Source organism: Kogia breviceps, chromosome 9, assembly GCF_026419965.1.
Source record: "Kogia breviceps isolate mKogBre1 chromosome 9, mKogBre1 haplotype 1, whole genome shotgun sequence".
Classification (NCBI taxonomy): Eukaryota; Metazoa; Chordata; class Mammalia; order Artiodactyla; family Physeteridae; genus Kogia; species Kogia breviceps.
The window spans coordinates 36,611,037-36,735,903 of record NC_081318.1 but is presented as its reverse complement, the minus strand read 5'-3'; the positions used below and the strand labels follow the sequence as shown (position 1 = coordinate 36,735,903).

The 124,867-nt window shown below is 36.6% G+C and overlaps 1 protein-coding gene and 1 pseudogene across 1 annotated transcript; one reads left to right on the top strand and one right to left on the bottom strand.

The window, feature by feature from the left end:
* Window positions 1-13,911: 13,911 nt before the first annotated feature.
* On the bottom strand, window positions 13,912-116,505 carry BMT2 (base methyltransferase of 25S rRNA 2 homolog). The gene is made up of 5 exons (XM_059074596.2): window positions 116,246-116,505; window positions 100,952-101,093; window positions 84,201-84,371; window positions 39,289-39,403; window positions 13,912-17,131 (listed from the first exon to the last, which is right to left on the bottom strand). Exons 1-5 carry the CDS (start codon window positions 116,403-116,405, stop codon window positions 16,502-16,504), a joined length of 1,218 nt encoding a protein of 405 aa, XP_058930579.1. The 5' UTR covers window positions 116,406-116,505; the 3' UTR covers window positions 13,912-16,501.
* Window positions 18,011-18,961, top strand: LOC131762808 (protein-L-histidine N-pros-methyltransferase pseudogene; annotated as a pseudogene).
* Window positions 116,506-124,867: the final 8,362 nt, after the last annotated feature.

The window sequence follows — 124,867 nt, the reverse complement described above, 5'->3', positions numbered from 1 at the left end:
ACATAGCCATAAGACATGACAAAAACTGGTTAGAACCAACTAGGTCCAAGATGGCAGAAGATTTGACTTCCAGTGGACCTTGAGCTTCATTATATGCTCATTGTAAAACATTAGCGGGCTAAATGACACACCCACAGGTGCCATGACAGTTCTGAGGTCAACCATAAAAGGTCAAAAAGTGGGCTGTGGCCCAATTCCCGGAAATCTCCACCCCTTCCCCAAAATAACTGGAATAATTCTCCCACTAATTAGTCTTTGAAATTACCCAGCCCATAAAAACTAACTACCCCATATTTCGGGGCCTCTCGCCTTCTGAGATGGCCCACACTCTTTCTGTGAAGTGTGTTTCTCTCCAAATAGATTCACTTCTTACCTATCACTTTGTCTCTCACTGAATTCTTTCTGCAAGGAGACATCAAGAACCTGAGCTTCGGGGCTTCCCTGGTGGCGCAGTGGTTGAGAATCCGCCTGCCGATGCAGGGGACACGGGTTCGTGCCCTGGTTCGGGAAGATTCCACATGCCGCGGAGCGGCTGGGCCCGTGGGCCACGGCAGCTGAGCCTGCGCGTCTGGAGCCTGTGCTCCGCAATGGGAGAGGCCACAGCAGTGAGAGGCCCGCGTACCACCAAAAAAAAAAAAAAAGAACCTGAGCTTCTTTAAGTCCTGAGACCAGGTGTGTGAGGTGTGTGATCTCAACTAAAAGACCATGGGTTCAAGTCCCAATCTGGGTTCTGGCTGGGTTCAAGTCCCAATGTGAGTTGCATGATTTCATCACCACACTCCCCCAACTCTGCACCCTAGCCTGCTTCCATTTCCTCAAATGCAGGGACATGTCCAGTTTTGCTCACCATTAAATAGGCCTACATAGTGCCTGATATATAGCTGGTACTTAAATATTTGTTAAATGAAATAATAGAACAGAGCAGGTCCTCTCCTCCCACTTATTTTCTATTAGTGTCTTCTATATTCTTGTCCTATTTTCCCTAACAGAGTATGAATTTCTTCATTTTCATTTCATAGATGTTGAGGGGTTGGAGTGGACAGCACGTTTATAAGTGATGAAGTGCCCTCAGTCTCAGATTCCTCATTTGTAAATGAAAATTTTGTGTTTGATTCTTTCCAGACTCCTGTCTAACTCTAAATTCAATCAGTATCCAGCTCCCAAATCTGTAACTCTGTCTCTAGGGAATACAGTGTCACATTTCCAACTACCTGCTAGACGTTTCTACTTGAATATATTGTCCTCACTTCTAATTCAACTTGCCTTTAATGGAGTCCCACCATCTGAACCCTGTTTCTGTGTGTGGTGAATTCTCCCCTGTTGACTGAAAAAAAATGCATAACCTAAAAGTTGAGAATTATGTTTTCTTTGGCAGAGAAAACAGAGGACTTAAGCCCAGGACACAGTCTCAGATTGCTCTGAGAGACTGCTCCAAAGAGGTAAGGGAGAAGCCTCGATATATAGGAGTTTTCACAACAAAGACCAAGTAATCGGAATTTCAAAAGATTAGTGTTAATTAAAGAAAACCAGACATCTCAAGTTAATGAATTTAACACTTGTCTATGTATGGGAAGATGCAATAGTCTGGGCTTACTGAAATCATTTCTTTGATATGTACATCAGCTACCTTGGGCCAGTATCCTGTGTTTTCCCATCCTGAGTCTCCTCAGGGCTCACCTTCAGGGGGTGGGGAGGGACCTGTAATTTGATGGCTACAACATTCTTTGTTTACTGACATGGCAGCCAACATTTTTCACTCACTCACACCCCCCAACCTTAGAGTCTAGTAGCTGAAACTGAAATGCCAAGTACTTACTCAACCAATCATGAGCACCAGCTGGAAGCTATTGACTCAAAAGAGCAGGCATAGAAAGTTATGCTCCCTGGGTAACTGCAGGAATGCAGCAAGGTAAGCTCCTGCGTCAGTAGTGAGAGTGGTTCTAGTCGTGACATCCAGTATTAGCAGTGTCATTGATTCAAGGTGCCTGTGCATGGTGACGGCAACTCCAGAGCTTTCTCTCATCACTTCTGTGGTCTTTTATTATTGATTGTAGTCTCTGGCCGTTTAAGTTCAGGCCTCACGCTCCAGCAATTCTCTGAGCTACCCAATATCCTCTAATAAATTTCTTTCCTGTATAAATCAGCCACAGCTATTTTCTGTTCCTTAGGACTAAGTCCCCTTATTAAAACAGAGCTTTTCATCTTCTTCAAACATGATCCTTTGGCTTGTGGCCTTGCAACCATTTTTGATGCTTGTTATCTTTGTCAATATACTTTAGAACACTTCAGTGAGACGTGTATGTGTTGTTGTTGTTTTTAACATCTTTATTGGAGTATAATTGCTTTACAATGGTGTGTTACTTTCTGCTTTATAACAAAGTGAATCAGTTATACATGTACACATGTTCCCATATCTCTTCCCTCTTGCGTCTCCCTCCCTCCCACCCTCGCTATCCCACCCCTCTAGGTGGTCACAAACCACCGAGCTGATCTCCCTGTGCTATGCGGCTGCTTCCCACTAGCTATCTCTTCTACGTTTGGTAGTGTATATATGTCCATGCCACTCTCTCATTTTGTCACAGCCTACCCTTCCCTCTCCTCACATCCTCAAGTCCATGCTCTAGTAGGTCTGCCTCTCCATTCCTGTCTTACCCCTAGGATGTGTTTGAGAGTTAACTTTAATCTGCATGCTCCAGGGTAGGTAATTAGTATTTGAAAGCCTAGTCAGGAACCTTCACTACAAAGTTGGATGCACAAGTGCTTCCAATATCACTATGTAAGTCTGCACTAGAGGTATATTAATTAGCATAAAAGATTAGAATTTTTCATTGTGGAAATAACTGGTGGTCAAGATATGTGGCTGGTTAGAATATTGTACAGGCACTTCTGTCCTTGCATAAATGTGGTGTGTCTGCTGAGTCTAGCAGACTGACACTCATCAGAGTGGCTCCCTAGAGTCTAGCCCTCTGTTTCATACTTTGTCACAAAACATTTTTTGTGTACTGTTTTTTTGTGTGTGCCTGCTGTTGATGAATGTTCGTGTAGTACTATTATGTCCGAGACTTGCTTTCACTGTAGGACACTACCTAGTACCAAAGGAGGAGATGGGTAGCTCTTATCAGTCTTTAGTTGTTGCAGGCTGTGAGCATTTACTAAAAGGACCTGACAGTTGTGAAGGTCAAGTGTTGCTTATTTTCATCCACCATATATTTTGCATTTATCATTTCCTATCAACTTCCATTGCCACTACCCTAGTTGAGGTCCTGACCCTGAATTACTTCAGTAACTTCTATTCTGGTCATCTTGATGTCAGCCTCACCCCAGCCTAACCTACTGTACAGTCCCCCTGACTTATATACCCAGGGTGCCACTCTGTGTTCGTCTTGGATTAAAACCAATGATTTATACGAATTGGAGAATAAAGTCCAAATTCCTTAGTCGGGCACCTGAGGCCTCCGGTGTATGATCTACCCATATACCCCCTTGCCTGGTGGCGTTTATCTTGAAATTAGAAGTAGCAAGGTCAGTTCTTGGAGATCTGGCACATCAATAGCCAAACACCTGGATATAAAACAGCCACCTGGGAACCATTTTAGTGACAGATTTCAAGCTGCAGTTATTGATGGCAGTGTAATTATCCTAAAAGCTGGACCATCCATTCTTCAACACTTGCTTCTCTGCAGGCAAGGTCTATGTGCTCCAGGCCAGGAATTTCACCAGAGGAGTAACTACTTCAGACTAAGAACACCTGTTGAAAATAGAATCACGACTTAAAAAAAAAAAAAATCAAGGAAAGGAGGAGGGGACAGCACCCATGGCAGGAGAAATGGATGATCCTATCATCCATTTCAATCCTCTGTGGCAGGGGTTCACAGATGACTCCTACATTATTTCTAAGTTCTCTCTTATTTTCCTCCTACTTCTTTCAATCCTTCAATCCTGTTCTAGAGCTAAACCAACTCAGGTTGTCCATAAACGATTTTCTTGGCCTGATTCCTTGTTATTTTTATGTAATACTTTGAGATTACATACTTATTTCACCTCTATCATGTAATCTAATCTTTACAAAAACATGGTGATATAAATATTTTCATCACCATTTTTTAGATAAAGTAACCAGGGTCCAGAGAAACTACACTGTCCCAGAGCAGGGACTTAAACCTCCGTCTTTGGACTTCAAGTCCTAGGCCACAAGTGCAACTTTCTATCATTTCCCTCTTCATGAAACAAAGGTATTTCAGTCTCATTTCTGCTGTTCACAGTAAGTAGGGAAAAGATTAGTGTTAAGTCTTGGTACACTTCTTGTTAATCATCTGGAAGATCTTTAACCTACACACCCATACACAGGCCCAGCCTAGATTAGTTACATTAGTTTCCTCTAGAGTGAGTCCCAGGTAGATTGTGTGCTTTTTAAAATGCCCTCCCTTCCTGCTCCCTAGTGATTTTAATGTGAAGCAAGGGTTGAGAACCACTGAGTTATTACTTCCATTAGTGTAGTGATTCTGCAAGTGTTAGAAATGCAGATCATCAGGCCCTACCCCCAGATCTACTGAATCAGAAACTCAAAGCATAAAGTCCAGATGTTCAGATGCATGTGTCAGAAAGCTCAGTAACTGTGGCTGAATAGCAGTTTATTTCTAGGAGGAGGTATTCCAGAACAGATGTGGTGCTCGATCCTCATTCCTTCTGCTTTTTGGTCCTTCCATTCAGGGCATGGCTTCCTCCTCCTAGTCCAAGATGGCTGCTTAATTTCCCGCTGTCACTTCTGAATTCTAGTCAACAAAAAGGAGGAAGTACAAGAGGCAAAGGTATTCCCCTCACCCCTACTTTAATAACACTTCTTGGAAGTTGTATAAGATACTTCAGCTTATGTCACATTGACCAGTATTTAGCATTTATAGAGTCTGGGAAATGTGCCATGTTTTTGAGTGGCCAAATGCATTACTGTCTTCTTGAAATCTAAAGATGCCAAAGAAAAGTTGGATAACAATTTGATTCCCATTCCCTTGAAGGTAATCTGTCTTCTCTCTTTCCTTTTAGAAAATTGTCTTTATCCTAAATCTTCTGAAATTTCATTATGTTTAAATTCAGGAAAATGCTATATTTTTATTTAGCAATCTTTTTTTTAATTGAAGGATTCTGATCATTCTTAAATTCTGGAAAGATATTGGCCATTATTTTTTCCAGTATTTCCTTTCTTCCATTTTCTCTATTCTCTTATCTGGAATTCCTGTTTCTAATATATGTTAGAACTGTATCTGGACTTCATGTTTCCTTCATATTTTTTATATTTTTTTTCTTTGTGCTGTTGTATGGAAGAATTCCTCAGTTTGATCTTAGAGGTAGTAATATACTACTCAAGCTATTAAATTTTTTTCTAGGCCTCTTTTCTTTTTTTCTGTGAAATATCTATTATCCTTTTATAATCTATTTCTCATTTTATGGCATTTCTCTCCTTGGAGGATATCGAACATACATGTTTTAAGTCCTGTGCTGAATGCTCATTTTACTGTATTTTATCATCTCTTCTTCCATTTGTTGGATTTGTCATCTATCTTTCATGACTTTGACTTTCTACAAGTGTTAGGAATTTTTGCTTTTCCACAGTAGCTTTCCTGCTGGGATCCCTGAGCCTTCCTGTTTTAGTCTCTTTCAGTCTGATAGGGTTTTTCTTGCTTTCCTTACTTTGAGTGCTCACAGTTCCCTGTTGAGAGTTACCTTCCAGTTTTCAATGTAGCTATATTTATACTATATTATTTTAAACATATTATTATTTTTCTGGACTTGGTTTTTGCCTTTGCTGATTTTGCCTTCTTGAATTTTGTTTTATACCTTCTAACTGAGTATTACTTTATTGAAAATATATTACATTTTAAAAATGTGGCCATCTCACTTAATTTTTTAATATTATATATAGCATTATTTTCTAAAAATAATGAACATTTATTTTCTCTCTACTTGTTATACATCTTATTCTTCAATCAAAATTTAAAGCATTGTTTAATAATTTTGGTTTAACTTTAAATACATAGTAAAATTAGGCCTTGTCATGTTCTTGACATTATTGGAAAAGCTTTTAGTATTTTCACCATTGAGCACATTCTTGATGGATAATTTAAGTAGAATGTTTAAAGAATATGTTCTTTCATTCTCAGTTAACTCCAAGAAATTTTTCATTGTATGTTTTATCTTAGAAATTGGTTTTGAAGTCAATCAAGTTCTTTTTAAGGATCTTTTGAGGTGTTGATATGATTTTCCCTCATTGACAAACTGATATATCGGTCTACCATATTAAGTACAAATATTAATCTATCCTTGCAATTCTGGAATAAATCCTCATTGGTCTTTTAACTAACTGTTGAATTCAATACCCAATATTTTATTTTTGATATAATTTTAAGTTACATTTGTACATGATTTTATTTTCTTAGTATTATGTTTTTAGGTTTTGGTATAGTGGTATATTTGTTCTATTTAAAAAATTAGATAGGCTTCCTTATTTTTTTCTATTTGTGCATCAGATTATTTGATATGGAAATCATCTTTTAAGTTTGAAGGAACTCAATCCTCAAGCATTCAACTAGAGGTGTTTTTTTTGGAGTTTTGTGAGGTTTTTGTGTTTTTTTCTTTTTGAGAGGTAATTCCTTAATAAAACATATTCTATGCTCATTGGTCTTTCAAGTTTTTACTCCTCTTTGAATTTATTTTAGTAACTAATACACTTTCATACTACTGACCACTTAATCAAGATTTTCTAATTTTTGAGATAGTTTAAAAAGTGTGTCCTATCACTTTATATTTTAAAATTTAACTTCTGAGAACTTACTTGATATCTTCTATTTACTTGTTCCCCATACATTCTCCAAAATATCTGTGTTCCACTAGTTTATTTTCCTCTCTACCTCATTCCTTGACTCGGCTGCTTGCTATTTATTTTGAGGAGCAGTATAGGGTAGTGGTTAAGATGCAGAGATCTGGAGCGAGACTGACTTTGAATTCTATCTGGAATATTTATTAGCTCTGAGTTTCCCCATGTGTAAAATGGAAATAGTATTTATTCATATGGTTGTTAGAATTAAATGAATTAACATAGGTAAAGTATTTAAACTAGTACCCGACACTTAGTAAGTTCTCAATTGTTAGCCATTTTCATTTTTATATAGATCAGTATAGCGTCTCAAGGCTTCTTTCCATTTTTTCCTTCCCTCATTTTTCAGATCAGCTCCTTAATACCCAGAGCTCAGCAAGAAGGCCAGAAACCTTTTTAGGAAGCAGGGGGAGGGGTGAAGGCTACAAATACTCTCAATATCCTTTTATCTTTGTCACATCTAATTATAAAATAGACAAAACAATAACCTTTGACTTTCACATGTAGAGGGATTCAACCCAACTTTGCTTCATCTTTATCCTCTCACATATCCATTTATTACTTTTCCATATATCCTAAGAAATTAATAGCTTTCTTTCAACTTTGCAACAATTTTTATGAAAGTTATTTATGTTTTATTTATATGTGTTTATTTGATTTCAGTGTTCACTACCTTTCCTTTCATACTATGCCCCCAATTATATCTGGCTTAGTAGCCCCCAAACTGTAAGGAAACTATTGGAATACACAGATTTTGAAGCTCCACATAAAACCTACTTAATTATAAGTTCTAGGGTTGCTGCCTCCATACCTATATTCTTTAAAATCCTCATTCCCAGGTGATTCCAATTAAATGCCATGTTTGGGAACCACTGTTGTAGCCAATAGAGAAATGAAATTAAAAACTCAAGACGGGTGAGAGTAGCAGGGGAGAGGTGGTGGTTTGGTTGACCAAGATCCCTTCTCCATTAGCTTGGAAGACCAATATTCTCCTTGTTCTCATCCTACATCTCTGACTACTTTTTCTTTGCTTTATTTGTTTGAATTGCTTCAAAAACTGGTCCCACTTCCTCCTGAATAGATTTTTCCTAAAGTCCAATTTGGTTCTCTTTTCCTTTTTTGCTCCCTTAGCTAGATATTGATGTTAATTTCACTTCTGTACAGCTGATTCCCAAGCCCATATACCTCAAGCTCTCCACGCCATGTTGTAAATTTGCCCAAATGGTATTTCTCCCAAACTGAGCTCTTCCCCTCCTCTCTCTTTCTTTATATGTTTTCTACTCATAGCCCTGGCTCTACGTTCCTCTGTATCTATTGTCTCTACCATAATTCATGCTCATTTTTTTGGAAAGGACTGTGGCCTCCCACTTCTAGCTTCTGCTCCTTCAATGCATCCTGGTATCCAATTAACCTTCTTAAAATATCATTCTACTCTTACAAGATTTTTTTTTAAGTCATTTGTTACAATATTGCTTCTGTTTTATGTTTTGGTTGTTTGGCTGTGATTCATGTGGAACCCTAGTTCCCCAACCAGGGATCAAACCCACACCCTCTGCATTGAAAGGCAAAGTCTCAACCACTGGACCACCAGCGAAGTCCCTACTCTTACAAGATTCTTAAGTTTGATATCTTTCAATTGTTTTACATTTTCACTGTTTATAGTGTTCAAATACTTTAGCCCCATAACCAAGACCCTCCAAAAATATTGCCTTAACTATTATTACCCTTAATTCCAAATAATTTCTCTTCAGTGTCATTAACTCTATCAAATGACAATATTCCCTAATTGAGAGCCCTCATTTCCCCCCTCTGTGCTCTCATCTCATTCTTCTACCTAAGATACTTTTTTTCTCAGTTTTACTTGTCCTAACCTTAGCTTTTCCTTCAAAGCTCATTTCAAATGTGACTTCCTCTAGGAAGTTTTCCCTGATTGCCTCAGATGAAAATATTTTCTTCCTTTGATTTATCATAGATTTTTCTGTTAGGTGACTGAAGACACTTCATCTTTTTTGTATTTTCCTTCTCTGTTGTTGCTTAATTGCTTTTAAAATGTACAAACTACACTAATTCACACAATTCAAACAAGTTAAACTACACAGAGTGAAAAGTGGAAGTTCCTCTTCAGCACTTTGCCAAAGCCACTCCCATATGTAAAGGAAAACAGTATTACTCTCAGCATGTTGGCCATAGACTCTACTTCAAATCATGGCAGGTAGGGGGGTGGGGGGAGGGTTGTTAAAGATGGAGGCACCTGTGCATCAACCCCAACCTCCTGAATCAGAGTGGCATGGAAGTGGGACCTAGGAAGCTGCACTTTGATCATTCTTAATCATACTAAAATTTTGTGAGTCATTGATCTTATCCTCTTTCCATATGTTAATAAGAATTCTTATACAAACATATAATTCTGTTCTTTGGTTGTTATATTCCTACTACTGTTGTTTGACTTGCTTTTTAAAAAAATTTATGTATTTTTAATTTATTTTTGGCTGCATTGGGTCTTCGTTGCGGTGTGTGGGCTTCTCTTGTTGCAGAGCACGGCTCTAGGCGTGCAGGCTTCAGTAGTTGTGGTGCACGGGCTCAGTTGCTCTGTGGCATGTGGGATCTTCCCGGACCAGGGATTGAACCCGTGTCCCTGCTATTGGTAGGTGGATTCTGACCCACTGTGCCACTAGGGAAGTCATTGACTTGCTTTTTTATTTTTAGCAATTTATCTTGAAGATGTTCTCAAGGTAGCACACAGAGATCCCTTAGGGGTTTTGGTTTTTTTAAAAATTTTTAGACAACTGTATAAGATGATTGTACTATGATTCAGATTAACTATTTTTCTGTTGATGGACATTTAGACTTTCCTTTCTGTTGTTGTTGTTGTTAAGAACTGTGCTTCAGTGAATATGTAAAATTTGCAGACACAGTGACATGTTTATGAATTAGAAATTGCTGGATTAAGCGCATATTCAATTATTCACCAAAAATCCTTTTTGAATTTATACTAAATTTCTACCAATAGGGAAAGGTAATATTCTTATTCCCCCCACACCCATATCAGCAGTGCAAATTCTCATTTTTCATTTCTGTCTGGCTGATGGGTGAAATACAGTATCTCTTTGTTGTTTTAATTTGCTCTTTTTCTCTTTACTAGTGAGTTGAGCCCTTTGTCACTTTTTTTTTCTATTTGTATTTTTCTTGTGTGAACTGTCAGTTCCTAGTTTTTGTTCATATTTATTACCATTTATTCAGTTGTCTACCACCAACACTATTGTCTATATTTTTTCTACTGATTTAAGATGTCATGTTTGTCTTATACTAAATTCCCATATGTACATTGTACACTTTCTGGACTTTTTATTCTGTTCTATTAATCCTTTTGCACCTATACCTTACAATTTATATTATTAAAGCTTATATGTTTTATACCAGCATCTTCTTTATTCTTTTAAAAAATTTTCCTTGGGCTTCCCTGGTGGCGCAGTGGTTGAGAATCCGCCTGCCGATGCAGGAGACACGGGTTCGTGCCCTGGTCCGGGAAGATCCCACATGCCGCGGAGCAACTAAGCCCGTGAGCCATGGCCGCTAGGCCTGCGTGTCCAGAGCCTGTGCTCCGCAACGGGAGAGGCCACAACAGTGAGAGGCCCGCATACCGCAAAAAAAAAAAAAAAAAAAAATTTTCCTTGCCCATTTTCTTTTTCATATGAAATTTTAATCAGGTAATAAAATTGATACAAAAATATTATTTGGATTTTGATTGAGATGGGAAGTTCTGACATTTTCCAAATCTTGATATCTCCCCAAATCACAGACTTATCTCTAATATTTAGTCTTCCCATGAGGAACTTGACAGTGTCTGCAGCTATTCACACTTATGTTCTTTGGTAAAGTGGTAGTATTATCTTTACATAAGTCTCAATACATTTTATTTTATTCTATTCTATTTATTTATTTATTTATTTATGGCTGTGTTAGGTCTTCATTGCCCCACCCCCAGGGGGTTAACATTGAAGGTGAAGGAGAGAGTGTAGGAGGTTGAATTGGGAGAGGCAGGGAGGGGCATCATTTATATTTGGTACTTCCATGATGAGAGACACTCATTTAATTGCATCTAGATTGGTTATGAACAGTGTGCCATAATCACATGAACAGATTTCATTGATATGTATCACCAAATGCAGCAGTGCCAGAATATACTATTCTTCAATTTTAAAGTTTTTCTTGCTTCATATTAATGCAATGTATTTCTTTTTTTTTCTTATGTTACAGTTAGCTCTGAAGAGCACAACAGACACCTATTCTTTACAGTACCTAGTCTAGTGCAATAGTGTAGTAATGAAGCCTCAAATGATGAATCAAGCAGGACTAAGGAGATGGTTTATGACATTCTAACTCCCATTCTATAGCTCATTCCAATTGGCATCATTCTCCAGGCCACCAGGGTCCCTCCTACCTTGATAATACTTCTGGTCACACAAGATCCAGAACTTTTCCTATCAAAATGTTATCTTAACTTTTAAATTCCCAGGTCTCTATTTTTCCCCAGTAACCTGTACTCTGGTACTTTAATCTGTGCTAATATTTCAATGGGGTTGAAAAACATAAAAGCTTCTTTTTACAGTCAAGCCATTAGACCCTCTTTCTGTCTCAGGTCTGTTTCCTAAGCATCTTTCTACTTGCAGGCAGGCTCCAGGGATTTAGCCTGCTTACCTCTCTTCTTTCCAGCAATCATGCATCTACTTTACTTCTAGGCCTGGCTTTGGGAATGTTATCTCTTAGACTCCTAGTGAAAAGGCCTGTGGCGATTTAAAAACTATAATTGTTTCTGGATGACTTTATCTTTCCTACATATTTTAGTCTGTCTCAGCAAACTCTCTCCAAACAGGGGATATGTTACAGGACAAGAGTTTGAGGGAGAACTAAATTAACACTGGCCATGGCCATGTTTGTATTCTTTTTTCTTGGCAGAAGGCAATGGGAATAGCTAGAGTGGCATTAGTTAACTCTAGGAAAGATTTGTAGGTCTAGGGAATAAATGTAAATGACTTACATGTGGATTCCATAATAGCCTCATGTAGACTATCTGTGACAACAAGTCATATTCTTCTAGATATCTGATCCCCCCCCACACCAGCTCAAAGGTATATGGAAAGAATGTTGTCATTAGGAGATTACTGATTTACTTGGCTGTGTCTGCCTTCAATAGATAAGACATACAAGCAGTAAAAATGCATGTACATTCTCCTGCTATTCTCTGTAAAGAGGTGCAAATAGGCCCAGTGCCAGGAAATGCTACCAGGCATTATTTTAGTCTTTTGAGTAATGCTTCCTACTACTTTTATCGTTTACATGGGTATTCCAATCCAACAATATTAACAAATTTATGTTTTACAGTCTTATTGACAAATTCAATAAACAATCCTGCAGTCAATGCCTATGACCTAATTTTTTGTATCTTCCTGTAAGTTAAAAAACATAGGTACCATCTTTGGTACTACTGATGGGCCCAATCTTAGAAATTGTTAAAATCTATAGTGCAAAACGGTTATCAATATATTCAATTACTAAAGACAAGCAGTGACATGAATAACAAGTGCTTTATATTATTGCAAAAAGTGGAATAGCTTTCTATTAATTGAGCAAAGGTGTTCTGTTTAAAAATAAAATTCACAGTTGAACACTACTTATGTAGACTCAAAGCTACCACTCAGTAGTGCCATCTGTAACAAATTCTTATCTGAAAAATACATACTAAACTACCGAGCTCATTCTGAAACAAATTTGGGATAAAACATACATTCAAACTTGAGTTTAAAATAAATTAAGAGATTCCAATTGTTAAGGTTTGAATATCTCTATTCAAAAATAGGGTTTAGAAAACCTAATACTTCTCTCCTTTTATAACACTTAGAGGTCTTAATTTGTTAGCTATTGTAGCATGCTTGTTTATTGGGTATTATGTAATATAGGCCACCACTAATAATTTGGGGGAGTTTTGTGTTCAATTGATCACGAACATGAATTTTTTATTGTGAACTATCATGCACGTTACTGCAAATCAAGTTTTTGGAACGAATAAAATAATTATAATACAAACATTCTTTGTAATAAATGTTTGTATTATGTTTTTTTGGACTAGTAATTTAGAGGTATGTTTTTCACCTTTCTTGTCTAACAATTTCCAATACCAAGGAGCCAGATCTTGTCTACATTCTACTTACCTAGTATGTGGACTCTTGAAGAGGAATACCATTGCAGTACTGTGCTCAGAAAGTGTGGGAAAATGGAGCAAAAGCTCAATTCCATTTTTTTCCCTGCCTTTAACAATCAGAATTTATTTTCAGTTTGCACTTTTCTGGAGGGATGAACAATACATCCCTCTTATCTACAATGTGTTTGTGATTTGCTAAACAGTTTTTGTTGTGTTTAAAATATTTTTTGCCTCCTGTTCTATTTAGGAAACAAGGAAGTTAAGCAGGAGCAAAGGTATAGGATCAGTAGGCAATCATTCCTACTTATACAGATGTTATACAGATACTTACACAGATACAGATGTTAACTCCGTGTAGAATGCTTGTCGTCTTCATTAGATTGTAAGTTCCAATGAAAGCAGGGGACTGTGAACACACCAAGCCCTGCTGTTTCCCCAGCATATTGCACTTGGTAGAATTCAAATACCTGTTTAATGAATAAAGAACTCTTTCACATCATGAGAAAGCCATCTGCTGCCCTAAGATAACTGATATACTTAGGTAAATTATCTTGGATGTAATTAACTTTCAAGGAAAGCAAGGTATGATATAGTTGACATATAATGAACTAGAATTTGTTGTTTGTTGTCCTTGTTCATCGGTAAATAGCATGATAATGGGGAAGTCACTTGAGCTCTCTGGATCTCAATGAATGAATTTATGAAATTAAGGGACTGGACTAGATGAAACCAGATAGAAAATTCTAAGTCATTTAAGTTTTAAATGGCTTCCCAATTCTGAAATCACTTAGTGAGAATAGGTCAAGACCACAAAACTTTCAGTTCGTAAATAATAGACAAGGAATATTAGAAAATTTAAAATTTTTAATAAATGTGCTTTGTTCACAAAATGTGAAAAAATACAACAAACACAAACATACATCTTCAGGTAAGCCACCTCCCACCACTTGGCAACTACCATATAAACCACTTGTTCTAGTCATAATCCTGAAGAAACCAAGCAAATGATCATTTGTTTTTGAAACATCAAATTATTTTGGAGAATACTGTTGTGAATGTGACAGGAGGCCCCTTAACTTCTTCATATCCAAACAAAATCATTCTCAAGAGTACCCATACAGCATTAAAGGCTCTAATAACTTCTTGTGTCATTACATATATAATCTGGCACCAACCCACATGACTGCTTATATTTTAACATTTATATGTTGAATTGGCTTTGGTGGAATACATATTAGTTTAAATCTTGCGCCAACCTAATTTTGAAGATGAATTTACAGTAGTAACAAATGAGATTTATAAATCCAAACAAATTTATACTAAGTGAGAGTATAGGTTTTTATAAAGAGATTTTTCTTTAAAGTACTACTTAAAATACATCATGCACTTTGGAGCATAAGCAGAATCAACATCTGTAAACAATCAGAAGAATTTATAGCACCAACATTTTAGCTGTAACACATGGGCTAACTCCAAGGTCATATATCAATACTTACACCAGCCTCTCAAAAGCACTGTTTTCATTTACTTTCAAAGCACTTTTGTTTGGTATGTTGCTTTTCTTTGCCTTTAAGATAGCATTTAGTCAAATCACAGAAAACGGACCGTATGGTAAAGGAGGTACTAACAACACACATTTCTATGTTACCCTGAACACAGTGTTTTTTTTCTTCTTTTGGGTGAGTTACAAGACTTGACCTGTAGTTCTTAATTGGAAAGAAAGTCCTAATTATTCCTTATTATTAAGTAATCTTATGCTATTGAAAGTAAATGAAAAACTTCAAGTTACTTCTGGCATATTTGAGCAACCAATATTTATTGCATTTACTCAACTGACTTTTAGGTTAATTACAATCTTGTTACTTTCATTAATTTAAAATGTGAAATTTAATTTGAAATATTGGGTATACACACTCAACCATTTATATCTTAAAGGGTAAAATTTTTATTTCTAAATAGTTTGACATTCAGAGTTAACTACAGCAATTCACAATAAGCACAAAAACACCTTTATCAGAGTAAAGAAGTTCAGTTTATGAATTTAGGATCAACTATTGAAAATGCAAATTTCCTTTAAAAACGCACACACACAACATTAACCATGAAATCTGAAACTGTGATATTTCAGTGCAAAAACCTCAGTATGAGGTAATTTTAATGTAATAACCACTTGAAAAAAAATCCACACAGTGGCACTCTTAAAAATGATAGTTTACATGACAATTGCTGGCTGACAAGACAATGTGGACTAAATGTTCTTAGCCATTTAAACTAATCTTGTCTTGTTGGACATATATTTCTCCTTAATCATTTGCTTCTGATTCAGAAACACAGAAAGGCATTTATCAATGTGGAAAGGGAAAATTCCCACAGCCAACTAATGGTTTATATATTCAAAGAAAAATTTCTGCTAGGATTTAGATAGAAATTAGAATACCAAAACGTCAAAACCATTTTATGAGATTACCAGCAGAGGGTTAATTTAAAATTTTTCTATATAATTCCAGACTTGTAGTGCAGCACCTCCTTAATGGAAAGGTGAGGACCCTATTAAGGTTGGTCTAGGTAGAACATAAGCTCTCTTACAAGTGCAAACCCTTTCACAAATGTGTTTCGGGTCAGTATTGAGTATTATATTGTTCCTTGCTTAAATAGAAAATTCTGTAAATGAAACCTAAATGTAAAAAAGTAAAAGTGAATTCTCACCGTTAAATATACTTAACACCAAGGCCCAAATCAACAAGAAAGATATGAAAACTCTATTTTGGCAATGGTGTTTACTGTACTATGCTAATCAAATTAGAATACATACTTTGGGGGAAATATCTCCCCAATGTCTGATGCTGCCAAATGAGCAAGCAAGAAAGAATAAGAATTATCAATTCCAAAAAGTTTGGGGAATGTTCAATCATCAGACAAAACTGAGCCAAAATGGCTTTCTATAACAGGTAACAATTTAGTTAGAAAAAAGAATAAGTGCATCACAAAACTACTAAACCAATCTATCTCTGTCACATTTAACTTGTGAGTCATCAAAGTGCAATCTACAGCTTTCTACATATCTTAGTTTCTCATTGCAATGGTTTAAAGTCAACACTGAAAAGATGAAAATAAGAAAAACACATAGCAAACTATGCTTCATTTTTCACAATAGCACTAAAGAGAAAAAGGTACCTTTCTATAATATCTTAGTGCTAAATGCTAAAATAACAGTGGTTTCTGCTATGACAGGAGTCACTCTGCGTGAAACTTTAAGCTTTCTATATAAGAATAAATTTTAAAATCCAGAAGTAGAAAAAAATAGCAAACTCTGTAAACCTTTGCATTTCTTCTATGCAAAGCAGGTTTTAAGTACTGAGTTCATGTTAGTATTTCTGATTAGTGTAAGCAATTAAGTTTAGGAGTCTGAACTGAAAGGGCCTTTTGCTTTTATATTAACTTAAAAGTAATATGGGATCTTCTAGCTCATAGAAAGGAATAGAGCTGGATTGACTTTCTCCAGAATCTGAGTCGTATGGAGCATCAGGGAGCTCTGTGAAACCATATGCTAGCTGTTCATCTTCTATATCTGATCGAACGTAGCAGGAAGGGTTAGAATATTCCTCATCTTCTATACTGTTGAAATCTTGAGGAATATATAACATCCCTGGATAGTTCCTACTAACCAAGTCACTTGTGGTTTTTAGGGAGGTTTTTCTAAATGCCATCAGATGCATATGTGAAAATTTTGAATACTTGAAACGTTTAAAGCCCAGGGACTCTATAGCAATCTTCCAGCTTTTCATCATCATAGCGTGACGGTTCTGATGGGAGGAATCAGGTGTGATGATAAGCAATAAACCATTTAACACTAACAGTTCATGGGCTTTCTTGCAGCAAATCCATCGCTGGTAAGGTGATGGAAAATAGGAAAGAAGGAGAGAGAAAACAACCACATGGAAAAGTTCTCCAGGAAGAGAATCAATAGGGTTTTTTAGCTGCTTCAAAAAGGCATCTATAGCATCCTGTGCAAGCTGGAGTGGTTGCTGAAGCTGCAAATTCAGGAAGTCACATTTATACACACTCTGCAGAAAGGGAAAAACAAGGCATGTTAAGAATTTTAAGATTACCTCCACCTAATTACATAAATTTTAAACCAAGCTATTTCATAGCATTTCTATATAATTCAAGCTTTAATTATGTACCTTTCCCTTATAAATATTCCACTTGCACAGACTTATTCAACCAAAACTTTTACTCAGAAAAATCTCAGAGTAATTAAGCCCAAAGAATTTCTAGTCATCATTAAAAAAACACTATTTCTAAGTAACAGTTAATTAAAAATTAGAAATAATGTTTAAGTATATATATTTTAAAAATAATAAGGGTTTATTTGAAATTTTATTTGGGTAAGAGCTTACAGGGATGATTTATTTCTAAACTTAGTCATATTTATATTCACTTATTCACTTAAACGTTTATAGTTACCAAAAAACAGTTAATATAAAAATAACTTTAAACAAGAGATACCATGAAATAAAGACGAATCAAAGAAGTCAAAGAGGATAATGAAAGCAGTTATAAATGTGTAAAAGCGAAATACCAGAACTTTTTAAGGTCATGAAAAACATCTTTTCAACCATTAACTTTAACCATCTCAAAAGTAATTTTAATAATATGTTGATTCTATTAAAAAGCTAATCTCCGGCTTGAAACAAACTATGTATTAAATTTAACTGAGTCAAATGACCATGAAATACACTACAAGTAAAGAAATAAACAGCACTGTATCATTTGCTGAATATTAAAACTCTAAGGAGACCCTCCGCCTCGGCCTTGAAAGGGCTGGATGGGCGAGTTTGGCGCGATGGCTCGATCCTGGGCGGCAGCGGCTGGAGGCGGCAGCGCGTCCTCCTCTTTGCCCCGGCACCGGCGGTGATTGGAGCAAGTGGCCGTGGCCCCCGATGAGACTGCTCGCAGGCTGGCTGTGTCTGGGCCCGGCGTCCGTGTGGCTGGCGCGAAGGATGTGGACCCTGCGGAGCCCGCTCACCCGCTCCCTGTACGTGAACATGACGAGCGGACTGGGGTGGGTTGGCGGCGGCCGCAGGCGGCAGGAAGAACCACCAGTGGTTTGTGTGCAACGGAGAGAAACTATGCGCATCACTCCAGGCTGTCTTGGTTCAGAGTTACCTTGATCAAGGAACACAGACCTAAACAACAGCACTGAGAAACCGGGCTGGCTATTTATCCAATTATATCACTCTTTTGTGTCATCTGTTTTTAGTCAGTTTATGTCTAGAACATCTATCAATGGGTTGCTAGGAAGAGGCTCAATGCTTGTGTTTTCACCAGACCAGTTTCAGAGACTGCTTAAAATTAATCCAGACTGGAAAACCCACAGACTTCTTGATTTAGGTGCTGGAGATGGAGAAGTCACAAAAATCATGAGCCCTCATTTTGAAGAAATTTATGCCACTGAGCTGTCTGAAACTATGATATGGCAGCTTCAGAATAAGAAATACAGAGTGCTTGGTAAAAATGAATGGCAGAATACAGGGTTCCAGTATGATATCATCAGCTGCTTGAATTTGCTGGACCGCTGTGATCAGCCCCTGACTTTGTTAAAAGACATCAGAAGTGTCCTGGAGCCAACTAGAGGCAGGGTCATCCTTGCTCTGGTCTTACCTTTTCATCCCTATGTCGAAAACATAGGTGGCAAGTGGGATAAACAATCAGAAATTTTGGAAATCAAGGGGTAGAACTGGGAAGAACAAGTGAATAGTCTGCCTGAAGTTTTCAGAAAAGCTGGTTTTGTTATCGAAGTTTTCACCAGACTGCCATACCTGTGTGAAGGTGACAAGTATAAAGACTACTACGTTCTGGATGACGCTGTTTTTGTTCTCAAACCAGTATAAACATGTGGAGGTTGAAGTCTTCAGAGTCCACCCCAAGAATGTATGCTCCAGAAGAGAGTCTGTGTTCTCAATTTTGTGAAGGGAGGACATTTGGGGACTGCCATTCTAAATATCATGCAGGAATTTTAAAAGCCCAAATACTAATTATTTCTTTGTGGTGTGTAAAAAATGTTTTTGAAAAGCAAAAACCCAACTCTTTGAGGATTTTTATTAACTCTTTACTCAGTAATGCAGGTCACACTCTGATTATGGGAGATATATGTATTTTTTTGAATTTTTGAATTTTAGTTTATTTTTTTATATAACAGGTTCTTATTAGTTATCCATTTCATACATATTAGTTAGTGTATATATGTCAATCCCAATCTCCCAATTCATCACAGCATGTCCCCGGCCACTTTCCCCCCTTGGTGTCCATATGTTTGTTCTCTACATCTGTGTCTCTATTTCTGCCCTGCAAACCAGTTCACCTGGAAGATTTTTTTTAATACTTAATTGCAGTAGGGACTCATTCTCAGGCAAAGCAACAGTCATGACTTCACGTGGAACCAATAAATATGGATTGTCTTTAATAAAATGAAGACTAGCAGGGGCTTCCCTGGTGGCGCAGTGGTTGAGAGTCCGCCTGCCAACGCGGGGGACACGGGTTCGTGCCCCCGTCCAGGAAGATCCCACATGCCGCGGAGCGGCTAGGCATGTGAGCCATGGCCGCTGAGCCTGCGCGTCCGGAGCCTGTGCTCCGCAACGGGAGAGGCCACAACAGTGAGAGGACCGCGTACCGCCAAAAAAAAAAAAAAAAATGAAGACTGGCAATAAAGCTGTCCATCCAGTTGTAAATACTGGTTATAGGATATAGCCACTGATACTCTTTGATGTTTAGAAATTCTATCATTATTCAAAAAATGTTTTTAATCATGCTAATAAACTTTTTTGGAGATGGAAAAAAACCCCACAAAACTCTGTGGAAATAATCCAGAATAAGAAAGCAGTTTTAAAATTAGATAAAAATTAGTTACTTTTATATATAACAATAGTTAATTAATTATCAAAGATATGAGCTAATACCTTAGTCCCTCAATTCTGTTAGTGTGTAGACAAGCTGGTCACACAAGCATCTGGACTATGTATTAGGAAATGTGACACAAAGTTCTACTATGTGGAACTACATGGAAAAAGATTGTTTTTCTTCTTCCTTTTGCTCCTTTTGGGGCAGGGGGATAGCTTTATTGAAGTATAACTGATGTACAACCTGAAGTATAACTGACACACAAACATTTAAAGTGTACACTTTGGTAAGTTTTAACATTTATACACTCATAAAACCACTACTACAATCAAATTAATGAATAGATCCAACACCTGCCAAAGTTTTCCTGTGCCCCTTATATAATCCCTTCCTTGTACCCTCCCTGTTCTTCCCCTGCCACTAGGGAATCATTGATGTGATTTCTATCTCTATAGATCAGTGGGTATTTTCTAGAATTTTATATAAGTGGAATAATACAGAATAATGTACTCTTATTTTCATACAGCACAATTATTTTCAGATTAATCCATTTTTTGCTTGTATTGATAGTTTATTCCTTTTTAATTGCTGAGGTAGGCTACTATATTAAGATATACCATACTTTGTTTATCCATATACCTTTCATAGATAACTTGGTTGTTTCTAGTTTTTGGCTATTACAACTAGAGCTGCTATGAGCATTCCTGTTTGTCTTTGAATGGACATGTTTCATTTGTCTTGGGCAAATACCGAGGAAAGGGGTGGCTGGATCATATAGTACATGCAATTTTAACTTTTAAAGAAACTTCAAAACTATTTTCAAAAACACTTATACTGAGTTTTACATTTCTACCAGTTTATTGTTGTTCCAGTTCCTCCAAATCCTCATCAACACTTGGAATGGCCAGGCTTTTAAATTTTAATCATAGTCACAGATGTGTAGCAGTATATTGAAGTTTTAATTTGGATTTTCCTAATGAATAGTGATGTTTACCTGGGTATCTTCTTTGGTGAAGTGTTTTTTCAGTTTTTTTGCATAGTGAAAAATGATTGGGTTGTTTTAAATTAAAAGCCGATTTTCTTATTGAATTTTGAGAGTTCTTTATTCTTCATCCAAGTCCTTAATCTGATATATAACTTGAAAACATTTCCCTCAGATTATGGCTTGTCTTTTCATTCTTTTAACCATGTCTTCTTTTTTTATTGAAATATGGTTAATTTATAATATTAGTTTCAGGTGTATAGCCCAGTGATTCAGTATTTTTAGAGATTATACTCCATTAAAAGTTGTTATGAAATGGCTATATTCCAGAGTGCTGTATAACATATCCTTGTTGCTTATCAATTTTATACACAGTAGTTTGTATCTATTAATCACATACTCCTATCTTGCCTTTCTTCCCTTCCCTCTTCCCCACTGGTAACACTAGTTTGTTTTCTATATCTGTGAGTCTGTTTCTGTTTCTGTTTTACTATACATTCATTTGTTTTATCTTTTAGATTCCACATATAAGTGATATCATATAGTATTTGTCTTTGTCTGACTTATTTTACTAAGCATAATATTCTCTAGTTCCAACCATGTTTTTGCAAATGGCAGAAATTTCATTCCTTTTAATGGCAGAGTAAGGTTCCATTGCGCGTGTATGTATGTGTATATACCTGTGTGTATGTGTATATATGTGTATGTATTTTCTTTATCCATCCGTTGATGACACTTAGGTTGCTTTCTTATCTCGGCTATTGTAAATAATGCTGCTATGAAAACAAGGGTGCATTTATCTTTTTGAATTACTACTTTCATTTTCTTCTAATATATACCCAGGAGTAAAATTGCTGGATCATATGGTTGTCTATTTTTAGTTTATTGAAGAACCTCTATATTATTTTCCTTAGTAGCTGCACCAATTTACATTCCCACCAACAGTGTACAAGGGTTCCCTTTTCTCCACATCCTCTCCAACATTTGTTATTTGCAAACTTTGAGGACAGCCATTCTGAGGTATAAGGTGATATCTCATTGTTGTTTTGATTTGCATTTCTCTAAATTAGCAGTGTTGAGCATCTTCCTTCCTATTAGCCATCTGTATGTCTTCTTTGGAAAAATGTCTATTCATGTGTTCAGCCCATTTTTCGACTGGGTTGTTTGTTCTGTTGATATAGAACTGTATGAGTGTTTACATATTTTGATATTAACCCCTTGTCAGTCATATCATTTGCAAATATTTCCTCCCATTCTGTGGGTTGTCTTTTTGTATTGTCGATGGCTTCCTTAGCTGTGCAAAAGATTTTAAGTTTAATTAGGTCCCATTTGTTTATTATTGCTTTTATTTCTTTTGCCCTAGGAGACAGATTTGAAAAAATATTGTTACAACTTATGTCAAAGAGTGTTCTGCCTATGTTCTCTTCCAGGAGTTTTATGGTATCATGTCTTATGTTTAAGTCTTTAAGCCATTTTGAGTTTACTTTTGTGCATGGTGTGAGGGTGTGTTCTAACTTCATTGGCTTACATTCAGCTGTCCAACCTTCCCAGCATCACTTGCTGAAGAGACTGTCTTTTGTCCATTTTATATTCTTGCCTCTTTTGTCATCGATTAATTGACCATAGGTGTGTGGGTTTATTTCTGGGCTGTCTATTTTGTTCCATTGATCTATGTGTCTGTTTTTGTGCCAGTACCATGCTATTTTGAATACTGTAGCTTTGTAGTATAATCTAAAGCCAGGGAGCGTGATATCGCCAGTTTTGTTTTTGTTTTCAAGACTGCTTTGGCAACTTGGGGTCTTTTGTGATTCTATATGAATTTTAGGATTAATTGCTTTAGTTCTGTGAAAAATGTCATGGGTATTCTGATATGGATTGCATTAAATCTGCAGTTTGCTTTGGGTAGTATGGCCCTTTTAACAACCTTATTCTTCCAATACAAGAGCACAGGATACACTTCCATATTTATGTATCATCTTCAATTTCCTTCATCAGTTGTTTTATAGTTTTCAAAGTATAGGTCTTTCACCTCCTTGGTTGAGTATATTCCTAGGTATTTTATTCCTTTTGATTTTAATGGGACTTTTTCTTTTTTACTTTCACTTTCCAATAGTTCATTACTAGTGTATGGAAAAGCATAAGATTTCTGTATATTAACCTTATATCCTGCAACTTTACTAAATTCATTTATTAGTTCTAATAGTTTTTTGGTGGAGACTTCAGAGTTTTCTATATAAACTATCATGTCATCTGCAAATAATGACAGTTTTACTTCTTCCCTTTCAACTTGGATGCATTTTATTTCCTTTTCTTGCCTGATTGCTGTGGCTAGGACTTCCACTACTATGATAAATAGAAGTGTGAGAGTGGGCGTCCTTGTCTAGTTACTGAATTTAGAGGAAAGGCTTTTAGCTATTCACAGTTGAGTATGAAGTTAGCTGTGGGTTTGTCATAAATGGTCTTTATTATGTTGAGAAATGTTCCCTCTATACCAATTACGATGACAGTTTTTATCACGAATGGATGTTAAATTTTGTTAGATGCTTTTTGTGTCTACTGAGATGATCATGTGACTTTTATTCTTTTGTTAATGTGGTGTGTCACATTAATTTGCAAATACTGAAACATCTTTGCATCCCTGGACTATATCAAATTTGATGATAGTGTATGATCTTTTTAATGTATTGTTGGATTTGGTTAGTTAATATTTTGTTGAGGATTTTTGCATCTATTTTTATCAAAGATATTGGCCTGCAATTTTCTTTTTTGTAGTGTCTTGGCTGTTTTTGGTATCAAGGTAATGGTGGCCTTGTAGAATGAATTTCAGAGTGTTCTGTCCTTTTCAATATTATGGACTAGCTTGAAGAGGAAAGGTATTAGCTCTTCTTTGTATGTTTGGCAGAATTCCTCTGTGAAGCTATCCAGTCCTGAACTTTTGTTTGCTGGGCGTTCTATTAAATTACAAATTCAGTTAAACTACCAGGGATCAGCCTGTTCAAATTGTGTTTATTCTTGTTTTTTTTTTTTTTTTAACGTCTTTATTTGAGTATAACTGTTTTACAATAGTGTGTTAGTTTCTCCTTTACAACAAAGTGAATCAGTTATACATATACATATGTTCCCATAACTCTTCCCTCTTGTGTCCCCCTCCCTCCCACCCTCCCTATCCCACCCCTCTAGGTGGTCACAAAGCACAGAGGTGAACTCCCTGTGCTATGCTGCAGCTTCCCACTAGCTATCTAATTTACATTTGGTAGTGTGTATAGGTCCCTGCCACTCTCTCACATCGTCACAGCTTACCCTTCCCCCTCCGCATATCCTCAAGTCCATGCTCTAGTAGGTCTGTGTTTTATTCCCATCCTACCACTAATCTCTTCATGACATTTTTTTTTTTTTTTTAGATTCCATATATATGTGTTAGCATACGGTATTTGTTTTTATCCTTCTGACTTCACTCTGTATGACAGACTCCAGGTCTATCCACCTCATTACAAATAACTCAGTTTCATTTCTTTTTATGGCTGAGTAATATTCCATTGTATATATGTGCCACATCTTCCTTATCCATTCATCTGTTGATGGACACTTAGGTTGCTTCCATGTCCTGGTTATTGTAAATAGAGCTGCAATAAACATTTTGGTACATGACTCTTTGAATTATGGTTTTCTCAGGGTATATGCCCAGTAGTGGGATTGCTGGGTCATATGGTAGTTCTATTTGTAGTTTTTTAAGGAACCTCCATACTGTTCTCCATAGTGGCTGTATCAATTTACATTCCCACCAACAGTGCAAGAGTGTTCCCTTTTCTCCACACCCTCTCCAGCATTTATTGTTTCTAGAGTTTTTGATGATGGCCAATCTGACCGGTGTGAGATGATATCTCATTGTAGTTTTGATTTGCATTTCTCTAATGATTAATGATGTTGAGCATTCTTTCATGTGTTTGTTGGCTATCTGTATATCTTCTTTGGAGAAATGTCTATTTAGTTCTTCTGCCCATTTTTGGATTGGGTTGTTTGTTTTTTTGTTATTGAGCTGCATGAGTTGCTTATAAATTTTGGAAATTAATCCTTTGTCAGTTGCTTCATTTGCAAATATTTTCTCCCATTCTGAGGGTTGTCTTTTGGTCTTGTTTATGGTATCCTTTGCTGTGCAAAAGCTTTTAAGTTTCATTAGATCCCATTTGTTTATTTTTGTTTTTATTTCCATTTCTCTAGGAGATGGGTCAAAAAGGATCTTGCTATGATTGATGTCATAGAGTGTTCTGCCTATGTTTTCCTCTAAGAGTTGATAGTGTCTGGCCTTACATTTAGGTCTTTAACCCATTTTGAGTTTATTTTTGTGTCTGGTGTTAGGGAGTGTTCTAATTTCATACTTCTACAGGTAGCTGTCCAGTTTTCCCAGCACCACTTATTGAAGAGGCTGTCTTTTCTCCAATGTATATTCTTGCCTCCTTTATCAAAGATAAGGCGACCATATGTGTGTGGGTTTATCTCTGGGCTTTCTATCCTGTTCCATTGATCTATATTTCTGTTTTTATGCCAGTACCATACTGTCTTGATTACTGTGGCCTTGTAGTATAGTCTGAAGTCAGGGAGCCTGATTCCTCCAGTTCCATTTTTCGTTCTCAAGATTGCCTTGGCTATTTGGGGTCTTTTGTGTTTCCACACAAATTGTGAAATTCTTTGTTCTAGTTCTGTAAAAAATGCCAGTGGTAATTTGATAGGGATAGCATTCAATCTGTAGACTGCTTTGGGTAGTAGAGTCATTTTCACAATGTTGATTCTTCCAATCCAAGAACATGGTATATTTCTCCACCTATTTGTATCATCTTCAATTTCTTTCATCAGTGTCTTATAGTTTTCTGCATACAAGTCTTTTGTCTCCTTAGGTAGGTTTATTCCTAGATATTTTATTCTTTTTGTTGCAATGGTAAATGGGAGTGTTTTCTTAATTTCACTCTCAGATTTTTCATCATTAGTGTATAAGAATGCCAGAGCTTTCTGTGCATTAATTTCGTATCCTGCTACTTTACCAAATTCATTGATTAGCTCTAGTAGTTTTCTGGTAGCATTCTTAGGATTCTCTATGTATAGTATCGTCATCTGCAAACAGTGACAGCTTTACTTCTTCTTTTCCGATTTGGATTCCTTTTATTTCTTTTTCTTCTCTGATTGCTGTGGCTAGAACTTCCAAAACTAGGTTGAATAAGAGTGGTGAGAGTGGGCAACCTTGTCTTGTTCCTGATCTTAGTGGAAATGGTTTCAGTTTTTCACCATTGAGAACAATGCTGGCTGTGGGTTTGTCATATATTGCCTTTATTATATTGAGGAAAGTTCCCTCTATGCCTACTTTCTGCAGGGTTTTTATCATAAATGGGTGTTGAATTTTGTCAAAAGCTTTCTCTGCATCTATTGAGATGATCATATGGTTTTTCTCCTTCAGTTTGTTGATATGGTGTATCACGTTGATTGATTTGCGTATATTGAAGAATCCTTGCATTCCTGGAATAAACCCCATTTGATCATAGTGTATGATCCTTTTAATGTGCTGTTGGATTCTGTTTGCTAGTATTTTGTTGAGGATTTTTGCATCTATGTTCATCAGTGATATTGGCCTATAGTTTTCTTTCTTTGTGACGTATTTGTCTGGTTTTGGTATCAGGGTGATGGTGGCCTCATAGAATGAGTTTGGGAGTGTTCCTCCCTCTGCTATCTTTTGGAAGAGTTTGAGAAGGATAGGTGTTAGCTCTTCTCTAAATGTTTGATAGAATTCGCCTGTGAAGCCATCTGGTCCTGGGCTTTTGTTTGTTGTAAGATTTTTTATCACAGTTTCAATTTCAGTGCTTGTGACTGGTCTGTTCATATTTTCTATTTCTTCCTGGTTCAGTCTTGGCAGGTTGTGCATTTCTAAGAATTTTTCCATTTCTTCCAGGTTGTCCAGTTTACTGGCATAGAGTTGCTTGTAGTAATCTCTAATAATCTTTTGTATTTCTGCAGAGTCAGTTGTTACATCTCCTTTTTCGTTTCTAATTCTATTGATTTGAGTCTTCTCCCTTTTTTTCGTGATGAGTCTGGCTAATGGTTTATCAATTTTATTTATCTTCTCAAAGAACCAGCTTTTACTTTTATTGATCTTTGCTATTGTTTCCTTCATTTCTTTTTCATTTATTTCTGATCTGATCTTTATGATTTCTTTCCTTCTGCTAAATTTGGGGTTTTTTTGTTCTTCCTTCTCTAACTGCTTTAGGTGCAAAGTTAAGTTGTTTATTCGAGATGCTTCCTGTTTCTTAAGGTATGATCGTATTGCTATAAACTTCCCTCTTAGAACTGCTTTTGTTGTATCCCATAGGTTTTGGGTCGTCGTGTCTCCATTGTCATTTGTTTCTAAGTACTTTTTGATTTCCTCTTTGATTTCTTCAGTGATCACTTCATTATTAAGTAGTGTATTGTTTTTTGTTTTGTTTTTTTTTTTTTTTTTGCGGTATGCGGGCCTCTCACTGTTGTGGCCTCTCCCATTGCGGAGCACAGGCTGCGGACGCGCAGGCTCAGCGGCCATGGCTCACGGGTCCAGCCGCTCCGCGGCATGTGGGATCTTCCCGGACCAGGGCACGAACCCGTGTCTCCTGCATCGGCAGGCGGATTCTCAACCACTGCGCCACCAGGGAAGCCCAAGTAGTGTATTGTTTAGCCTCCATGTGTTTGTATTTTTTACAGATCTTTTCCTGTAATTGATATCTAGTCTCATAGCGTTGTGGTCAGAAAAGATACTTGATACGATTTCAATTTTCTTAAATTTGACAAGGCTAGATTTGTGACCCAAGATATGATCTATCCTGGAGAATGTTCCATGGGCACTTGAGAAAAATGTGTATTCTGTTGTTTTTGGATGGAATGTCCTATAAATATCAAGTAAATCCATCTTGTATAATGTATCATTTAAAGCTTGTGTTTCCTTACTTATTTTCATTTTGGATGATCTGTCCATTGGTGACAGTGGGGTGTTAAAGTCCCCCACTATTATTGTGTTACTGTCAATTTCCACGTTTATAGCTGTTAGCTGTTGCCTTATGTATTGAGGTGCGCCTATGTTGGGTGCATAAATATTTACAATTGTTATATCTTCTTCATGGATCGATCCCTTGATCATTATGTAGTGTCCTTCTTTGTCTCTTGTAATAGTTTTTATTTTAAAGTCTATTTTATCTGATATGAGAATTGCTACTCCAGCTTTCTTCTGATTTCCATTTGCATGGAATATCTTTTTCCATCCCCTCACTTTCAGCCTGTAAGTGTCCCTAGGTCTGAAGTGGGTCTCTTGTAGACAGCATATATATGGGTCCTGTTTTTGTATCCATTCAGCCAGTCTGTGTCTTTTGGTGGGAGCATTTAATCCATTTACGTTTAAGGTAATTATTGATATGTGCGTTCCTGTTACCATTTACTTAATTGTTTTGGGTTGTTCTTGTAGGTCTTTTCCTTCTCTTATGTTTCTTGCTTTGAGAAGTTCCTTTAGCATTTGTTGTAAAGCTGGTTTGGTGGTGCTGAACTCTCTCAGCTTTTGCTTGTCTGTAAAGGTTTTAATTTCTCCATCAAATCTGAATGAGATCCTTGCTGGGTAGAGTAATCTTGGTTGTAGGGTTTTTTCCTTCATCACTTTAAATATGTCCTGCCACTCCCTTCTGGCTTGTAGAGTTTCTGCTGAAAGATCAGATGTTAGCCTTATGGGGATTCCCTTGTGTGTTATTTGTTGTTTTTCCCTTGCTGCTTTTAATATGTTTTCTTTGTATTTAATTTTTGACAGTTTGATTATTATGTGTCTCGGCGTGTTTATCCTTGGGTTTATCCTGTATGGGACTCTCTGTGCTTCCTGGACTTGGTTGACTATTTCCTTTCCTATGTTAGGGAAGTTTTCAACTATAATCTCTTCAAATATTTTCTCAGTCCCTTTCTTTTTCTCTTCTTCTTCTGGGACCCCTATGATTCGAATGTTGGTGCGTTTAATGTTGTCCCAGAGATCTCTGAGACTGTCCTCAGTTCTTTTCATTCTTTTTTCTTTCTTCTGCTCTGCGGTAGTTATTTCCACTATTTTATCTTCCAGGTCACTTATCCGTCCTTCTGCCTCAGTTATTCTGCTACTGATCCCGTCTAGAGTATTTTTCATTTCATTTATTGTGTTGCTCATCGTTACTTGCTTCCTCTTTATTTCTTCTAGGTCCTTGTTAACTGATTCTTGCAATTTGTCTATTCTATTTCCAAGATTTTGCATCATCTTCACCATCATTATTCTAAATTCTCTTTCAGGTAGATTGGCTATTACCTCTTCATTTGTTAGGTCTGGTGTGTTTTTATCTTGTTCCTTCATCTGCTGTGTGTTTTTCTGTCTTCTCATTTTGCTTATCTTACTGTGTTTGGGGTCTCCCTTTTGCAGGCTGCAGGTTCGTAGTTCTATCTATTTTTGGTGGCTGTCCCCAGTGGCTGAGGTTGGTTCAGTGGGTTGAGCAGGTTCCCTGGTTGGGGGGACCAGTGCCCCTGTTCTGGTGGATGAGGCTGGATCCCGTCTCCCTGGTGGGCAGGTCCACGTCTGGGGGCGTGTATGGGGATGTCGGTAGCCTTACTGTGATTCTAGGCAGCCTCTCTGCTAATGGATGGGGCTGTAGACCTGTCTCACTCTTTGTTGGGTATAGGGTGTCCAGCACTGTTCGTTGCTGGTCCTTGAGTGAATCTGGGTCTTGGTGTTGAGATGGAGATCTCTGGGAGATATTCGCCGTTTGATATTACGTGGAGCTGAGAGGTCTCTTGTGGACAGTGTCCTGAGGTTAGTTCTCCCACCTCAGAGACACAGCCTTGACACCTGGCTGGAGTGCTAAGAGCCTTTTGGGAGGTCTGAGGTCTTCTGCCAGCGTTCGGTGGGTGTTCTATAGGAGCAGTTCCACGTGTAGATGTATTTCTGATGTCTCTGTGAGGAGGAAGGTGATCCCCCCGTCTTACTCTTCCGCCATCTTCTCAACGTTTGAATGCATGCAGTCTTCAACCCAGTGACAGAAATTTTTTTTCCATGTTCCGTGAGAGAGCGGAGGCTGGTCTTTCCACCGTTCACACAGAAAGGGCTCAACTGGCTCTTTCTAGCATTGTTTTCCAAGTCAATAAAGCACCAGGTGAGATGAGGAGAACGGAGAATGGATGAAGGATGAGGGGCATCACAAGCAAATCTTTTTCTGTTGTTGAAATAACTTTCTAGGCCCAAGATGGAGCGGCTTCTGCCTGGGGTGCCGCGTCAGCAAATACTCTGTGTTTATTCTTGATTCAGTCTTGGCAAGTTGTATGTTTCTAGAAATTTATCCATTTCTTCTAGATTGTCCAATTTGTTGGCATATAACTGTTCATAGTATTCTTTTAATTTTTTTTTTTTTTTTTTGGTATCTCTGTGGTATCAGTTGCTATTTCTCCTCTTTCATTTCTTATTTTGTTAATTTGGATTCTCTTTTTTTATTGGGTGACCCTGGCTAAAAGTTTATCAATTTTGTTTGTCTTCTCAAAAACCAGCTCTTTGTTTCATTGATCTTTTCCATTATTTTGGGGGTCTCTATTTCATTTATTTCCTCTGTGATCTTTATTATTTCCTTCCTCCTGCTGACTTTGGGCTTTGTTCTTCCTCTTCTAATTCCTTTAGGTGGTCCACGATTAGGTTGTTTGAGATTTTTCTTCTTGAGGAAGGCCTGTATTGTGATAAACTTCCCTCTTAGAATTGCTTTTGCATCCAATAGATTTTGGAAAGTTTTGTTTCCATTTCCATTTGTCTTGAGGTATTTTCTGATTTCCTCTTAGATTTCTTAATTGAACCATTGTATTTTATTTAGTAGCATGTTGTTTTAGCCTCCGTATTTGTTCTTTTCCCATTTTTCTTCCTGTAACTGATTTCTAGTGTCATACCGTTGTGGCTGGAAAAAATGCTTGATATAATTTCTTTCTTTATTTTTTTTTCTGTATGTGGGTCTCTCACTGTTGTGGCCTCTCCTGTGGCAGAGCACAGGCTCCGGACGCGCAGGCTCAACGGCCATGGCTCATGGGCCCAGCCGCTCCACGGCATGTGGGATCTTCCCGGACTGGGGCACGAACCTGTGTCCCCTGCATCAGCAGGCGGACTCTCAACCACTGCGCCACCAGGGAAGCCTGATATAATTTTTCTCTTAAATTTGTTGAGACTTGTGTTGTGGCCTAGGATGTGATTGATCCTAGAGAACATTGCACATGCACTTGAAAAGAATGTGTATTTTGCTGTTTCGTGATGGAATGTCCTGTAGATATCTATTAAGTCCAACTGGTCCTTTCTGTCATTTAAGACTACTGTTGCCTTATTGATTTCCTATCTGGGTGATCTGTCCATTGATGTCAGTAAGTAAGGTGTTAAAGTCCCCTACTATTATTGTATTCTTGTCAATTTCTCCCTTTATGTCTGTTAGTTATTTGCTTTATATATTTAAGTGCTCTTGTGTTGGATGTATATATGTTAATGAGTGTAAAACTTATTGTAGTGATCCCTTTATCATTATATAATGCCTTTGTCTTTTGTTATACACTCTGTTAAATTTTATTTTGTCTGATATGAGTATTGCTACCCCCACTTTCTTGTTATTGTATGAAATATCTTTTCCATCCCCTCACTTCCATTCTGTGTGTATCTTTAGCTCTGAAGTGAGTCTCTTATAGGTAGCACATAGATGGGTCTTGTTTTTTAGGACAATCAACCACTCTATGTCTTTTGATAGGAACATTTAGTCTATTGGCATTAAACCGATTATTGATAGGTATGTACTTACTGCCATTTTATTACTTGTTTTCTGGCTGTTTTTGTAGTTCTTTGTTCTTTTCTTCTTTTGTTTTTTCCCTTGTGGTTTGATGAACTTTGTTTAGTAGTACGGTTGTGTTCCTTTCTTTTTAATTTTTGTCTATCTATTTTAAGTTTTTTTATTTGTGGTTACCACAGCGTTCATATGTATTGACCTATAATATATCTACTTATTTTAAACTTAGTCATTTAAGTTCAAACACATTCTAAAAGATCTACATTTTAAATTCCCCTCCCATTTGTGTTTTGACGTCATATTTTACATCTGCATGATTCTCCCTTAACTGTTTATTGCAGTTACAGTTGCTTTCACAATTGATTCTCTGTCTTTACTATATATTTGCCTTTCCTAGTGAGATTTTCCCTTTCCTGTAGATCCTTACTTCTTTCCACTTAGAGAAGACCCTTTAACATTTCTTTTAGGGTAGGCTTAGTACTGATAAAACTACTTTTTGCTTGTCTGGGAAGTTCTTTATCTCGCTTTCTATTCTTTTTCTTTTCTTTCCTTTAAAAAAATTTTTTATACAGCAAGTTCTTATTGCTTTCTATTCTAAATAATTGTTTTGCCGGGTATCCTAGTTTGCAGGTTACCCCTTTCAGCATTTTGAATATATCATGCCACTCCCTTCTGGCCTGCAAAATTTCTGCAGAGAAATCAGCTGACAGCCTTACAGGAATTCCCTTGTATATGACTCTTTGTTTTTCTCTTGCTGTCTTTAAATTCTCTCTTTAAATTTGCCATTTCTATTATGATATGTCTGGATATGGGTCTGTTTGGGTTCATCTTTTTGGGACCCTCTGTGCTTCCTGTACCTGGATATGAGTTTTTTTTCTCTTTCAGGTTTGGGAAGTTTCCAGCCATAATTTTCTCAAATCCATTTTTGATCCTCTTCTCTCTTCTCCCTTTGGGACCCCTATAAGGGGTTTAGCCCTATTTGTGGACTCTCTGTTATATTTCATTGATAATCTTGACAGTAATACCACACTGTTTTCATTACTATAACTTTAAAATAAATTTTGAAACTGTCCAGGCACTATCCTTTTAAAAAGTTGTTATTCTAGTACCTTTGGATTTCCACACAAATTTTAGAATACATTTTTCAATTTCTACAAAAAGACCTGCTAGAATTTTGATCAGGGTTGCACTGAATCTACAGATCAATTTTGGGAAAATGGATGTGTTAAAGATATTGAGTTTTTCCACCAATAAACACAGTATATATCTCTACTCACTTAGGTCTTCTTTACTTTCTCTTGATAATTTATAGTTTTCAATATACAGGTTTGCCACATATTTGTCAGCTTTATATTTCATATAAATATATGTTCATATATTAAATACTTCATATTTCTGATGCTATTATAAGTGGTACTATTTTAAATTTCTAGTTGATTGTGGCCAGTATATATGAATTGATTTTTATATGTTAATCTTATATCTTGCAACCTTGTTAAACTCACTTACTGGTTCTAGTAGCTTCTCTGTAGATTCCACAGAATAATATAATAGATAATCAATGTCATCTGTGAACAAAGACAGTTTTACGTCTTATTTTCCAATTTGGATGCCTATCGTTGCTTTTTCTTGCTTTCCTGCACTGGTTAAAACTTATAGAGAATGCTGAATAGAGATGGTGAGAGTAACCTTATCTTGTTCTTTTTTCAGTTTTTATTGGAAAAACATTTTTCTTTCACTAGTAAGTATGATGTTAGCTATAGGTTTCTTTTTTAGTATATTACTGTGATGAAAGGAATAAGTGGGTTTTTTTTATGGTATATGTAATTTTATTTTTAACCATTTTTAAACTGAAGTATAGTTAATTTACAATGTTGTGTTAGTTTCAGGTGTACAGCAAAGTGATTCATTTATATATATATTCTTCAGATTCTTTTCCATTACAGATTATTGCAAGACACTGAGTAGAGTTCCCTGTGCTATACAGTACGTCTTCGTTGTTTATCTATTTTTTATATAGTAATGTGTATATGTTAATCCCAAACTCCTAACTTATCTCCCTACCAAACCTGTCCCCCACTATCCCCTTTGGTAACCATACATTTGTATTCTGTCTGTGAGTCTGTTTCTGTTGTGTAAATAAGTTCACTTGCATCATTATTTTTTAAGTTCCTACATGTAAGTGATATCATATACTATTTAACTTTCTCTGTCTGACTTCATGTAATATGATAATCTCTAGGTCTATCCATTTTGCCACAAATGGCATTATTTCATTCTTTGTTATGGCTGAGTAATATTCCACTGTGTATATATATACTACATCTTCTTTATCCATTCATCTGTTGATGGACAGTTAGGTTGCTTCCATGTCTTGGCTATTGTAAATAGTGCTGCTATGAACACTGGAGTGCATGTATCTTTTCAAATTGGAGTTTTCTCCAGATATATGCCCAGGAGTGGGATTGCAGAATCTTATGGTAACTCTATTTTTAGTTTTTTAAGGAACCTCTATACTGTTCTCCATAGTGGCTGTACCAAATTACATTCCCACCAACAGTGTAGGTGGGTTCCTTTTTCTCCACATCCTCTCCAATATTTATTATTTGTAGACTTTTTAATGATGGCTATTCTGATTGGTGTGAGGTGATGCCTCACTGTAGTTTTGATTTGCATTTCTCTAATAATTAGTGATACTGATTATCTTTTCATGTGCCTGTTGGCCATTCATATGTCTTCTTTGGAGAAATGTCTATTTAGGTCTCCTGCCCATTTTTTGACTGGGTTGTTTTTTTGATACTAAACTTTATGAGCTGTTTGTATATTTTGGAGATTAATCCGTTATTGGTAGCATTGTTTGCAAATATTTTCTCCCAGTCTGTAGGTTGTGTCTCTTTGTTTTGTTGATGGTTTCCTTTGCTGTGCAGAAGCTTTTAGTTTAATTAGGTCCCATTTGTTTTTATTTCCATTACTCTAGGAGATGGATCAAAAAATAAATATTGTTGCAATTAATTTCAGAGTGTTCTGCCTATGTTTTCCTCTAGGTGTTTTATAGTATCTGGTCTTATATTTAGGTCTTTAATCCATTTTGAGTAGATTTTTGTACAGGTGTTAGAGATTGAGTATTTTTTTTAACATTAAACCAATCTTACACTCCTAGAATAAATCAAACTTAGCCGTGATGTATTATCCCTTTTGAAATACTGTTGGGTTTAATATGCTAGAATTTTGTAGACAACTTTTCTGTCTACGTTCATGACGGATATGGTCTATAAGTTTTTGTTGTTGTTCTGTAATGTCTCTGGTTTTGGTATTGGGGTAATGGCCTCATAGTTAAATAAGTTAGGAAGTGAAGCCATTTGAGCCTGGAATTTTCTTTGTGGGAAAGTTTTTAACTGCCAATTCAAATTTCTTTAATACATTTAGGGCTACTGAGGTTATGTATTTCTTCATGAGTGAGCTTTGGCAGTATGTGTCTTCCAAGGAGTTTGACCATTTCACTTAAATTGTGGAATTTATTGGCATAACATTTTTTGTAATATTTTCCTTTCTTTTAATATTGGTAAAAGATACATGATGTCACACCTTTCTCTTTATTTCCTAATCAGTATGGCTAGTGATTTATAAATTTTATTGACCTTCTCAAAGAGGTGGTGTTTGCTGAAGGTTTTCTATTTCATTGATTTCTGCTGTAATCTTTATTATTTTCTTTCTTGGATTTAATGTGGGCTTGTTTTTTTCCTAGTTGGAAAGTTGATGTCATTACTTTGAGACCTTTCTTATTTTTCTAATAAAGGTGTTTAGTATTGTAACATTTCCTCTAAGTACTATTTTAGTGATTTTAGTGGCATCCTATGCATATCTTATGTTTTTGATATCATGTTTTTATTTATCTTCATTCAAAAATACGGTCTAACTTTCCTTGTGAGTTCTTCTTTGACCAATGTTCTAATTGTTCCATCAATTATTGAGAGAGGGGTAATGAAATCTTCAACTATAATTTTATGTCTATTTGTAATTGCTACTTTATCAGTTTTTGGTTTATGTATTTTGAAGCTCTGTTATTAGATGCATATATATTGAGGATTGTTTTGTACTCTTGATGAACTGACCTTTTTATTATTATGAAATGACCACTTTATTGCTGGTAATATTGCTCTGACATCTACTTTGTCTGACTGTAATAGTGCCACAGTGCCTTTCTTTTACACATGCTATTTTGTGTGTTTATAACTGAAGTGAATTTCTTATAGGCAACATATATTTGAGTCCTGCTTTTTTTAATCCAATCTGACAATTTCCACCTTTTAATTGAGGTATTTAGGCCATATCTATTTAATGTGATTATTGGTAAACTTAAGTTTAAATGTATGATCCTGCTATTTATTTTCTATGTTTCCCATCTGTTCATTGTTTCCTTCCCTTTTCTGCCATCTTTTGAATTAAAGAAATTTCTTTATAATTCTATTTTATCTCCTTTGCTGGCTTATTAGCTATAACTCTTTATTTTACTGGTTGCTTTAGAATTTATAGTCTACATCTTTAACCTATCATATTCTACCTTCAAATAGTTATTTTACCACTTCATATATATTATAAAAACCTATTACTATACATACAGTATATTTCCCTTTCTCCCCTCTTGTGCTATTATCATACATTTTATTTTTATATAGATTATAAACTCCACATTACAACTGACTCTTGAACAACATGAGTTTGAACTGCACAGGTCCAATTATACATGGATTTTTCCAAGAAATATACAGTTAGTCCTCTGTATCTGTGGACATGGAACCTAGGGATATGAAGAGCCAACTCTCAGGACCTGAGCATCCACAGACTTTGATATCTGTGGTGGTGGTGGGCTGTCCTGGAACAATTCCCCTGGGTGCTAAGGGTTAGCTCTACTATTAGTTAGCTTTTATCAAGTTCAGAAAAATTCTGACCATTATTTCTTTCATTCCTTTCTGGGGGGGACTCCAATTATGCTTATATTTGGCCATTTGAAATTAACTCACTGCTTGCTGATGCTTTTCCATTAAAAAAAAAAAAACTCAGTTTAATTTTGGGTAGTTTCTATTGCCATGTCCTCAGTTTAACTTTTCTTCTTCAATATCTAATGTACCGTTAATCCCATCTAGTACATGTTTCATATCATAGATCATAATATCCATCTCCAGAAGTTAGATTTGGGTATTTTTAATTATCTTCCATGTCTCTACTTTACTTTTTGTTCATACAGAATACAGTCATAATGTCCCTATCTTAACGTCCTTGTTTCTGAATTGTAACATCTGTGTCAGTTCACAGTTGGTCTCTGCTGGATGACTGACCTCCTCATTGTGGGTCTTATTTTCCTGCTTCTTTACTTGGCTGATTACTTTTTCATTGGATGCTAGGCATGGTGAATTTTACTTTGCTGCATCCTGGATGACTTGGATGACTTGGTATTGCTATAAATATTCTAACTTTGCTCTAGGATGTAGATAAATTATCTGGAGACAGTTTGATCTTTTTGGTTTTTGTTTCAAGATTTGTTAGGTGGGACTAGAGCAGCCTTCAGTCTAAGGCTAATTATTCTCCACTACTGATGCAAGGCTTTTCTGTGTACTCTACCCAGGCTACTGTGATTCTTGAGGTTTCCAGTGTGGCTGGTGGGAACGGGTGCTACTTCCAGCCTGTGTGAGTGTGCTGGGCACTATAACCTCTAGATCTTTGAGGTGGTACTTCCTCCAGTCTCATGTAGCTTTCTCACAGACATGTACTGATAAGTACTCAGCTGAGTACTCAAGGGAGGATTCTTTGCAGACCCCTAGAGTTTTCTCTCTGTGCAGCTCTCATATCTTTGGTACTTTGTCCATGAGCCCTAGCTGTCTTGGTCTCTCAGGACTCTCACCTCTGCCTCTACAACTCAGTACCGGCTGGACTCTGCTTGGGATCCCCTGTTTGTGCCACATATTGGAAACTCTCTGAAGGCTGTGTGCTGGTGCAACCATATGGCTCATCTCATTTGTTTTCCATTTCTTGGGGATCACTGTCCTTCATTACCTGATGTCCAGTGTCTTGTATATTATTTTGAATATTTTGTCCACTTTTTAGTTGCTGCAGGCAGGGGGAAAGAGGATCAGTCTGGTCCCTGTCACTCCATCATGATTGGAAGTATAAGTTTCTTCCCTTTGTTTAAAAATTAGTTATAGGGTTCTGGAACTATCAAAGTTTGATTCTACTACTGAACTCATGTATAGTAGTTCTTTTACCTTCTCTAATGGCTTTACACTTGAAAATTTATAGCCCTATCTATAAATAAACTTAATATTTTAATATTTGAGCCATAGGTTTAGATCAAGTGGTCATCATGTTTTATCAGTCCCTGAAGGACATCTCTAATGTGTGTCTTGAGGAAGGAAGGGGAGAGAATCCATGTACATATCCACCTGCACTTTAAAACTATAGCTTCTAATGGCCCAGGAATTCTCTGCAGTGGTAAGCTAAGAACAGCTGTTTTACCATACAGCAAGTATCTGTCTACCTTTAGGAGATAATAGTAATGCTTTTAGCATTTTCTTATTTGTCAGTGTTAGTCATATAGATTCAATATAGACAGTCAAGCTCATAAAAATTAAAGAATAAATTCATATGAAAGTTGACTCTTCATGCAGGAACTTTTCAATAATAACAGCAAACATTTCTTTAGCACTCACTATATAACGGGTGCTTTGTTAGGTGCTTTACTTTTTCTCAAGTAAACATGACAACAATCTTATAAGGTATGGTCCATTACAAACCCCACTGCACAGACAAGAAAACTGAGGCTCAGAGAGTCAAATCAAGGTTGAAAATAAGATTTCATTCTTTTATTCAAGAAGTATTTAGTGAGTACTTAATATGCCAGGTACTCTTTTAGGTGCTGGGAATATAGCAGTGGAGGAAAAAAAAAAATCTCTGAGCCTGAGTTCATACTCTACCACAGTCTCTTTATAGCAATAAAAATTTGTAAAAAAATTTTTGTGCCTGGTGCCATATCAAAAGTAAAATGGCAAATGTTATAAACTTATGTCATTGAGGGAAAAAATCTAATTTTAAAAGCAGAGGAAACATTCTTTGTAAAGTTAAGTAGTTTTATCTACTAAGAACAAATAGCTGGGATTTAATAAAGTTTTGGCTGTCTCCAAAGCCCCTGCTCTTTCCACTATTCCATAATAGCTCTACATCAGAGTACATTTCAGAAAGAGATGCATTAAAAAATAAAATAAGGAATCTTTGCAACTTACTGAAGTTTCTTGATTGAAATGATAGATGATAAACAGGGAATAAAGCAAAATGAAGACAAATATGGTATTGGTCAAATTAATATTAGTTAACTAAATGCTGAAATTTTCACAAAATATACATTTAGTTTTGAATAGAAATAGTCTCTTATCAACTTGTACATAAGAAATATATTTGCTATTTCAGGAATGTAAAGACAGTGCTTTCCTATGTATATATACATGTAAAATATTCATCTCAAAACAAACAGAACTATGCATACCTCTACAGCAGGTACGATGTCTATGCCAACAGTTAGAAATTCTTCAAACTTCAAAAATGGGTTAAAGCAGCTGCCAACATCAAGTAATCTGATCTTTCCTGAGGCTTGTAGCAACCTAAAAATAGATTATTTTCATTATGCTTTTTATAAGAAGAAATAAAATATAAGAAAAATTCAAACATTTAAGAATTTAAAAGATCATATAGATTATTGGCTCTCTTTTTGGTCTCATGATCCATTTACATGTTTAAAAATTACTGAGGGCCTAAAAGAGCTCTTTTGTTTATGTAGGTTCTATCAATAATACCATATTTGAAATTAAAACTGAATGGTTTAAAAAAACATCAATTCATTTATAAAACAATAACACTGTAGTATATGCTAATATAAATTATACTTTCTAATGAAAATCTAGATTAGAAAGATAGTAAAAGTGAGTTACTGTTTTACATTTTTTCAAGTCTCTCTAATGTCTGGCTTAATAGAAGACAGATGGATTCGCATGTCTGCTTTGCATTCAAGCTGTTGCAACATCACATGCCATAAAGTTTCTAGAAAACTCAACCCTACACTCAAGAGAGGATGAGAGTAGAAAAGGCAAACGATATTTTAGTATTATTATGAAAATAATTTCCCCCCCACAGAGACCCTAGAAGGGTCTCAGATCTCCAGACCACACTTTGAAAACTGTCTTTGTAGATGAAAGAATCCATTCACAAATTATTTCTCAGTAGTCAATATAATGATGTCTTTGCACTTAACTTCAATTCGTCTCAAAAGGACCAAAGAGCAAAGCAATGATAGAATAGTATTTCTTAAGTTATGAAAAATTTTATTTTGTGCAGGAGCATTCCTTGTGTCCAAAAGTAGTAGGAAAAAAGAAGGTAAACAAAACCAGACATGACCATTAAAGTTAGTCAAATGCAACTATTGATAATATGGATCTACATAGTAGCAAATAAGGATAAAGGAAAACAGTGGATTTTTGTTGGTCTTGAAGCCTATAGTCCTAGTGTTCAGTAAAGCAATAATAAAAACCAACTTAAGACATATGCCATTTTATTGATATTAAGACAATTTTGCTGAAAAAAAATTATGAATAGATACTGGAAACATAAAGGAAAGAAATATAGTGAAATAACTGGGTAAAAACAGAATCTTGGTTCTTTAAAGCCTATAGGGCAGAGAAAATCTGACCAGTTTCTGTTCCTTATACCTCATCTAGCATATTGCCATAGTGTCCATTAGAGAGGTGTTAAACTACAGACTGTAGTTAAGCTCCTGGAAAAGGCACTGTAAGTCAAAATAAAATATAATATAAAGTTGATTTTTTTTCAGAATAGGAATGCAATAAATAGGGGTTACATTTTTTACCAAGAGCCTGATGTCCTAACATTTTATAGAAATGACCATAATCACGTGATTATAAATAAACTATATAGGACCTGATTAATACAGTACATGGCATCTTATAGTACCATAAAAACAATATGAACCAATTAAAAGATTTTTGTCAACAAAATTTTATTTAAGAACTCATCCAAAGAAGGGGTTATGAGGGTATAAGGAAATAAAAGGAATAGCTAGAAACTCCCTCAGCAACAAGAGCTGATCCTAGGGCTCAAAAGGTAATTTTCTGTACTGCAGCCAAATCAGGAAGCAGACTATTATGTAGTTTGGGTGATGTGTATAACAAATAATCATCTGTAAAGTTGAGTTAAGTTTAGCGATACTTGAAATATCACAATACACTAGGCTCTAAGGAGGAAGGAGGCCAGCGAACTACTGTGGTATAGGTTCCAAGCTGCTAAACAGAGCAAAAGATCCAGTAGATAGGTACCTTGAAATGCCTGGCATACAGCTGACATTTACTGCTGAATTGACAAATTTGAATATTCAAATCATAACCAGTTTGAATAAATGAATCTATAACAACATGTAATACTAAGTACACTACTAGATTGCCATTCTAATCTTTATGTGGGGCTATGGTTAAAAACAAGAGTTCTGGAATCAGAGAGACTAAAATCAAAACCTGATTCTGTCCTTTACCTGTGTGATATGGGGACAACAATGGTGCCCACACTTAAGAGTCGTTTCTAGGATTAAATGATAATGCGTTTATAATTCTTGCCCTAGTATCTGCTACATGGTAAATGCTCAAAAAGTGGTAGATATCATTGTTAGCTATTAATATCATGTTATATATAAAATCTTTTGTGGTTTGTCCACTAATGATCTTCCTGAACACAGTAAAAGCAGAATTTTACTATCTTCCTGAACATAGTAAAAGCAGAATACTGGTAGACTCTAGTAAATTGGGTAACAAAAAATTTCTGATAGTCTTTAAAAAAGTGCTTCTTAGAAATTAACCTTTCTACCTGGATGGAGTATTCCAAATCATTCAATTTAATTCAACTTTAAAATATAATTACCAATAACAATATCATGGATTAACTTAATAACATTAACTCTCAGTAATAAACTTAACCCATTTCAAATTCTTTGGTTGAGCTTTGTAAGTTTTTTTTGCATCAAACATATATTTAGTTTAAAGACTAATCACAAAGTGAACAGAACATCCAAGTAATTATCACCCAGGTCAAGAAATAACACATTGCCTGCACCGTAGAAACAGGATCCTCCCTGACGACATCCCCTACCCCTTTCTGTAATGGTAGCCACTATCCTGTTTTTAGCGATAATCATTCCCTTGATTTCCTTTTATAGTCTTGCTACCTATGACTGAATGTTTTCTGAATAACATAGTTTAGTTTTACACTACACATTTGCTTTTGTCTTTCTTCTTTCATTTAATATTAAGTTTGTGAGTCATTTGTGTTTCTGTAGTTAATTCATGTACATGGCTGTGTGACAGTACCTTTATACAAGACATCCCACTGTGATTTTGATTAGAGTGGCACTAAATCTAAAGATCATTTGGGAGAACTAACGTCTTTATAATATGGACTCTTTTAATCCGTGGACATGGCATAGTTCTCCATCTATTTAGTTCCTCACTGTCTCAACAGCTTTAACAATTTCTCTTAAAAGGTCCCATGTATATTTTGTTGGATTTGTATATTTTGTTAACTTATATTGTTTGGTGCTGTTATTGCTTTTCCCCTATGGATAAACCTTGTTATTTTTTAAAATTTGATTTTTCATTGTTGGTTACAGAAATGCAATTCATTTTTGTACAATGATTTGTATCCAGCAGCATTACTAAATTCCTGTTATCTCAACTGCTTATCTGTATATTATTTTGGGTATTCTAGTCTAGGTATGTAGTTACATAATCTGTGAAAAATAATATTATTTCTTCTTTTCTTATCCATCCATCCACCCACCCACCCATCCATCTATTTTTTGCCTCGCTGCTTTGCCCAGGACTTCTAATATATTAAACAGGACTAATCCAAGCAGGTACTATTTTGTTTCCAGTCTCAGAAGGAACATTAAGTATAATGTTCACCATTAATGTATAACTCGTTAGATATAATGACTGTTGTAGGTTTTATATAGAATCTTTGATAAAGTTGATGAAGCTTTTATATTGTTAGTTCCTTTTAAAAAAAATTTCACACAAATCTATGTTAGATTTTATCAAATGTACTCAGCTACTGAGATATGTATGACTTTTCTTTAATCTGTTTATATGATACAGTACACTCATTAATTCTGTAGTGTTAAATCAATCTTGCCTTATTGGGAAGAATCCAATTTGGTTTTGATAAATTACTCTCTTGATAATTTAAAGGATTTGTTTTATATATGTATATATAGTTGGTTCTATTTGTGATGGGTCTGGTCTATAAAGTCACCACAATCACCAAACCACGCTCCTAAGGAAAATACAAGACTAGGCCTCTGGTTACAATACTTTCAACACCAGAGCAACACATAACTTGGATTTATGTGTATTTCTGTTTAAAGGTAACTTATTTAATATGTATTATGATGCATCAACACTGAACTCACAGCCAACACCATTATAACTCATGCCTAAGGGAAGCATATCTAATACACTGTTTTCTCTGTAAGGCATAATACAGCATTCCTGTGCTTCGATAGAACTTTAACATTATGCTTAGGGGCCATTTTTAAAGCAAAATAGGGCTTCCCTGGTGGCGCAGTGGTTAAGAATCCGCCTGCCAATGCAGGGGACACAGGTTCAAGCCCTGGTCCGGGAAGATCCTACATGCCGCGGAGCAACTAAGCCCATGTGCCACAACTACTGAGCCCATGAGCCACAAGTACTGAAGCCCGCCCACCTAAAGCCCGTGCTCTGCAACAAGAGAAGCCACTGCAGTGAGAAGCCTGCGCATTGCAACGAAGTAGTCCACGCATCGCAATGCAGTAGTCCCCACTTGCCGAAACTAGAGGAAGTCCGCACGCAGTAATGAAGACCCAATGCAGCCAAAAATAAAATTTAAAAAATAAAAGCAAAATCAATAAAGCACAAAAAATGTGGTATTAAATAGACTGAAAACGGGACATTTTTATACTTGAGAGCTGAAACAATAAGGCAAAGCTTGCATTGTTTGACTTCTGCTGGGAAGGCATGTGTCAGATGACAAATTTTTCACCACCCTCAGCATGTCCACAAATGAGTATGAAAATGCCATGAGTACTGACCTTGGAGTTGAATTTTAGTGAGTAGGTGAATTTGCAGATATGGAATTTTTGAATAATTAGGATAAACTGTGTGTGTGTGTGTGTGTGTGTGTGTATGGATTTTTGCATCTATGTTCATAAGTGAGATCAGACTATAATTTTTTGTGCTAGTACTGTCCATGATGGGTTTTAATATCAAGGTTATGCTAGACTCTTAAGATGAGTGTGGGATAATTCCTTTCATTCCATTTTTAAAGAGTATGTGTAAGAACAGAATTCACTTTTCCTTAAATGTTTACTAGAACTTGCTGGTAAAGCCATTTAGGCCTGGAGTTTTATTTCTGAGATCTTTAACCACTGATTTAATTTCCTTAATGTTTTTGTAAAATTCCAACTTTTATCTCTGACTTTTTCTACCTTCCTGCTCTTTACTCCTTCCTTTTCATTTTTTTTTGGAGGGGGAAAGGGCTTTATTTGCTGAGTTATCTTTAATTTCTTGAGATAGATTCTTAGTTCACTAGTTTCAGCTTTTCTTTATAATATATGCATTTAAGCTATAAATTTTCCTTTAAGTGATGCTTTAGCTATATCCACAAGTTTTAATAAAAAGCATATTTGTAACATTTTTTGACAAAAAATTTCTTCACAAAAAGTATCATTATTATTTAGTTGGAAATATTTTCTAATTTTTATTATAAATTTTCGTCTCATAGATTTTTCTTTTTTGGAAGGTTATTTACTTATTTCTAAACCTTTGGGTATTTCCTATTGCCGTTTGGTACCAATTTTTAGCTTAATAGCATTGTCTACATAATTCAACCCTTTGAATCTTACTAACATTTGACTTATAAATTAAATAATATCTTAAATATTTAATATAATTTTTAAAATTTATAAATTTTTAGAAAACATTTTTATAAATGTTACCTGTATGGTTGAAATGAATATTACATTGTAGTTCTGGGGTACACTATTCTATATATGGCTATTAGATTGTTAATTATGTTGTTCAAATCCTCTACAGTCTTACTCACTGTGAATGCTTGCTCTCTGTTATTGAGATGTGTTAAAAATCTTCCAACTTTTTTTTAAAGAAGCAGATAAAGATCTCCATAAATTGATTTGAAATGATAGTTATTGAAATTAAATAATTCTGAACACATAACTATTCTGAACACATAAGTATTCTGATTATAATCATCTCAATGGGTGAAATTTTAAGGACAAAAAACTGCAAAGAAATCCTGAATTTTACTTAGTATGTTGTTGTGGTACTAGTGCAGCCATTTAAATATTATTTTGTGTGTATTGAAGGGCTGAGCAAATAGGGAAATAAACTCAAGTTGCTGGGAGATACAAATTCAGAATGAGGGAAAGGAGAGAAAGAATCCTTCGGTGATAGACTAGAATTAGAGGTTTCATATGAAAGGGTGTAGATGCAATGACACCCCAGTAGCAGTGAGAATACCTAATGCCAGAATTTGGTCCCTTGATAAAAGGAATCTGCACTTCCTACAGGAAGGCTTATTCCAGGGTTGAAGCAGAGAAAGTACAAGGTGGGCTTCAACTATCTTGTTGTACAAGAAAGTAAGGTAACGCTCAAAAACTAGTAGGAATATATCAAAAGGTCAAAGGACCTAGCTTACAGGAGTTTCCACTGGCCTAATCTGAGATGATTTTAGCATCATAATAATGATAGGAATGAATTATAACATACTGAATTTTTAAAAAAATCTATCAGTCTATAGAACTTTAAAAAAGAGGGGGAAAAGGGAAAGTTCTTCTTTATAGAAGAATACCAACCAATGAATGTGTAAGCAAGCTAGAAATAGAAAAATCACCATTTTCCAACTATTATAATAAAAAAAACCCCAAAACAAAACTTGATTCAGGCAAGACCATGTTAAAGTTACAGTGAAAATTGTCAAGGAACAGGAAATTGTCCGATCTTCACGTATAACACAACAGATTAGAGATTAAAGGTGCCTTTACAGTGAAGAAATCTGGTGGATACCAATTTAGTCAAATGATTAAACTTAACATGAATGATAATGGGACAAACTGACATATGCCCTCTTAGTGATATACTGAGAACACAGTATCATCTATACCTATCAAAAATGTTTAACATGGATCTATCATGGGGAATTTACTAGATTAATCAAGCCTAAGAGATAGTCAACTAAATACAGTATATAATATTTGATTGGCTCTTGGATCAAACTACCAACCCACAGTTACTATCAACCCACAGTTAAGAACATTATTAGAACAATCTGGAAAATTCAAATGTGAACTATGTAAACATGTAACTATATCAATGTTAAATTTCCTGAATGTGATGACAACTGTATTGTGGTTATGTAGGAAAATGTCCTCAATCTTTGGTGATAGATGATACATATTTAAGGCTGAAGTAACTCAAATGGTTCAGAAAAGAAACAAAAAGAAAATGTGTCTATATATACACACATAGATTTATGGAGTAAATGTAGCAAAATATTAACTGGTAATGAATCTTGGTAACAAACATAAATGAGGGTATTGGTTGTACTACTCTTAAAATCTCCTTTAGAGTTTTGAAACTTATCAAACTTTAATGATGGGGGAAAAAAAACCTCCTCAAAACAACTGTAGGTTTGTCTATCTATTTTTGCTTTATGTATATTGAAGCTATACTATTAGGCACATACAAATTAAACACATATTCTCCTGTTAAATCACACCTTTTATTATTATGAGAAATATACTTTATCTCTAGAAATTATATTTATTCTACCATCTTATATTTTGGATATGTCTCTCATAAGCAACATAAACTGGATTTTTATGACAATAAAAATTTTCTTTTAACTAGAGTATTTAGATCATTTACTTTTAAAGTGATTTACTAACATATTTTGATTTATATATAGTATCTTACCTTGCACCTTCTATCTGCTCTATCTGTTCTATGTTTCTTTTCCTCTGCTCCTTGCTTTCCACAGAATCACCCTGGGAGCTTCAAAATTACTTAAAGACTGATTTAATTGGTTTAGGATGGAGCCTGGGTATTAGGGTTTTTAAAAGCTCCCCAGGTGAATATATTGTGTAAGCCAAGGCTGAGAATTGGTTTTAGATTTTTCCTTTTAAATTTTAAATAATTCCATAGTTTCATTTTACTGATTTCAAAAATTTATAGTTTGTTCTTTTAGAAAAATGTATACTTAACTATTGAATAATCTTAGCCTTCTCTCAAACCATACAGATGCTTGAGACTGCAATTCTGTTGTGTGGTTATGTTAGTCTTTTTGTGTATTCTGTTTTATAAATGTTTGTCCATATTTACCTTTTTGGCTGCTGCTGTTGTTGTTCATTCTTTCTTTCACTTCAGACTTTCCATCTGAGATCATTTTCTTTCTGCTTGAAATACACCTCTAGAATTTCTTTTAGTAAGAGATTTCTCTCTCCCATTCTTTCCTCTCCTTCTGCAACTCCATTAAGAAGTTAAACCTTATTTTATCTTCTGTCTTTAACCATTTTAATACATTATTATTTTTTCTTGTCCATATGTGGCATTCTGGATAATTTCATTTACTGTCTCACTCAGTTCAACAATTTCCTCTTTAATTCATGTCATACACTGAGTTATTTTAATTATTATTATTATTATTTTTTTGCGGTATGCGGGCCTCTCACTGCTGTGGCCTCTCCCGTTGCGGAGCACAGGCTCCGGACGCGCAGGCCTAGCGGCCATGGCTCACGGGCTTAGTTGCTCCGCGGCATATGGGATCTTCCCGGACCAGGGCACGAACCCGTGACCCCTGCATCGGCAGGCGGATTCTCAACCACTGCGCCACCAGGGAAGCCCTAATTATTTTATTTTTTATCTCTAGAAGTTTTCTTTTTAATTTTGGCTTTTCAAATGGCTTGTAGGTTCTTAAAGTTTCTAGTCCCTGCAGAAACTTTCAAGCATTCTTTTATTTTTAAAATATTATTTTATAAACAGTGACTAATAATTCTAGTGTCTGAGGCCTTTAAATATCTATTCTTGATGCCTGCTGATTTTAGATCATGGTTCCTTGTTTCCATACATGCTTCGTAATTACTTCTTACTGTGAGCTGTTTTTCTTAAAAAAATTATTTACAAAGTTTCTTTGAGCAGAAGTATTCATTTTTGCTCTGTCAGGCAATCTGGGATACCACCAGTGCCGAACCACTTTCAACCAAATCATGCTGTGGGCGAACGGGGTAGATTTATTCTTGTTCACCCTTAAACTGAGAAAGTAATTTTCAGAGTTGAAGCTCCAATCAGGGGAGTATAAAAACTATAAAGTTGAAGTCTGCAGTTGGGAAAAATGCTCTCAAGGCAAAAGAAGCTTTGTGCTCTGCCTCCCTTTCTGGGTTCCTGCCAGCATTTGCATTTGGCCCTACTAGTTCTTTGGTGTTCTTAAGATTTATCCAACATTTTAAAAAAATTATTCTTTTCAAGTTTGAGAGATTAGTTAGAATATCCTGCTAGCATATTCTAGTTAACTTTCAGAGTAAATATATTAACAGATAAAATTAATTTAGTCTAGTTGGTCAGCATAAAATCAGTCTGTGACAAAAAGAGTGAATAATTATAAAACGAGTGTAAGAAGTATTTCATTATTGTTCACAGATATGAAAATACTTATTATGTGAATACATTAGGTGTGCTAAGAGCAAAGATAGCCTCTGAATAATCTATCAAATGACTTTGAAGTATCTTAATCAAAAAAGGCCAGAGAGCCAACCTTAAGTGACCTTATATGACAGACTTCATAGTTAAAATGCCAAATACAGATATGACTAAAATGACATTGAATTACCCAATTTTCTCATTTTAATCACTATTTCAAATTTTTCTGCAAGAGAAATAAGCAAGTCTTTTATGTTAATACTATGTAAAAGCTATCCTGGTCTCTCTCAGGTTTACCCTTAATAAATTCTTATGGGATTTGTAATCCCATAGTCCAAAATAAATAAAATTTATAAGGACTACTATCACATCAAGATTATTTTTATTGATAATGACTAAATCCTGGCACCTATATTTCTGTATTTGAAGCACCAATACTTCAAAATTAAGCATAAAACATTACTACTTATGCAAATTCTCATATTATAAATTTACTTGGGGGAAAAGCCCCTTTTATTTGCAAGTTAAATGATGGGTAAGGTGATGGTTAGGTATCTGGAATTCAAAACATTGGCCTCAGCAAAGTAAGAATATTTCATTTAACAGAAGAAATACTTAAACAGTATAATAGGGTGTTTTTCTTTTTTTTCCTCAATAGTACCAACAAACTACTCTTCCTCACCGAAGCTAAAAGATCTTGAAATTCCAGTATCCTGGCACCCAAATTATATTTCAGAATACCTTTCATTCACAGAACACAAAAACAAAACAAAATCTTTGTCAGATCGTATGCTCTAATTTTTGATGTGGAAATGTAAGTCTGAAGCCTCAAGGTTCTAAAATCAGAAATAAGATTAGATTTTGGAAGGAAATTTTCAAGTTTATACTAAATAGCTACAATCATAAATATATAGTTAAGACTGTTTAATCTTAGTTTAGAAGTTGTTTTAATTTGAAATTATTCATAAAAACAGTATTTCAAATCTTCTACAAAAAACCTGAATACCTTTAGTATCATTTAAAAAAATACTTTAAATGTATACATAACTATAACTTGACAAATACTTATTGAATACTTATTGTACCTGTCTACCTCTGTTTAGGAGCATGAGATTCCCAAGTAATTCAGTTCAGTAAAAAAAACACACATGCAAATACAACATGAAAATAATGCAATGATTGTATAGTAAAGGAGTGTATAAAATGTTATAGGGGCAGAAGAACACTGGTAGAAGAGGAGGGAAATCCATATCTGGGATCTGCAGGATAAGCAGGCTTCTCTCAGGAGAAAATGGGAAATGGGGGGTGAAGAATAAAGGGAAGGACTGTTGAGGTAGGTGACTGTCATTCCAGTCAGGAAGCATAGTAAGTGCAAAGGTACATGTTTCCAAGTAGGTGTGGACTTTCCACAAAATCTGTGCAACTCATAAAGTGCCTTTTGAAATGTTCAGTAACTGATTTCACTGTATTGTAGTTTTTAAGTCCAGAGTGACAATTTTTTGTTCTTTTTGCTCTTAACATTTTTAAAACTTTGAATTTTAAAAACAAGCAAACAAAAAAGCCTCTAAATACATTTCCTAGAAAACAGAGAAGAATAATATTTGAAATGGCTCTTTCATTGATTTAGCCAAGACTTGAAATCTAATTCCACTACCATGAATAAGTACATATATGTATATGGAACTATTTTTTAAACTGACTTACATATTTTAATAGAACATTCACAATGTAATTTCCCCAAGAAAATTTCCCCAGAAGAAATAGTTACTAAAATGCCAGTAATAGCACCTTTTTCATAGTGTGTATAAACATTAAATGAGTTGACTATGCATCATAGATGGGGACAAGGAGTAAAGAAGTAATAATTATCAAAAGTTTGGTACAGTAAAAAAAAAAAAAAAAAAAAAAAGGCTCTGGAGACAGTCAACAGAACTCTATCTTCACTTCACTGCCAAGTGACCTTAGAAATTTTTTTTTTTTTTTTTTTTTTTTTTTGCTGTACGCAGGCCTCTCACTGCTACGGCCTCTCCCGTTGTGGAGCACAGGCTCCGGACGCACAGGCTCAGCGGCCATGGCTCACGGGCCCAGCCGCTCCGCGGCATGTGGGATCTTCCCGGACTGGGGCACGAACCCGTGCGCCCTGCATCGGCAGTTGGACTCTCAACCACTGCGCCACTAGGGAAGCCCTAGAAATTTTACTTACCCTTTTTTGCATCTCAGTTTCCTCATCTGTAAAATCAAAGCCCATTCTAATTCTAAAATTCTAGATCAGTTCTTGATAGAATAAAATACCACCCTCTTGAAGATTTGAAACCTGTCTGTATCAATGTCCCATTGAAAATAATCAAATAAACAAAAACTAAGACTTCTTTAAAAAATTACTACCTAGTGAATTTTCCTGAGGTCCAAATTTCATGAAAATCTATTTTGTCAGATTGTAATAGACATCAAACAGCAGCAAAGCTCTAAGGGGCATCTTTTTCAACATTCCATATATAGGATAAAAACTGGCATAATTATGGCACAGTCAGATGCAACAATAATGAACCAAAGTCTTTCACTGCCTTGGGCTTCCCTGGTGGCACAGTGGTTGAGGGTCCGCCTGCTGATGCAGGGGACATGGATTTGTGCCCCATTCAGGGAAGATCCCACATGCCGCGGAGTGGTGGGGCCCATGAGCCATGGCCGCTGGACCTGTGCATCGGGAGCCTGTGCTCCGCAAAGGGAGAGGCCACAATGGTGAGAGGCCCACGTACTGCAAAAAAAACCCAAAAGTCTTTCACTGCCTCAACACAGAGGCAAAATGGAAAGGGACCCTGTCACTTAGGATGCCTCTGCATGAGGCTCTCTACCAATAGTTCTTAATCTTTTGGGGTAACAAACTTCTTTCAGTATTTGATGAAATCTATGGCCTTTTCCCCCAGACAACAATACACACATGATACACAAATCACATTTTTATATAATTCAGGGTGGTTCACAGACTCTGCTTGGATTATCTGAGTTTCCGTGTATAGGCAGTGATGATGAAGATAAGGTTTTATAGAATCATTGTCTTGGTCTGGTATAGTTTTGTTGCAAGGAACAGGAAACCACTTAAACTAGCTTAAGTAAAGGCAAATTTATTTTAAATATGAAAAGATATCTCATGGAATTCAACTTTAAGAAGCACAGTTGGTCTTCATGGGAACAGAAAAGTTACCAAGGAGATAGTCTTCTGTCTCCTTCTTCTTCCCAGAAAGCTGCCTCAGTTGCCTACAAAAAATTTCTGGACTTTGATAACAAAAATAGACATGGTCCTATATCCCTGAACTATACTATTAAAGTATAATTATTTTTCACTTCAGTTTAGAGTAGTTAGTATTTACATACACAGTCAGGATATGAGCTAGATGAATAAAGTAATATTTGTGAACTCCTTTCTGAGTTAATGTTTAGCATTCTTTGTTAGGATGTGCTCTTTAAATCCCTTCCAAGACACCTGTAACTCTCAGATAGCCCTTCTTAGATTATACTTTTCATGCTTTATCCCTCTTCCCATAGCAACCTAGGACTTATTACAGCTATATCATTTTCTACTGAAACATCTCTCCAAAAATTAACATCAAACTCAACCACAATAGACAATTTGCCACCATTAAGAATGTTTAAAAGAAATGTGATGTAGGAGTTGTAACTTCATTAAACAGTTGTAATAAATTTTGTGGTCTATGGCAGCACTGTTGGAACATGTTAGTGTTCTCTGGAGACTACTCTGGGGCATTTGAACACATTTTTCTAAATGTGCACTAGGCCGTATGTAAGCCTTAGATTTTAAAGCCTTTTTTTGACACGTAAAATGTGATTCCAAAGAGATCAAGGGAAAGAAAAAAAAAAGTCATTATACCTTATGAGAAACAAAACAAAAAGGAATGGCTGAATTTACTCATGTTGGTAAGGCAAATATTTGGAAAAAATTAGTTTTTCTGATCAGGAAAATCTTTATAACAGGTCAACAGTCTGACTAGTCAGGAAACAAATGGTTTTCTAAAGGACAGCTAATTGAAATACAGTTAGACTGGTTCCTAATTTCAGCATATATGCACTCACTTATTTACATTCTGTAAAGTGTTAAAACATACTGATTAGAAAACAAAGTTTAGCTAGAAAGTTTGTAATGCTTCCTCTACATTTTAATGCCTCTTTCAAATGTTTATTTACATTCCTCAGTAAATTTTCATTTTGCTTCTTTAGACAGACTTAAGCAGAGAATCTTAAAATTGTATTATTTTAAAACATTTTTAAAACTTAAGAATTCATAGTCTTCTAACTTCATTTGCAGTTTTTCAAAAGTGTTAAGAAAAAAATCTTATATGTAAAAAAAATGTATAGGCTGGTCAAATGATAATTTTCTATTTAAATTTCCCATGTTAGTGTTTACTCAATATTGTCTTTGTTCTCTTTTCCAAAACAGTTATAGTAAAACATCACATTTCTTTACTCTCTCCCCCTCAATTCCCATCCATTGGTTAAGTAGTAAGGAAATGCAGGATTTTATTTCCTACAAAAGTTTCTATCTGGCATGCTGCCAGTGTCAACAACAGCATTTTGAACTGCTCAAGACATATTAAGAGGGAGCTGTAAACTCTAAGTAAAACTTTTTGTTCATTACATAAGAAAATCTGGCAATATTTACCCAAGTATGCAGTTTACAACAGTTTTTCAAAGTGCTCTCTACAAAGCTGTAGGTATTTTCCAGAGTCCATTCAAGGGCCAACAAAGACAGGTATAGGAGATATCTGGAGGCTACAACTTCTATACCCTTTGACCATACCATAAAATGTTTCCTCTGAAGAAAAGGTTCTATGGTTAAAATGGTTGAAATCAATGATCTAGGCCTTATTAATTATCCCTGCTGGTTTGATATAGAGGAAGGAGGAAATTAGATTTCCATATCTTATCTTTTTGAGAAGAAAAAACAAGAAGAAAATGCATTTTTGAGAGTCAGAATGTAAAACATCACTGTCACTCTGACTCTGAATTCATGACAGTCATATCTATGGAAATTTTTCTAAAGCCAACTTTTAGGGCTGATAGATGACAAATAAGTGGGGAAAATTTATTACTAGATACCTTGGATCATATAAAAATCCTTAGTTCCACCTATCCTCTTGTCTCAATCATTCCTTCAAGGAACAGCAAAAAAAAAACAGTTAAAATAGAAAACTTCTAACTCTGATGACTTGGTTTATTATCATTTATTTAGCAACTCATTCTTAGCATTGTACATAATCCATTTCATTTCTATATGTATCACAAATCCCTGAAATGACGCTAACGATTATTGATTTTGATGGCAATGTGTAAAAGCCAGACAACAGCTTCCCCTCCGTATTTTGGTAGTAAAGAACAAAAAATATATTGGAGGGAGATTAAGTGTGTGAGTAAAGGTTGTTTGTAGGCTAAATAATCTGCACTAAGTAGATGAAGTCAGGCTTTAACAAGGAAAAGAGAAAACAAGAGTTAGCTCATGGAGTTGATTTATATCTGAAGGGACAGTTTTTCCCAAAGTGCATTTCACGAAATAGTCTTGCAAGTCACTTCTTTGTCAATAGGTCAATGAATGTGGAAAATATAATCTCTTTTTGAAGAGCTACAGGCATGTAGCCATATAATAGCTCTATAATTAAGAAACTCAATTTAATTTTAATGTCCAAATTTATTTTGTTGACAAACTCCCTTTCAAATTATGTATTACTTATTTTACAGAACTTCTCTGGGAAACTTTTGAGATGAGATAGATTCATGAGAAAGGCATGGATATCTAGTTTTTAAGCAAAACATATGAAAAAAACTGAAAGGATAACCCAGAAAATCCATATACAGAGATCAGAGAAGGGTATAAAGAATTAAGTGAAAAGATCTCAGCATGGTTTCACATGAATGCCCAGATTCCTGCTCTTATTGACAACACTCTTTGTATTGCCATCATGGTGATCACTGTAATCATATAACAATGGTCACTATATCAGCAATGTAAAATTCTTATGAGTAGGTACTACTACTCTCATTTTATAGATGAGGGGAATGAGGCTTAGAGAAGTTAAATAACACATGGAAGGTCATATGCTAGTAAGTGATTTCAGGTGGAATTAAAATCTGTTTGACTCAGCAGCCTGAGCTTTTAACAATTATGCTCACTATGTTTAGCATAGAAGGAAGTAGCAGTTTGGATACAAATTAACAGTTGTCCATGCATAAAATAAATATGCTATGGAAATATATACTATAAATGTAGTTCTTCATTTTGAATACAAGCTAATCATATGTATTAGTTTTCTATTACTATGTAATAAACTACCACAAAGCTAACTTTAAAATACAACCTAATTCTATAGGTTAGAAGTTCAGGTATGCTTGGCTGGTGCTCTGCTCCAGGAGTAATAAAGCTGAAATCAAGGTTTCAGCAGGCCTAGGCTCTTATTTAAGAGTTTTGTGAGGAAAGAATCCACTTCTAGGCTCATTCAGGCTGTTGGCAGAAACCAGTTCCATGTGGATGTAGGACTGAGAGCCCTGTTGCTGGCTGTCTGCTCAGCTTCTAGAGGCCACCTGTATACCATGGCTCATGGCCCACCCCATTTTCAAAGCCAACAACAGCATACTGAATCCTTCTTATGCTTCAAATCTCCCTGATACCCTCCTTTTCCCCTCCTCTTTTGTTGCATTTGGAAAAAGTTCTGTGTTTTTAAGGGCTCATGTGATTAGATTAGGCCTACCCAGATAATCTTCCCATCTTAATCAATGGATTAGTACCCTTACCCGAAAAAAGACTAAGGTCACATGAGGAAGAGGGAATTCTGCCTCCAGACTACTTTTAGACTAAAGATACAACATTACCACTTCCCTGGGTCTTTGGCCCACTTTTCTGCCCTGCAGTTTTGGACCTTCCAGTCCCTACAATCATGTGACCCAATTCCTTAAATCTCTCTGATCATCTACACACACCCACATACTATACTGGTTCTATTCCTCTGGAGAACACTGACTAATACACACTCCCCAAAAGAATCCCTGTATCTGGTGGTCAAGCTTCCTGTTTTTGTGTAGTGTTACCTGAGAGATGAGAGGGAGTTCCAAAACACGGAGGAATATCAGTGGCATATCCCTGCTATTTGTTCCCTAGCAGCATACCAAAACATATTGAGTTTCCTTGCTCCCAGGTAAGTCAATAGATGACTGAATTATTGGTTTTAATTAAACTAAGCCTCATGAAAGAGAAGCTTATCAAGATTCCTGGCAGGGCTTCCCTGGTGGCGCAGTGGTTGAGAGTCCACTGCTGATGCAGGGGACACCGGTTCGTGCCCCGGTCTGGGAGGATCCCACACGCCGCGGAGCGGATGGGCCCGTGAGCCATGGCCGCTGAGCCTGTGTGTCCGGAGCCTGTGCTCCACAACGGGAGAGGCCACAACAGTGAGAGGCCCGTGTAACAAAAAAAACAACAACAAAAAGATTCCTGGCAAAGAAGCTTAAAGGTTGAAGATAATGTAAAAATGGAAATGCAAGGGAGTTACAAACAAAACAAAACAGATCTGACACTTTGATTCCTAGTAAAAACATTTCTTAGCTAGACTGAAGCAAGCAAAAAAAAAAAAAAGACTAAATCAAATCTGGCAAGAAATTGGAAAAATTCAAAATTATAAAGTTAATTGAAATGAAGATTTATATTCACTCATGACCTTGTCCTAAGTGATATTTTAAAACACTGTTTAGGGCCTCCCTGGTGGCGCAGTGGTTTAGAATCCGCCTGCCAATGCAGGGGACACAGGTTCGAGCCCTGGTCTGGGAAGATCCCACATGCAGCAGAGCAACTAAGCCCATGCACCACAACTACTGAGCCTGCACTCTAGAGTCCGCAAGCCACAACTACTGAGCCCATGGGCCTAGAGCCTGTGCTCCGCAACAAGAGAAGCCACCGTGATAAGAAGCCCACGTTCCACAACGAAGAGTAGCCCCTGCTCACCACAACTAGAGAAAGCCCGCGCGCAGCAACGAAAACTCAATGCAGCCAAAAATAAATAAAATAAATTTAAAAAATAAAATAAATAAAATAAAATACTGTTTATTTCAACTTTCTCACCTGTTATTTATGAAATAAACAATTTGTTGATAACCTACACTTCAGTATTTTTTAACAACCCAATATTTTGTGATAGGGCATGATTCTTTAAAGGCAAGGATCTAGTGCTTGAGTGACTATATTTTATATGTAATGGACATTTTTTAAGAGTTAATATAGTCTTACCTGTCTTCTTAAAAATGACTTGAACATTATCTTTTCTGGACATCAGAAGTATTCATCATGACCATTAATCATTTTTATAGATATATAAGACTCTGCCCCTCCAAAAAATTTGCCTGTTTCTAGAATTATTTGTTGCTTTTAAGATAGTTGGTCTTTTCTCTGTCACATTTTGTTATTATGTAAATTGCTCTTCTGTTTTCTTAAGGTTTCTAATCTACTATGCTTTGCAAAACTCTCTTCTTTATTTCCTCTTCTTCATTTTTGTGAATGAAGGCCTAATTCCATGGCAATTACTTGAACTGATCTCATCTTTATTCAGGGTGCTTAAATATAAGTCAGCTAAAACTAGATATACTGTCTTTTACTAATAACCAGGGTAAGAAGCCAAATAGTAGAGATATTAGATTACCAATGTTTTCTGAAGATATAAAGTGTCACACAAAACACCCCCCAATACCTGCACCCCCCTTTTAAAACATTTTTTTAGTCTACTTCTAACATTTTAATCCTTTGTTTTTTCTCCTTAGGATCACCCATAATCTGTTGTATTTATGGCTCTATCCTACTCTAAATACTTTGGGCCAACATCACAGGTACTCAATGGTATACAGAACTGAAAAGATATTCTAGGGATAAAAAGAAAATAAAGGAAACAGAGTACTACTAATTTTCCCTGTTTCTAACCTCGATTAAGTCATCTTTGTTCTAAAGTCACAGTTAACTTAATCATGAGATTTGCACTATTTGGGGTTTTGGTTAAAATTAATTTTATAGTCCCTTCTAACAGAATTCATTCATTCACAGATTTACTGTGTTCCTTTATGTGCAAGGTTACTGTGTTAAGCCCCCAAATTATAGCAGAGAATAACAGAGTTTGAACACCTGTCCTCATGATGCTTTATACACTAGTACATGGTTTGGAAAATTATAATGGTTAGGAAGATTATAATGTAGGGCCTTAACTATACTTACACCCCTACTTCCCTATCGATACTTTTGAGCTCTGAGTTTTTTTCGGCTGGCAATAAGATACTGGAATGTCCCCCCTGGGCAGAAACCGTTCCGAGCAAACAAGTATGGCGGGTGATAAGAATGATTAAGCCAGGGTTTAAAGGTCGCCCTAGCCAACCATAACTCATGTGACTCAACCCCCCACCACAAAAACACGAAAATGTAAAGTAGGCATCCGACAGCTAACCAATCAAGGAACTAGAGCCAAGACCCCACTCCGGTAAATGTAAAGTAGGCATCCGAGAGCCAACCAATCAAGGAACTAGAGCCAAGTCCCCACTCCGGTCCGGAACAAACAAACCAATGAGAAAAAAACCCTTGATATATCCACACTTTGCATAATGAAAAATGAAAGCTATAAAATGTATGTGATTCCGCTTGGGGGGGGGTTCCTCTTCGGCCTCCTGCGTGAGGACCAAGGAACCCCGGTGCACCGGCTCCTAATAAACCTCTTGCGTGTTGCAGCGACTCTCGACTCTTGGCGGTTCTTGGGCGAGCTGGGATCCCTCGGAGACCGTTCAGGTCTAACAGATTGGGGGCTCGTCCGGGATCCCCACTCGCCCCGGGTCGCAGGAACCTCGGGAGTTGGAGGTATCAGGTAGGCCTAATTGTCTGTCTGTTCGTCTTCTGTCCTCTGTAAGCCGCCATCAGAAAGAAGCCGTGTGAACCGGCTCGCTGTGAAATCTGTATTGGACTCCTGGCTAGGCAGACGTGCCAATAGCTGGTGTCCACGGACCCTGGGGGACGCCCTGGTGGTCCATCTGGAAGGAGAGACAAATTTTGTCTCCCCTTCACCGGTCCTGGCAGGATATACAAACTGCCATCTGAATCTGAGTTGGTTGCAGTTTTAAAACGAGCTCGCGGCGGCAATATTAAGGTGTGTCTTCTGAAATTTTATTGTTCTCCTGTGCTCTATCTTTCTCCTGACGGACGATAATGGGACAAACTATGACGACGTCTCTCTCTCTCACTCTAAGTCACTGGACCGAAGTTAAGGCTAGGGCCCACAACCTTTCGGTAGAAGTAAGGAAAGGGAGATGGCAAACGCTGTGTACCTCTGAGTGGCCTACATTTCAGACAGGGTGGCCACCCGAGGGATCCTTTATGTTAGATCAGATCAGGCTAGTCAAGTCTAGGGTCTTTAACACAGGACCCCACGGACACCCAGACCAGATACCATATAGCCTGGTCTGGGAAGATCTAGTTCTCTCCCCGCCTCCGTGGGTCCGGCCCTTTGTTCCCTCAACAGGCATGTCTGCAAGCGCACCAGCACGGTCGGAAGTACTGGCCCTGAAAAAAGCCCCGGACGCCGAGAAGTCATCTGCAGCCCCGGACCCACGGAAGGCGATATATCCAGACTTGCAGTCCGATCTGCTTCTCCTCGATCCCCACCACCACCTTACCCTCCAGCCCTAGACCCCATACCGCCTCCCGATTCCCCAGCTCCACAACCCTCCGCACCAATAGGGCCACCTGTTGTGGCAGAGGGGGGGGGTCCCTCGGCGGGCACCAGAAGCCGGAGGGCTATTTCCCCGGATTCTACCGCTCTACCCCTTAGAGAATATGGCCCCCCGATAACCACGGGAATAGGCCCCTCCAATACTGGCCCTTTTCCTCTGCAGATCTTTATAACTGGAAGATGCATAACCCTACTTTCTCTGAAAATCCACAGGCTCTCACTGCTTTAATAGAGTCTCTTGTCTTCTCCCACCAACCCACCTGGGACGATTGTCAACAGCTCCTCCAGACTCTCCTCACAACTGAGGAAAGGCAACGGGTTCTCTTGGAGGCTAGAAAGAATGTGTTAGGCGCCAATGGGCAACCTACCCAGTTGCCTAACGAGATTGATGCCGGTTTTCCACTCGTCAGGCCGAATTGGGACTTCAATACCCCAGAAGGTAAGGAGCACCTGAAGATGTATCGCCAGGCTCTGGTGGCGGGTCTCCATGGAGCGGCCAGGCGCCCCACGAATTTGGCCAAGGTAAGAGAGGTAACTCAGGGGCCCCAGGAGTCGCCAACCATGTTCCTAGAACGCTTAATGGAGGCTTTTAGACGGTTCACTCCTTATGATCCAACTTCTGAGGAACATAAGGCCACCATAGCAATGGCCTTTATTGACCAGGCGGCCCCTGACATTAGAAAGAAGTTACAAAGGCTGGATGGCCTACAAGGTTTCTCACTTCAGGACTTAGTAAAAGAGGCAGATAAAGTATATAATAAGAGGGAAACAGAAGAGGAAAGGGAAGAAAGGAAGCAGAAGGAGCAAGAGGCCCGTGAATTAAGGCGGGACAAGCGGCAAGAGAGGAATTTGAGTAAGATACTGGCCACTGTAGTCAGAGGAGGAAATATTAGAGACAGGAATAGACAGGAAGGGCGGACAGGAAGGCGACCATTAGACAAGGATGAATGTGCTTACTGTAAAGAAAAAGGTCACTGGGTAAGAGAATGCCCTAAAAAGAAGAATGGGGGAAAACCAACCAGAGACAAAATTTTACCCCTGGAAGAAGAAGATTAGGGAAGTCAGGGCTCGGACCCTCTCCCCGAGCCCAGGGTAACTCATAAAGTGGAGGGGGAACCCGTCCAGTTCTTGGTAGACACCGGCGCTCAGCACTCAGTCCTCCTCCACCCAAAAGGCCCCCTCTCAACTAAAAGGTCATGGGTCCAGGGGGCTACAGGAAATAAGCAGTACTCATGGACCACACGAAGGACAGTAGACCTTGGGATGGGACAAGTAACCCACACATTCTTGGTCATACCTGAGTGCCCATACCCTCTGCTAGGCAGGGACTTACTCTCTAAGGTGGGGGCCCAAATCCACTTTCAACCAGAAGGGCCCACTATAACTGACAACCAAGGGAGATTACTCCAAATTTTGACTATGAAGCTGGAAGATGAACATAGGTTATATGAAGTGCCCTCGCCTCCACAAGTTGATATGCAAGATTGGGTGACCAGGTTTCCACAGGCTTGGGCAGAAACTGCCGGTATTGGAATGGCAAAATATCGCCCCCCCGTGGTGGTAGAACTCAAAGCAACCGCCACCCTGGTGACAGTCCGCCAGTACCCTATGAGCAAAGAAGCTCGGGATGGCATTCGTCCTCACATACAAAGGTTGCTGGAATTAGGGATCCTGGTAAGGTGCCAATCTGCATGGAATACCCCTCTTTTACCAGTTAAAAAGCCAGGAACTAATGATTACCGGCCGGTACAAGACCTACGTGAGGTGAATAAGCGGGTAGCGGACCTCCACCCCACGGTACCCAACCCCTACAATCTCTTAAGTACTCTTCCACCTCAGCACACTTGGTACACTGTTTTGGATCTTAAAGATGCTTTCTTCTGCCTGAGATTCTCCTCTCTCAGCCAGCCTTACTTTGCATTCGAATGGAAGGATCCAGCGTCGGGGATGTCAGGCCAGCTGACCTGGACTCGCCTACCCCAAGGATTCAAGAACTCCCCCCCCATTTTCGACGAGGCCCTACACCAGGATTTGGCATCCTATAGAGAGTCCAACCCACAGGTAACTCTCCTTCAATATGTTGATGATCTTCTTTTAGCGGCAGAGACCCAAGAAGACTGTATCAGGGGGACTGAAAGGCTATTAACGGAACTTGAGACACTGGGATATCGGGCTTCAGCAAAGAAAGCACAAATATGTCAACGACAGGTCAGTTACCTGGGGTACTTGCTAAAAGAAGGACAGAGATGGCTCTCGGAAAGCAGGAAAAACACCGTTGCCCACATACCGGCCCCCAAGAGTCCTAAACAGGTTAGGGCATTTTTGGGGACGGCCGGATTCTGTAGGCTATGGATTCCGGGGTTTGCTGAATTAGCAGTCCCTTTGTATCCCCTGACCAAGAACGGCATCCCTTTCGCTTGGGGTGATAAAGAACAACGGGCTTTTGACCAAATTAAACGAGCCCTACTATCAGCCCCGGCTTTGGGGCTACCAGATGTAACTAAGCCTTTCCATCTGTACGTGGCCGAGAATAAAGGTATCGCAAAGGGAGTACTAACTCAGAAACTGGGCCCCTGGAATCGCCCGGTTGCATACCTATCAAAGAAATTGGATCCTGTGGCAACAGGATGGCCCGCCTGCTTAAAAATAATCGCCGCCGTGGCCGCTTTGGTCAAAGATGCTGACAAATTGACTTTGGGACAGAACTTAACGATAACAGCCCCCCATGCATTAGAAAGTGTGATTCGTCAGCCACCCGACAGGTGGCTAACAAATGCCAGAATGACTCATTACCAAACCCTGCTGTTAAATTCAGACCGTATTAAGTTTACATCAGCCACAGGACTTAACCCGGCCACCTTGCTGCCTGACCCCGACCTAGAAGGCACCACCATCATCCATGATTGTCAGGAAGTATTGGCTGCAGCACACGGTAGCAGGCCAGACTTGATGGATCAGCCTCTCCCCGATGCCAACTTTACCTGGTTTACCGATGGAAGCAGTTTCCTAGAAGAAGTTTTCATAGATACCTTCTCAGGATGGATAGAAGCTTTCCCAATGAAAAAGGAGACAGCTACTGTGGTGACCAAGAAGATCTTAGAAGAAATTTTCCCCCGGTTTGGGGCACCAAAGGTAATAGGATCCGATAATGGTCCCGCCTTTGTCGCCCAGGTAAGTCAGGGTGTGGCCAAATACCTGGGGACTGATTGGAAATTACATTGTGCCTATAGACCCCAGAGTTCAGGACAGGTAGAAAGAATAAATAGAACTCTAAAAGAGACCCTAACTAAATTGTCCATAGAGACTGGCGGTACAGATTGGACGGTGCTCCTTCCCTTAGCCCTGTTTCGGGCTAGAAATACTCCCTCCCGCTATCATCTCACTCCATTTGAAATTCTATACGGGGCCCCACCTCCCCTTCTCACGCTCGGGGGAGGAATAAGTCCTGACTGCCAGAATAACACTGACTTATATGCTAGGCTATTGGGACTCCAGTTGGTCCAAAAGGAGGTGTGGTCCCAGCTGGCAGAGGGAACACCAGCAGAGGCTCATCCCTTCCAAGTCGGAGATTCCGTGTACGTCCGTCGACACCGAACCCAGACACTAGAGCCTCGGTGGAAAGGACCATACATCGTCCTGCTCACCACCCCCACGGCTATAAAGGTAGACGGCATCGCTGCTTGGATTCACGCCTCACAGGTAAAAGCTGCGCCAGCGTCTGCATCATCATCAGAATGGTGGGCCCAAAAGACCAGCAACCCACTCAAGCTCAAGCTCCTGCGCTCACCAGACTCATAACTCTGACTTTGTTACCCCTATTGGCTGTGAGTAACTTTAGTCCTCACCTGCCCCAGCGTTTAACCTGGCAGGTGATTTCCCAAACTGGAGATGTAATATGGTCTGTTAGCCATACCGCTGCCCCTTGGACCTGGTGGCCAGACCTCTTCCCCGATGTTTGTAAGTTGGCCCTGGGAGCCCCGCCTAACTGGGATGTAGGGGGATATCACGATCAACAAACTGCCCCGAATCAGCGGCCGGGGACAGCGCCCGGGGACTGGGGATTAGTCCCTGGGGGGGGAGGTTGTTCGACCAAGAATGGGAGAAGCATGCTCAGGGCCCTCTCCTTTTATGTATGCCCTGGATTCCATCGTCACCGGTCTTTGAATTATCAGTGCGGGGGAAGAGAACATTTCTATTGCAAGAGCTGGGGATGTGAAACCACTGGGGACACCTACTGGAAACCCACCTGGGAAGAAAAACAAAAATTGGATAGATGGCCATTCATGGGGTATAAGGTTTTACAAAGCAGAATATGATGATGGGCTCCTAATGACCATCAAATTAAAGATCGAGACCCCTACTCCCGTCCCTATGGGCCCCAATCCTGAGATTGGGCACCCTCTGCTACCCTTGGCCCCACCCACAATACTACCAGGGATAAGAAACCAGACTTCTGGACTAAGAGAAATAACAATCAAACCCAGAGCCCCCCGAGACCGAATGCTCTCATTGGTCCAGGCGGCTTTTGGGGTCCTAAATGCCACAAATCCAGAGGCTACCAAATCATGTTGGCTTTGCTATGCTGCTCCTCCCCCTTATTATGATGCTATAGGATATAGTTCTAATTTTAGTAATGTCAACTCTTCAGATCAATGTCGATGGAAACAAGAAGGAAATAGTAAATTGACCTTGTCTTCAGTATCAGGAAACGGTACATGTGTAGGAACGCCCCCCCCCGTCCCATCGACATCTCTGTACCAATTCAAGCCTCCCACAGGGCTCAGGATATCTCCTCCCTCCTCAGGATGGATGGTGGGCATGTAACACGGGATTGACCCCTTGCATTTCTCTAGAGGTCCTCAATGCTTCGGCCGACTTTTGTGTGTTAGTCCAGCTGGTCCCCAGACTCATCTATCATTCAGATTCATCTTTTCTAGACGAATATGAAGGCAAAAGGAGACTTAAGAGAGAGCCCGTAACCCTCACCCTGGCTGTACTCCTAGGACTAGGAACGGCAGCCGGGGTAGGAACAGGTGCAACAGCCCTCATCCAACAACCTCACTACTATGCTAACTTAAGACAGGCTGTAGATGTCGATCTCCGGGCGTTAGAAAGTTCCATAACTCAGTTAAAAGACTCACTCACCTCGTTCTCAGAGGTAGTAATGCAGAACAGGAGGGGACTAGACCTGCTGTTCCTTAAGGAAGGTGGACTATGTGCCGCACTAAAAGAAGAGTGCTGTTTTTATATTGATCATTCTGGGGCTATCACCGAAACTATGGACAGGCTTAGGGAGCGCCTGGACAAAAGGCAACAAGAAAGGCAAAATCAAAAAGGATGGTTCCAATCATGGTTTGACAAATCACCCTGGCTTACTACTTTAATTTCCACCTTGTTAGGACCCCTCATTATTTTGTTGCTGCTCTTAACTTTTGGACCATGCATTTTAAATCGCTTGATAGCCTTTATCAGGCAACGTGTCAGCACAGTACAAGTGTTAATGCTAAGACAACAATATCAAAGCTTGCAGAGAGAAGCTGAAATTCCATGATTGAAATTAATTGCAAAAAGAAAAGGGGGGAATGTAGGGCCTTAACTATACTTACACCCCTACTTCCCTATCGATACTTTTGAGCTCTGAGTTTTTTTCGGCTGGCAATAAGATACTGGAATGTCCCCCCTGGGCAGAAACCTTTCCGAGCAAACAAGTATGGCGGGTGATAAGAATGATTAAGCCAGGGTTTAAAGGTCGCCCTAGCCAACCATAACTCATGTGACTCAACCCCCCACCACAAAAACACGAAAATGTAAAGTAGGCATCCGACAGCTAACCAATCAAGGAACTAGAGCCAAGACCCCACTCCGGTAAATGTAAAGTAGGCATCCGAGAGCCAACCAATCAAGGAACTAGAGCCAAGTCCCCACTCCGGTCCAGAACAAACAAACCAATGAGAAAAAAACCCTTGATATATCCACACTTTGCATAATGAAAAATGAAAGCTATAAAATGTATGTGATTCCGCTTGGGGGGGGGTTCCTCTTCGGCCTCCTGCGTGAGGACCAAGGAACCCCGGTGCACCGGCTCCTAATAAACCTCTTGCGTGTTGCAGCGACTCTCGACTCTTGGCGGTTCTTGGGCGAGCTGGGATCCCTCGGAGACCGTTCAGGTCTAACAATAATGCCCCTTGGGCCAGTTACTAAAGTGAATAACTTAATTCTTTTAGAATTTTCTAACCCTTTTTTAAAGTTCTCAACTACTATTAAAGTCTAAAGAAAACCTGGCCTTTAGACACAGACACAAGTTCTCTTGTGATTTTATGATAGATTATTTTACTTAGATTAATTTACTGTGAATTCTGTCAAACATACACTTTCCCAGGTTTTTAAAATTGTTTCTACCTTTTGAGAATATGTATTCAATCTAGAGTTAATCCATAACAGTACAGAGATCTTGGGAGGAATAGGCTTTTCCTCTTAAATAGTTCTTAAAGCAAATAAACATTGCCTAGAGGCTTAGAGATTGAGTGAGGTAGACAATGTCATTCTGAAATACCTTACTACTCTACACTCATATTTATAGTTTAAATTCTAGGCTGTGACCTCTCATCACTGTTGGCTTAGATAAAAATTAACACAGGTAACATTGTTTCTTTGAAGGCTAAAAACCACTGCTTTGGAAAACTGAGGTAGAAAAGAATCTAGCTGGCTAAGGTTCTTTAACAACTTACATATTTCACAGAAGGCTTCCACCTCAGATTCACATTTCATCTCTGGTTATGTTCTTAAGGCCACATTCTTAATTTTAAAATATTCTCCAGAAGTAAAGCAATTATGCTCATACTTTCTATATTAGATTACTCAATTGTTTCCATTTTTCTTTCATTTATTCAAATATATACTGAGTACTTATTGTATGCCAGGTATTCTGTAGGTACTGATGATACAGTGGTAAGGCAAACTTACTGTCCTTAAATTTACACAGCAGGAATCTAATTTAGGTAAGTGCTGTATAAATAAAACATCATGAATTATCTTCATATGGCTTTCTATAAGTAGAGCTGAACTGAGTGAGAATGGAAAATACACACAATATAATAAATATATAGTATTACATGAGGACCACCACTTCAAAAAAGAGTCATAAATAATATATCATTTGGGAACTGAAGTGTCTATTCACTCCATATACAGTTACTCAGTATCATTAATTTGGCTATTATCAGTATAGTAAGAATAAACTTAGTAACAATGTGTTATTAAATTTGGTGCAGGGAAACATTTCAGAATTCTGTGCAACACTGTGACTAATCTAAAGACTCCTGCTCTGACTTTGGCAGATCCGCAGGTAGGCAGTCTCCATGGGCCAAGTGAAGCACGGAGAATGGGTGAGAATCAAGGAAGGAAAGCTATGAGCTACTTGCTGCTGCCTGGTGAAACAGAAGAGGTCAGGAGGGAGTGGGCTGAAACCCAGGAAGGTGGCTGTTTATTGTTTACAGAGTTTCAGTTCCTATTTTATCTCTAAATAGCAGCTTTCCTACAAGCTTCATGGTTGAAGGTTTAGAAAGCCAAAGACACTAACTCTATTCTTCCCTATAGATCTCAAACTATAGATCCTGTCTAGGCCTAAGTACTAGATCTCAGAAGAGCTTTATAAAATCTGTAGAGTACGATCCTTAACCATGACAGTTATCACAGCAATATTTTGACACTTTCATATCAAAATGCTGTGACAAAGATTGAGTTATATTTATCAAAAGGCAAGTGACTGAAGAAAATAATGTCAAAGAAAACATAAGTACCATCACTCTCGAACACTCCATATAAAATTAGTGAATGTTTTCTAAGGTTCAATACCAAAAAACCAAGTTATCCTAGTTAACTAGGAAAGATAGCACTAACTAATGGAAAATCCATTCTCTGAGTGTAATGATGTAATGAATGATTTTAAAAATTACGGATCAGAAAGACTTACCTACAAATGAGGAGGGGATAAGAACAAAGCTTTCAAGTAAAGGATTTCTTTTGGAGAAGTACTAAACAGGAGATTTTTATTAAGAAAATGATTCTCCTAGGGATAAGAAGGAGGTGATGATTTAAAGTTGCAGCACAAACAACACAATTTACTCTTCAACCCACTCAATTCTATACATATACATACATCTTCCGTTCCTTGACTTTAGCCAGTTGCTTGTATATCTCCATCCTCTAATTTAGTTAATGCTGTTGTATTAGCATTAAAAATAAATCCAGTTAAATTCTTATTCAGATGATTCAAGATAATAAAAAAATTTACTCTACAGACTTACAAGTACAAAATAATATGTGTGTTGTAGTCATCTGGGGAGAACTGAATTTCCCTAAAGATATTATCCTATCTTAACCTTTTCACTTGCTATCATGCTTCTCTTTAGAGTATCATTACTGTATAACCCCCCCCCACCCTGAAGAACATCCTCTCAATCTGTATCCAATTATGATTATTCTCCTAACTCTTACATTCATTATACCTTCCTTTTCATTCCTGTTATACATAAGCATCCCCTAAAGTTCCATAATTAAGGTTTCTCTCTTTCCTTCTCTTTCTACTTTACAATTTTTCTCCATACTGATTCAGGTGATATTCTGTATATCCAGATGATATCATGTACTTCCAACAATTAAAATAATTCCCAAATGCAGATGATACTTCTATATCTACTTTTTGATTTTTAAAATTTTTTTCTTAGCTCTAGACTTACATTTCAACAATATGCAAGATAATAATAAACACATGCTGTTGAATTCAGTAATTTAACAAGTATCTATTGGGGACCTTGTATGTGTTGGCACTATGCTAGGAGCTGAGTTACCCACAAGGCAGACATGGACCTTATCTTCACAGGGTTTACAACATGGTCTAAGAGGAAAGACAAACCATAAACAGAATAAGGAAAATACAATGAGTTAGAGCAGGGGTTTTCAAACTTTTTGGTTTCAGAATACCTTTCTACCCTTAAAAGTTACTGAAGACATCAAAGAACTTTTGTTTATGTGGGTTATATCAATTGATATTTACTGTATAAAAATTATAGCTGAGTAAATTTTTAAAAATTTATTCATAAAAATGGCAATAATAAAATCATCACAGGCTAACTTTATAAATAGCATTTTTGGAAAAAATTATATTTTCCAAAACAAAAAATTAATGAGAAAAGTGACACTGTTTTACATTTTTTTTGCAGATCTCTGTTGTCTAGCTAAACAGATAATAGCTGGATAATCAGGCCATCCTGCTTTAGTGTTCTTTTTGTGTACTTCCCATTTCATCACATAACATATTAAAAACACAATTACTCAATAGTTAAGTTTAATACAATTTATAATTTTTATTGCTTCATCACCAACAATCAAGTTGAAACTGGACTTTTCTTTTTTTAAAATTGTGGGTGTGTGGCGAAGAATACGACTATTAATATAATTTGGTTTCAATGTCTTGATTTGTGCTAAGATGTCAGCAACTTTATCCACCATTGCTTCTGAACTATCAGTACAAATAGCAACATGGTAAAAATGGCAAATAATATTTTAATATTAACATGGAAATACTATGAACTCACAGACCTCCCCAAAAGGGTCTCAGAGACTCCTAGAGATCTATGGATCATCACACTTTGAAATCTGCTATGTTAGAGGATTCTGTAGCCTTGCTGATGATACCAAATCTAGGAGTAAAGGAAGTTCCTCCTCAGAGTGTTGAATGTTTAAGACTATATGTAAGGATTAACAGGAAATTATCCAAGTGAAGGGGTTGAATGATGGGCTGTGAGAGGATGCTCTGGGCAGAAGGAAAAACACCAGGCCGAAGCTGGAGTTCTACATGAATAAAAGAAAGATCAGTATTATTAAGTCATATAGTTAAAAAGAAAAGGTACTGAGGAAATGAGGGATGCTGAGGTCAGTAATGAAGGATTTTCTATGTTATGTTAAGGAGCCTGCATTTTATCTGAAGAGCAAAAGAAAATCCCTGAACAGTTTTAGGTAAGAGAGTTGGCATTATCAGGTTTATGTTTCAGAAAAAAATTCTCAGGTTGAACTGTGGAGAATGAATTGCAGTAAGACTGGAAATAGAAGTCTATTGTAATTGCCCTGGTGGGAGAAGAGGACAGAGAGATGTAGACTGACTGAAGTGATATTGAGAACTTAGAAATGATAATAGGACTTGGTGATTAACTGGATGTGGGAAGTGAGATAGGGAAGGAATCAAGATAAAATCTTTAAGTTTCTAGCTTGGGCATACAGATGCATTTAATGAAACAGGGAACACTGGAAGAGGAACAAATTTGGGTGATTCAGAGAGTAGGAAAGGGGAGAATATTAGCTTGCTCATGATACAAGGGTATCTCACAGGCACAAACGCAAACAGAGTTTAGTAGGCACCTAGATATATGAAGCTGAGATCAGAGCCCTGAACTGGAAATACAGATTTGGTATCACCAGCATATACGTGGTAACCAAAACTATGGAAGTAAATTAAGCTGCCATGAGAGGATATGAAAATGAAGAGTAGAGAGCACAGGACCAGCATTTAAGAGGCAAAGAAAGGGGATGTACTGCTATTAAGAAATGACAAGAAATGGACTGATAAAAGGACGTGTCCTTACAGCACATGTATTAAGATGAAGACATTTATTTTTTAAAGATAACACTGCAGTCATAAGGAGAATACATAAGTTGATTGTTAATAACCACTAAATCACCATTAAGACTCATAAAATAGGTAATAGCACATGCCTCTGCCACCCCCATAAAATGAATAACATTCATTGATATTTGTTTCAGGACGAGTTTTATTAGGCTTTAGGTAACTCACTTGAAAATGGTAATTTGTTAGTTAAAACACCAAAGACTCTAGTTCCTAAATTATGTTTCTATAATTCCACATAAGACTGATTAGCTTTATAATTTTTATTAGGTCAAATTAGATTCAATTCCAGTTACCAAAACAGTAAACAACTTGTTTTAGATAGTAAATCTTTAATTTGCTATCTGCTGAGGACATAATATACAGAACTATAATAAAAATCTTATAAACTTAACAGAATTTGGGGGGAATGTTTTAAATCTTACTAAGGAAGCACATTTACTTTAAGAATTCCTCCAAACAGGGACTTCCCTGGTGGCGCAGTGGTTAAGAATCCACCTGCCAATGCAGGGGACACAGGTTCAAGCCCCAGTCCAGGAAGATCTCGCATGCCATAGAGCAACTAAGCCCATGAGCCACAACTACTGAGCCTGCGCTCTAGAGCCCGCAAGCCACAACTACTGAGCCCACACGCCTAGAGCCCATGCTCTGCAACAAGAGAAGCCACCACAATGAGAAGCCCGTGCACTGCAACGAAAACTAGCCCCCACTCACCGCGACTAGACAAAGCCACTGTGCAGCAATGAAGACCCAACACAGCCAAAAAAAAAAAAAAAAAAGAATGCCTCCAAACAAAATTTTTCATGGAAAATATTTTTTGGTCATCATTTTCCTTTATATATACAGTCAGATTATAGAGGTCTGGATCATGGTATTCTTATGATGATTTGCCCATTGTGCTACCGTTACCCAAATGATGCTTTGAACCTATATAATCATCACTACTTTCATTCTCAACATCTAGTACTTTGGGTCATTATCTGAAAGCTCAGACCTTTGGGGTTTTTATACATAGTTCTTCCTATTTTTTTTAACAGAAGACTATACAGCATTATTTTATTTTTATAAATAAAGGGAGACTCAGGAATGTTAGATATTTTCCCAAGGTTATTCTCTGAGCCAGTGTTAAAATTGGGAAAGGAACTATCTAACGTTTTAAAAAGGAGCAACTGATAAGCATGGATTATTAGCATTCAGCTTATTCATAATCTCCAATATATATATATTTTAAACCAAGAAAACCTATGGAGGAAAACTTTACATTTTGAATTGGTAGTTAATACACATTGTTTCTGTACAAATAGCTTTAAAATATTATAATATACATGGCTTTAAATGGGACTTATTATCTTTTTTTTTTAAACAAAAGGCATCAGCCACCATGTCTCTCTTTTTTTAAAATTTTATTTAGTTAGTTAGGTATGTATGTATGTATGTATATCTGCATTGGGTCTTCATTGCTGTGCGCAGGCTCTTCTCTAGTTGCAGCGAGTGGGGGCTGCTTTCTTTGTGGTGCACGGGCTTCTCACTGCAGTGGCTTCTCTTGTTGCAGAGCACAGGCTCTAGGCGCACAGGCTTCAGTAGTTGTGGCTCGTGGGCTCTAGGGCACAGGCCCAGTAGTAGTGGCACACGGGTTTAGTTGCCCTGCAGCATGTGGGATCTTCCCGGACCAGGGCTCGAACCTGTGTCCCCTGCACTGGCAGGTGGATTCTTAACCTCTGCACCACCAGGGAAGTGGGACTTAATATCTTAATATTTCTAAAACTCCATATTTGATACTTGTAATCACAATTTTATCCATTTAGTGTTTCAGTGAAATAAATGAAGAATTTTACTCTCAGGTTCAAATTTATATTTGTATATATGCTTTGATTAATATGCAATGCATTTCAAACTAAAAGCAAAACACCTGAAAAGCACTACTGAAACAAATTTTTCATTTATATACTGCATTATGTTCAAAAGACATTTAACTTCCTCCTTTACTACTGTAATATCTTTTACTTAGCAGTATAACCTTCAACGTTAAAAGCCAAAGAAAATATGAAGAATGCTAAAAACTGAATAAAAATCAACTGCTAACTAAAACTTTGAAAAAAGAACATTAAAATGGTATTCAAAACCACTATTTAATTATTATAAACCAAACTCTCAAAACCAGCATTAATATGTTGAATTAGGTTCTCTTTATTAGATATTACCTATCATCATGTATTGTATTCTCTCTCTGTCACAAGCCTTTTAAGAATATGTCCAATATCTTACATCCTAAGGCAGTAGGCAGGTAAGGTCCCTAAGACTCTTGGATTGGCAGTGACCAGCTAATAAATAGTCTTTCCTTCTGCTCAGTGCCACTTCTTCCTTCCCTCTTTCTCTACCAATTAACTAAATCTCAAGTGATGATTAGAAAAACCTGACTCTACTGTCCTAAATATGTCTTTCCTTCTTTCATTTCCTTCCATCCATCCATCCATCTGTCTGTCTGTTCTTTTACCCATGAAGCACGTGTTAAGCCCCCACTCAAATCACTATAAATGTCCAGTAATATCCTGAGTACTAAAGAGCTCATACAAATTGATACTTAAGATCATAAAACTTAAGTGAGCAAATGACATGAACAGACAATCATTAAAAAAAAGAAATAATGAAATGATCCTATTCGAAGCCTTGGCTTAGATACTAAGAAACTTAGAGTCAAAACTGTGTGTTCCATGTGTAACAACAGTAATGGACATAAATGGAAGATGAGTTTCTTCTCTTATATTGACTGATTAATTGGCAACAGCTTCTTAGAGTGCTGTGTAAAAGGGATTCTGAGGCCAAGTCCAGGCTCTGTAGGAAAGATCCAATGACCAACTACCTACATTTATCATGGATTTTGCAAAGTACAATGAAAGCATGTATGCCATGTTTCTACCATGGCAAGTACTAGAACATCAGAGAATGAATTTTATTTTTCTGATTTCGTATAATTTTCTTTTATTTAAAATTTTTCCTTTTTACTTTAGATTGGGACATGGGAAGACTGGTTTAACATCTTAAATTACATTCTGCTGGCGTCACAGAATGAATTCAGAAGTGTTCCCTCTGATTCTATATTGTGGAACAGATTGTAGAGAATTGGTATTTTTTTCCTTAAATGGTAGATATCACCAGTGCAACCAACTAGGCCTGATGCTTTCTGTTTTGGAAGACTATTCATTATTGCTTTAACTTATTTAATTTAAAAAAACCTATTCAGATGATGTATTTCTCTTTGTGTGAGTTTTGGTAGATTGTGTCTTTCAAGGAATTTCATCTAAGTTATTGAATTTGTGGGCATAGAGTTATTCATAATATGCCTATATTATCCTTTTATTATCAATGGGATCAGTAGTGATGGCCCTTCTTTCATTTCTAATATTAGTAATTTGTCTTTTTTTTTGGTTAGCTTGACCAGAGGTTTATCAATTTTATTGACCTTCAAAGAACCATCTTTCAGTTTCACTGATTTTCTCTATGGCTTTCCTATTTTCAATTTCATTAACTTCTGCTCTAATTTTTATTATTTCTTTTTCTCTGCTTATTTTGGATATAACTTGCTCTTGTTTTTCTAGTTTCCTAAGGTAGAAGTTTAGATTACTGATTTTACATTTTTCTTCTTTTCTAATATATGCATTCAATGTTAAAAATTTCCCTCAAAGCATGCTTTCACTACATCTCTTCAATTTTGATAAGATGCATTTTCATTTAGTGCAATTAGTGCAAAGTATTTTAAAATTTCTCCTGAGACATCTTGTTTGACCCATGTGCTAATTAGATAATCTATAAATATTTTGGGATTTTCCAGTTCTCTTTGTTATTGATTTATATTTTAATTCTATTGTGGTCTAAGAGAATCCTTTATATAACTCAAATCTTTCTAAATTTGTTAAGGTGTGTTTTATGGCCCAGAATATGGCCTATTTGGAAAATGTTTTGAAAAAATAATACCTTTTAAAAAGAAGCAAAGTACTTATTTTGTATTATTTACAAATATATATGTACAACATGAAGGAGAGTCGGGACACAGCCATCTTAGCATTAGAAGGAATGGTAGTAATTGGGGTTTGGGATAAAATTTCCAGCAATCACATAATATACAGATTCAAAAAGTGTCACGTCTCAATTCTGAGCTATAGATGACTTTAAAAAGTGACTCTAAAGAGGAAATAGGCAGTCTACCTGAAAAAGAATTCAGAATAATGATAATAAAGATGATCCAAAATCTAGGAAATAGAATAGAGAAAATACAAGTAATGTTTAACAAGGACCTAGAAGAACTAAAGAGCAAACAAATAATGATGAACAACACAATAAATGAAATTAAAAATTCTCTAGAAGGGATCAATAGCAGAATAACTGATACAGAATAATGGATAAGTGACTTGGAAGATGAAATAGTGGAAATAACTACTGCAGAGCAGAATAAATAAAAAAGAATGAAAAGAACTGAGGACAGTCTCAGAGACCTCTGGGACAACATTAAATGCACCAACATTCGAATTATAGGGGTCCCAGAAAAAGAAGAGAAAAATAAAGGGACTGAGAAAATATTTGAAGAGATTATAGTTGAAAAATTCCCTAATATGGGAAAGGAAATAGTTAATAAAGTCCAGGAACCACAGAGTACCATACAGGATAAATACAAGGAGAAACATGACAAGACACATATTAATCAAACTATCAAAAATTAAATACAAAGAAAACATATTAAAAGCAGCAAGGGAAAAACAACAAATAACACACAAGGGAATCCCCATAAGGATAACAGCTGATCTTTCAGCACAAACTCTGCAAGCCAGAAGGGAGTAGCAGGACATATTTAAAGTGATGAAGGAGAAAAACCTACAACCAAGATTACTCTACACAGCAAGGATCTCATTCAGATTTGATGGAGAAATTAAAACCTTTACAGACAAGCAAAAGCTAAGAGTTCAGCACCACCAAGCCAGCTTTACAACAAATGCTAAAGGAACTTCTCTAGGCAGGAAACACAAGAGAAGGAAAAGACCTACAATAACAAAACCAAAACAATTAAGAAAATGGGAATAGGAACATACCTATCGATAATTACCTTAAACATAAATGGATTAAATGCTCAAACCAAAAGACATAGACTGGCTGAATGGATACAAAAACAAGACTCATATATATGCTGTCTACAAGAGACCCAGTTCAGACTTGGGACACATACAGACCGAAAGTGAGGGGGTGCAAAAAGATATTCCATGCAAATGGAAATCAAAAGAAAGCTGGAGTAGCAATTCTCATATCAGACAAAATAGACTTTAAAATAAAGACTATTACAAGAGACAAAGAAGGACACCACATAATGATCAAGGGATCAATCCAAGAAGATAAAACAACTGTAAATATTTATGCACCCAACATAGGAGCAACTCAATACATAAGGCAAATACTAACAGCCATGAAAGGGGAAATCAAAAGTGACACAATCATAGTAGAGGACTTTAACACCTCTCTTTCACCAATGGACAGATCATCCAAAATGAAAATAAATAAAGAAACACAAGCTTTAAATGATACATTAAACAAGATGGACTTGATATTAATAGGACATTCCATCCAAAAACAACAGAATACACATTTTTCTCAAGTGTTCGTGGAACATTCTCCAGGATAGATCACATCTTGGGTCACAAATCAAGCCTTGGTAAATTTAAGAAATTGAAATCGTATCAAGTATCTTTTCCGACCACAAAGCTATGAGACTAGATATCAATTACAGGAAAAAATCTGTAAAAAACACAAACACATGGAGGCTAAACAATACACTACTTAATAACCAAGAGATCACTGAAGAAATCAAAGAGGAAATCAAAAAATACCTAGAAACAAATGACAATGAAAACACGACGATCCAAAACCTATGGGATACAGCAAAAGCAGTTCTAAGAGGGAAGTTTATAGGAATACAATCCTACCTTCAGAAACAGGAAACATCTCGAGTAAACAACCTAACCGTGCACGTAAAGCAATTTGGGAAAGAAGAACAAAAAAAAACCCAAAGTTAGCAGAAGGAAAGAAATCATAAAGATCAGATCAGAAAGAAACGAAAAACAAATGAAGGAAACAATAGCAAAGATCAATAAAACTAAAAGCTGGTTCTTTGAGAAGATAAACAAAATTGATAAACCATTAGCGAGACTCATCAAGAAAAAAGGGAGAAGACTCAAATCAATATACTTAAAAATGAAAAAGGAGAAGTAACAACTGACACTGCAGAAATACAAAGGATCATGAGAGATTACTACAAGCAACTCTATGCCAGTAAAATGGAAAACCTGGAAGAAATTGACAAATTCTTAGAAATGCACAACCTGCCAAGACTGAACCAGAAAGAAATAGAAAATATGAACAGACCAATCTCAAGCACTGAAATTGAAACTGTGATTAAAAATCTTCCAGGAAACAAAAGCCCAGGACCAGATGGCTTCACAGGCGAATTCTAGCAAACATTGAGAGAGGAGCTAACACCTATCCTTCTCAAACTCTTCCAAAAGATAGCAGAGGGAGGAACACTCCAAAACTCATTCTATGAGGCCACCATCACCCTTATACCAAAACCAGACAAAGATGTCACAAAGAAAGAAAACTAAAGGTCAATATCACTGATGAACATAGATGCAAAAATCCTCAACAAAATACTAGCAAACAGAATCCAACAGCATATTAAAAGGATCATACAACACCATGATCAAGTGGCATTTATTCCAGGAATGTAAGGATTCTTCAATATATGCAAATCAATCAATGTGATACACCATATTAACAAATTGAAGGAGAAAACCCATATGATCATCTCAATAGATGCAGAGAAAGCTTTTGACAAAATTCAACACTCATTTATGATAAAAACCCTGCAGAAAGTAGACATAGAGGGAACTTTCCTCAACATGATAAAGGTCATATATGACAAACCCACAGCCAACATCGTCCTCAATGGTGAAAAACTGAAACCATTTCCACTAAGATCAGGAACAAGACAAGATTGCACACTCTCACCACTATTATTCAACATAGTGTTGGAAGTTTTAGCCACAGCAATTAGAGAAGAAAAAGAAATAAAAGGAATCCAAATCGGAAAAGAAGAAGTAAAGATGTCACTGTTTGCAGATGACACGATACTATACATAGAGAATCCTAAAGATGTTACCAGAAAACTACTAGAGCTAATCAATGAATTTGGTAAAGTTGCAGGATACAAAATTAATGCACAGAAATCTCTTGCATTCCTATACACTAAAGATGAAAAATCTGAAAGTGAAATTAGGAAAACACTCCCATTTACCATTGCAACAAAAGAATAAAATATCTAGGAATAAACCTACCTAAGGAGGTAAAAGACCTGTATGCAGAAAACTATAAGACACTGATGAAAGAAATTAAAGATGATACAAATAGATGGAGAGATATACCATGTTCTTCGATTGGAAGGATCAACATTGTGAAAATGACTCTACTACCCAAAGCAATCTACAGATTCAATGCAATCCCTATCAAACTACCAATGGCATTTTTCACAGAACTAGAACAAAAAATTTCACAGTTTGTATGGAAACACAAAAGACCCTGAACAGCCAAAGCAATCTTGAGAACAAAAAATGGAGCTGGAGGAATCAGGCTCCCTGACTTCAGACTATACTACAAAGCTACAGTAATCAAGACAGTATGGTACTGGCACAAAAACAGAAACACAGATCAATGGAACAGGATAGAAAGCCCAGAGATAAACCCATGCACATATGGTCAGCTTATCTTTTTTTGTTGTTGTTGTTTTTTGCAGTATGCGGGCCTCTCACTGCTGTGGCCTCTCCCATTGCAGAGCACAGGCTCCGGACGCGCAGGCTCAGCAGCCATGGCTCATGGGCCAAGCCGCTCCACGGAATTTGGGATCCTCCCGGACTGGGGCATGAACCCATGCCCCCCGCATCAGCAGGCAGACTCTCAACCACTGTGCCACCAGGGAAGCCCTAGTCACCTTATCTTTGATAAAGGAGGCAAGAATATACAGTGGAGAAAAGACAGCCTCTTCAATAAGTGGCGCTGGGAAAACTGGACAGGTACATGTAAAAGTATGAAATTAGAACACTCCCTAACACCATGCACAAAAAAACACCTCAAAATGGATTAAAGACCTAAATGTAAGGCCAGACACTATCAAACTCTTAGAGGAAAACATAGGCAGAACACTCTTATGACATCAATCACAGCAAGATCCTTTTTGACCCCCCTCCTAGAGAAATGGAAATAAAATCAAAAATAAACAAATGGGACCTAATGAAACCTCAAAGCTTTTGCACAGCAAAGGAAACCATAAACAAGACAAAAAGACAACCCTCAGGGGCTTCCCTGGTGGCGCAGTGGTTGAGAGTCCGCCTGCCGATGCAGGGGACACGGGTTCGTGCCCTGGTCTGGGAAGATCCCACATGCCATGGAGCAGCTAGGCCCATGAGCCATGGCCACTGAGCCTGCGCATCCAGAGCCTGTGCTACACAATGGGAGAAGCCACAACAGTGAGAGGCCTGCATACCGCAAAACAATAAAAAAATATAAATAAAATAAAAAATAATTTTAAAAAAAGACAACCCTCAGAATGGGAGAAAATATTTGCAAGTGAAGCAGTGGACAAAGGATTAATGTCCAAAATTTACAAGCAGCTCATGCAGTTCAATATCAAAAAAACAAACAACCCTATCCAAAAATGGGCAGAAGACCTATATAGACATTTCTCCAAAGATATACAGATTGCCAACAAACACATGAAAGAATGCTCAACATCATTAATCATTAGAGAAATGCAAATCAAAACTACAATGAGATATCATCTCACACCAGTCAGAATGGCCATCATCAAAAAATCAAGAACAATAAATGCTGGAGAGGGTGTGGAGAAAAGGGAACACTCTTGAACTGTTGGTGGGAATGTAAATTGATACAGCCAATATGGAGAACAGTATGGAGGTTCCTTAAAAAACTAAAAATAGAACTACCATACGACCTAGCAATCCCACTACTGGGCATATACCCTGAGAAAACCATAATTCAAAAAGAGTCATGTATCAAAATGTTCATTGCAGCTCTATTTACAATAGCCAGGACATGGAAGCAACCTAAGTGTCCATCAACAGATGAATGGATAAAGAAAATGTGGCACATATATACAATGGAATATTACTCAGCCATAAAAGGAAACGAAATTGAGTTATTTGTAGTGTGGTGGATGGACCTAGAGTCTGTCATACAGAGTGAAGTCAGAAAGAGAAAAAGAAATACTGTATGCTAGCACATATACATGGAATCTAAGAAAAAAAAAAAAGTCATGAAGAACCTAGGGGCAGGACGGACATAAAGACACAGACCTACTAGAGAATGGAGCTGAGGATATGGGGAGGGGGAAGGGTAAGCTGTGACAAAGTGAGAGAGTGGCATGGACATATATACACTACCAAACGTAAAATAGAAATAGATAGGTAGTGGGAAGCAGCCGCATAGCACAGGGAGATCAGCTGGGTGCTTTGTGACCGACCACCTTGAGGGGTGGGATAGGGAGGGTGGGAGGGAAGGAGATGCAAGAGGGAAGAGATATGGGAACATATGTATATGTACAACTGATTCACTTTGTTCTAAAGCAGAAACTAACACACTATTGTAAAGCAATTATACTCTAATAAAGATGTTAAAAAGAAAAGAAAATGTGATACACACACACAATGGAATGTTATTCAGCCATAAAAGAAGGAAATTCTGCCATATGCAACAACATGCAGGAAATTTGAGGGCACTATACTTAGTGAAATAAGTCAGAGAAAGACACGTATGATCCCACTTAAATGTGGAATCTATAAAAACCGAACTCATAGAAACAGAGAGCAGATTGTCAGGGGCAGGAGGTGGAGGAGAAAATGGTAAAGGTGGCTAAAGGGTACAAATTTCCAGTTATAAGATGAATCAGTTTCTGGGGATGTAATGTAAGGTAATGTTCTTTATGTGAATATAGTTAACAATACTGTATTGTATATTTGAACGTTGTCTAAGAGAGATTTTAAAAGTTCTCTCCTCACAAACACACACAAAATTGTAACTATGTGAAGTAATTGCTGCATTAACTAACCTTATTGTTGTAATCAGTTTGTAACATATGCATGCATAAAATCATTACATTGTAACCTTAAACTTACACAACGTTATATGTCAATTACATCTCAATAAAGTTAGAAGAAAAAAAAGTGACTCTAGTAGTAATAAATTTTGGTCTTCATAAAATGTAAGTAAAAAAAAAACCCAAGGTATTTTTGCTATGTGAGCCCTCACTATCTGAACCCGGAAATCAAAATGACTTGATTTTGTGATAAGACGGGGAAAAAGACAACCCTTGCTAGCTACACTTGCTATCCAAAGTCGGAAGTAAAACAGATTTAGATAGTAACAAATACATATCTTCCTACATAATAATATCTATAAATAAAGAGAGTAAACATCTGACCTTTGACTGTTTCATCTACCTCTCTAAAAGTGTGTATGTGTAAGAGAGCAAGAAATTCTCTTTGGAAAAATTGATTATTATTTTGTATGAGGATCACTTTACATTTAGACACATAAAGTGGTAGATATTTATGATAAAATATAATGCAGAATGAGTGTTTTAATAGCACAGGAAGGGCTTCCCTGGTGGCACAGTGGTTGAGAATCCGCCTGCCGACGCAGGGGACACGGGTTCGTGCCCTGGTCCGGGAAGATCCCATATGCCGCGGAGCGGCTGGGCCCGTGAGCCATGGCCGCTGAGCCTGTGCTTCCGGAGCCTGTGCTCCGCAACGGGAGAGGCCACAACAGTGAGAGGCCCGCGTACCACAAAAATAAATAAATAAATAAATATAATAGCACAGGAAGAGCAGTTTACACAAAATTTTTTATACTGCATGGTCTCTATTGTGTAAGAAAACAGTGCCTATTAAAAAGACTGGAAAGAAATATACCTAAATGTAACCAGGATTGAGTAATAATTTTTCTACACCTACAATCTTCTCTACATGCAAATTTTTCATACTGTTATCTTATTTCATTTGCAGTCAGGAAAATATACAATACTGATTTTAATACAACATGATAAGTACTGTAATAGAGATATTAAAAGTTTGATATTGGTACCAGAGTACCAATTTTTTTGAGAAGTTCAAGTTAAGCTCTGGAAGGGAAGATGCTTCAAATATAGCCTAATATAATACAGCAATAGTTGATCAGAAAGAGGATATATTGTACTTGCAAATGCCAGAAAGTGAGAACATGCATGCGCCACTAGGGGAATTTAAACAGTTCCATAAGACTAGAATACGGGCTGCAATAATGGTAGGAGGAGCAGGAGGGATAAGTCTACATACACATGTTGGGGCCAGATGCTATACAAAGTAGTTTCTAGAATGAAGAAAATCTAAACCTAGCCATCCTAGGCTAAGATGTTTCAATGCTTAATTTCAATACTAAGTAAGTCCTGACCTATAACAATCATATTTCCTTTAAATACTTAAAACTACTTTTTCTCCTTTAAAATTAAATCAGAGACTGAGATTTCTTGACTATGGCAGGGGAGAGGCTGGCAAATCCACTCCTCAGTAGACAACTATTACAAAGAACACAATCATCAAACACAACCATTTCAGGGCTCAAACCTAGGCAAACACGTTGCAAAGTGTTCATTCATGAAAACCAGCTAAATCTTAGCTAAAGACAGTGGGGATCTGTGGTGTCTTTGCCTGAAGCCACTCTCATCATCCCCACCCTTTGCTCAGTTGATATGAAAGTTCTTTGAGGACAGAGCTGGCTGTGAGAAACAGCAACTTCCCTGTTGAAAGGGGTTAACGGGTATTTAGAGCAGAGGGTGAAAAACCCACAGAACAATGTCAGTAAAAGTAACAAACATGGTAAGAAACAAACAGGGCAAGTTAGCAGCTATGCTAGCTTCAGGCTGCAGTTTTGGTTGGCCATAGCTGTAGACTGGAAGACTGGTCAGAAATTTAGAAATTCCAGAAATATCCTGGAAATGAGAGAGGCACAAAAGGGCTAGATAAGCTTTCCACATAGCCTTGGCTGATTGGGAGGCTAAATGAACATGCACGGGAGACCCATGAGGGCCTGATGGAAAGCAAAAAGTGAGGCAGACTTGGAAACTGCCTGAATTTTAAATGTACTCCCAAATAAACACACATCCACTGGCAGAGGGTGGGAGCCTTACAGGCTGGAGAGGTGTTTGAGCACAACCTCTGACCTATCGTTGACCTCTAATCTGTGCAGACACAGGTACAAACCGTAGGAAACCAGCCTAAAAAAATAAAAATAACAGTAATGTACAAACTACCAGGGAAACAGACCCCACAGATTAAGTGTAGGGAGATTACTAAAAACCACCACCACCACCACCCTCCTTGGGGAAAAATCCAAATCAAGAGTTTCTGTAACTTCAAAAATATATTGGACAGTTTTCAACAAAAAATTATGAGACATGCAGAGAAAAACAGGAAAGTGTAGTCCATATTCAAGAAAAAGAGCAGTAAATAGATTCTGAGTGAGCCCAAATGTTGTATTTAGCAAAGACTTCAAATCAGCTATTATAAAAATGTTCAAAGAATTCAAAGAAACCACGTTCAAAAGAGTAAAAGGAAAATATGACAATAACCTAACAAACAAGGTAATCTCAACAATGAAACAGAGACTATAAAAAAGAACAAAATAGAAATTCTAGGGTTCACATTTTTCATATGTACCTGTTTTTGATAGCACTGTTAACTATATAATTTCTTATGCTGGTCAATATTTTAAAAATATTTAAGAATGCTCATAACACCTGAGTTATAAGATGTTTAGTAACTCATGCTTTGTAAGCTTTGTAGTAACCTTTGAATAAAGGTAAAGATTTTTTCCTACAGAACTAATCAAAGGTATATTAATTTTTGAATGAAACTGCTTATACCTAAATAGATAATATTTCAACATGGTATAAAATCAAAGTAACCAAAGGTAATGTTATGTTGATATCTACAGGTTTGGAAATGTTTTAAGAGATTAATTTAATTTTGTTTCCATGGTTAGCCTGCAGTGTCTATTAGGAATGTTTCTAGAATTATTCGAGCTTAACATTTTCAAGAGAGTAATACAATATTACTTGATTCCACAAATTTATTCTGGTACTAAGGTAATAAATAATTTTAATACTATTAATAATTAATTGGATTATAATACATACACAATGAAATATTATTTAGTCATAAAAAATGGGAAATTCTGCCATTTGCAACAACATGGATGGACCGTGAGGTCACTGCACTAAGTAAGTCAGACATGAAAAGACAAATACTGTATGATCTTACTTCTATGTAGAGTCAAAAAAAAAAAAAGTCAAACTCATAGAAACAAAATCAGATTTGTGGCTGTCAGATCACAAATTTAGCGACTGGGTGAAAGATACTTCCAATTATAAGATAAATAAGTTCTGGACATATAATGTCCAGCATGGTAACTATAGTTAACAATACTGTATTGTATATTTGAAAATTGCTAAAAGTTCTCATAAGGAAAAAAAATGGTAATTAGGTGAGGTGAGGGATGGTTAACTAAACTTACTGCAGTAATCATTTCACAATATATACATATATTAAATCACTTTGTTGTACGTGTTAAACAGTGTTATATGTCAATTATATCTCAATAAAACTGGGAAAATACTCATGTACTTATTAAATAAAATGTATGCTTATATGCATGTATATATAGTACCAGCAGGCAGATTTTTATATTGAAAATAAAATAATGGGAATTGGTTCTATTAATAATCTTCCATTAATTCCTTATTTGTGATTTGTCAGTGGATAGCCACTTTAAATTTAATTTAATTGGATTTCACTGTTTTATTTGTATTACCATAAAATGTAACATTTAATGAATGATTCTTTCTCATTTTTAGTGAGAACAATCAATGTTGTGGAACTACTAGTTTCCCAGATATCCCTTAAAATTTTATGCTACTTTCCTACCTAATAATATTACAAATTTACATTTCTCAGACTAACATACTACCAGAGAAGCAAGCAAATTGCCCACTACTTGGTATAAACCATTACACTATTTTATATTATTAACACAGCTATCCAGGATAATGTTAATAATCTAAGTAGAAAAGTATACTTACTCAGTTATAAATTCAGGGTTTGTAAAGCTGAGGTTGGTTAAATGACCTTCAAGTTTAGAAGATTCATGCGTATTTAAGGCTGGAGTGGTCTTAGTGGTGAGTACAGCTCTCTTTTCATCTTTTTCAAGTGCTTTTCTCTTCCCACCATTTTGGAAATATTCTCTGCATACACTACAAGGCAAAATAAAGTTATATTTTAAAACAATAGGTATGAATATAAAATAAAATGGAAAAATATTAACCTTTATTAATCAAATTGGGAAATTTTCAAATGATAGTGTCCAATTTTTTTTTTTTTTGCGGTACGCGGGCCTCTCACACTGTTGTGGCCTCTCCCGTTGTGGAGCACAGGCTCTGGACGCGCAGGCTCAGCGGCCATGGCTCACGGGCCTAGCTGCTCCATGGCATGTGGGATCTTCCCGGACCGGGGCACGAACCCATGTCCCCTGCATCGGCAGGCAGACTCTCAACCACTGTGCCACCAGGGAAGGCCTGCCTGTATGTTTTGCTGAACTTTATTCTTAGCTAAAACATAAGCTTAGATAACTCTGTTATTCAGTGACAGAATCCAAAAAGAATAGTAGTCACAGTTAACTCTGAGCCAGCTCTGCTGGCAGTAGACAGTTGTTTTTCAGATCTCTCCTGGTTTATAAAAACAAAGTCATACATATATACACTAATATATATAAAATAGATAACTAATGAGAACCTGCTGTATAGCACAGGGAACTCTACTTAGTGCTCTGTGTTGACCTAAATGGGAAGGAAAACCAAAAAGCAAGATATATGTATACATATGGCTGATTCACTTTGCTGTACAGGAGAAACTACCACAATATTGTAAAACAACTATACCCCAATAAAATATATATATATATATGTATAGTTATCACACAAAAGAGAAGCTCCATTAAACTATATCTAATTGCTGTTAAAAAAAAAAGTCACAAAATCAGGTTGCCAACATATTAAGAATCATGCTATTTGCTCTGAAAGAAGAGCATAAAAATCTGGTTAAGGTAAAAATGGTATCATATTATAAAGGTATACATTCAGAGAGAACAAAGGTTTGAACATAATAGTGATTTTTATAACACTTGGAAATTATTCCTGTCCATCAAGAGACGACTACCGCTTGTCCCAATTCTTATAATATAAATGGATATTAAAATGCAGATTTATCAAGATGTATTATTTCAAGCTCATTTAGTTTAACCCATATCAGGTTGTTATCCGTAATCAGAAACGGATGACTGGCATTAAGATTAAACAATTTTATTCATACCTAATACAATTTTAGGGTGAAAACAGTAGGGTACCATGCCTGGGTATGTAACAGGACAATAAACATGAACGACAGAATCAACTCAAAACACTTACTAGCTATTAAAGACAAGAAACTTAAAGGAAGGAAGACGGGTATGATCTGCCCCTGGCCCTTGAGCTTACAATATGACAGGAAATACATACTTAGACAATTAACTGATATACTTATCAAAGCTTAAAGTGAATGTAAATGGAAACTAAACTAATTTTCTTTCTTTTTAGATTCTTAAACCACGTTATTATTCCATATAGCTCATACTATGAACAAGCTAGACTATTTTTCTTCATAGACACTGTTTGGTGCAGTTTCAAAAACACATGGCTAGAGAAGAACTGAAAAATTAATTTAAAACTGATTTCTGCAAGTACAACTATGGTGTGTAACGGAAAAATGCTCATTTCTCCTCACACTTAAAGGATGCTATTAGTTCAATTTCAGTTTATCTAAATATCTATTAAAGACTCCTTTAACTTATCCTATGGAGATTTAATTTTAACTCAAATTATATACAGGAGTTGAAACTCATTTATCATTAATCAAACATTTATTAAGTACCTATCATGTGCCAGGCACATAGGTGATAGAAAAACAAATTGAAGAAGGCATTGCTGCCCTCAAGGAGCTCATACTAGTGAAGGAGACAAATAATTATATATTGGGTTGGCCAAAATGTTTGTTTGGGTTTCCAAAAGAAATTTTTGGCCAACCCAATAGTAAAGAAAATACAATTGATAAATACCTAACACCCAATCTAAAATCAGTAGTATAAGCTGAATTTAGGAAGATAAGTAGGAATAAATCAGGCTAGGAAGAACGTTAGTTAAGGAGGAAAGTGCTTTCCTGGCAGAGAGAACAGCATGAGCAACAGCATGGAAGAGAAAAGCATCATGGATCCCACAGATAGACATCAGTTCAAGGCATATGAAATTTAAACTGCCAGGCAGAAAATGGATGGCTGGACTCATAAGTGAAAAGGCCCTAAGGCCAACACACATATAGAGAGGAATGACAGCCACATGACACTGGAGAGGTAAGCAAACTTCAGATCATGCAAGACTGACAGGCCTATTTAGGAATGTGGCCTTTTTTAGAAATCTAATCTAATGACAGAAATGGTTTAGTGGTTTCTTGGAGTGGGGGGTGGGCTGACTACAGAGGTGTACACTAGAGCTTTTTAGGGTCATGGAAAAGTTCTGTATCTAGACAGTGGTGATGGTTACACAAGTGTAAACAACTGTCATTACTCACTGAACTGTGCACTAGAATGGGTACAGTTCATTATTACAATTATAATAATACAATTATTATACAGGGTATAATAATTAATATTATTTAATATTTTATTGAATATTAATTAAACCTCAGTAAGGTTGATTGAAAAATATAGCCTGAATCACCTTGGAATTAATACTAAAAATAATACCTTTATCATATAATATTTCACTAAGGCATGAAACACAAGGGTAAAGAGATTGCTTACCTTTCTATTAGGTGGAACCACAAAGAGCTGCTGATATTCAATAGTTCTTGACCCACAAAAACTGCAATTTTATGTGGTTCAATCTCAATGTTACCTAGAGACTTGACTGCAAAATACTTAAAGGGCTAGAATTCCAGATACTCATAGGATAATAACCACCATCTAAACCCCAATCTCCCTACAAAACTTCCAAAAAATATACAAATCATTAGGAAGAGCAAATAAAAGCACACCTATGGCATAACTAGGAAACAGGAATAGCACCTTATTTTACATGTAATTGGGGAAATAAAAATCTGAGGCCAACTGAGTTGGCTTTGGAGTTACCCAAAGTACAGAGTCAGGAAGGTATGATGGGGTCTTAGGGGTGGCACAGAAAAATAGATAATACCAGCTAAGGTTCACCACAGAGAGAGTCCAACTCTGAATGGAGAGATCTTAAGACTTATGGGACGTAGTGAAACAAAGCATTAGGCACAGGAAGACCAAAAGGAAAAAGTTTGGAAAGTATATGGGAAGGGCTGTCACCAAAGGTGAGAGCCCTGTGAAGATATTATTTCTGAGGGAGAAAGGAAGCACCTTGAAAAAAGGGGGTATCTCTGGAGGTGTGTTGATGAAGGGAAAGAATGAAGCAATTAAGAATAAAGAGCATACTGACATAAGTTAAACCTATTAAAAATTCATAAATCAGCCAAAAGAGGACAATATTTATTAAAGAAACTCCACTTTCATATCTGTAGCAATCAAGCAAGGATCTTTGGAATTAAGAAACAAAGCAAGCAACCAAACCTCTACCTATACGTCTAGAGACAGTCCAACATAAAAGACAAAACACATAAAAGAAATGTCCAATGAATCCAGCAATGATACAAGTTTCTATTAGAAGGGAAGAGAAAGATATCAAAACTTTTCAGTGGATGAAAATTCTCAAAAACATAGAAAATAACAGCTATAAAAGAGAAGAAAATTGTAACATAACACTTCAATATTAATTATATATAATTAAACAATGCAGATATGAAAAAACATTTCAAATTTGAAATTAAATAGAAAACTGAGGATAAAGACAAACTACATAAATAGATATTCCATGAATATGGATAGGAAGACTCAATACTGTCACTATGTTAGCTCTTCCCAAATTGATTTATACATTCAACACAATCCCAATCAAAAGCAGAGCAAAATATCTTATAGATAAAACAAATGGATTCTAAAGTTTACATGGATAAGCAAAGGACCCAGAATAGCCAACACAATATTGAGGGAGATGAACAAAGTTGGAGGACTGACACCATCTGATTTCAAGACCTAATATAAAGCTATAACTATACTATTACTATTAGTAATCAAGGACAGTATGTTGTAGGCAGAACAATAGACAAATAGATCAACGGAACAGAAGAGAGAGCCCAGATATAGATCCATGTAAATACATTCAACTGATCTTTGACAAAGGAGCAGTGGAGTAATACAGTGGATTAAAGACAGTCTTTTCAACAAATAATGCTGGAACAACTGGATATTGACATGCCAAAAAATGAACCCTGACACAGACATTACACTCTTCACAAAAACTAACTCCAAATGGATCACAGACCTAAATGTAAAACACAAAACTCTAAAACTCTTGAGAGTTTTATAAATTTTTAGGAGAAAATCTAGATGACCTTGGGTGTTATATCTAAAAAGTCATTGCCAAATCTAAGTCACAATCCTTAAAAGAAAAAATTGAGAAGCTAGACTTAATTAAAATAAAAAACTTCTGCTGTGCAAAAGACAATGTCAATAGAATGAGAAAACAAGCCATAGACTAGGAGAAAATATTTTCAAAAGATATATCTGATAAAAGACTGTTATCCAAAATATATGAAGGACCCTCGAAGCTCAACATTACGAAAACAAAGAACCTGATTAAAAAATGGGCAAAAGACCTAACAGACACCTCACTAAAGAAGGTACGGATATCAAATAAGCATAAGAAAAAGACGCTCCATATCATGTCATTGGGGAAATGCAAATTAAAATAGCAATGAGATACTACTACACATTATTAGAATGACCGAGAACCACAACACTAACACCACCAAATGCTGGTGAAGATATGGAGCAACAAGAACTCTCATTCACTGCTAGTGGGAATGCAAAATGGTATAGTCACTTTGGAAGACAGTTAGGTAATTTCCCACAAAACTAAATATATTCTTCCCATATAATCTAGCAATCAAGTTTCATGGTATTTCCAAAAAGAGTTGAACACTTACTTCCACACAACAACCTGCACATGGATGTTTACAACAGTTTTTTTTTTAAGATTTACTTATTTTTTAAAAATTTATTTTATTTATTTTTGACTGCTTCGGGTCTTAGTTGTGGCACACAGGATCTTCGTTGAGGCATGTGGGATCTTTCGTTGTGGCACAGGCTTCTCCCTAGTTGTGGCGTTTGGGTTTTCTCTCTCTAGTTGTGGCGCATGGGCTCCAGAGAGCATGGGCTCTGTTGTTTGTGGCATGCAGGCTCTCTAGTTGAGGCACTCGAGCTCAATAGTTGTGGTGCACAGGTTTAGTTGCCCCGCGGCATGTGGGATCTTAGTTCCCTGACCAGGGATCGAATCTGCGTCCCCTGCATTGTAAGGTGGATTCTTTAACACTGGACCACCTGGGAAGTCTCTACAGCAGTTTTGTTCATAACTGCCAAAATGTGGAATCAACCAAGATATCCTTCAGTAGCTGAAAGGATAAACAAGCTTTGGTTCATCTAGACAATGGAATATTATTCACCACTAAAAAGAAATAAGCTATCAAGCCAAGAAAGACATGGTGGAACCTTAAATGCACATTATTAAGTGAAAGATATCAATATGAAAAGGTTAAATACTGTGATTCCACCTATATACAGGCAGAACTATGGAGACGGTAAAAAAGTCAGTGGTTGCTGGGTGCAGGGGGAAGTTGGGGGGAGAAGGAATTAACAGTTGGAGCACAGAGGATTTTTAGAGCAGTGAAACTGTTCTGTATGATACTATAATGGTGGATACTTGTCATTATATATTTATCAAAACCCATAAAATATATAATACCAAAAGTGAATCCTAATGTAAACTATGGACTCTGGATCCTAATGATGTGTCAGTGTGGGTTCATCAACTGTAACAAAGGTAGCACTATAGATGGATGTTGATTGTGATGTGACTGCCCATGTGTGGGGTCAGGGTGTATGGGAACTACCTGTATTTTCTGCTTAATTTTGCTGTGAACGTAAAACTGCTCTAAAAAAATAATGACTATTTGAAAGAAAAAAAAAAAGAACACAGAATAGATATCATGTGCCTCCTAATGTAGTACCCTGAGAAGGATACAATATCACCTATGTGATATTCTTGCTAATAATATGCTTAACTTGAACCTAATCACAGAGAAACAACCATACAAATCCAAACTGAGAGACAGTCTGTAAAACTTTGACTTTACAAAATGTCCATGTGATAAAAGACCGAGAATTTTCCTAGATTAAAGAAGACCAAAGAGGGATAACAACTAAGTGCAATGATACACACTGAAGTATTCAGGAGCAAAAGTCTTGTGATTTCTGCAACTGACTTTCAAATGGTTCAATAGAGAGTTAAGGGAAAAGGCGAGGGGGGTGTGGTGGGGGGAGAAAAAGGAGAAATGATACAAAATGAGGCTAAAATAGAGCAACTTTTTTTTTCAAAACTGAAGGAAAGAAAGTGTGAGTCAAGGATATTATATCCAGCCAAGTTATGCATCTTGTAACAAAACTACAGAAAAATAGCTTTTGGTATGTAAGAACTCATAGAATATCACAGTTGCAAGATTATTAAAGCATGAACTTCATCTATGAGATGACTGGGAAATGTTGAAGAAGAGGCTGGTAGAGAATAAAAAGCATTAAATGAATTAAAAAAGGATACTTTATCACGCTGAAGACCACAATTCCCAGTGAAGCCATGTACTATGTATCATAGCAGCCATCCTCACAAAGCAGAAACTCCATGAGATGCATGGAGAAACAGGCAAAACTAAAAACAGGGAACATTAACACACAACTCTCAATCAAGTAAATGAACAATAAGTAAGGTTACAGAAGCCCTAAACAGCATAATAAGGTTTATCTTATCACTACATAACAAACTTCACTCTCTCTATTCTTTTTCAAGTGCACATGGAATATTCACAAAAATTACCACATACATGTATTAGGTCACAAATGAAACTACAGTAAGAGCCATAAGAAAAATAATACAGACAAAATCATCCAATCTCAATGCAATAAGGCTAGAACTAATAACAAAATAAAACAAAAAATTCATTTCACCTGCAAATTTTTTTAAAAATTAAATAACTCTGGAGTCAAAGTACTAATAAAAATCACAGAACTTCTAAAAAACAGTAACAAAACCACCACAAGTCAGAATCTAAGAAATGCAGTAAAATAGTTACCTGAGGAAAATTCAGACCTTTAACATTTTTATCAATACAAATCAAAGAATCAAAATAAATAAAATAAATATCCAACTCAAAGGATTAGGGGAAAAAAGTAAATAAACAAAAAAAGGGAGTAAGATATTAATGTTAGGAAAAAACAGAACCAACAAATAAATACATAAACTGGTTCTTTAATTTGCATAACTTTATACAAATAAAGCTGAAAACTTAGATGAAACATAATTTTTCTAGGTAAGTATATTAAATATAGGATATAGGAATATAGGAAAATTTATTAAACTTGACTCTTGATTACTGGTATTATTAATAAACTGCAGTTAATTTTGCAGTTAAATTGCAAAATTTAAACAAAACCAAAATTCATAGATGAAATAAGAGAAAGTTATCAAAGAGTTGCTTCACCAAAAAGCATCAGTATCCACTGAGGAATTCTACCAAGGCTTCAAAAACCAGATAACCCCTATATTTATCAAGCTTTTAATTTTCTGTAACTTAGGATGTTCTGATATCTGGGAGGGCCTTAAGACCCAGGGAGAAACTGCCTCTCCCAAAGCTAGCTAATTCCTAAAGACAATAAACAACTTACTTGGGAGCACGCCTCTCATGTGCAACCCAACCATTTCCTTTATTTAACTCTCACACAAGTCCATGTTTTCCATACCCTAAATTAACCCAGGTCCAGGTACCAGACAGTTAGGGACAGCTCCTATGTTCCAAAGCCCACCAAAATTATTCAAACTAGCCAGTCCTATACTGTTTACCCTGCTTTGCCTTTCCCATGTAAACCCTATAAAGGATCAGGTCTATTTTTTCCCCTCACTCCTGCTTCTGCCTCCTGACCAAATGTGGTGCTTCCCTGTGTGACATGGCATACCCCCTTCTCTCAGGACATGTAAGTAATAAATTCTTTCAATGGCAATGACCTCTCCATGCCATCACTCAGTCACCTCTATAAATAAAACACACAAGTACAAATTAGGCAACCCCAAAACTATTTAAACAGTTCCAGACCATATAAACAAAGGAAAATTTTCTAAAGTCATTTTTATGGAGCAAATACAATGATAATTAGGTGTGAAAATGTCTACAAAAAATACAGAAATATAAAATACAAAAATATCAATGTAAAATATGCAATAAAATTTTAACAAACAGAATCAAACATGACCAAGGAGTATGTATCTCAGGAATATGAGGATTATTCAATATAAAAAATCCTTCCATATAATTCACTATATTCACAAATCAAGGAGAAAACATTCATTTCCACAGATGCTGAAAGGACATTCAACAATATCCAACAGCTATTCCTAATAAAATCAATCAATCAATCAGAGCTTGGTGAATACTTCCTACCAGTTAAATTGTATCAATATATCAGCCAAAAAAGCCAGCAACTTATATAATGGGGACATACCACACACATCACTGAATGAGTAAAACATAGCTAATGTAATAAACAAGAGAAAAATAATTAGTCAAATGAATTGGAGAAAGAAATAAAACTCTATGTATACACAGATATGATAATATACCTAGAGAATCCAAAAGAATCAATCACAAAGTAATACAAACAGTAAGAGAATTCAGTAAAACAGGATGTAAAACATACAAAAATCAAAAGCCTCCACATGTATACAAACAATAGCCTGTTAGGATATACAACGGAAGGAAAGATTTCATGTATAATAGCAACAAATGATAAAGTACCTAGGAATCAACATAATAAGAAATGTGCATAATCACTATACAGAAAATCTTAAAACACTACTGAAAATTCAGAAGTGGACTAGAACAAATGGAAGGATATATAACTTTTTCATGGATACAATGACTCAACATTATAAAAATTCCATTTTTCCAGTTATTAAAAAATTTAATGTAATCCCTATAAAAATACAAACTTTAAAAAATTTAGTTAGACCAGTTGATTCTAAAGTACATATGGGGTAAAAGAAAAAAAAAAAAAAAACAAGAATAACCATGAAAATCCTGAGAAAGACGAATGGTGGTGGGGAGGGGGAAGAATGTTATAGAAAAGCATGGATTAAATGATATAGACAAGGAATCATTACAGGAAGTCCTAAAACAGAACCAATTATGTGGAGAAACCTGGTATATCACGTAAGTATATGTCAACTCACTGTAGAAAAGGTAGATGTTTTCATAAATGATGTTGGAGAAATAAATAACTATTGGGGGGGGTTAGATCTATACTTTGCAACAAACACTGGAATGAATTCCAAAGAGGTCAGAGATCTAAATGTAAAAAAAAAAAAAAAGATTACCATAAAAGTACTACAAGAAAACATGAGTGAATTTCTAATAGGAATTCTTACAGTCTGGGAATCAGAAAAGCTTTTCTAAGACAACTGGAATCTGGAAGCAGTAAAAGAAGAGACAGATATATCTGATTATGTGAAAACAAAAACCTTCTGCATGGCAAAACAAGAACTTGCATGGCAAAAGATACAAACTCAAAGAAAAAGGACACATATCTCTAAATTATATAAAGAGCTCTAAAAAAAAAATCAAGAAAAAAGGGACCAAAAACCATTAGGAAAAAAAGCATCAAAAACACAAACACATAATTCGCAGAAAAAAAAGGCAAATATTTCCTAAGTATATGAAAACGTACTCAACATCATTCATAAGAGACACGTAAATTTAAATCACACAGAGATATCAATTCCCATCTATCACACTAGCAAAAATTCAACAGGTAGGCAACATACTCTGTTGGTACGATTTTGGAGAAACAGGTATTATCATTTTTGCTGGTGGAATTAAATGATATAATTTCTATGGAGGGTGACGTGGCAATATCCAACAAAATCACATATGCATTTACTCTTTTACTCTGCAATTCCACGTCTACAAATCTACAAAGATACAATGCCAAAAATAAAAAATGAATATGCACAAGGTTATTCACTACAGCACTATTTGTAACAGAAAAAGCTTGTATATAACTTAACAAAATGAGGAAGACATCTATATACTTGTGATGGTCAATTTATGTGTCAACTTGACTGGGCTACAGGGTGCCTAAATATCTGGTCAAACATTCTGGGTATTTCTGTCAGGATATTTCTGGATGAGACTAACATTTAGATGGGTAGACTGAGTAAAGCAGATTGTCCTTCTTAATGAGCATAGGCTGTATCCCATCACTTGAAGGTCTGCATAAAACAAAAAAGCTGACCCTCCCCAGAGTATGAGAGATTCTTCTTGCCTGACTGCCTTTGAACTGGAACACTGAATTTTTCCTGCCTTCGGACTCAAACTGAAACAGCAGCTCTTCCTGGGTCTCAAGCCTGCTGGCCTCAGGATAGGAATTACACCATTGGTTTGGTTCTCCTGGGTCTCTGGCGTGTCAACTCATCCTGCAGATCTTGGGACTTGTCAGCCTTCACAAACACATGAGCCAATTCTCTGGAGAACCCTGATTAATACAATATCAAATAGAATGATCTCCATGACATAATATTAAGTAAAAATGAAATGTACAAAAGAGAGTATATGACATGTACCACTTGAAGAGATAAGACAGGGTGGATACATGTATATACATTGTATGAATTTGCTTATTTCTGCAAAAAGGAGAAACAAAAAACAAATGAAGAAAATGGAAGGGAGCCTGTTCTGAGTATACCTTTTTGTAAAGTTTTGACTTTTGAACCATGTAAATGCCTTATATTCCCCCAGATTAAAAGAAAACAAGAAAAAAGCCCATAAAACAAAGTAAAGTGAAACTAACTGAATAGTAAATTGGTAACATAACCATACACAAAAGACTTGTTTCAAATAACTTTTAAACACAGTATTCTGACCCTTAGTGAGATATGTTCTGAAGAGGAAAGAACTAACTGCAGAGAAATCTTAAACTTCACTCAGTTTATTGTTAGAAGTAGAATTGGTCCTGTAATTGTGAAACCATTTTATGTGAACTATAGAACAAAGCAAATATGTTGATGTTATTCCAAACTAAGTCCTTCAGAGTAACAGAAGAAATATACAAATATAAAACAAAGAAGTTAGGCAAAAAACCTGTAATGTTACATTTGAATAGTAAATATCAATTATGAATTTATATATCCATATTTTCTGTTCAGTGAAAAATTCTAGGAGAAAGGACACCCTAGAAGCATATCTAGTGCCCAGATCTTAATTTCTATTTCTCACTACAAGAAACTAAGGCTCCTTGATTGTAGGTCTTGACTGGGAAGGTAAAGCTTATCTTGTAGTAGATAGCAAGAAGTGCTCAAAGGTGATGTCAGAACCAAGAAGCCAGCTTTGAAGAGGTTCCCACTGGCTAAATATGGATTAATTTGAACACAAACACACACTCACACACAAATCAAAGACTGATGGAAAAAATGAATCCAGGAGCCTACAGTGATATTCCAAAAACAGACAAAACCCACCAAAACCAAACCAACCAACCAAACAATGACAACAAAACCACAACTCACTTGTCACAATTGGAACTGACTATTACACCAACTCCTTACTCTGAAAATTGCTAATTAAACAGAAAGAATTACATGTATATGTTTATTTTTACCTAGCCTTTCCAGAAAACATGTAATCATTTCCTGTTCATAAGGGAAAGTTTTTATTTACAGAAGAATGACTGCTGATAAATGCAAGGAATGATACAATTTAAAAAATCATTTTACCACCCCAAATTTATTTAATAAATGGAGTAAACCTGTTAGTTGAAACATCGTTGGGAGACAGGATTGATCCACAAGCCAAAAATGTCACTCTACGTATGACTTGCTAATTACAAAAGGAAAACATAAGTTTACAATGGAAGGATCTAGTAGTTACCACCTTAACCCAATGGCAAAATTTATCGTCTCTAATAGTGGAAAAACCTGACAATAAGAACTTGCTAACGTGACGCAATGTGAAGTATGCAGTTTCACCTAATAAATATTTTGGCAAAAATCTGGGACCTGAATCAACACTTTAGACTCAACATTCAGTTTATAAGAAATTAAGGAGACTAAGGAAGTAGTTAAATGGCACCGTGATAAAACAATCAAATAAATCCAAAACAAAGACACAAAGCTAGTTTTGGATAAGGATACAGATAATCACAACAGACCCCTGGTTGTGCTATAACTAGGAAAAGAAAAAAACCTACACAATCTAAAAAATAATGTATTAAAAAGAAATCAAGAGAACTGAGTATGCAAAGAGGTCTAATGGAAGGGATCACAGGCACTTTGTGTATTTGCTAAAAAGGAGCATGAGTGGTGAAGGATCAAGCCTTCCAAGGTGGAGGAATTTTGTTTAATTAACAGAAAAGCAGCAGAGCTTTCAATGGCTGCTTAGAATGGAGTGACACACTGGAAACTTTAAGAAACCCAAATGCAGAGATTGTTCTCCCCATTCTCCTGCCTTCCCCCATAGGTCTTTTTCCAAGTAAGAAAAAGGTGGGGGAGGGAGGGAGCACTGGAGACTTGGAGTGGGACTAAAAAAGCAAAGAAAATTCTCTGCACTCTTCCACGGGCTTAGGTCCCAGAGTCCTGCTACAGTTGGTACCTGTAATATACACAGAACAGGACTCACTCTCAAGGCATTTGAAGCCAGATGTGAACTGAAACTATCTAAAGTGGTAATCCAGCTTCAACCCAGCCTAACTCCTGATGAGATCAAAGTGTTCAATCTCTTATCCCAGCTGCCTATCAGAGAAAAAACCATGACATCTCTGGGAAAATAATATTTACCCCAGTCTCTTCTAAACATAATGCCAATTATATATGGGTTCGCCAAAAAAGTTCGTTCGGGTTTTTCTGTAAGCTGTTACGGAAAAACCCGAACAAACTTTTTTGGCCAACCCAGTGTATTTTTAAAAATTACCAGACATACAATGAAGCAGAAAAAAATGATCCATAACCAAAAGAAAAAACAGCCAAAAGAAACAGAACCACAGATTAATTTTATGTTGGAATAAGCTGACAAGAACTTAAAATAACTATTATAAATTTTTTAATAGAGAAAAATATTAACTGAATAGATGAAAATACGAAGAACTTCAATAGAAAAATGAAATCTTTAAAGAAGAGCCAAATTACTATAGAAAAATTCAGTAAAATGGTATCTTGGAAACATCTCTTTTGGTAACTGACAGAAGGCCAAAAAGAAAAATCAGTAAGGATACATAGAATATTTGAACAATGCTACTAATCACCTCGAACCAACAATCACAAAATACAGAATGTGGTATATTTTACAAATCAACTGACATTTCTCTACAAACAATGTTAGGGAAAACAAAAACAATAACCTAAAAAATTTAACCACCGAAGCACAAGCCTTGATTTAGGGGAAAAAAATTATAAAGCATGTTATGGGGACAATAGCAAAAATCTGAATTTTATGAACTAGATATTTTAGGAAATTACTGTTAATTGTCTTAATGTGTTTATAGTATTGTGGTTATGTAGGAGATGGAGATGAAATGTCATGTCATCTGCAATTTACTTTCAGATGGTTCAGGAAATGGTGTGTTTATATGTTCCTCTGTGTGGAGAGTTAGAAAAGGCAAATTCTTTTATTAAACATGCAACTATAACTTTATATTGTGTTTTGTTTCTAATTTAAATACTTCATATTACAAATAAAATTTTACTAATTTTTAGAAGGAAATCTTATGTATAATTCTTCAAGCTAAACAGTCAACAAAATCTCAGCAAGGTAATGTCAGTAAGACTTATTTCACATATCAAATTCCCCTAAAGTTTTAAGTATAACTACTGGAAGCGAACTTTTGTCAAACCCCTTTTAAAGCTGATTTTAGCTTTTCAGAGTGACACTGCTCTCTTAGAATTGTCAACAGGGAAAGGAAATACATATAATCCAAGTTAGAACTACAGATAACTCATTTCAAAATTCAATATTGCTTTGAAGCCTTTTTTCCCAACCTAGTTTTAAGTTTAAAGTAAAGACACTATAAAACTTCTCTTGGGATTACTTTCCATAGTAAAATCTTTTTACCATATTTTGCCACTATTCTTTTTCAGCAGTTTGACCTAATTTCTTATTAATGTTCTTTTTCAGCAGTTTGACCTAAAAATGATCTCTAACACATGTAGATACAAAAACTATTGATAAAAACACAAATCTGAGGAAATGAAAGAAGAGTGAAGTGTGAGGCATATTCATTATTCAAGTGGAAGGTACAAGCAAATGCTCCTATGAGAATACCACATATCAAAGTGGTATTTGAAATAAAGTCTGAAAGCTTGCCTGATGTATTGGAATACTAATTTAAAAGCAGTGCTGCTAAGAGCAAAGAATGTTCGTCTTAAATAGTGATGGTACTGACTTCCTGATTGGATTACATTATTACTTTGTGTCACAAGGGAAATATCTGGCTCAGCAGTATACCTCAATTTGCATTTCTTAGCTTGAAGGAGAAATGTATACTCCGTAGAACAGTCACATTTATAACCATTTTTTCTCTAGAAAAAGAAAAAAAAAAAAAACCAAAATTTTAACCCTAAGCATCTCATTTCTTATTATTCTGGCTTCTTCCTTTAGTTCCTCAACTCCACAATTCTTTGGCTCCACAATCCACTGATAATACCAATCTTTTGACTGTTCTTCACCTACCTCACATTTTCAGCTCACTTCTTACATATCATCATAATCACCACCATGTATACATCACCATCTCCCCTGCTACTCTCTTAAGTTCATTATATTCATTTGAGCATTAATCCTACCACACCGTCTGTCCATTCACACTCTCCTCCAAGAAAACTGTTTCACTATAACTTTGTGCCTTGATTACTGTAGCAGCTTCCTAACTGGTTTCCTTACTAACATACTTGCCTTTTCTCTAGTCTATCTTAACACTACAATTAGTTCTTAAAAATCCTTGACACATTTCAAAAGATTAATAAGATCCTGTTCTTCTTCTTAAAACATTTAATGACTTCGCATCTCATGCAGAATAAAGGCCAATGTCTTCACAATGGTCTACAAGATCCTACAAAATCTAGCTGTTTGTTATCTTATTTTCTATCACTCTCCCCTTCTCATTCTCTTCTAGCCACACTGGTCTTCTTGATGTTTCTGAAATATGCCAGCAAGCTCCTGTTTCAAGGCCTCTGGACTTGTTAAGGCTTGCTCTCTTACTTCCTTCACGTCTTTTACATATCACTTTAGTGAGGCCTTCTCTCTCTACCCTATTTAAAATTATTTTATTCCTCCTTGCTTTATTTTTCTCACAGCACTTGCCATTATCTGACCTAGTGTATATTTAACTTATGTATTGTTTCTTGCTTCTAACCCTCACTAGCATGTAAGTTCAATGACAGCAACGATTTTATCTGTTTGGTTGACTGCTATATTCACAGTGCCTATGATGTGACTGGTACACAGTAGACAATCATTTAAAATTATTTATTAAATGAATAAATAAAAGAACGAACTAAAATACATATTTTTCTCTGGATTATTTGTTGAATAAATGAAATAGGCACTATTACATAACTTTTAAATGAAATCAAAACAAAAACTTTGAATAAAAAATAACTGAAATGAAATATAAACCTAAAGTTACCATAAACTTATTGTCCAAGCAGAAAGATAATGTCTTGTTTTCTGGGAATTGATTTTTAAATTCAGTCAATATACAAATTCATTCTTATTATTTTACCACTTGAGAGAAATGATCAGCAGTATTCCATTTTCTGATTTTTTTTTTTTTTTGTGTGTGTGTGTGTGTGTGTGTGTTACACGGGCCTCTCACTGTTGTGGCCTCTCCCGTTGCAGAGCACAGGCTCCAGACGCGCAGGCTCAGCGGCGATGGCTCACGGGCCCAGCCGCCCCGCGGCATGCGGGATCCTCCCGGACCGGGGCACGAACCCGTGTCCCCTGCATCGGCAGGCGGACTCTCAACCACTGTGCCACCAGTGATTGTGGCCACCACTGATGTTTTTAAAATTAGAAGCTCTGCTATGAGAAAATAAACATTATCCAAAGTCAATATTAAGTGCTGGAATACCCTGAATCACATATAAAAATTCAGGATTTGGAAACTTTTAAGATGTTTTCAGCTTTAAAGAATGGAAAGTATTCATTTTTACTTGAATCCAAATATAATTATCTAAAGAAATTTCTATACTATAACTTATTAATGATGAGTCAAGTGCTAAATCCCATATTTTAAATGTACCAATCCTTAATTAAACATACTAAATGTATTTAAAGTTATACGTTTAAAAAGTTGAAACAAAGAAATTTAAGTTATATCAAAGAAAAACATTTTGATTAAAAAAAGGTGAATGAAATAAACATAGAGAAAGTGAGGCAATGGGGAGAAGCTATTTAAAAGACATCATCTGTTTTAAACCATTTCTATTTTGGTACAATGAATCATATACGGCATTACTTAGACTTAAGAATTTAAATAATACATTAGAAACCAAAACTGTTAGTTCATAAAAACACTCACCTACAACACCATTCAATACGACCTTCGCCCTCACAAGTTTTTGCCCAATGATTATCTGCCAAATTTTTCATTGCAACAGCATATTCACAAAGTGTTTCCTCATCCTCACAATGTTCTCGCCAGATCTTATCAAAATCTCCCACTAAAAACAAGGAAAAAAATAAATTAAGTTGACTTAAAATATGTCAGGCTCTTAAAACCTTCAGCATAATTACAATTATTTAAAGATGAATGAAAGCAAACTCATGAAGTAAAATTCCATGAAGTTTAAACTTCATAATTTTCGAAGTTCCTTTATGCAAATGGATTCATCATTTTAACCATGATGATTTGATAACCAAATAAATTTTACCATTTTAAACAGATGGATTTGTGAAGCTGAATAAAACTAATAAATATAAGTAGACATATACAAGTTATCAATTTATAAACCAAAAACATCCTGGTAGGGGACAAGTATGGCTGGGCATTCAAACATTAATTGTCCTGCTCCCATTGGGCAATATGACCTTGCAGCAACAGAGAAGCCACTTAATCCTTCTTCTTGTCTGTTATTTTCTTGGATCTCTACAAATTTATCAGTTTTCTATATTAAAAGGGGTTGATAAGTGAGATGGGAACATAAATTAGCATGCAAGTTAAATGGTTGTGTATTGATACACTTGGAGACTTGCTGTAGGCATACTACACTTAAAAAATTATAATCCCAGGGCTTCCCTGGTGGCGCAGTGGTTGGGGGTCCACCTGCCGATGCAAGGGGCGCGGGTTCGTGCCCCGGTCCGGGAGGATCCCGCGTGTCGCGGAGCGGCTGGGCCCGTGAGCCATGGCCGCTGAGCCTGTGTGTCCGGGGCCTGTGCTCCGCAACGGGAGAGGCCACAGCAGTGAGACGCCCGCGTACCACAAAAAAAAAAAAAAAAAAAAAAAAAAAAATTATAATCCTAGTGCAAAAACGTTGCTAGAGAAATTACCTTGGAAACCTCTCCAAAGTTTTGAGTCTTTATAAGATGAATAAAAATTATAAGCTGACTACATTATCTGGCCACAGCATTACTTCCAGCTACTGCCGTTTTTCTTTTTTAATTAGATCAGTCATCATATTTAATTTGAAAAATCAATGTGAGTTCTGATAAAGAAAGGTATGAATATGCCACAGCCAAATAAATAACATTTACATAATTGTTAAGGTAAAAGAGTAAACAAAAATTATCAAGTTGGCGTCAATCAATGTTCTTAGACATAATTTAGGTTCTCTTGCCACATGTTCAAAATATAGGCATTGTTTAGTGACAGAATAAACTTAAAAACATAAACAACCAAATTTGGGGATGATAATTATATTCAAGTTCTTTCCCCAGGTGAGACAATTAGATTCCAGTATTTAAGAGTTGGGTTTTTTTTAAACAGAAAAGGAATTATAATAGTTCAAATTTAACAACACTTATCTATTCAAAATTTGAAAAACTTTACTGGTTGTTTTAAGCACTTTAGCCCAGCACGTACTGAGCTGAAAACCAAACTATTAGGCTTCTAGTTTGACCAATACCAGAAAGAGCAATAAGGGTACAAACATGCCCTCACACACACATTGCTCAGTTAAGATGAATACCTATCAGTCTCAGCCTTGGTCTGAATATTGACTTTAAACCCCAAAAGGATGAAAAGCTTTTTCTTTTTTCATGGTTATGTTCTTATACAATAATATTTTCATTAATCACTAATATTTGTGTAGTGACAGGGCTCTCAATTTGTTACACAGCAGGTTGGCAATAACTGTCCACTGAAAACAAGCAGGCAAACAAATTTTTCTACATTCTCAAAGAAAAACCCCTCAGTTTTAGTAACATCTTTCAGATGTAGTTATTTATCAAGTATCTAAGTAGGACTACAGGAAGTAAAGTCTTTGAAACAAATATTTTGATTAATGATACTTTAATAAACCTATGATGTTCATAAGACTATTCCTGACTTTACTCATCAGACTTGATGTCAAATGAATCATTAAGGTACAGTATTATTTTAAAGGTGCTTTATCTTTTTTTGAGATGGACATCATCAACTCTAAAAGGCCCATTGTTTGAATATGTAAGTTTCACTGTCTTATGTAATGTACATATTATAAATAAACACATAAATTTACTACATTTTCTGGTAATATAAGTCATTCAAACAAAAGTTCTATGATCAAATACGTTTGGGAAAAGCTATGTTTAACATACTTAAACAGATTTCCTTTTTTTAAGACTTCTTAGTTTAGATTCTACAGAAGGTACAACTTAAGACAAGGACCTGGGTTCAAGTAGTCTATTTAGGAGGGAACCCTATGAAACAGGAGTGAGGGAGTGGGGAGAACAAGTTAAGGGAGGAGGAAATGCTAATACAAGGGTGCATTACTGAGGCTGCTGCTGTGGGCAACACAGAAGCATACAGAAAGCCTCTGGAATTGTATACCTAAAGGATGGGAGGCTGGAGCATTTATCTATCAGTTACTATCCCCCTTTAACTGAGGGTTGTTAACAACCTGTACCGCTAGTCTACACTTAGGCACTGAAAAACGGGATGCCCTCAGTGGGCTCCATCAGTGTGGGAAAAAGGTGAAAAGTAGAAAAGAAAGCAACACACATTTAAAATGGGACTCAGTCGGGGCCGAGTGCCTCAGAGCTCACAGTGTTTGTCCACCACACCCAAGGACCAATGGTATGCTATGTGAGCCGCCAAAGGCATCTACTATAAATTCTCAGAGTCCTTACTATGACATTGTATACTGTGAAACTCAATTTACTCTAGAATTATTCTACTAGTTATGAGATACAAAGATGACTTTATATATATATATATATATATATATATATATATATATGGAAACCTATTGCCCTTCAGCTTTTTAGATGACCTCTAGTTTCTCACACTCAAAATTCTCTTTAAATACTTAAATTTTTTATGTAGTTTTAAGGCTTACTATCTGCTCTACTAAAGTTTTGAGGAAGGATTCACATTTTGTCTGTAAGCCTATCAAACTGATTGCAAACTTCAATTTAATGTTTTCACTAACATTTAAGAGTCTCCAGACTCTCTAAATATGCTGATACTGAGATTAATGTGATTAATAAAGTCAGTACACTTAATATATAATTGAAACTAAATGAAATTGTACATACTTTTCATTCCTTCAACAGATTTGCTGGAAAAATACTCTAGGTCAAACACCACAGAGAATAATAAAGTTAATGAGCAAGCACTGGCATCAAAGGAAGGGGAGAAGATGTATTAAAATGTGGTATCTGCTCTAATAGAGATATGAACCTGACATATTCACTATGATCCATGTAAGCCATTCTGGACCCAGAACTTTTAAATCATGTATTTATTCAACAAAAAGTATCAAACCCCAACTACTAGATATACACTATTTACATGTCTGGTGGTTACAAAGTTGAACAAAAAATATAGTTACCCTTCAGAAATTCCACTTTCCAGAATACCCTTGAAAGGTTATTTTTAAACTAAATAAATTTATTAAAAACAGAATGGGAAAATTCAGTTTTTTTCATAACAGCCCATTATTTGTTTTCACAGTATTCAAAATAATGCTATTTACCTTTTAATCACTGTATTTTCAAAATAATTTATGATTTGGGTTCTAAAAGTCAAAAAAGGTTAAAGTTCACCAGTGCCCAGTATACAAATTCAAAACTCTGCTGCTAACTTCGTTAAACTGCATATGCAAAAAAACATGTTAAAACTCAATTCTGAGGATTTTTTTGGTTGTTGTTATCTTTTAGTTATTAGGTCAACCAATATTTAAAAGACTGTCTTATTTAAAAGGAAATACTTTTTCATTATTGAAAGGTAAATCAAGAACTAAGAACTTCCTGAGGTCTGCATCAGAGATCTACTCAACAGAACAAGAAATGCTTAAGTATTAAAGTTCAATCAATCAGAGATCTCAATAAATTAATAATTAGCTTTATAATGATTTTTATATATTGGTATTTGTGATGACTCAAATTCATGGTGATTAATAATCTATTTTCTTACTTATTTCTTACAGGCATCCTATAAAAATATGAATGTATTTAGTTAAAGAGACAGAGAGAGAGAAAAGGGAGGAGGGGGGAAGGGAAGAGAAGGGAATGGAGAGAAGGAGAGGAAAATCTCTAATTAATGCGTACATTCGACTTTGCCCTAACACAGAGAAATCTGGGCAATTAAAAAATTATATTTAGAAAGCACAATTAAATATATATATGTCTTGCAGCCTAACTTGAAATTAATAGTTAATAAACATTTTATAGTCAGACTAAAATAATAAATCTAGAGAAGAAATCAGTATTCATTTGTTCAAATACATCGTTTTAAGATCAACTTAAAGCTCTGCCAGGTCTTAAAGATAAAGTCACCTGATGGTCTCATAAAATTCTAGATTGAAGTTCACATTAACATGACTTCTATTCATTATATTCTCTTTACATTTAAATTTTTTAAAACACTAATTAAAAAATTAATTAATAATTCAAAACACAAGTGATGCCAACTTAAAGTTGCCAAACCAAATTCAGTATGGAAATCGGATGAACCAAATTATTCTGAAGCTTGGTCCTACTGTCAGGATAATACCATATTTATTGACTAAACTCACCTTCACAAACATATGCAACAACTAAAGAATAAATATGTTACTTCCTATGAAAAGACAATAACTAGGAAAAAATAGTACATTCATTAGTTGATTAAAAAGACAAAGTTCTATGGAATCTAAGAAGGAAAAAAAAAAAAACCAAACAGCAAGCTCATAGATACAGAGAACAGACTGGTAGTTGCCAAAGGCAGAGGGTAGGGGAGTGGGCAAAATAGGTGAAGGGGGTCAAAAGGTACAAACTTCCAGTAGTAAAATAAATACGTCATAGAGCTGTTAAAAAAAGAGTTCCATTTTTAAGAATTTTGTGATTAGTTTAAGATATTATTACTTTGACTGCAGCTGTCTTTGTAAGAAGCACAGGAGTTATTTATTGTTGCTCAAGAACAGCTGTATTACAGGTCCAAACTCAGGTGAACCAATGGAATCTCTAAACTGTCTCTTCAGAATGGATACTATTTTCCTTTTTGAATTAACCTCTCTCATGCCATCTGGTATAGCAAATTTCTTTCCTTCAAAACATAACTGAATTCCCATATTCTTCAAGAGGGTTTACCTGCCTCCCATTTGATCATCTTACAATTCCCCCCATATGCATTTGCCATCCTTATAGTACTCTGTCACGTGTTTATAGAGTTTTCTATTAAAACCAGGTGTGATTTTTCCCATTAGAAAGTATAAATTGAAAGGCAAAGACTACTTTTGATTTATAACTTATATAAGCTATAGAAGTTAATCATGGTGCCCCACTAATGGGGGAGAAAATATTTAAATTTTCACCGTGCTCAAAAATTATAAGAATCACCAAAAATTACAAATTAAATAGTTGCTAGAGTAAAATTCAAATTACAGTTCATAACTGTCAATAGATAATAGTGATGAATAAGCAGTAAAATCTGAATACTTCAAACAGTGTTCTCAAAATATTAGTTACGAGACGTTTAGGAAACCAATAGGTTCAAAGTCAATTTTCTGGAGACTCTGTCACTGTTTTAAGCTAATTTATCATTTTTTTTCACTTCACATTATTGTAAAAAAAAAAACAAAAACCAAAAAACCAAACTTGCAAGTGGAAATGCAATCACATCTATTAAATTCTTTGATTATATATAGTACATGGGTCTTTTTGGAAAATCTATAAGGTTAAGAAGAAATTATCGGTAACACATTACATAGATAAAGAAGTACTTGTAAATGAATAAAATGAATAAGAAGTGCTAAGGTTCATGCATTTTTACATGCTGGGACCATTTGATGTTTAGAAGTACATTAGAAATAATATTATTTTTTCAATAACTCTATTCTAATTCTCAGTATAAAAAGACAGAATATAAAGCACAGAAGATAAGACATTTAGCAAGTGTAAATCTGAGGCCAATTTAAGATAAGAATAGTATATCATTCTTGTCAGTTTAGCCTTGTGAGTCACGATACCAAAGATTAAAATTGCACTATTATGGTCCTTAAATGGCGTACAATGCAATGGAGAAGGTATCACATGATTCCATGTATATAAAATTCTAAAATATGAAAACAAATCTACAGGGACAAGAGATCTGTGGGACCAAGAGTAGAGTGAGAATGACTACAAAGAAGCACGAGGAAATTTGGGGGGCAACAGAAATGTTCTGTGTCTTGATTGTGGTAAAAGAATATAGGGTGTAAACATCTGTCAAACCCAGTGAATTATATACTTTAACTGTGTGTAGTTTATTGTATATAAATTGTACCTCAATAAATTTAATTTTAAAATATGACGTGCTGTGAACACAGCAAAACTTACAAAATAAAAACTGTATTTCATTAAATTTAAGTGTCATCAAATACTCTGAAAACAAAAATAAGGAGTTACCTTGAGTATCACAAACAAGTCTTAAACTTTTAGAAATTCAGAAAATTTTCACTTTTACTTAGGTATATTACCAAATAGATGACCAGATTACCAAATTCAAGTTCAGAGAACATTTAAAGGTCATTTTCTCTAATATGAGTAAGCAGAGAAACTCATGACCAAGTGGAAACAAGTTCAGCAGCCATTCCAAGACATTAAAACAAAGTGATCAGGGCAAGATTGTCTCACGAACATAGTTAAACCACACACAGACCAGCTTTCTCAGTATTCTTGAGCATCTGATATAATGACACACATAGGGGTGGGACAAAAAATCCAAAATGTCTGATGTTGAAGCAGCTCCTGAGAATCAAACGAACCACCTGAAAACCTGCATCTTACACCTAATGTGTTGCAACTAGTCATTTCTCTGATAAGGGGGAAAACCCAATATTCTCATGTGCTAAAAAGGTTGGACCTTTCACATAAAAAGTTAAAAATACAAAAAGCAAAGGGGGTCAAGAAAAAAAAGAAAAGACACTACAACAATCCTAATACTGAAGAAAGACACTATAGAACAGTCTAGATAGAAATTCCAGAATCCATTCAATCTTCAATGCCCTTAATGCATCCAGGTGGTAGGTACAGATACACCCTTTTTTTTTGTTTTTTTTGCGGTATGCGGGCCTCTCACTGTTGTGGGCTCTCCCGTTGTGGAGCACAGGCTCCGGACGCGCAGGCTCAGCGGCCATGGCTCACGGGCCCAGCCGCTCCGCGGCATGTGGGATCTTCCCAGACAAGGGCATCTCCTGCATCGGCAGGCGGACTCTCAACCACTGTGCCACCAGGGAAGCCCCAGATACACCTTTTATTTTTAAAATTATGTATTTAACAGAAGTAATGCTTCCTATGTGCCAGATACTGTTTTAAGTACTTTACAAATATTAATTCATTTAATTCTAACCAACCCATTGAGGCAGATATTTTACTTTACAGATAAGGAAACTGAAGTATAGAGAGATTAAGTAACTTCTCAAGGGTACACATCAAACCTGGCAGTCAAGTGCCAAAGTCCATGCTCATAACCGCTATACCACCTTGCCTCTCTTTGAGTTTTTAATTTATGAACTTTCATGGATATGAACAAAGCTTCGCACTAAAGCAAAGTACACTGACTCTACTAGCCACAAATGGTCTTTCGTCAGTCAAATGCAGTTATTTACTATCTGCAACTGCATTATTTGTTAGATTTCTGGCAGTGATTTCAACTCTGGCTGCACACTGGAATCACCTAGAAGTTTCATTTAATTAGTCTGAAGTGGGAACTGGTCATTTATTTCACTGCTCCCCAAATGAATCCACTGTGCAGCCATGGCTTAAAGCCATGGGTCTATGGCAAGACTGTAAACTCAAAAGTCTGGTGAAATAATACACAGAGCAATTGAGACTTGGGGCAAACTGAAGAGGCAAATTTAATTAAAAAACAAAACACTGCATAGATAAAAGTTCACATTTATAAACATAGTTTGGCCCATGGTGCATCTTCTGTACGTGGAGCACTCTCTTATAAACATATTTATGATAAAAACAGTTAACTGAAATGTAAAACTTTGAACACATCCTGTACAAGAGATGGAAAAGAATCAAGAAAAGTTAGAATCAATGGCATCAGTGTCTGTTATTCCCCTGTGAAACAACTTTACCAAAATGTGTACCACCACACAGATCTCTTGTTTAGTGTAAGCAAAGGACTTATGGAGAAACTTCTGAGACTTAAATTTTTATATAAATGGCAATAGGAATTTCTATATAAGTAAAGCAATTTCTGTATAAATGAGAATAGGGGATACTCAGATGTCCCTCTAAAGGCATCGGGTCCTAAAATAACCCTTGCAATGAGCATCAATATATCTACCCATAAAGCACAATAAATTAGTACAGTTTAGATCAGTGGTTCGCAGATGTTTGGATTTTACAATGAGTACAAATTTCACCTCCAAAATTTAGGCAATTGATATTGGGGTTGCAAATTTTGTGTGTGAAATTATATAATATATATACACATACACAAAATTATCATTTTCTAATACCAACACACACAGAGACACATTATATCACACACAATACCCTTATTAGTTCTCACTTTCTGAGAACAAACATTTTTTTTTTATCTATATTTGCCACTATTTATAGTTTTTGTTTTGCTTTGTTTTGTTTTGGCGGTACGCGGGCCTCTCACTGCTGTGGCCTCTGCTGTTGCGGAGCCTGTGCTCCGGACGCGCAGGCTCAGCGGCCATAGCTCACGGGCCCAGCCGCTCCGCTGCACGTGGGATCTTCCCAGACCGGGGCACGAACCCGTGTCCCCTGCATCGGCAGGCGGATTCTCGACCACTGCGCCACCAGGGAAGCCCTACAGTTTTTTTTAATAAAAAATGGAATGATACTAATAATGATAATTTGGACCATTTTCAAAAGGTTAAATTAATCTAATATACTCATTTAAAAAGATATGACCAAAAATTCATTACAAAAAATCTGTATCCAAAGTTAAAATTTAAAAGTTATGAATAGGGCTTCCCTGGTGGCGCTGTGGTTGAGAGTCCACCTGCCGATGCACGGGACACAGGTTCGTGCCCAGGTCTGGGAAGATCCCACGTGCCGCGGAGTGGCTGGGCCCGTGAGCCATGGCCGCTGAGCCTGCACGTCCGGAGCCTGTGCTCCGCACGGGAGAGGCCACAACAGTGAGAGGACCGCGTACCGCAAAAAAATTAAAATAATAATAATAATAATAAAAGTTATGAACACAAAAAGATTAGACTCAAACTATAAGGAAATATGTATATCAGCTTCTTTCGTGTGTGTGTTTGTGTGTGTGTGTGTGTGTGTGTGTGTGTGCGCGCCTTAAATCTACAAGGCAAGGTGCTAGGTACAGGGATACAAAGATAAAACGCGGAGTCCTCCTACTCAAGTAACTAAATTCAGTGAGAAAGACAAGTGAACTGGTAAGTGATAACTATTATAAAAGCAAGGCAATTGTGCCATGGGAGCATATGGTAGAATGGGCAGTACTTATGTAAAACTGGACACTACTGGTATCTTCCAAGGATGTCCTCAGTTATACATTACCATCACTCCATTGGGTCATTCATCTGCCCTCAAAGCTGCAACTTCAAGAGAGAGCTTCCAATCCTTCACTTCCAAGGGATACATTCCAAACTAAATCATTACCACTATCCCTATAACAAGCCAACCTGCCTGTCTACTCTTTTCTCTCTGCTCCCACCTCAACACAGACATTTCCAAACTGGATGGAAATGGCTATTTATATTTTTCCAGGCAAGAAATCTTGGCATCATCATTGACTCTTTTCCCCTTTACTTTCACTAAAACTGCTCACTCTGACTTTGACTTAGGTTTGACTATTTGACTTATCTTTCTCTATTTTCATGATCACTACTGTTATTTATGCTATTATTCACCTTTAAAAAACAGATTAGTGTAAGAGTCTCCTAGCTGATCTATTTTCTTCTAGATTCCTTCCTACTCCAATCTATAGTACTTTAGCTAGGTGTTCCTCAACCCTTTTGTCCACTGTATAATCTATGGAGCTTTTAAATAATACAGATGCCTGTGTTCCACAAAGTTCCAGAGATGATACTGATGTGGAATCAAGGCTAATATCCACTGCATTTGTTGTTATATTTTTTCCCACAAAACAATCAAAGGATCTATACCAATACTTTTTAGTTTTACCATATCTTTTGAAACACAAAAAATTCCTAAAAAGATACAAATATGACTAGAAATAACAAAATCGAATAGTTAATATACTATGTGTACCTCACTGAGCTGACTGTTTATCAATGTTCCCTTTATCTTTTAGTGTTACTAATTATTAAACTCTTTTCATTTTTTTCCCCCCTGCTAGAATGGCAGTTTAAACTCTCCTAGGGCAAAGTTAACAAGCATTTCGGTGGACACTTTTCACCTTATTTTGTTGATTGAGCAAAGATTCTACCACAAAAACCAGCATTTTCAGATTCTATTTCAGAATCAGAAAAGACCATGTAAAGAAAAAAGAGTAAAACTTCACTTGATAAAAAAGTAAAACAAGGAGAACCTGTGAAAAGTGTCTCGGGGTCATGGAGTTGGTCAGTATTTTGAAACAGTTTTGAAAGCCACTGAAGGAAAAAAAAAAATTAGAAAATTTCAATTAAAAACACATAGTCTGTAATCCTAATTTTAAAAACAATTTCAAAACTTTGTTTCAGGAAGAATTCTAACAATACATTTATTCTTTCATTTTTAGACCTTTTGGTTTTAGTTTAAAATTATTTCTAATTCAAAGGTTTTTTTCCTTCCCCCCCACAATTCTCATTTTAGATGTATGCTAAAGAAAACTCAATCACAAATGTATTTTTCAGCTTATCCTAAACTGCTATTCTAGCTCACCCTTTGTCTCAAACAAGGAAGAATAATTTCAATAATCACTAAGAATTAAACATCTAAACTAGGCTATTTAGTAGATGACTCGTAAAATGCTGCTCACAGCTGTTAACCTTTGTAACACACTGTTTTCCTGACTTAGTCTACAGAACCAACCTGTGTTCTCCTTTTCTGTTTCAGTATCAGTAATCCGTCTTACTTACTCTAACTACTTTTATAATATTATCATTGCTACTAATAAGATATTTTTAAATGTAGAAAAGTATAATAAAGATCTCCCATTAAACCATGACTTTGAGAATATCACAGTTAACAGGTTAACGTGCATTTTTATTTTTGTCTGATTGATAAGATAACCTACACGGGTTTATGTGACAAACTTGTTTAACCTGTTTTGGCATATAGAATAAGTAAATTCAGAGACTTAATTAAGTTGATGAAAATTGCTAAAGTAAAGACATTCACAAGGTAAGTTAAAAAATCAAAACTAAGGAATGGGGATCATACTTTTATTCCTAACAGCTGTAGCCTTTATATTTTCTTGTAGTTTTTACACAGATACTTTCAATTTAAAAAGAGATGCCAAGCATAATAACAATCATTACAGGAATAAGATTATGTCACTAGGATTATGGAAAAAATCATATAAAGTCAACTGAAAATACACACGGCTCTACTTCAGTTCTCAATTAGATATGTACTTATCAGGCAGATTTGATTAAACAATGACTCCCTGTTCCAAACTCCCTGTTTGGAAAGAAAAACTAGCTGTTTCTTATTTAAAAGCTGTCTCCAATCTATGATATATTTTAAAATATTTCTGGATTATATCAAGGCCATTATTTTGAAAATTCTATATAGCAAAGACAGAAAACACCTACATCTGCAAGCATATTTCCATTTATATAAACTCAGTCTAAAAGACCATCCCTTATCTATAAATGGCTGACACCAGAAACACCCCTTCTCATCACCATTGCTAAACATTTCCCTACCATTTCCTTTTGGTAACTACTTCAGATATCAGCACTGCCTGGAACACTGATGTTTATCTCCAGTTCTCACTTTACTCTTATACAGATAGGGAAAGGATCTCTAAGTGGTGACACAGGACAGGCAGTAAAGTGGAGCAGAGAGGGAGCAGAGAGGGGAAAAGTGGTAAAAGAGTGCATTAAACTTACCTGCTAGTCTTTACAATCCTATCCACTACCCACTACCCCAAGCCTGCTCACTGCCACAACAAGCATCAGTTTGGACCAATGGACTGGGAAGGATAGAGAGAAACCTTTTTCTACCACATCAGAAAAATCTTATTTTCAATCTTATTCTTGCTTCATGTTCAATTCCACTGCCAGAGATAAGGAAAGGGAAAACTATTATCCAACCCTACACTCATTATCCAGGTCTCACTCGTGTCTTTACTATCCAGTGAATGTTTTGCCTCCTTCTTTATTCTACCCCAACTTATTTCCTTCTTTGCCATAACTCCCTAAGAAACCCACACCTCACATAGCCCTAACTCGTAAACCATACCTATCCCATGGATTGCCCCATCCCCGTCAGTTTACATCCTCTTACCCAACACAAATTCTAGGGCTACTTCCTGCTTCCCATTTTCCCTACCACTCCAACAACATATGGAGACACCATTAGGCTTTGAATTGGAAAGAAAAACAGATTATTCCCATAAAATATGTTCTATGCTAATGATAAACTATCCAAACTTCAAGCAAGTTATTTTACTATTTTTAGGATTCAGCTCACTCATGTGTAAAAAGGAAGGAAGTAGTTTAGATTATCAGTCCAAAATCTGGCTGACCAATTTCCAAGCACCACTGATAGGGATTCTGAAACTGTACATCTGAGGTGGAATGGAGTAATTTTCTAAAAGGCACCCATATAAGTCTACTGTTTGGTGGAATGGAGTAATTTTCTAAAAGGCACCCATATAAGTCTACTGTTTATCCATGCTTGGGAATCACTGATAAATGCTAAAGTTCCTTCTAGTTTAACATTCCAAGGTTCTAAGCTGGAATTTTCACTGAATTTTCTGACAGGAATATTGTTATAAAAGGAGTAAAGTTTCCATAGTTATTGGTGATACAGTGCAGGCATGTTACTGATCAAATAGGCCTTTGTAAACTGACCTAGAACCTAAGCACCATTTATATTATTATTTTATAACCAGAGATGACTTTGCAAATGATATTATAACGATACTAAGACCTCAAAGGAAAGCACTAAAAATTACTTCTTTGGTATTATTATGTGCATAATCAGACTTTTTCACAGATGGCTTTTTCATGGATTTTTGTCAAATCACAACTAAGATTTGACCTACAGGTCAGAAATAAAAGTAGAAAGGGCATGCTCTTTAGAATCTTTTTCTTTGCTAGTTCACTGATGGGGCTTTCTATATCATTAGAGTAAAGCCTAGAGAAGTCTAGATCACTGGTGGAATTCAGGGCATTAAAACACCTAAAGAACAGTCTCATTCATATGTTTACAGACTGCCAGGACTTTACCTGCCCTAAAGCACACTAGATCATTCACTTATGCACTACATGTATTCTAGCCGTCATAACTTCCAAATACTAATTCTCATTATAAACAAGTGTTCTCTTGGTTAATATTCAGACTTAAAGACATGCTTCAACATGTGAGAACTAAGCAAATATAAACAGCTCTTGAAGACATGATGACACATTAGTAGTATATAAGTGGAATCCATTTATGAATAAGTTAATAATGAATAATAATTATAAAAAGGTAAAAATGGAAATTGAATTATATGCTACCCATTTTTCTTTAAAAAGATGTACTTGCTTAAGTTTATGCAAAACAGCATGATAAATTAAAGTGTGTCCGTTTTATTTGCTCATTTCTCCAAATATAAGAACCTACACTGAATGCCATTATGTAAGTGCACTCTCTGAATATCAAGAATGATGCAACGATTGCTATGGTAACTACTCATTTTATTGAGTAAAAAGCATTCTTTTTTGCTTTTTTAAAAGCATTCTTTTAAAAAACAAATTTCAACATCTCAGTATGCCCGGTAAGTCTCTTTCTATTGCTACCTATTAAACAATAACTATAGGCTAGCTTTGAGGAGGACTATTTAAGCAGCTATTAAAAAAATCGAGGCTTGAGTTGCCAAGGGGAAAACACTCTGAATTTAAAGTTTGAAAAATGAAACACATCACCTACACTCAAGAGAACAAAAGACACTTAGTTTTAATCTTCCAGAGTAATTGAAAAGTGTTTGTAACTCGAAAGTAACATAATCTTACCTATCTGTTCCTTTACTGTCATAATTTTGCTTCTAATCCTAACTTAACTAAGTATAAGACTGCCAACTTTTGTTTGCAATTAAGCTAAAGACAGAAGAAAGTTATCCCTCGTTTTGATCTTTAGAAGAAATGTCTCCTGAGCGCATGAAAAAACTGGGAATTTTCACTGATAGTTTCTTATAAAATAGCTCTGCAAAAAAGCCTATATTTTAAAATACGAAGGATAACTGTAGATCCCAACTATAAACCTTCCTCAGGCCCAAGCAAAAGCTACTATGGCTTCTTCCTTTGCTCAAGACCTTCCATAAGAAGGGTTCCCAGCGACGGCCGGTTTCACCAGGATCTGTATCCTTAGGAGGCTTGGTAGTCACGGATTAGTAAAATCTAAACAGTATTTTGAGAACCTGCCCCAGATCTCTTCCTCTCCCGCCTAAATAAACCCTAAGATGCAGCATTTGAAGAATAGGGGGGGGAGGATGGAACCCCTCCCCCTTTTAACAAGGTAAAGTCTAGTCAGCTCTAAGGCCTGCTGACTTCGCAGCCCTGGAAGCCAAAGCGAGGAAGCTCCGGCCCGGGCTAAAGCCGCAGGAATTAGGTACTAGGAAGGAGGTCTGACGGGGCAGCAAATCAAACAGGCTGATCAGGCGCGAGGCAGCGAAGGGTAACTCGGGCTTCTTTCAGTTCGTCTTTCTCGAATGGATTCTACCTGCCTTCGTGTTTTAGCTTCATGTCTCTCGCAGCGAGCGACCTCCACCTCCTGTGTGAGGATCTACGTGCTTGTGTGTGTGGTGACAACAATCTCAGCACCCCGGCTGGGGACAGGGGATGGGGAAGGTGGGCACTCGGCTACTCCACAGGCCTGGAGCTCTTCTGAAGGGCCCTCTTAGAAAAGGGGGCGGGAGGAGCACGCCTGACGCCGACCGAGTACTCGACCGAGAAAGGGGCGTCCGGACCTGGGAGAGCGGCCCTAGCAGGGGCTGACGTGCAGCTCCTTCAGGTTGTAATGGTGGCCCCTTGGGGGGAGGGGAGCGGTTGACAAGGGGCTGGGGGCGACGAGGCCTCCCCTTCCCCCCGCTCAGCTCGCTGTTTACCTTCCCGGTACTTCTTGCGGAGCCGCCGGTGGACGCTCTTTACCACCCCGGAGAGCTTCTCCTGCTCCAGCTTCCGCTCCTGCTCCCTGGGCGGCGGAATGCTCGGGGGCCTGGCCCCGTGCCCGCGAGCAGCGCTTCGGCCGCCGGCCCCCGGCTCCATATCGCTGCCGCCGCCGCCGCCCCTCGGGCCCCCGCAGCCGCCCGCCTGACGGAGGAGGTGGGGAAGGAGGCAGCAGCGGAGGCAGCAGCAGGAGGAGGCAGAGGACCTGGAGCGACGGCCTAGGAGGTGGCCACTTACCCAAACGCACAAGCTGATTGGTAGACTCTGGAGGGCTGGGCGGAAACGGAAAAGGCCAAGGGCCAATGGAAGAAGAGCGCCAGGGACGCACCCGCTTGTTTGGGAAGGCGAGCAGCTGAAGGAGGCGGAGCTTGCAGGCTGGAGTTGCAGAGGCTGTAGGAGCGCCAGGCCAGACTGCTGCTCTCCTCTCCCCTCCGCTCCGGAGATCCTGTGCGCAGGCGCTGTGGTGAGGCCACGGAGTCGCGCCGTGAGCCACGCGCTTGCGCGTCTGAGCTTGCTTAGGTTGGGCATCTTTCTACCGCCCAGCCTTCTTTCGTCTTCTAGCTCTTCCACCTTTTGCGAGTTATATTTTGGTGTGTTGAAGCCAGGGTCCTCTACCTGAGCCCCCACTGCACCTTGTCGGTTGTAGGTTTCCTTTAGCTGCGTAGCCCTGAGAAGCGCTTTAGAGGTGACTTGGCAGCACTAGAATTTTACACTTTAAGGAACCCAGGCATGGATGCTTTGGTGGGCGCAAGGAGAGGTCTGGCTGCCAAGTACTGGCTTAATTCACGGGCCAACAATGGTTAATGCCTCTAGTGCCAATGCTGAGCAAAAAACACAGAACTTGGGGAGAGGAGAGGGCCAATAAAAACAATATAAGATGGAAGAGGGGAAAGGAAAGATGGGGAATCCACCACAGATGCCCTCAAGAACTTTTGCGGGTGTCAGAGAAAGCCTGCCTCGGTCTAATTTGCGTCAGAACTCTGAGCGCTTTTAAAGTTGGCTCGGGTGACCTCCCGCCTTTTAATTGGTAGGTTAATCTATGCGAACGCCTAAGTGGGTTTGGCAACCTGTTCTACCTCCCTCCTCTTCCATCTTCTCATGGGAAGCTTATGGGGAATATGGTTACTGACTTCTGCCCCAGAAAGGTGGAACACTGCTTGAGAGAGAGAGAGAGAGAGAGGGAGAGAGAGAGGGAGAGAGGGAGAGAGAGAGAGAGAGAGAGAGAGAGGGAGAGAGAGAGGGAGAGAGAGAGGGAGGGGGAGGGGGAGGGAGGGAGGGAGAGAGGGAGGGAGGGAGAGAGAGAGAGGGAGAGGGAGGGAGGGAGGGAGAGAGAGAGGGAGAGAGAGGGAGGGAGGGAGAGAGAGAGGGAGAGAGGGAGGGAGAGAGAGAGGGAGGGAGGGAGGCAGAGAGGGAGGGAGGGAGGGAGAGAGAGGGGGAGAGAGAGAGAGAGGGAGGGAGAGAGGGAGGGAGGGAGAGAGAGAGAGAGGGAGGGAGAGAGGGAGGGAGAGAGAGAGGGAGAGAGAGAGAGAGAGGGAGAGAGAGAGAGAGAGGGAGAGAGAGAGACAGACAGACAGACAGACACTCTGCATTAGCTTTGAAAGTGGTACTGAGACTGCTGGAGTGTCAGAGTCAACCAGCTGAGAGCCCTTAATGAATTTTGTTAGGTTGTAGCCCCCGCACTCCACCCACCGCATTGCAATTGTTGGTTACATGGTGCTGTTTGGAAATTGTTGCAGTAACTATCTGATCAGTAATTTTATACATATGAATGAAGCCTGCGTTATGTAACCGTTTTGTATGGCACCTTCTGAATAAAGACCCTGAAGAAAGTAGCATACACTCTCGAGAACATAGGAGAAGCAAGAGGGAGGAAGTGAAAGGAGAAGACTGGTGAAATTTAAGATGGAAAATTATGTCCCTACCAGCACAGAGAAGCAGATGAAACACAGATAAACTTCATAAGAACTAATTGTAATAATGAGGAGAAATTACATGGACATGCCTAATAAAATGAGGATATGCCTCATGAGAATATGGGGTCTTATTTGGGGGGATTTCATTTGGGAAAAAAGGGAACTTGAAAAGACATACCTCATTTGGCTCTTACATATTTTAATATTTATCGGAGGCAGAAAGAGGTGCAAATATTTGGAAGTTATAATCATAGTAAAGAGAGCATTAAATTTCATTTGTACTGAATTGTAGTTAAAATTTTTTTTCCCTCCATGCAACTACTAGCACATGAATTTTAAACTCCTTTTAAAAAGTAAAGATTACAATGAAGGACACCTGGAAAATACAGAAAGGAGTAAAGAAAGTAAAAGTGCTAAGAGAGTAGATCTTATATGTTTCCATCACAAAAAAAGAAGTGGTAACTATGTGATGGGATGGAGGTGATAGCTAATACTATGGAGGTAATCATTTTGAAGTTTATAAAAGTTTCAAGTCAATTGGATGCCTTAAACTTAAACTTACGCAATGTTATGTGTCAATTACATCTCAATAAAGCTGGTGGGAAAAAAAAGTCACCTGGAAACCCAGCATTGAAAGATAACAATGCTTTTTTTTTCTCCTTTGCCTGTACATACTTATTTCAAATGAGATATTTCTTATGGCTGTGTGATAATCTATTATATGAATAGCCTATCATTTTAGTAACCAATTCCCAGCTATTGTATATTTAGTTTTTTTCCAGTTTTTCTGTATTCCAAGTAATGCTTTGATGAACACCCTTGTACACAAATGCTTGTCCATTTCTTTAGTTATACATTTCACTAGACTAAATTTCTAAAAGTTGAATTTCTGAATCAAAGGATGAAACATGTTAAGGTTTTTTACGTATATTGTCAAATTGTCTTTTCTGAAAAGTGGTAGCAGTTTATGTCACCTCCAGCAGTAACTGTGAGTGTCTATTTGATTACACCCTTACCAACTATAGGTAGTATAATTTACAAAGTCATTAATGAGATTTTTTTAAAGGTCTCTATTTTTAAGAAACGTGGGAATTTTCTGCAGTTTCTTAAGTGGCTATTCTGGTTGGCATAATTTTTAACACTAAATACTAATATAAGAGCAAGTAAAAGGAACTTATATAAGACTAGTCATTTTTCAAGCAAATTGAAGAGCTCCACATTTTTAATTTGTTTTTTGATTTCATACTTGCTCGAGAAGCAACTCAAGATTAGAAACTAAACAGCTGGATTTTATTCTAAATTTGAATGAATTCACATAGGGCAAAGGCCAACATGTCCTGAGATACATCAATGCTGAATTTTCTTTGGAGGGCTATGGCAACCAGCCATAGACCACAGTATAAAAAGGAGTTTATAATCTTCCTCCAGTGTGGTTAGTAATATTGGGAAAAGCTTTCTGGCTGTTAAGGTAGCAGAAGAATGGTAACACGATTTTCCATTTAAGTAAAATAATTGTCCCAATTGCTGGTAAGAAGAATTTACTGCAGAAAGTAGATTTGGTGCCATATTCAAAGAGCATATCCTATGCTCAGGAAAATATCAGCATCTTCCCTCTACCCTCTCTATGTGTGACAGAATTTCATTTACTGTAAATATCTTAAAAAATTTTTTCTCTATTATTTTAAATGGCTGTTGGGAAAAGGGATATTGGAATAAAACAGTATTCACTGAACGGGACAAAACAGTTCGGGAGGAAGAGACATTTCTAATGACTGCGCTAAACCCCTGATAACTAAATTTCTCATCCTCATTCTTTACCTTACCTGATGGACTTTTGCACCCTTTCCCATGCACATTTGGTATGTCATAGTAAGCTTCCTATGTCAAAGAACCACTCAGTATAGGAAAATATCCTTGGCAAGAAAAATACCATGTCTTCTTTGTTTGCAGCTATATTCTTTGTAAGGAAAACAAGTTCCCACAGGCAACGAGAAGAGTCAACATGTAAAAATAAAGTGCATTCTGTTTTCAGTATGAGTTCAAAACATATTAACTGGTGATGAAAAGTAAACTTGTAGAATCCATATCAAAATCTGGGTGGTGGCACTGAGTTAGCAAATAGAAAGATTCTGGGTGCACTTTGCAAAAATGTTGTACTTTTCATTGCTACATTTATTGAGTTTTCCTGTAGGAGAGAGAAGCCTACACAATGGAAATTGGGGTTCTTTGATTATCTAAAGCATTAATCATTGTTATTTTTTACTCCTCTTTGACCCTCTTTATCATCAAAATCTTAAAAACAATTAGGTTTTAATGTGTAATAGAAGTATTTATATTAAATTTTTGTTTATAAAATACACAGTGGTGTACAACAGTGCAAAAAGACTTAATGAACCTCTTTATTATTGAAGATAGAGATATTGCAAGCTGGCTAAATCTTTGGCTCATGGCTATTTAGAAATAGAATTTTTAGAAATTCAGTTAAAATGAGGACTGGAAAAGTAAAACTATATTATTTTTTAAAATACTTATATATTATTTGTATAACTCTTACCCATTAATATAAAAATATCCATGAAGTTTAAGTACTTTGTTTCTAGTAATTCAAATTTTTAAAGTGTAGATGTATCATTAATTGGGCACATTTAGAGAAACTGTTGAGAAGCTTTTGTTTTTCAAATTTTATTTCAAATCATAGAAACTTTTTTTGGAATATGTATTAAATGTTTTGATAGAAACAAACAGAGAAGTAGCAAGAAAAGAAATATTTTCATTGATGTTTATTCATTCACTATGGCAGATTACAACTTTAAAATTCCTTCTATTTATTGAAAATAAAATTATTTTCTTTAAAAATTTGTTTATAGTTACTAGTACAATGTGTCACCTGCAATTCTTAACATATCTGCCAACATAAAAATCTTTAAAATAACAGAGGGTAGCTGTCTTTCCAGAGTTAAAATGCAGAATGGTGTTAAGACTAGTATTAACTACAGCAAGTGGTAACAATTAACTACTGCCTCACTCCAAATGCATCTATAAAATTTACAATATTTTTGTGATTTACTAATTAGGAAATACATTTAATTACCACAACAAGGCTAATGTAGGAGAAGATCTACATAGGAAATGGGAAGTATTCTTCTAGGTGATAGATAATGTCCTTATAATGCAGAGTAGGACTGAGAGATTTTCTGCATCTTGATTCCAGCTTTATGCTAACCACCAGAGCAAGGTACTTGATTTCTCTGAGCCTTATTTTTTCTGCTTTAAATGTAAAATGAAGAGACTGGATTAGACTAGCATTTTTCAATTTTTTATATTCACCACGACTCACAGTAAAATGTATATATGTATGCACTATATATATACAAATATAAATATATATTATACATATGTATGAATACATATATATTGTACATATACATATATATAGACATGTAGACACACATATACAATTAGAACAAAAGTTTCACCAGACGGTACTTACCTTCCCTAAGTGCAATCCATGGTGGTATTTTCAATTCTATTTTAATTTTTAAAACTATGGAGCACACAATTTGATTTTTATGATGTTCTAATGAGTCATGGCTAAAATTTGGAAAATACTGGCAATTTAAAAGATCCCTGTCAACCCCCAAACCACTGTCATTTGGTGACTCACACTGATTTTAAGAATGCTTTGTGACATGTACCTTGCCACGTTGAGGCTACTCACTGCCTTTTAAATTTCATTTTTATGTTTGGGGAATTTCCCCCATTATGAATGTAGGCTCAAATAAGTGACTGGACTCTGCTAATCATATTCTCTGGAGTGACCTGTCTGTTCAGAAAAGGGCAGAACAATGAAGCAGAAGCTACAAGGAACCTTTTGGTTTGTGGAGGGAGACTGTGCTGGTGTGGGTCTTTTAGGATCATAGTGACCGAGGTCCTGTCTTCTAGTGTCCAACATTTGCCCTTTAAGCCGAAAAACAAAGGTAGTGAGGTCTGACCTAGCACATTAGTCACTGGGTCTGACTTAGGTGTTGATCTGGGCTGGGTTGTCTGCAAGTCTGCCTCACTGGTCCTTCTGGAGATTAGGGGGACACCTAACATCCTTTAATAAATGCCTTTTCTATTCGAACAGCTAGAGTGAGTTCTATTTTTTGCACAGAAGTGTCTAATGAAGAAACATCTCAGAAGAGAATTAGGTGACCTGAAAGCAGTTTCCACTAGCTCTCACTGTGACTTTTGTTGATCTGTTATCTGCTGGGTTCCTCAATTTCCTCAGCTGCCAATAATGGCGACTTGTCATTCTTACTTCACAAAGTTGTATGAATAAAAGAAAATCGTGAACTGAAAGAGTTTTGAAAAGTTAAAAAATTACAAAAGCAAATGAATGTGATAGGTATTATTTGTTTTTAAGGGACCTGAAAAAGTGAAATTGCCTGGATGCAGGAAGCTAAATCTAGACTTTATTTTATTGAATGTTCATCAGTCTCCCTCTAGATTTTAATAGTTTGTCACCAAATCACCATTTTCTTTTTCTTTTTCTAAAGGTAGAGCATGCTCCAAAGATCTCGTATTAGTTCTGAAATTACAAGGTGTTATATGTCAAAGAATGAAGCAATTACAATACATTTCCTAAAGTTGACTGTATCTCCCCCGAATTTTAAAAGTATAATTAGAATGTTTTTTGAAAAGCCAAATCAAAATTTCCTGCCATAACATTTTAATAAACATGATATTTCTAATTTACCTAGAGCTTTTGAAAATTCTTTATTCTAAAACTGAACTTCAACAATTCTTCTTTTATCCCTTAAAAATGTATTCAGCCATGGGTCAGAAGACTCAATGTTGTTAGGATGTCGATTCTCCCTAAATTGATGTAAAGATTCAGGGTAATCCCAATCAAAATCCAAGCAAGCCTTTTTGTTGAACTTGACAAGCTGATTCTAAAGTTCATGTGGAAAAAACCCTACAACTCAGAAGATTCAAAACAATTTTGAAAATGAAGAACAAAGTTGGAGATCTCAAGATTTAGTATATGGCCACAATAATCAAGACAGTGTGGCAGTGGCATAAAGAGAAACAAATAAATCAATGAAACAGGAGAGACCATTCAGAAACAGACCCACACATGTATAGACAACTGGTTTTTCCACAAAGTTGCAAAGCTTATTGGTGGAGAAAGGATAGTGTTTTTGACAAATGTTGCTGGAAAAATTGGACATCCATATGCAAAACAATGTTCTTCAGTCCCTGCTTCATGCCATATATAAAAATTAACTCCAAATAGAACACAGACCTAAATATAAAATCTAACACTGTAAAACTTGGGTGAAAATCTTTATAACCTTGGGTTGGGCAAATAGTTGGCAAAAAGTGTGTGAAAAAGTGCTCAATATCATTAGTCATTAGGGGCAAACAAATTAAAATCACAATGAGATACCACTACACATCAGTGCTAATAACTAAAATTTAAAAGTTTGGCCATACCAAGTATTGGCTTGAACATAGAGAAAGGAGAATTCTCATACAATGCACGTGCAAATGTTAAATGGTGCGACTACTTTGGAATAGGGTTTGACACTCTTAAAAAACTAAAAATACACCTACCATATGATCCAGCCATACCACTCCTAAGTATTTACCCAAGAGAAATGAAAGTGTATGTCTATATAAAGACATACATGAATGTTCACAGCAGGTTTATGTGTAACACTCCCAAATGAAACAACCTAAATGTCCCTCAGCAGATGAATGGATAAACAAACTGTGGTTTAGCTATACAACAGAATACTAGTCAGCAATAAAAAGAAATAAACTATTGATTCACACACAACAAAAATTAATCTCAAAATAATTAAGCTGAGTAAAAGAAGCTAGACAGAAAGCAAACCATACTTTATTATTTCACTTACAAAGAACTCTGGAAAATACAAACTAATCTATAGTGACAGAAAGTGGATCAGTAGTCATGATAGGAGGGATTACAAAGGAGCATGAGGAAACTTTTGAGGGCAATGGATATGTTCATTATCCTGAATTTGGTGATAGTCTTATGAGTCTGTACAGATGTAAAAATTTGTCACACTGTACACTTTAAATGCATGTTCTTTGTTGTATATTAATTGTACCTCAATAAATCTGTTAAAAATAATATATTCAGCACCTGTTATATGCCAGACATTCTGCTAGGTATTGTGGCTTCAGTGGCAAAAAAAAGAGAGATTGTCTATATTTTCATGAAGTTAGCAGTTACTAGTAAGAGGATGCAAACCAGTGGAATTCTTATTTATATACTATTTATAAAATAAAGTAGTGGAAATTTGATACAAACTAGTTATTTATTTTGCTACCTAGATAAATTTAGTGTAAAAATAGAAAGGACTTAGCATATCTGTTATGAGAAGATATATAAAAGTGAAAGAGAGATATCAAATATTCTTGACTATATCTCTTAACAGTGTCCATAACTTTAAAATAGAAAGCAATAGACAAAGTTTTAAATTCTTAATTTGGTTTAATTCCCAAAAGTCGATAGTGATAGAGACTGGATTTTTGTGTTGAATTGAAATATGTGCTACTTAATTTTAGGAGAATATGTTTTCTTAAATGGAAAAAGAAAATTCCCATTAAAGTATCAGACAGTTAAAGAGAACTAGT

What these genes read in the sequence shown, in the direction of transcription:
- BMT2 (XM_059074596.2), bottom strand. Translation starts at nt 116,405, where the DNA reads ATGGAGCCGGGGGCCGGCGGCCGAAGCGCTGCTCGCGGGCACGGGGCC. An exon ending in CCGCAAGAAGTACCGGGAAG is followed by an intron (nt 101,094 to 116,245) that starts GTAAACAGCGAG and finishes CCTTGTTTTTAG; the next exon opens with TGGGAGATTTTGATAAGATC. An exon ending in CGTATTGAATGGTGTTGTAG is followed by an intron (nt 84,372 to 100,951) that starts GTGAGTGTTTTT and finishes TTTGCCTTGTAG; the next exon opens with TGTATGCAGAGAATATTTCC.